The 123,123-nt window shown below is 45.3% G+C and overlaps 1 protein-coding gene across 1 annotated transcript; it reads left to right on the forward strand.

Annotated features, from left to right (window-relative positions):
• The first annotated feature begins 54,751 nt into the window (after nucleotides 1–54,751).
• Nucleotides 54,752–117,757, forward strand: LOC147748108 (serine hydrolase-like protein). Its single transcript, XM_086958784.1, has 12 exons — nucleotides 54,752–54,854; nucleotides 67,396–67,545; nucleotides 68,004–68,117; nucleotides 80,030–80,071; nucleotides 80,435–80,454; nucleotides 82,154–82,228; nucleotides 82,367–82,467; nucleotides 83,898–83,977; nucleotides 87,364–87,398; nucleotides 87,481–87,557; nucleotides 102,106–102,202; nucleotides 115,607–117,757. Exons 2-12 carry the CDS (start codon nucleotides 67,404–67,406, stop codon nucleotides 115,736–115,738), a joined length of 915 nt encoding a protein of 304 aa, XP_086814910.1. The 5' UTR covers nucleotides 54,752–54,854; nucleotides 67,396–67,403; the 3' UTR covers nucleotides 115,739–117,757.
• Nucleotides 117,758–123,123: the final 5,366 nt, after the last annotated feature.

Consider the following 123,123-nt stretch of genomic DNA (forward strand, 5'->3'; position numbering starts at 1 on the left):
AAGACATCTACAAGATTCTTCAGAACATCAATCCATCTAACCACTATTGTGACCTGTGGCCTCCGGCCAGATTCAAAAAAATTAAGAAAATATTCATCCCAACTTGGACAAGGATTGTAAATCTCTATCGCAAGGCACGATCCCAGACTGCCTAAAAGCAGCTCAGGTGTCACCCATACTAAAAAAGCCTAACGCAGATAAAACTGACCTCAATAATTTCCGCCCTATCTCCAACATCCCTACACTAGCAAAACTACTGGAAAAATGCATACAATCCTAACTTTGTGCTCACATAGAGAATTTCCAACTACTAGATCAGCATCAATCCGGCTTTCGGAAGGACCACAGAACCGAATCGGGGCTCGTGCGCGTTATGGATGACATTTTAAAAATGCTTGACCAAAATGATTCCTGCCTCCTAATCCTCCTTGACCTTTCCTCCGCATTCGACACGATTAATCACGACAACCTCCTATCCATTCTGAACAACAGGATGGGTTTCTCAGGTCTGGTATTAAAATGGTCCTCCTCCTTTCTCCCTCATAGATCACAAAGAGTCATGGCAAACCCCTCCCTCTCCCAGCCCTCTCCAATTCTCATGGGTGTCCCCCAAGGGTCCGCCCTATCTCCTATCCTCTTCAACCTTTTCTTGGACCTCTAGCAAAATCACTAAATTCCACGAACATTCACTACCTTATGTACGCAGACGACACACAACTGTGTTTGAAAATCTCATCCCCAGATAATATCATCTCTCTCAACACTACCCTTGAGCCCACTCAGAATTGGTTAAATGAGAACCATCTACTGCTCAACACTTCCAAAACGTAATTCCTTCTCATCTCTCCCCCAAACCACATCCCCAAGCTAGATCTTTGGCTGAATCACATCTCGGCCTTCAACTGCACCCACCTCATCATTGACTCAGCCAAATCTCTCGGACTCACATTGGACAAGCACCTGAATATGATAAATCATATCAGCAATGTGTGTAAGGGAGCTAACCACTTGATGAAGACCCTGAGAAACATCAAACCATTCCTGCCACAAAAGGATTTCAAGCAAGTGGTCCAAGCACTGGTCTTGCCGAGGCTAGACTATGGCTGTGCTACGCTCTGTGGCCTTCCTAAATACACCCTGGCTCTACTAAGGGCATCACTGAACGCTGCGCCAGATTAGTCACAGGTACCAGAAGAAATGAGCACATATCCCCAGTCCTAAAATCTCTCAAATGGTTACCCTACGAAGCTCGAATTCAGTTAAAGATATGCACAAAGCCTTGCATTTCAAAACTCCCAGGTATCTAGCGCAAAAGCTTGAACTATCTTGGGGAGAGAGAGACTCAAGAAGTGCTAACATTTTCCTCCTGAAACCTCTCATCCTTAGCAAAAAGAGACTTTGTCCACCAGAAGTATGCAGAACCCCCTCAACAACTGCTTTCAACCTGGAAGCCAAAAGATCCTGCCTTAATCTGGGCGCGGTCGATTGGCTCGAAATCATTGATCCTACAATCTCTGGTCCATCATGTGTCTCTGCTCTTCTTTACAGCATTGTGTGCCCCCCTCGTAGCTCGCTATATACCTGATTATTGTATTATTCTCCTTTGTGTCATCTCTATGTGAATCATGTGATTATTCATGTTTTGTATTATTACCTGATGTTGATATTGGGTTTTGATCTTCCTTCCACCCTTTTGTAAAGCACTCGGATATCCTTCGGGATCTTGTTTGCGCTATGTAAAACTTTAAAAATAAATAAATAGCAGGAAAGAGTAGAGAGTTTTTTGCCAGGAAGTTGCAATGGATGACTCAGTAGACGGAAATAGTGAAAAATGTGACATCCACTACAGAAAATGCATTGAAAGCATCGTACCAAGTGTCATAACATATTGCCAAAAACAAAAAGCCATTTACAAATGGAGAAGTGATTTTCCCAGCATTTCTTATGTGGCTAAGTGCTTGGTGAAAAAGCAACATAGAAGTTCAAAACTATACCCGTCTTGGACATAACAGTTTGCCACCGCATCTCCGACATGTCAGAAGATATGCACTGACAACTAATAGCCCCGGTAAAATTTAGTTTGCATGCTTTGCAGTTGGATGAAGCATCTGACTTTTCAAAGGAAGCCAATGTAATTGCTTATGTCCGATACTGTTATGGAGCAGCAATACTGGAAGATGTTTTATTCTGCAAGCCAAATAAGTAGCGAGCAACAGTATTCAACTTGTTTGACATTGTTAATAACGTCCTGAATCGCCATTGCTTAAAATAGGAAACCTGTAGGAATCTGCACAGAGGGTTCTCCTTCCACAGCTAAAGTGTTGACAATGGCTCGACATATTCTGTGAACCCACTCCACTGTATGACACACCAGTAAGCCTTGCTGCCCGAAACATGGATGGTGAACTTTAGGCTGTACTGAACCCTGCAGTTAAAATAGTTAATGTAATTATGATCCATCCAACAATAGCTAGCCTTTTATAATGTATTGCCAGAAATAGGAGCTGAACATGATGCTTTGCTGCTTCACACAGAAGTCTGTTAGCCTTCCCGAGGGACAGTGCTGAATTGTATCTTTGAATTAAGGAATGAAGTATAGCAGTTTCTTCGAGATTTGGACTCCTGCAAAGCAGAATAACTATGCAATCCCCACTGGCTTGTGCTTTTGGCATACCTTGCTGATAACTTTGAGAAATTAAATTCCCTTAATCTATCTTTGCAAGGAGCTGAAATCACTTATTTTAACATGTACCCAAACATCTGCTTTCAAGAAGAAGCTAGAGTTATACAGAAGAATATTTGATGCTGGTCTATTTGAGCCATTCCCATGATTAGCAGATGCTCTTGTGGAAACAGAATATGAACTTCCAAATGTTGCAGGGTTAGTACAAAATCAGCTGACATCTCTCAGGGACAGTTTTTAAAAGTATTTCCATATCAATGACTGGGTCTGTCAACCATTTCTGGCAGATGTGGATGGCCATCTCCTAGTTTGCATTCAGGAAGAAGCAACTTATCACCAAAGTGACTGCACGCTGCAGATGCAATTTACCATATTTTCATCAGGGGAAATTTGGCTGAAGATGTATGCAGAACATTCATCTTTAAGGTAAATTGCTGTCAAAACTCTCCTGCCTTTTAGCATGTCATATTTATGCGAGATTGGGTTCTCTGCACTTGCAGTATTGAAGACTAAGTACAGAATCAAGGCTGGAAAAGGAGCACAACCTCAGGATGGCAGTAGCAGAAATCCATCACAAATTGACTGTCTCTGTGGTGAAAATAAAGGCACAACAGTTACATTAGTTTTGAAAGTGTTTTTATCAATGTATGTCAAATTATGTGTTTTATGTGGAAAATAAAGCACCATTATAAATTGTTTTGTGCAAAAAAACTTTTAGAGACTTCATTTGAACTATGTAATAAGCATCTGTCACCTAACCACAGGTGCACCCAACCCTTCAGTATACTAAACACACTTAATTTGTATCATTTTATTTGCTATGATCTGGACTCTGTCAGTGAAATGGCTGTTGATGATGCAGAGTAACAGCTTCCAGAAATTGTTGTCAGGTGGTGCTGGGGCTCGATGCCTAAACAAGCTTTGAAGGGGGCCTTCGACTAAACAAGTTTGAAGACCTCTGTTTTGGCCTTCAAGAAATGTTTAAATCTGCTGAACAAATCTCCAACTTTCAAAAGGGAAAGGTTTATGGCGCAATCTTTCTCAGGTAATGTAACTAGAATTTGTCATTCGCTACATCCAAACCTTCACACAACCACCTATTTTCAAATCTTCAAGACGGACCTTAAAACTTCTGTAAATATGTATTTCTGTAACACTAATCACTTTAACTTCTCTAAATATGTCATTAATATGTAATTTATTGCCTTTTGGCTTGTATCCCAGGGAATCTGCGCCCTCCCCAGACCTTACTTGTTTACATGGGCTTTCCTTTACCCGCGGTCCTTCCTTTTCACCTTCTGGCCTTGCCACTGACAGATGGAGCGTGTTTTCTCGATGGCGGAGCTGACTGCAGCCTAGTCGCGCCTCTACGCCCGAAACAAAGACAGCAGTGCTGCCTTCGCTGCACACCGTTTGATCAGAAAAGACATGGAGTGGGTTTCGGTGACCACATGCTGTAGGGCATTTTCTGGAGCCGTTTGGCATCCGTTGTGCAGATCTGTGGTCGAGTGGAACTTCCTTGAATTGCTTGAGTCAGAGGAGCTCTCACTGAGCACAAGATGGCGGAGTGCTCTTTGGCAGAGCTTGCTGCGGACCGAGGCTCTGGTTGCTCTTCTGGAGCGCTAATCTCGACCAGAGTTCAACGCGGGACTCAACGGGGCACGCACCATACAAGGCACTCTTCTATTTTGATTTCTCTGAGCCCTGTATGTTTCAGAGGTTCGCTTCAGTTTTCAACTCAGCCTGACCCTAAAATGGCGACTGATCAAAAACGGGATGGACTTAATTGTCTGACGAACAACAACGGTGCAGGCTGCATCGCCGTGGAAACAGATAGGGGTCTAATTTCCATTCCGACTGCCCGTGACCGGATGTTCATGGAGGCCTCACTTCTCTTTCCTAAGGTACAATTTTCTGCCACTGTTATACAGTAACAGTATGATCTGTGCTCCGGTGAGCACTGCTTGTATGACCTGACCCTAAAATGGCGTCCTTTTGTGCAGTGCTACTTGTTGGAATCCTATGGTCCTGGGCAACTGTCTCAGCTGTGGTGCCTGTTTTTTGTAGGGTATGAACTATATATATGATATACAGTATCTTTCTCATTCCGGCGAATTTGCTTATACCACCCTTGAGTGCAACACCAGCTGAACACCTGGCTGAACGATGGCAAGAATTTCCTGATCTGTAAATATGTAATCTATAATTGTCCAAGCCTAATAGCTATTAAAATGTAATCCTGAGTGAATTTGCAATTTGTATATATATTTATCTCTAACCACTAGTATATGTAGTAGACCTTTGTACTTTCTACCATTCCTATGTGATTTTAGTTTATCTGTTTGTATCTCTTATTTGAATGACTTTACAACTTGTACATTTGCCAATGTTTTCCCTCCCTTCGCTCCACCTGTACATTTGCAATTCTTTTCCTGTTTATGTCTCTTATGTAACTCATGTAATCCAAAGTCCTTATGTAACGCAACTGGTTACTTTGTAAAGCGCTCTGACACCTTCGGGTAATGTTCGCGCTACATAAAATCGCAACAAATAAATAAAAATAAAAATTATTTATAAATACGAAACTCCCACCATAAGTAACCTAGAAGCTTTACTTATTGTCACTTGTTACTCTAAACTTCTCACGTAACCATCTTTAGCTCTATTGTAAGCGCTCTGACACGCTCACAGTAAAAACTCCCGCCTAGCGCATGAGCAAAACAGCCGCCACACATGCGTAGAAGCGAAAGCTGCTGTTTGATCCCTTTTATTCCGAAAGGGTGGCTCGGCGGCCATGTTGAACTAGAAGTTCATCTGTAGGTTTTAAAAGTTATTGGTCCATAAAGCATGCCAGATAAAATTTGAGAATAATTGTATGTTTAGTAGGAGATGTAAATAACATAAATGCATTTTTAAATAACGAGTGAGGAGTTCCTTCGACCGCACGACAACATTACAATGGATTTCTGATTACTGGATCATTAACAGCTTAAATAAATAGAGAGTAGTGTACGTATTCCTACCTGCCGCAGGCATTGCTTGCTTCGCTTTCGAATTTCGTTCTTCAGCTCGCTCCTCGCTTCGTTTTGTATCGAGCTCGTTGGTCACTATGTTATTACTTAGTCCCTACGTCACTTTTGCCCTCGCCGTCCGAGACTTCCTCGAGACAACTTTCACTTATGAAGCGCGTTGGTTGCCTTGGTGTTCTCAACCATAGCCTCGAGTGCTGATTGGATGATAAGTTGGACTGTCCGGTATCACGTTCATAAAACACTTCTCAGGTAAGGCCTGCACTTTCTGTGATTGGACTATGCTAAACAACCGGTTAATTTTGATAACCTTTCAGTACTGAATTTCCGAATCGGCAGTTTACATTACTTAAAGGAATTTTACTCGTTCCACCAATTCACTTATTATTTGCGCTTTTCAAAATTCGAATTTGCAAGAACCCTTCGCAAGGATTAGTAAATCGGATATGAAAAATCTCTCAAGGATACAATACTTAGTGTATCCAAGTTAGTTTTATGGCCTACTAGATACATGCAATGCATTTGGATGCCTATTTGCTGTGCACCGGTTACCAGATGATTCCTTGACATTGTGACCAGGTGGTTTCATATCACCAGGATACCACTTTTCTATTCCTGGACAAGGTTTTTGCATATCTTTTGTTAGCAGGGGTGTTGGTCCAGTGGGGCAATTAAAAAACAAGACTACAACTAACAGCCCACTAATATGCAAATGCAGGTAGGGCATAGAAAAGTGGTGTCCCGCTGACATTTTGTATTATATTGTAATTGTATTTATACAGCGCTTACTACCCCTGACGAGGCGTCAAAGCGCTTTTTCGGCAGGTAGCACGCTACTCCGAAACCCATAAAGGATTAGTGCTGAATTAGTATAGTAAAATATGAAAGGGATTTAAGTGGTGGATAGGTTAGTCAGTTATTTGGATTCAGAAGGATAGCAGAAGGAAAAAAGGTTTGTATTTATATAGTGCGTGTTAACCCTGATGGGGTGTTGAAGCACTTTTTTATGGGGCAGGTAGCCCACTACTCCGGAAACCCATAAAGGATTATTGGTGAATTAGTACAGAGAAATAGGAAAGTAATTTGAGTGGTGGCTATTAAGTCAGTTATTTGGAGTGGAAGGATCGCAGAGGGATAAAAGAGGGAAAAAAGGTTTGCATTTATATAGCGCTTGTTACCCCTGATGGGGTGTTGAAGCGCTTTTTTGGCGAGTAGCACACTCCTCCAGAACCCATAAAGGATTCGTGTTAAAAATTAGTATAGTTTGTTTGATATGAAAGTAATTTGAGTGGTGGATATGTTATTCAGTTATTTGGATAGAGAAGGGTAGCGGGGGGATAGAAAAGGGAAAAGAGGTTTACATTTATATAGCGCTTGCTACCCCTTGTAGGGTTTTGAAGCTCTTTTTTGGCGAGTAGCACGCTACTTCGGAACCCATAAGGATTAGTGTGGAATTAGTATAGTGAAATATGAAAGTAATTTGAGTAGTAGATATGTTTTTGTTTTAAACAATTTGTATTGTACTCTGGGATCACTCCTGCAGTGCTATGCCAATCCTCATATGGAACCATTAACATTGGCACATATCAGAGTTTGAAGAGACTGTTTGTTGATCAGCTGGAAGGTGAGCTTCTTGTTTCTTAACATTTGTTTTCAAACTTACTTAAAAGTAAACTGCTTTGATGTGGTGCTAGTCTTGCAACAACTTTTTGTTCTTTTTAAGTTATTTGATTTAGAATTGCACAAAAAGGCGCATTACATGTTGTCTCACAAGGTTAAGGAGCAGTGAAAAGAAAATAAGGATTGGCATACAAACCAGATACCAATGCAGCCTCCTACATTAAACCAAATAAACTGTCAGTACTCTCAACCCAGGTTGGTCGTAGTGGTCTATTCTAGCGCCCACTGTCTAATGGCCACTGCCTGGGTGTCAGTTAGCAAGAATGTACCACTTCATTTTACTGAAACCCTTTCACCGTGTTGGACACATTATTGTATGTATTACTTTAGTAGTGACTAGTCCAGAAAAGAAGTCTGTCCCTACTTTAGATGCAACAGCCTTGCTCTAGTAGTTGTCCATTCACTATAAACCAACCGGAAGATGATCTCTGTACCCACATTAACTCCTTTAGCAACTATGAAAGGACATTTTGTTCAGTTGTAAAAACCACTTCTGAAATGAAAGGATGGCTTATTGCTCAACTATCCTGGAAAACTCTTTCAGAGTATTCAGTTTATGCTGAACTCAGAATGCTTTATTCCCAGAACCTTGCTATGGTTGAACAGTGAAGCCTTCAATGTTCTCCTTTTTCAGTCTAAAAGTTCAAGAGTCAAATCACCATTGCTAATAGGATAGTAGAATAACAGATTAACTTGGAACCACCTGAGAGTCTGCAGGCATATGAAACTTCTTTCGATCCTAGGAGGTTGATATTAAATATATTAACTGACTAGTAAATTGAATTTAACATACATGCCTTAATGTTGATTCGTTTACCAACTTTGTGTCTAGCATCACTAAATTCCTAGGTCTCGGTTGAGAAACAAGAATAGTCTGCACCTCTAAAATATTCAGGTCTTACCCAACACTAAAACAAACTCTATTATCATCTCTGATTACTAATTATCAAAAACTAGTAGTTCTTCAGTGCCACAAATGATTTAAGTGAACACAACAATAGACCAGCTTCTATATAGGTGTGACACCCAAGAGGCAGAGTTTTTCCAGACACACAGAAGAGAAAAGGCTCCTTTGGCCATTATAAAAATTATATTATCAATTGCTGTCAAATGTAAACTTTTACTCTTTATCCTATTAGGTTTGTGACAGCTTTGCACACTATGATTTTTTTGTCTCCCACTATGTCACATTGTGACAGTAGCCTGGATATCAGAGTGGTTTAACTTCTTTCATACAGAAGAGGAACTGTGGATTAAGGTAGATACCTACTTGTCATCTACCCCTTCCTAGTTGGGTTTCAGCAGGGCTCCTTGCTTTCTCAGATCAGTCAATCAATCAGACAAGATTTGTAGTGTGTCTAATCACCCGTGAGGGTCTCCAGGCGCTGTGAACCCTGCGGTGGAGGGGTTTTAATTGAACAGCCAGGATTTCAGTCCTTTCCTGAATTCCAGCAGAGAGGCTGAGGTTCGAAGGTGAAGGGGAGGTTGTTCCAGGACCGCAGCAAGGTACCTCCACTGTTGCTCCGGCGGATGCGTGGTTTCTTTGAAAGGGGGAGTGAGGCAGAGTGTAAGTTTCTAGAGGGTTGGTGGAAGTTCATACAGTGGTTGTTGTATGCTGGTCTTTGGTTGTGCAGGGCTTTTTAGGTGGATCAGCATCTTGAATTGGTATCTCTTCTGAATGGGCAGCCAGTGTAGCTTTCTGAGGTGGGGGGTGACATGAGGTCATCTGGGGAGGTCAAGTATGGTGTGACCGCTGCGTTCTGAATGGTCTGCAGTCTTTACAGAAGGTGTACTGTGAATCTGACGTAGAGTGCATTGCCTTAATTGAGCCAGCTGATGACTAGGGCTTGAGTGACGTTTTTTTCTAGTTTCGACGGGGTACCGTTTAAAGATCGTATGGAGCATGTGAACAGGGAGGAAGCAGGCTGAGAAGACTGCATTGATATGTTTTTTCATTGTTAGCTTGTTGTCCAGGATGATTCCAAGGTATCAGGAACGTGTATTAAACTTTGTTTATTTAGGAGTCACTTTAGATTCTAAACTTTCCTGGGCTACACAGATAGAGAAGTCGAAGGCCATGTTAAATCAAAACTCTATTCACATTGTAAAAAAAAATAGCTGCAACATCTTCAAAAGCTATTACCCGTGCTTTGGAAGTGTATAAGGTCAACGCCCGAACTGCTGCTTTGTATGGTCCGGAGATCTGGGGAAGTGGCAAACTCAAATCTTTAAGCACCACTGAAAACAAAATCCTGAGAATGTTTGTTGCACTTCCTCAACATACTCCATTGATACCCCTGGCATATGACTTGGGCATTAAATGTTTGGAATCTCTAGCAAGTTGGAGAACCTTGTCATTTTGGATTAGAACTTGGACTACACCGGAATTAGCAGTGTATAGAGAATCACTCACTGAATTGCTGGCACTTGACACCCAAGTTTCTTTCTCTTGGTCACCCATATTAGAAGATGGCTCTTAGATCTGGGACTGAGCAGGTACTGGGTGAATCCAGGGTTGCTGAATCCCAGATCAAAATGTGAGATCAAGCTGTTATTTTGGAATTTTATTAGAGATAGGGTTACCGCAAGCAGCACTCAGGGCAGGCTCACCGTACAATTCCTACAGTATAAAACAACCCCTTGTTTCGAGCCATTCGTTGATGAGATAGAACCACAACAGGCAAAGCGTTTATACCTGAAATTCATATTTGGAATATTGCAAATAAACAGCTTTGTTCAAATGGTCAACTCCGCAATTCGAGGAGGTGGAGACCCACCGCACCTTATGGTAAACGGAGACTGAAGAAGACATTTCACATGTCCTGTTCTTCTGCCCAGTATACACATTCGCGAAAAGGAAGTGGATAATACCGATGGGTAGGTGCCTTGGTGTCAGGAGAATGGATGATATGTTGAGAATATTAAAAACTGATAACTCTCGCCTAATAGTTTTTGAAGCCTGTCGACTCCTACTGGCTATAAACTACATCAGGAAAAGAAGAGGTCAATACCTGTAGTTCTGTAATTAGGTCGCTAGTTAGAAGCGTCTATTTAGCGGGTATGGTGCAGTACTTGATAACAGTAGCCATGTTTATATTTTAAAGTGTACTAACTGAATTGTCATATAGTAAAGCATACTTTTTATCTTTAAAAAACGCTGATCTGACAGGTCCTGAAGGTGATATCCAATTAATGGAGTGGGCTAGACGTGGGGGAAGAATATTGGCTAAGACTATATGGCCTTGAATGTGAAGCTGTTACTCCTCTGTGTAAATATTGAAGTACTAATAAACTGATATTTATTTCTTATGCTTTTATCTTTTTAGCACTAGTGTGAAGACTCTATGAACTGATAATTCAGTCACATATAGGGCTTTTATTGAACTTTCCCTAGAAATATTTTATTTGTATCAGCCTTTGTACCATTCTGGACCCAAACCAATTTATGCCGATGTACAATGGTATATTGAAATAAATGCGACATTGCACACCGTTTGCACATGCACTTTCTTGGTATATTGTAATAACTGAGATTTTGCATATTGACTATACATGCATTTTTTTAGAAATCGATACTGCTATAGAACAAATAGTATTCTGTTGCCCATACATTGTACATGCCCTTTATGGATGAGCAAGATACTTGGGCACTTTCTAGACTGCTAAGACTAACTCGTGGGACTCCTCCAAATTCGAAAATAGATGTAGATGGTTGCGATGAAGTGAACGATGGATGAGTGTATTTTAAATGAACTGTTTTTGTATGTACTGAATTTGACTTTTTCTTACTTTTACGGCCTTTTAGGCTGAAATAAAGTATTTATGAAATGAGTCGTAGAGAGTCTTGGTTGGTCACCAGGAATTGTTCAGAGCCGAGGCATTGTATCCAAAGATCAGCACTTCTGTTTTTTCTGTGTTGAGTTTCAGGCAGATGTCTTTCATCCATACGGCGATGCATTTCATACAGCTGCGAAGGTTGACCCTGGTCTTCGGATAGTGAAGGAATGAACTGGGTATCATGGGCATAGGAGACGGTAGTCCATGGGCTCTGTTGATTTTGGCCGGGGGGGAGGGGTGTCATATAGGCGTTGAACAACGTGGAGCTGAGGGACAAGCCTTGAGGGATGCCATAGATGATTTTCTTGGGTTCTGGGGTAGACTACTGTCTGGGTTCTTCCTGTGAGGATGGAGGCGATCCACTTTAGGGCGTTTCCTTGGATTTTAATGTGGTGGGGGTCTCTTGATGAGGGTGTAGTGGGAAACAGTGTTGAATGCAGCTGAGGGGTCAAGGAGGATCAGGGCCGATGTTTCTGCCCAATACAGGAGTTTTCTGATGTCGTCGGTTGCAGCAATCAAGGCTATTTCAATGCTGAGGTTAGTAGGAAACCTGGTTGGGAGGGGACCAGAAGGCTGTTATTCTCCAGGTGTCTCATGACTTTGTGGTTAATGAGTTTTTCAAGGACTTTGGCTGAAAAAGGAAGCAGCAAGATGGGACTGTAGTTCTTGAGATCGTTGGGGGTCGGCGAAGGTATTCTTGAGTAGGGATTTTAGTTCTGCATGTTTCCATTCATCGGGGATGATGGTCATGGAGATGGATACGTTGAAGATGGTGATGAGCTCCTTGCTGATTATCTTGCTCCTGAGGTTGAAGATGTGGTGGGGATAGCTGTCCAAGGGTGCTCCAGAGTGGATGGAGTTCATGACGACGTTGGTATCTTGCATGGTGAGCTGGTCCCAGGCGGTGAGTAGCTAGGTGGGGATATGACTGGAGGAAGAAGCAAGATGGTTGAGAGTGTTGGTGGCGGTGGGTTGGGGTTTGAGGTTTTCGTAGATGGTGGTGATCTTGTCGTGAAAGAAGTTTGCCAAAGAGTAGCAGAGTTCTTGGGAGGGGGTGATAATATTTCCAGTGGTTGAGCGGTTGGAGAACTCTCTGACGATGTTGAAGAGTTCTTTGATGTGGTTGGATCTCGCTTCAATAAGATCGGCTAGGGCAGCCCTGTTTCGTCTTTTTCAGGAGGAGGTGGTAATGGTTGAGGGATGTTTTGAAAGTGGCATGGTCTGTGAATTCTTTGGTACTGCGCCATCTCCTTTCAAGGTGCTTATATGTAGGGTTGGGACTAGGGCTAAGATTTCTATTGGAAGTAGGGACTAGGGCTTCCTGTGTTATTGGTTGTTGGGACTAGGGTGGGACTAGGGCTAGGGTTAGACCTTTAATTGAAAGTAGCGATTAGGACTTCTGTTGTGATTGGTTGCTGGACTAGGTATGGGACTAAGAGTAGGGTTAGGCTTTCTATTGGAAGTAGGGCCTAGCGTTGCCTGTGCCATTGGGTGCTTGGAGAAGGGCTAAGATTGGCTGTAAGGTCCTAGTTCCCTATTGGTTATAGATTTTAGGGCTAGTGCTGCGATTGGATAATGTTAGGGATAGGATTCCATTGGGTGAAGGGGTCACCTGACTATAGGGCTATAAACGGCCAAGGCGTAGGGCGTCTCAGCCGAGGCGTCAAAGCTAAGCGTGGAGAGGACAAGGGTGAGTGCCTGTTTGAGCCTGTTCGGGACTGGTCAGGACCAGGGCCAGGAATGCTGCCCATTTTCCCATTCATTAATACCCACCCTATGTATTTGTCCCTCTGTATATAAGCATTAATTTTCACCATAGATATGTGTCTATCTTTGTGTAAACATGCACAATAATTATGTTGTTATAAAAACAAACCAAAAAGAAAATAATTAAATTTGGTCTACATGTACTTGATTCCATTGTGCATCAATGTACCTCCATGTACTTGGATCTGTGTGTCTGTTACTTTTCTCCTGAAAAAGCATATCCAATGCACTACCCTATTTCTTACCCTGTACCTCTATCAATATCTTTAATCTGCATATACTTACTTCCTTTATGCATCTATGTAGTTTCAATGTACTTATGGATCTATATATTTATCACTTTCTTCTAATTTAGAATTTCCAATGCACTACCCTATTTCTCAGCCTATACTTCTCTCAATATATCTTCTAGCCCAACTTTATGACTCATCTCAAACTTCTTTCAACTATTCTTTCCAATTCACTACCCTATCTCTCACTCTATACATCTATCATTATATCCTCTACACCCACTCTCTAATTTATCCCAGACCCCATACCACTACTATGCTCCCCAAAATAACCCTTTCTTGATTCTCTTCAACTCTACCCCTCCTTGCTCTGACACCTCTTTTACTATGCTGATCACCCAAAACAAACCTTTCTAAACTCTTCTTCTCCAAAAACCCGTTTTACTCATCCAAAAGCCTCCTCAGACAGCTATGACCTAAAAAAAGAAATCCTTCTCTCTTCTATCCTTCCACTATCCTTTTCAATCAAAATAACTGACTAACGTGTTCACTTCTCTAATTCCATATTCCACTAAACTAATTCACCACTAATCCTTTATGGGTTCCAGAGTAGCGTGCTACTCGCCAACAAAGTGTTTCAACACCTCATTAGGGATACAAGCGCTATATAAATGCATACCTTTTTTACCCATCCCCAACCCTTCTCAATCCAAATAACTGACTATACTAATTTTCAACACTAATCCTTTATGGGTTCCGGATTAGCCTGCTACTCGCCAGAAAAGCGCTTCAGCACCCCATCAGGGGTAACAGGCGCCATATGAATGCAAACCTTTCTTTCCCTTCTATCCCTCCGCAATCCTTATCACTCCAAATAATTGACTAATATCCACCACTCAAATTACTTTCATATTTCACCGTACTAATTCACCACTAATCCTTCATGGGTTTCCGGAGTAGCGTGCTACTCGCCCAAAAAATTGCTTCACCACTCCATCAGGGGTTAGAAGCACTATATAAATCAAACCTTCTTTCCTCTTCTATCCTTCTGCTATCCTTCTGAATCCAAATACCTGACTAACATATCCACCATTTAAAATTTTACTTGCATGTTTCACTGTACTAATGCAGCACTAATCCTCCATGGGTCCCAGAGTACGGTGCTTCTCGCCGAAAAAGCGCTTCAGCGCCTCCTCAGGGGTAGTAAGCACTATACAAATACAAATGCAATTACAATACAATACATTGAGGCAAGTATGCAAAAATGTCAGTTAATCAAAACTTTACAATAACAGGTTGTAGTTCGTTAATTCAGGTGAGATCATAAGATTACAAGTCAAAGTAATAGAAAAATGCAATTAAATCCCACTTAATCTTGCAAATTCGTGCATTGAGTGGTGGATATGTTAGTCAGTTATTTGGATTGAGAAGGGTTGGGAAGGAATAGAAAAGGGAAGGAAAAAAGGTTTATATAGTGCTTGCTACCCCTGATGGGGTGTTGAAGTGCTTTATTGGCGAGTAGCACGCTACTCCGGAACCCATAACAGGTTAGTGATGAAAATTAGTATAGTGAAATATGAAAGTAATTTGAATGGTGGATGTGTTTTTCAGTTATTTGGATAGAGAAGGGTTGGGTAGGGATAGAAAAGGGAAAAAGGTTTGCATTTATATAGCGCTTGTTACCCCTGATGGGGTTGTGAAGCGCTTTATTGGCGAGTAGGACCCTACTCCGGAACCCATAAAAGATTAGTATTGAAAATTAGTATAATGAAATATGAAAGTAATTTGAGTGGTGGATATGTTTTTCAGTTATTTGGATAGAGAAGGGTAGCAGAGGAAAAAGGTTTGCATTTTTATAGTGCTAGCTACCTCTGAAGAGGGGTTGAAGCTCTTTTTTGGCCAGTAGCACACTACTCTGGAACCTATAAAGGGTTAGTGGTGAATTAGTATAGTGAAATATGAAATTTGAGAAGTGAACATGTTAGTCTGTTATTTTGATTGAAAAGGATAGTGGAGGGATAGAAGAGTGAAGGATTTAGACTTTGTTTTTGGGGCGGTCATAGCAGTAGGAATATGCTTTGGGATGAGTAAAAAGGGATGTGGAGGGGAAGAGTCAGAAGGAAGAGTTTAGAAAGGCTTGTTTTGGAGGATCAGTATAAAAAAAAGGTGTCAGATGATGCAAGTAGAGTATGGGAGAGTCTAGAAAGGGTTATTTTGTGGATCATATTAGTTTTATATGGTTTGGGATACATGAGAGAGTGGATGTAGAGGATATATTGATAGAGGTATAGGGTGAGAAATAGGGTTGTACATTGGAAAGAGTAGTAGGAAAAAGTTTGAGATGAGTCAGAAAGTTGGGGTAGAAGATATATTGAGAGTATAGAGTGAGAAATAGGATTGTGCATTGGATATGCTGCATTGGAAGAAAGTAATAAATGTATAGATCCATAAGTACATGGAAAGTCTATAGATGCATAAAGGAGGTAGGTATATGTAGATTAAAGATATTGATAGAGGTGTAGGATGAGAAATAGGGTAGTGCATTGGATATGCTTTTTAGGAGAAAAGTAATAAATATATAGATCCAAGTACATGGAAGGTATATAGATGCATAAAGGAAGAAAAAATATGCATTAGATAAACTCTGGTTTTCAAGTGTTATTGTACTTTAAAAATGTATTTGTATTTTTTTTAACAACATAATTATTCTACATGTTTATACAAAGCAATACACAAAGATAGGTACATATCTATGGTAAAATAAATGCTTATATATAGAGGGATATGCTGTAAATTTCTGTTTGCGTATGGTGCTTATGTGGGGAAGAGCCAATTTTTGAGTAGTTTTCTGAAGATAAGGTGCTTGTCCGTGGACCTTATGTTGAGGGGTAAAGAGTTCCATAGTTTGGCTGCTTGAACAGAGAAGGATGTCCCACCCATGGTTTTTTAGGTCTCGTGTGGCGTTGCAGCGCAAAGCGCTGCACGCCTCTGCGAGATTTAGTGTTAACGAGGACTTTCAGAAGAGGGATTTAAGCCAGGCACCTCATTTCCATTGGCTGGTAATCCCCGTTTATGCTAAACACTGGCCTGCCATTAGAAATGAGGGTTTTTAGTTCACGCCCTTTGGCCTCCGATCTGGACTGGGTCACCTGCTTTGCTGCTGTCGCAAAGCACTTTCTTATCTTTATGGGGCCATGTGTTTCTATTTAGAAACACATGGCCCCGTAAAGACAAGAGAGCGATGCTTCACCACTATGAAAGGAACAACGTTACATGTCCATGGAGGGTTAAGCTGAATGTGATTAGCAGCCCCCTCTCCATTCTGTATTCTTCCAGTTCAGAAATTGGCATCTGTTGGAGCTTGTGTTGTGTTTTCGCAGTTCTTCGTTGCTTGACCGTGAAAAGGTAACACTGTGGGACACAACTGGTGGGATTTAAACATCGTTGTACACTGCTCTTAAAGTTACTTGTGTGTCTGCACACCTCACTGATGAATACAAGATGACACCACCTCTGTTGGAGATTCGCAGCGGCATCAATTTCATTTGGTGATTTCAGCTCGGGGTATAGCATCACAAGTTGTAGCTCCGTGAGTCTCGCACTATACACAGCTCTGTTTGAGGTTTTTTTTAAAGAGGGAGTTGGGGGGAGGGGGTAGTCACGCGCTAAAATGGCCTCCCCGCTTGTTGAATTCCTGCATTCTTTGTGCCGTGGTGGGGGTCATCACGAGGCTGGCGCGGTGGGCACTGTGTCGGCAGAGGGGAAATATTCCCGAGGGCAGGGATGTGCGTGTGGTGTGTTTGGATGTGCTTATGAATACAAGTCATTAGATTATGCCGGCAGACACAAGTAATGATTAACTTTTCACGTCTGCACACTGTCTCCAGTCTGGCGCTGGCTGTTGTTTATCTCCTAAGCAGGCCTGGCCTGAGTCGGCTGGGTATTAGGTTATGAAGAAAGACAGAAGGGATGGAAGGAATGCAAGCGGAGTGAGGGAGGGCGGTGGGGGCCTTCAGAGTGGGTGGGGGACTTTTTTCCATCAGACCCAGCCTTTGGAATATATTGGCAAAGAATGCTGCAAATGTTGTAAATGCCGCCCCGTCCAAACAGTTTTCATAATTGTGATGAAGGAAGCAAAGGGCTGAAAAGAACTTTTGTTTACAAGTTACACATTTTTCTGTTTTCTCCTTCACCGACCAGGTTGTTCTGGAAAATATTCAGCAATGGTGGTAACTCGGCTGGAGAGAGGGGGGGTGTGGGTGTCTTTGCTTGACCGAAAATGATAGGGGGAGATGGGAACTGGGTGCCTTTTTCCTTTCTTTTCATCCTTCAGTCTATTATTTTGTTTAATTAAAGAGTTTAAGAGTTCCAGGGAAACACACGCAAAAGTTGCCGATTCTCACGAACAGACGACCACAGTAATTAAGCACGAGCTTCCTCGCCCTGTATTTGCTTTATTGGACTAAAAAATGAGGGCCTTTATTGGGAGGGGACGGTTAAGCGAGATGGAGGGGGCACTAAATGACCTACATTCATGTTATTAACCTTTTAAATCAATGCATCATGCCACACTTATGCTGCCTCTATGTGCTGTACACTGTAAATAACAAATGTCCTCATAACCGGGACCAATGGATCTCAGTTTACCAAACGCGGAAGTGGAGGAAGTTGGTGTATGTACAGACCAAGCAGACTTATGTACTCACTTTGTCAGCCCTGGAAGGATGAAGAGCGGATGCATGTGTTACACATGAAATATTTGCTACATGGAACTGCCCTGTGGGGTTTAGGGGTGCTTTACTACTGCTAGCTTGTCCATTTTTTAAGAGGAGGGACACATATTTGCATTCAATGTTATTTAAAAAAGTATATGCAGCCCTGACACTTTTCTCCAACCCCCTTTCTCACCCCCGTTTCAACACATTTGCGTATGATGAAGATCTATACCTGACATATAAAAAGTATTTCCAAAACATTTCCCAACCAAATTTTACGCGGCTAAAAACAAGTATTCAACTAAAAAAACGCACTTAATTTCAGTTGGAGGTTGGAACGTAGCCACCCGCGTTTTAATTTAGAACTAGATTGCCAACTTTCTGATTTCATTATGGAAGGGCGACATGTTGCAATGCTATATGGAGAGGGGGCTTCATCACATTCTATGTCAGGAAGCGGAGGCGAGGATTATGCATGTCCTTTCTTCATTTTATTGACAGCAAGTTAAAAGGAAACAAGCATTTACAATGCAATGTGTGAAGGTGCTCATTTATTGATACTGTATCTTTAATGTACCAAGAACCTTGACTGTAGTGGTTCTGGAATCTTGCCTTGGTTGTATTCCCTGATGAGCAGTTACTAGGCTGTCTCCTGTGGATGAGGTTTAATAAATACCTCTTGGCTTACTCTCCTGGTTCCTGTACTTTCTTCCATGTAAAGGACACCACATTTTTATGGCGACGATCGGGTGAACCCACATCACCTTTCACCTCAACACAGAGACTGAAAAGAAGATAATTTCCTCTTCTCCTCCAGCGGCAGTTTTATACAAAGAAAAGGAAGCGGAGTCTTCCCAGCGGCGGTTACGATTAAAAACGGTGAGGAGTAAGGTGGGAGGCTTCTCGAGGAGATTATTTTAATTAAAAGAAAAGACTGTCTTTAATTGAGAAGTCAAAACGAACAATTCTCGCGCTGAACAGGCCTCGTGCTTAAATTGCCCTGCTCGCGCTAATGAACTGACATCACAAATGTTACACGCGCTGAAACTGACATCACCAATGTTACACGCGCTTTGATTCTTTGCTCGCGCTAATCATCTAGCTCGCGTTCATGGAATAGACATCACGAGCTACACGCACATGGATTGTTTTGCTCGCGCTGTTCTGCCATTGTGATACAACAGCGCCATCTGCTGCCCTGTTTAAAAAACGCGAGACATTGAAATAAAAGAATGTTTTCTTGCGCAATCACCTCACATTGTGTGTCATCAAAAGAATCTTATTGAGTACAAGAAAGGAAGACAGAACATTCCAATTTAACCATTATTGAAGGATTCCAATCTTCATGAAATTAACAATTGTTTAGCCTAGAGGGAAAAGAACACAGCAAGAGAAAGAAAGATTCTGAAAATAAACTCTCTTTGTTGTGAACATTCTTTATAAAAAAAAAAGGAATTTAATATAAATTAAAACTTTAAAAGAAGATTCTTAAAATGCAAAATGTAACTCAACCCGCATTTTTTTTAAATACTCCAGGAGAACCTAATATAAAGTGGAAAAAATGGAAAAAGATTTTTGCCAACTACGCAAGAGTTTGTGGAACTAACCTAAGTGCAGAAAGGAAGCTAGCCCTCCTTTTACATTGTTTAGGAGGAGAAGGACAAGATGTCCTAGAACACCTCCCTGATCTATCTGCTGGGGAACAACGCAATTTAAATGAATACGAAATTGCAATTGCACAACTGGATAAACACTATCTTCCAAGGATTAGTACCATCATGGAACGCTATCACTTCGGCTTAAGGGAACAGAAGAGAGATGAAACTGTAGAAGACTATGTTTCTTCATTAAGGAAACTAGCTTCCTCTTGCAACTTTGGCTTAACACTCGATGAAAGGATTAGGGATCAATTTGTCCTCAGATGTGCCCATGATGAAATAAGAAAGGAACTTTGGTTAAAAGACGAACCACCCCTTGAAGAAGTTTTAGCAATAGCTAAACAAGTAGAACACATGACAAAGTGCGTGGGAGAATTGAGAAAAGAAAAAGATAAAACATCTATTGTTGAAAAGAAAGAAGATACAAAAGTTGAAGAAATAATTTGTCAAGTCAAGAAACAAGACAAGAATGAAACTCAGTCTGCCTCAGGAAAAGATGATTTTTCTACAAATCCTGGTTTTCAAAACAATTTTCCAGGACAAAGTAATAAATTTACATGTTTTAGATGTGGCCAAGTAGGACATTTGGCTAATTCTCCAATATGTCCTGCATTAAGAATTATATGTAATGTTTGTGGCAAAAAGGGACATTATGGTAAATGTTGCAGATCAAAAATGTTTAGACCTGACATGTCTAGAAAACGTTGGAATCAGTCTCAGCCACAAGTCAGAACTGTTACATTTGAGATAAAATGTGAAGAAGGAGATCATCCTATTCATCCTGTGAAAGTAGGAAATGTAATGATAGATTTTAAATTCGATTCATGTTCTCGTATCACCCTAATTGATGAAGAATTATTTAATAAGCATTTTGCTGGAAAAGTAAGACTTATGAGATCAGATATTAGGCCCCTTGGGTACTCAGATAACCCAATCAAAATGGTTGGATGTTTCATGGCGGAGATTGAACTTGGGACTAGAATTATTGTAGGGAAAATATATGTGGCAAAGAAGGGTGATATCTTGTTAGGCTGGGTACATCAAGGTCAACTTGGTGTAACTTTAGATCCCAATGCAGATCCGCAGGTACAAATTCATCAGGTAGATATACTGGAAAGAAATGAGTCAGATAAGGAATTGGGAGAGGATTTAGCTAGTAGATTTCCAAAAGTATTTAAGGAAAACTTAGGTTGTTTACAAGGTTATAAGCATCACATCAGATTAAGAGAGAATGCTGTTCCTGTCATAGCGAAAGTTAGAAGAATACCATTAATGGAACAGGATAAGGTAAAAGAGGAAATAGACAAATTGTTAAAGAATGATGTCATTGAACAAGTTGAAGCTACTGAGTGGTTGGCTCCTGTTGTCATAGTTAAGAAACCTACAGGTGAGATTAGGCTCTGTGTTGATTTAAGAGCATTAAATAAGGAGGTAGTTGTGGACAAGTTTCCCCTTCCCAATATTGATGAAATGGTTAGCACCCTTGAAGGAGCCAGGTATTTCACCACACTTGATCTTGCCTCAGCCTATCATCAGGTTGTATTAGATGAACATTCCCAAGACCTAACTGCATTTATCACCCCCATGGGTACTTTTAGGTATAAAAGGATGCCGTTTGGTCTTGTGTCAGCGGCTTCCGTCTTTCAAAGGATCATGGCAAGAATTTTAGAAGGAATATCTGGTGTAAGATGTTACCAAGATGACTTACTTATTTATGGGAATAGTTCAAAAGAACATTTTGGTCGTGTCTGTGCTGTACTCAAACGTTTGGAAAATGCAGGTATGACACTTAAGAAAAGCAAATGTAAATTTGGTGTGAAGGAAGTAAATTACTTAGGCCATAGAATAACCGATATGGGCATCTTTCCAAAAAAAGAGTTAGTCGACACCATCAACAAAATAAAAGATCCAGAGAATAAGGAAGAATTAATTTCCTTCCTTGGTATGGTGGAGTTCTATGGGAAGTTTATTCCTAATTTTGCGGACAAAACACAGTTTATGAGAAAGTTGACATCGAGGAATGTGGAGTATGTGTGGTCAGATGTATGCAAATCTGAATTTGTAGGGATTAAATCTGAATTGAACAAGGCTCCCTCTCTACAGGCATTTATACCAGGTCTTCCCACAATTTTATTCACTGATGCAAGTGAAAAAGGACTTGGTGCTGTCCTAATACAAAAAAGAAATGGGAGGGACAATTTGATTTGCTGCTCCTCAAGATGTCTAAGGGGCTCGGAACTAAATTATTCCGTTATAGAAAAAGAATCTCTTGCCATCTATTGGGCCCTGAGAAATTTAAGAAACCTAGTTTGGGGTACCAAGATTCTAGTTTATTCAGATCATAAACCTTTAAAAGAAATTTTTGATAAGAAGGGATTAGATTCAATCTCTTCAAGAATTAGAAAATGGATTGTTTCATTACAAGAGTTTGATTTCTCCGTTGAATATATCCCAGGTGTCGCAAACAAGTCTGCTGATTGTCTCTCGAGAATGGTTGGTCAAGAGAATTTTGATGAAGATGATGCTGTAGGTTGTTGTGATGAATCTATAAATGTATGTGAAATTACAGAAGGAGCGATTGAGGAAAAGGAGTGGAGAGATGAACTTGAAAAAGATGAAGAATTAAAAAGAGTTATGCTGTCCTTGAGCAATAACTCTCGTTTAGAGAAACCCTGGACCTTGGTTTCCGATGAACTTTCTATTCACTCTGGTTTTTTAACTAGGGGAACAAAAATGGTTCCTCCACTGGGTATTAGAAAAAAACTTTTATCTCATGCTCACTCTGGACATCTTGGTATTGTAAAAACCAAAGAAATATTACGCATGCAATTTTGGTGGCCAGGGATGGATTTGGAGATAGAAAGATTAGTGAGGGATTGTCCAGAATGTTCTGCAAGTGATAAAATACTTAAAACTAGACAGATGCCAATGGTTAAGCGATCCCTCCCAAGACATCCTTGGGATGAGCTAGCCATAGATATAGTTGGTCCGTTGTCAGGTGTAAGTGATACACCTTACCTTTTAGTCCTTATGGATCTCTATTTCAGATGGATTGAGGTGAGCGCTGTAAGGGAAATCACATCTGAAGAAGTAATAAAGTTTCTAGATGCCATTTTTAAAAAAGAAAGTTTCCCCAATAGTCTCCTGTCAGATAATGGTCCACAATTCTGTTCAAGGGTTTTTGAAGAGTTTATGGGAAAATCAGGTATCGTACATAAGAAGTGTTCTTTATACCACCCAGAAACCAACGGGGCTGTTGAGAGAGTTAATAAAACCCTGAAGGAGGCTATACAGTTAGCAAGATCATCTGGCTTAAATTGGAAATCTGTCCTACAAGACAGAATAAATGCTTATCGCTATGCTCCCCACACAACCACTGGTAGATCCCCCTTTGTTTTGTTTAAAGGAAGGGCTCCCAACACCTATCTGTGTCCTGCTTGGATGGATCTTGATAAAGGCCTGGTTGATAATGGAATAGGTGAGTGGCGAAGGAGGGAGGAGAGGAAGCAAGATGAGAGAAAGATTTATTTTGATAAAAGAAAGTGTGTAAATGCTCAAAAAGTTCTTGTTGGTGACTTGGTTCGCATCAAAGCTCCTGTTGGTTGCAGAAATTGGTCCAAATTCTCGGATGTAAAAGCTGTTGTAAAAATATTTAGGAATGCCATTAAAACAGAGGATGGTAGAATTTGGAATAAAAGCAGAGTTGTCGTTGTTAAGTCAAGGATACCTATACCTGTTTCCTCTTATGATAGACAAGGTTCATCTCATATGTTCTCCAATTCTGCCAATAACTCTAACCTACCCATGCTTCCCTCTAGAGGTCAAAGAATACGTAGACCACCCTCCTATTTGAGAGATTATGCATTATGACCTTTTCAATCCCTTCTTCGCTTGAATTTTGTTTTATCTGTTTTACTCATTGTTCTTCTTTCTTTGTTGGGGGGAGATATGTGAAGGTGCTCATTTATTGATACTGTATCTTTAATGTACCAAGAACCTTGACTGTAGTGGTTCTGGAATCTTGCCTTGGTTGTATTCCCTGATGAGCAGTTACTAGGCTGTCTCCTGTGGATGAGGTTTAATAAATACCTCTTGGCTTACTCTCCTGGTTCCTGTACTTTCTTCCATGTAAAGGACACCACACAATGGTTTCGCCTTTGGAAAAGTTAGAGCTATTGGCATTGTAAATGACAAATTTTGTATTTATGTGTTGGTTTTGAAAACAGATAAATGAATGGCATTGTCATTTACATTGCCATTAGCTTAATCTCTCACAAATGTGAGACCTATTGTACCCTCCGCACTAACCTCGTGTTCTGGATTGGGTGGGGGACCTATGCTTGTAGCCCAAGGGCCCTGAGGCGGCCACCCTGCCACGTTGGCAGCAGGTAAGTCTTTTTTTATTGTATTTATTATTATTCCCCTAACCCTCCCTCACACATTTCCCCATGCCACCACTCCACTTTAAGTTGGCCGCCATGGAAAGCAGTAACAATCAATTAACCAGCCACCTCTCCTATCCTTCATTGTATTCTTGACTCAGACTGTGTACCACTTTCTGCTGTCCTTTCGGCTAGGTTCACCCTGTACGAATTTCCACATACATACATACATACATACAGCATGAATGATCCACTATGAGACATTATCACAGAAGAAACTCAAACATGGCAGAAGCAGTATGGATCAGTCTTGCTTACCAATCTGGTCTCCGGGAATGAGGGATTCGATGGGAGGGTCCAGCTCGAAACTCTGCGCCAAGTAGTTTTTGACTTGGGTCATGAATTGCCGCACAGTCTGAAGCATGTCTGTGACTGACACGTGACACTCCTTGTTTTCCTGCAAGAAGCTGATGTAGTCCTGCATCAGAGATCCAAAGTATGTTCGTTTGTCCCGTGAGAGCTCCGCAATCCTCTTCACCATCTTCTTCTCGGGGGTCATCAGAGAGCTGAACACCCCACTCATTTTGCGGAGCTGCGTCTTCACGATTTTGGGAAACCCAAAGGAGCTGGGCCGCTTCTTCCTGGGCTTCAGGGGCGGGCGCCATGCTCTCCTGGTCGCTCTCGAAGCTGTCCCCGTCGTAGTCGTAGAACGGGATGGTCCGGTCACGGTCCAGAGAGTCAGAGGAGGACGTGGAAATGCTCAAGTCGCTGAGCCGCTGTATGTTGATAGGCGCTTCCGGCTGCAGGCTGCCCACCACCGTTTGCGGACTCCCGGCCATATCTGGGGGGGCTCCTGCTGGGTCTCGCCTCGCAGTCTGCAGCCGAAGCGCGGCTTTGGGGCAAGAGAGAGGCTCCGAAGCGATCCTCGCACCCGTGTCCCACTCGATGAGCACGGACTGCTTCTTTCGACGCGCTGGCGGGATCAGAGCTTGCTTTTTCGCCGGGGGGTCGCTGCGGGGGGCGGGAAAGGCACGGACAGCGGGAGGGGGGGCGGGAAAGGCACGGACAGCAGGAGGGGGGCGGGAAAAGCACGGACAGTGGGAGGAGGGTGCGGGAACGGGCACACGGACATCGGGAGGGAGGGCGGCGGGAACGGCCTGCACTCACCTGGACCTGGACTTCCTCCGGCGGTGGTCGGTCGCAGAATGACAAAAAGAAACCTGGACGAACAAAAAAATAAACCCCGCCCACCACCGCACTGACATGATAAAAGGGGCTGGTTGAGAAAAAATCTCAGGAATGCCCACGAGTCACCTCGCAGAATGGCGGACGCCTCTCTCTTCCAATGGCTAGCCTCCATTTATGGAGCTAGCCAATGGAACAGAGAGGCGGGACTTTTGTCCATACTGGTAAACAAAGGTTTTCGCCTGCGCGAAACGCTGCTTGCGCAGCTGTTCGCCAGGCGAAACCTAAAAAACGAAAAACACTCCATGAACTACATATCCCATGAAACCACGCGGTAACCATGGGGACCAAGTGACCAATCACAGTCCATCCAACAAGTCCATATAATCAATCCACCGGCGCAGTCCTTCCTCTTTCTTCATTGCTGCCCCCGTCAGTTAAGTCCCATCGCATTTGCCTTTTGGGATTTACGCGTGGGGTAGTTGATTTATAATCAAAAGAGGGAACAAACCCACCCGGAGAATAAGGAAAATTAAAAGGAAAAAAAGGAAAAAAGCCTATGAGTGTCACAATGTCACAAGAAACCTTACATAAATCGGTGCTCAAAAAGATATTTAATGTATTTAGTAATGTATTTAGATGAAACCAAGGGCACTCAAACAATTACACTCACAATTACTACATTCAGAATTTCCCTGTTTTTAACAGAATGGGCGGCTCTCAATTCAGATGCTTGGGTGTTGGAAACGGTTCAAGGCTTTCACATAGAGTTCTACGGGACCCCTACTCAAATTTCACGCCCTCGTCCTTTGGTTTTTTCAGCCTTAGAAGAGTCTCTAATAGATCAGGAAGTTTGCAATCTTCTTTCCAAAAGCGCAATCTCTCTTTCGCGTCTTCATCCACGAGGCTTTCTAAGCAACATTTTCTTGGTAGAAAAGAAAGAAAAAGGCTTCAGACCGGTTATCAACCTCAGGTCTTTCAACGAGTGGCTGGTTTACCGTCACTTCAAGATGGAGGGGATCCTTCTTCTCCGAGACCTCCTTCTCCAAAACGACTGGTTAGTTCGGTTGGACCTCAAGGATGCCTATCTGTCGATCCCCATCTTTCCTCCACATTGCAGGTTCCTTCAGTTTCAGTGGAGGTATCAGATATACGAGTTCTGGACTCTTCCCTCTGGTCTTTCCTCAGCTCCTTGGTGCTTTACCAAGCTTCTCAGACTGCTAGTGGAACATCTCCGCACGAAGGGCATCCGGTTGATTATTTACCTGGACGATATCCTTTTGATGGATCAGTCCAGGAATCAGCTTCTCCACCACTTGCCGATTTCAGTTTCCCTTCCAAAGAGCCTGGGATTTATCATCAACGCCCAGAAATCGGATCTTGTTCCCCCAACAAAGCATGATTTTTCTGGGATTTCGCATAGACACAAAGGAGGCCACCTTGAATCTTCAGTCCCAGAAAAATTCCAAAATCAAAAAGGAGATTCAGAAGGTTCTCCAGCAAGACAGGATCTCCTTACGGCAATTGGCCAGGATTGTGGGCTTGTTATCGTCTTCGATACAAGCCATTTTTCCTGGGCCTCTGCATTACAGGGTTCTTCAGAGGTTGAAGGCCTCGCATCTTCGGAGGGGCCTCACCTACTCGGAGCTGATCTCCCTGACCTCGGAAGCCAGTTCGGAACTGCATTGGTGGATAGATCACATGGAGGCTTGGAACAGGAGAGCGATTTTCGGATCCCGTCCTGATCTGGTGATAGAGTCGGATGCCAGTCGCCTGGGCTGGGGAGCCAGGTGCGGAACTCTATCTGAGGGAGGCAGATGGACGGAGGAGGAACTTCTTCTCCATATCAATTGCCTGGAGCTTCTGGCAGGGTCCTTTGCCATTTTCTCCTTCATGACGTCGGCAGAGAGCCTCTCTGATCTTGATCACCCCGATTTGGCAGGCTCAGATTATGTTTCCGTCTCTTCTGGAGTTGTCTTGGGACACTCCTCTGCGGTTGCCGTCTTTCCACGGAATTCTGTCGGATCCCCTGGGTCACCCTCATCCCCTGGTTCTCCAAGGCCATCTACATCTTATGGCCTGTAGGATTTCAGGAGACAATGGTCTGACGTCTCGCTTTCGAAAGAAGCTGAATTCCTTATCCAACAGGCCTGGGCCCGGGTACTACCAAGCGATATAGATCCGCCTGGAGAAGATGGGTTCGTTGGTGTGTGGCGAAACACCTGGATCCCGTGGGAGCCAGCATTGCAGAAGTTGTAAACTTCCTGGCGGAACATTTTTATCAGAGATTAGCTTTTTGCACCATTAATTCTTTCAGGTCGGCCATTTCTGCTGGTCATTCTCTGGTCGATGGTGCCCCAGTTGGTGAGCATCCATGGGTTTGTAAGCTTTTGAAGGGTTTTCGGCTTTCTCGGCCCCCAGAGCCTCGTTATTCTGGTCTCTGTGATGTTAATTTAGTTATTCGATTGCTGATTTCTTGACAAGATAATGACTTTTTGTCCAGGATGGCGATTTTGGCTAAGCTAGCTATGCTACTTTGTCTTATTTCCTGTAAGAGGGCGTCAGATGTCAGGGCCCTTGACATTTCTGCTCGGGTTTTTACCCAGAGGGGGTTACTTTTACCATTTCCAGGAGAACGTAATCGAGTACAAGGCCAGTAACCTATCCTGCTTTCCCTGATCCTCCAAAATTGTGTGTAGTCAGATGCTAAAAATCTTACGAGAATATGACATTGAAGGTTAGGCCTCCTGGTGAACGGCAACTCTTGATTGCCATTAAAAAACCGTTTAAGGCGGTATCTTCTCCAACTATTGCTAGATGGGTCAAATGGATTTTGTCGGAATCCGGCATTGATGTCAGGGAATTTGGGGCTCGTTCTACTAGGGGGGCTATGGCTTCCAAGGCTGTCCAGGTAGGAGTCCACTTTTAAAAAGTTTTATTTCAAACCAATCCAAGAAGCCGCTGCGTTAGTGGTAAGTAAGCTTTGAACATGCATAATCCTCGCCTCCGCTTCCTGACATAGAATGAGAAATTTCATAGTTATCATAAAAGAAAGTTTCAATTCTATTAAGGACGCAGAGGCGAGGATTATCCCCCCTGGCAATCTTTATTTGCCTCCCTCCCGCATCATATTTCTATTCTCTTGGATGTTCTGACATTCTTTACTTCGTATCAGGGAAGTACTGTTGTCTTTGTGTTTATTTTGCTTTTAGATTTGTTTAATGAGCATTTCCATTGCTGTTCTTCTTATTTCTGCTTGGCTAGATTCTAAGCTATGTACTTCATCTTTGTTTGCATTCTTAGCTGCATGCTATTTTGCCAGATGGTCTTTTTTTAGGTCTCGGCTAAAAGACGCGCGTAAGCGCGTCTCCGCCGAGATCTTATGTCAGGGACGATGCTTCCCAGGAGACAGGGTCTGTCGCGCGCTTTGCCGCTCTGGAGGCGATTTCCGCTGGCCACGCGCTCAGCTGCTGTCTCCTGGGAAGCAGCTACACCACACGCGCATGCGCAGAAACAGCGACAGACACACACGAGCGCTCATGCACGCACGCACCCACACATACAGCGAACCCAGCGTCGCATGCATACACACACACACACACACGTGCACCGAGCATCCCCCCCCACCCCTCCGTTGTCGCACCCCTCCCCTCCGCCGTCGCACCCCGCCCCCCACCCCTCCGCCGTCGCGCACACACACACGCAGACATACAGGCATTCTCTCCCCCCCACCCCCCGCTCCGCTCACCGGTCAAAGGCCCTCCGGACACGCAGACATACAGGCATTCTCTCTCCCCCCCCCCCCCCCTCCGCTCCGCTCACCGGTCAAAGGCCCTCCGACCGCGGGGCTCTCCCTCGGTGCTCCTCCAGGCACTCCGTGGGCGCGGGCTTCACAAAACGGAAGTCCCGCCCCACGATAGGTTTCGTTTTCTCAGTCCCGCCCCACGTTAGGTTTCGCTTGCAGCTCGTTGGGTATAAAAGCTTGTCGATCCAAGTGTGTGTGTATTGCAGATGTTATCCCTTTTTACAACAAACCTTGACCTCACCAGAGATTCGTAATTGTCCAAACATTCCTCTATCTTGGTTAGTTTTTGTGTAATAGGAGATAGCAAGGTAGTTAAAATACTCTCAAATGTCTTCCACTGTTCTAAATCACAGTTCGAGTTAATACCATTTCCCGCTGCATAATTGGTATCACCATCAACCAAATCGGCATTAATTATAGGACTGCCCTCCTCGGGTGAGACACTGTCACGGGTTTTGTTCGACCTTGCCACTTTTGCTCTACAAGGCTCTACAAGGCCTTTGTGGTCCTCCTCCCCGCTTCCTTTTTACTGCCGGTTCCAGAGTTAATCATTTGGTAGAGGTTTTTTTATTTGGGGATGTGGCAGATGCACGTGTAGAGACGCTGGCTGTAATGTTACTTTGGGTCAGTGGCGATTTTGGGGAATCCTCTAGTGTTCCAAGGGGATATGGAACTTCAACGCCAACCTCAATATTAGTCGATGGTATAATAATGATTACATCTTGATGAGCTGGCGAGCGAGCTGTAGCTATAGTCCCTAGGGAAGATCTCCTATTTAATAACTGGACCAGAGACAACAGATGCTCGGTACAGAGGTCCCCTAAGAATAAACTGATCAAGCGTCCCCACCACGCTGCCACCATGAGAAGTACCTAGGTATTTCCTTTCCTGTTTGCTCATCTTTAATAACTTAAGTGAACTTAAGCCAACTGGTAATGCAGAGTAGTGAGTAGTGAGTGCAGAGTGGTAATGCAGAGTAGTGAGTGCAGAGTAGTGAGTGCAGAGCAGTGAGTGCAGAGCAGTGAGACCAGAGCAGTGAGTGCAGAGCAGTGAGTGTAGAGTAGTGAGTGCAGAGTAGTGAGTGCAGAGTAGTGAGTGCAGAGTAGTGAGTGCAGAGTAGTGAGTGCAGAGTAGTGAGTGCAGAGTAGTGAGTGCAGAGTAGTGAGTGCAGAGTAGTGAGTGCAGAGTGCAGAGTAGTGAGTGCAGAGTGCAGAGTAGTGAGTGCAGAGTAGTGAGTGCAGAGTAGTGAGTGCAGAGTAGTGAGTGCAGAGTAGTGAGTGCAGAGTGCAGAGTAGTGAGTGCAGAGTGCAGAGTAGTGAGTGCAGAGTGCAGAGTAGTGAGTGCAGAGTGCAGACTAGTGAGTGCAGAGTAGTGAGTGCAGAGTAGTGAGTGCAGAGTAGTGAGTGCAGAGTAGTGAGTGCAGAGTAGTGAGTGCAGAGTAGTGAGTGCAGAGTGCAGAGTAGTGAGTGCAGAGTGCAGAGTAGTGAGTGCAGAGTGCAGAGTAGTGAGTGCAGAGTGCAGAGTAGTGAGTGCCGAGTGCAGAGTAGTGAGTGCAGAGTAGTGAGTGCAGAGTAGTGAGTTCAGAGTAGTGAGTTCAGAGTAGTGAGTGCAGAGTAGTGAGTGCAGAGTAGTGAGTGCAGAGTAGTGAGTGCAGAGTGCAGAGTAGTGAGTGCAGAGTAGTGAGTGCAGAGTGCAGAGTAGTGAGTGCAGAGTGCAGAGTAGTGAGTGCAGAGTGCAGAGTAGTGAGTGCAGAGTGCAGAGTAGTGAGTGCAGAGTAGTGAGTGCAGAGTAGTGAGTGCAGAGTAGTGAGTGCAGAGTAGTGAGTGCAGAGTAGTGAGTGCAGAGTAGTGAGTGCAGAGTGCAGAGTAGTGAGTGCAGAGTGCAGAGTAGTGAGTGCAGAGTAGTGAGTGCAGAGTGCAGACTAGTGAGTGCAGAGTAGTGAGTGCAGAGTAGTGAGTGCAGAGTAGTGAGTGCAGAGTAGTGAGTGCAGAGTAGTGAGTGCAGAGTAGTGAGTGCAGAGTAGTGAGTGCAGAGTGCAGAGTAGTGAGTGCAGAGTGCAGAGTGCAGAGTAGTGAGTGCAGAGTGCAGAGTGCAGAGTAGTGAGTGCAGAGTGCAGAGTGCAGAGTAGTGAGTGCAGAGTGCAGAGTAGTGAGTGCAGAGTGCAGAGTAGTGAGTGCAGAGTGCAGAGTAGTGAGTGCAGAGTAGTGAGTGCAGAGTAGTGAGTGCAGAGTAGTGAGTGCAGAGTAGTGAGTGCAGAGTGCAGAGTAGTGAGTGCAGAGTAGTGAGTGCAGAGTGCAGAGTAGTGAGTGCAGAGTGCAGAGTAGTGAGTGCAGAGTAGTGAGTGCAGAGTAGTGAGTGCAGAGTAGTGAGTGCAGAGTAGTGAGTGCAGAGTGCAGAGTAGTGAGTGCAGAGTGCAGAGTAGTGAGTGCAGAGTGCAGAGTAGTGAGTGCAGAGTGCAGACTAGTGAGTGCAGAGTAGTGAGTGCAGAGTAGTGAGTGCAGAGTAGTGAGTGCAGAGTAGTGAGTGCAGAGTAGTGAGTGCAGAGTAGTGAGTGCAGAGTAGTGAGTGCAGAGTAGTGAGTGCAGAGTGCAGAGTAGTGAGTGCAGAGTGCAGAGTAGTGAGTGCAGAGTGCAGAGTAGTGAGTGCAGAGTGCAGAGTAGTGAGTGCCGAGTGCAGAGTAGTGAGTGCAGAGTAGTGAGTGCAGAGTAGTGAGTTCAGAGTAGTGAGTTCAGAGTAGTGAGTGCAGAGTAGTGAGTGCAGAGTAGTGAGTGCAGAGTAGTGAGTGCAGAGTGCAGAGTAGTGAGTGCAGAGTAGTGAGTGCAGAGTGCAGAGTAGTGAGTGCAGAGTGCAGAGTAGTGAGTGCAGAGTGCAGAGTAGTGAGTGCAGAGTGCAGAGTAGTGAGTGCAGAGTAGTGAGTGCAGAGTAGTGAGTGCAGAGTAGTGAGTGCAGAGTAGTGAGTGCAGAGTAGTGAGTGCAGAGTAGTGAGTGCAGAGTGCAGAGTAGTGAGTGCAGAGTGCAGAGTAGTGAGTGCAGAGTAGTGAGTGCAGAGTGCAGACTAGTGAGTGCAGAGTAGTGAGTGCAGAGTAGTGAGTGCAGAGTAGTGAGTGCAGAGTAGTGAGTGCAGAGTAGTGAGTGCAGAGTAGTGAGTGCAGAGTGCAGAGTAGTGAGTGCAGAGTGCAGAGTGCAGAGTAGTGAGTGCAGAGTGCAGAGTGCAGAGTAGTGAGTGCAGAGTGCAGAGTGCAGAGTAGTGAGTGCAGAGTGCAGAGTAGTGAGTGCAGAGTGCAGAGTAGTGAGTGCAGAGTGCAGAGTAGTGAGTGCAGAGTAGTGAGTGCAGAGTAGTGAGTGCAGAGTAGTGAGTGCAGAGTAGTGAGTGCAGAGTGCAGAGTAGTGAGTGCAGAGTAGTGAGTGCAGAGTGCAGAGTAGTGAGTGCAGAGTGCAGAGTAGTGAGTGCAGAGTAGTGAGTGCAGAGTGCAGAGTAGTGAGTGCCGAGTGCAGAGTAGTGAGTGCCGAGTGCAGAGTAGTGAGTGCCGAGTGCAGAGTAGTGAGTGCAGAGTAGTGAGTGCAGAGTAGTGAGTGCAGAGTAGTGAGTGCAGAGTAGTGAGTGCAGAGTAGTGAGTGCAGAGTAGTGAGTGCAGAGTAGTGAGGGCAGAGTAGTGAGGGCAGAGTAGTGAGTGCAGAGTAGTGAGTGCAGAGTAGTGAGTGCAGAGTGCAGAGTAGTGAGTGCAGAGTGCAGAGTAGTGAGTGCAGAGTGCAGAGTAGTGAGTGCAGAGTGCAAAGTAGTGAGTGCAGAGTAGTGAGTGCAGAGTAGTGAGTGCAGAGTGCAGAGTAGTGAGTGCAGAGTGCAGAGTAGTGAGTGCAGAGTAGTGAGTGCAGAGTAGTGAGTGCAGAGTAGTGAGTGCAGAGTAGTGAGTGCAGAGTGCAGAGTAGTGAGTGCAGAGTGCAGAGTAGTGAGTGCAGAGTGCAAAATAGTGAGTGCAGAGTAGTGAGTGCAGAGTAGTGAGTGCAGAGTGCAGAGTAGTGAGTGCAGAGTGCAGAGTAGTGAGTGCAGAGTAGTGAGTGCAGAGTAGTGAGTGCAGAGTGCAGAGTAGTGAGTGCAGAGTGCAGAGTAGTGAGTGCAGAGTGCAAAGTAGTGAGTGCAGAGTAGTGAGTGCAGAGTAGTGAGTGCAGAGTGCAGAGTAGTGAGTGCAGAGTGCAGAGTAGTGAGTGCAGAGTAGTGAGTGCAGAGTAGTGAGTGCAGAGTAGTGAGTGCAGAGTAGTGAGTGCAGAGTAGTGAGTGCAGAGTGCAGAGTAGTGAGTGCAGAGTGCAGAGTAGTGAGTGCAGAGTGCAAAGTAGTGAGTGCAGAGTAGTGAGTGCAGAGTGCAGAGTAGTGAGTGCAGAGTGCAGAGTAGTGAGTGCAGAGTAGTGAGTGCAGAGTAGTGAGTGCAGAGTAGTGAGTGCAGAGTAGTGAGTGCAGAGTGCAGAGTAGTGAGTGCAGAGTAGTGAGTGCAGAGTAGTGAGTGCAGAGTAGTGAGTGCAGAGTAGTGAGTGCAGAGTAGTGAGTGTGCAGAGTAGTGAGTGCAGAGTAGTGAGTGTGCAGAGTAGTGAGTGCAGAGTAGTGAGTGTGCAGAGTAGTGAGTGTGCAGAGTAGTGAGTGTGCAGAGTAGTGAGTGTGCAGAGCAGTGAGTGCAGGTGCAGAGTGGTGTGTATTGGCAATGTAAATGACAATGCCATTTATTTATGATTTAAAGAAAAAAAAGAAATGTCATGAGCAATGCCAATTGCTCTACCTTTAATGATGCCGAGACCATTGCATTGCAAATGCTTGTTCTATTCTTATTTATGAGTTTTGCCGGGACCGGAGATTATAGTGTTTTCTGTTCTCCTAGGTTCTGATCCCAAAGCGGAGTAGAAGGCGAATGGCTTAACTTCCTGCAGCAGCGAAAGAGGAAGGACTACGCCGGTGGATTGATTATATGGACTTGTTGGATGGACTGTGATTGGTCACTTAGTCCCCATGGTTACCGCATGGTTTCATGGGATATGTAGTTCATGGAGTGTTTTTCTTTTTTTTCTTTTTAACTTGCTGTCAATAAAATGAAGAAAGGACATGCATAATCCTCGCCAACGCTTCCTTAATAGAATTGAAACTTTCCTTTGTGATAACTAGGAAATTTCTCATTCTTATTGAACAAGCATCATCTGCAATGCAATTTACGCAAGTTTGAATTATTGGCATTGTAAATGGCAATGCCTTTTATATAGATATGATTTTTTTAAACATAAATAAAAGGCATTTTACAATGCCAATACCTTAAACTATCGCAAATGCAAGACCCATTGCATTCCAAATGCTTGTACTTATGGTTGTTGGCTGTATAACTTACAAGTTCACTTGTTTTGACAGCTTGTAAGTGAATGAGATGCATGGTCTCGTTGTACGTTTCTTGCAAACTACTACATTAGGGCCACGCATTGCAGTTATTGTGTGTCTTTAGCAGGTGTGGAAAGTATCAGTGCTTTTATATTTGTATGTTACGGCATTGTGATCGGTTGCATGTCACTGCTGGTAGTGTCTTTAACAGAGAGTAGTTTAAAAAAAAGCATCTCTGTGTTTACTTGATAGCAGATAGGTTTTTACCATATTGAATCGCACTTACACGTCTCTCAGTTATCCTCAATGATCCCCGTTTACTCGTTTCATTTTCTTCCACTTCTCGAAATAAATGAGCATCACCTGGGTCTCTAAATAAGAGGGAGCAGGTGTGGCTCATTTGCTTTCACATTAAACAGCGGTAGTTGTTGACCTAAGCTCTGGCTTGCATCAACCCCCACAGCTGTTCAACGTGGCGACATAGAAAATAAATACACTGCACCCAAATACCTTTCACTGTTAAGCAGTGTTTATTTAAGATGTTTAAATCTGTTATGCACTTACTCTAATATATATATTTACAAATTTAGCTTTAAGCGTTTAACCATATGTTGTATACAAAAAGTAACGGCTTGGAAACCGAGATAGACAGAGCTGAAAGCTACGACAGCAGTATAAAACAAGCATTTGCAATGCAATAGGTCTTCTAATTACTCGAGTTTAAGCTATTGGCATTGTAAATGTCAATGCCTTTTATTTGTTTTAGAAACGAAAACAAAAATAAAAGGCATTGTCATTTGCAATGTCAAAAGCTCAAACTTGCGTAAATGCAAGACCCATTGCATTGCAAATGAGGAGCGGTCCCATTCCATCTATTGCTTTGTGGGTGATACAATGCAGCGTGAACGTTGATCTTCTGGCAACCGGTAACCAATGCAAGGTTTTCAAGGCAGGTGAGATGTGGTCTTGCGGGGTTAATATGCAAGAGTAGTCTGGCAGCCGAATTCTGAAACCGTTGTAGTTCTTTCATGGTTATTAAAAGGTGATCCGTGGTAAAGGCTATTTGGCGTAATCGAGTTTGGACAGAACAAGGGTGATGGTAGATTGAATCCTGTGTGGAAATCCCAAATGGAGGAAAACTAATTGCAGCGTTTTTATATTGACAAAGCTTGATCTTGCTAGTTTGTCCACTTGGGCATTCATCGATAGCTTGGAGTCCATGGTCATTTCCAGGTTTCTTACTTCCTTCGATCTGCTACACTGCCTAGAGGACATAAAGGGTTGGATGACCAACTCCTCCCTCAAATTAAATGGAGATAAGACGGAGCTCATGCTCCTGGGCCCACCCTCCCCAGTCCCATTCACCTCCCTGTGGCCCAATGCACTGGGTCCCCCCCCTACCCCTAAGGAAAGCGTGAAGAGCCTGGGAGTGTGGTTGGATAACAAACTTTCCTTCTCCACCCAGGCCACAAAACTATCTGCCACATGCTTTGGCCTACTGAGAACCCTGAGGAAGGTTCTTCCGCTGCTGCCGCTAGAAGCTAAAAAGGTTGCGGTCCAAGGGCTAATCCAGTCCCGTCTTGACTCGAACAATGCCCTATACATGGGGGCACCTGAGTTTACACTTCGAAAACTACAGGTTGTTCAAAACTGTGCAGCACGTTCCCTGCTGGAAATCCCGCGCACTCAGTCTGCTAAACCTGCTCTGAGAAGCCTCCACTGGCTGCCAGTGAGGCAGAGAGTAGCCTTCAAAGCACTATGCCTGGCGCACCACACCTTCTGGAACACAAGCCCAGCGATCAACAGAAATCTTGTCACCCCCTATCATCCCAACAGGAACCTGCGATCAAAGGAGGCTTTCCTTGCCGTCATTCCCAGAGTAAAGCGAGCCAGAGCCGGGGGAAGACTGTTCTCGCTGAATACCGCCAGGCTCTGGAATGACCTTCCCCTTTCACTCCGGTCCAACTCAGATCTTCTCTCATTCCGCAAACACCTAAAAACATGGCTGTTTGACAAACCCTCTGCACCCTAGCACCCCCTCCGCCACTTTTCTGGTCAGCTCAGCGCTTGGACGCCCATGGGCAGCAATCGCGCTCTACAAATACTGTTACAATTACAATTACAATTACTTTAGGTGCTCCATCAGGTTATCAGGCCAGGCGGCAAGGGGGTCAATTTTTCCAATTGCCACACATGAGTATTTCCGTTTTGGAAGCATTCAATTTGAGATGGCTCCAAGTCATCCACTGATCCACGGCTCTGAGACAACTGAAAATTGGAGAGTTTCCAATTTCTTTAAGGCATTCCAGTTGAAGGAGTATTTGTTTGTCATCTTCATAGTTATAGCTCGTGAGATGAAATTGATTGATCAGCACTGGTAATGACTTTATGTAGATGTTGAAAAGCATGGGCAAGATGATAGAGCCTTGAGGGACCCCTGCGTTTGTGGAGTATGGTTTGGACGAGAAAGGTGGGGTATGGGTGACATTAGTTCTGTTTCGAAGGTAGGACACAATCCAGTCTATAGCATTCCCCTCTATGCCAGCTTCATAGAGTCTTTGTTTCAGAGTGTCGTGGTCAACCGTGTCAAAGGCAGCTGAGAGGTCTAAGAGGAGTTGCGGTCTACGGAGTTATTCAGGTCATCCCAGATGGCAAGGAGGGCAGATTCTGTGCCTCTTACCGGACGGAATCCTGTTTGGAAGTCTGAAAATATGGCATTCTCTTCAATGAATTGTAACATCTGAGCGAACGTTGCTCTTTATATCAGTTTGCCCAGAAAAGGTCCATTTGTAATGGGTCTGTAGTTATCAGGGTTCAGCGGGTCAAGTTTGTTTCCTTCAGTAAAGGGTGTATCTATTACTATTTTAGTTCCTCTGGAAATATTCTGGTAGTTAGGGAATCATGATGATTCTTCTTACTAGAGTGGCAGCAGAGGTTGTTAAAAGAATTGTCTTGAAAGTTTGCGGTGGACACGGGTCAGAAGGGTTGCCGGCAGTCCTGCTTGCTTTGGCCAGGTCCATAAATTAATTGTGTGAGATGTGTTGTAAGGAACGGAGAGGCTGGATTAGAGTATTCTTGGATTGTTGTTTCGTAAAAGGGTTAGTTGGTGCGCTGTCTCTGTTTTAGGTATGAGTCCAACGCTTCTGCTTTGTCCGTGTAATGATTTGCCAGTTTGTCTGTGAAATCTTGAGTAACAGAATAAGTTCCTTCTAGGCAATTTGGTTAAAAAAATTATTGAGTATTTTATAAAAAAATGTTTTTGCACATTTTGAATTCTATCTGAATAGTACCTTTTCTTAGCTTTTTTAATAGCTGACTTGTATACAGTTAGCTGGTCACCCTAGTTCATTGGGTAACCTGTGTTCCAGTTCTGGGCTTTCATTTTCACACATGCTTAGGCAGTTGTTTTACTTTGAAAGAACCAATGTCACAACTCCCAATATGCCTTTAGTTCTTTAAAGAAAGCGAAGGATTTGGAAAGTGTGTACCGGATGACACAGAGACATGCAGTGACTGGTCAGTGACCAAAAGAGAATAATGAAGATTGCAGGCAAGTAATCGGGTCATTATCCCAGTGCAAGTGGGTACCGTCTAGAACTAGACATTTTGGAATTAAATTTGGAGTGAAACAAATATATAGTTTGCTTCTTGTCAGGTGGACTATCTTTGGCACCTTTGAATTTTGAGCAAGAAGAAAGCAGATGGTTACATGGTTACATCTCAGACAGAAACCTCTGTTACTCCTACCGCCATCTCCACCTATTCTTGGCCTAATTATTTCAGGGCTGAAAAACAATAAATCAACATTTGCAGTCACACATTGTTGTACCTAACGTCTCCAGCTGCGTGAATAAACTATTTCTCTGATGCATAAAAAATGGGAGTGATGATTCCAGACTGCTGACATGTTCCCTCTATTCTCTCCTAGCCTCTTTCCGTCGTCATCTTTACAGGTCTGTTTTTACTAGTGGCACTCCTTTGCAGTATTATTTGAGGTTTAAAGTGCATCAGGAGATGAGGACGGCATGTCCCATGCTGCTCTGAGGGCAGAGAGGTACGAAAGGGGGTGGTGATGGACGGAGCATCTGAACCAATCAAACACTCACACCCAGTTAACAGATCTGGGTTTAATCCATCACTGTTCTTTAGCCCACTCTGCCACCCCAGTTCAGACATGGCCATATGCAAATCAGTCTGACCCTGTGCCTCATGGGAACAGTCCAGCCCAAACTGCCAAGCCATGCCTTCCCTGGACCGGAAACAAGCTTCCGAGGACCGGTTTCTGGCATTTCAGCCGTCTTCAGCCCGGCTTGCTTGAATCCAGTGGCAAAGTGAGCAAAGGACTCTCGTCTGAGCATACCCTGCCAACTTATGGTGAACAAAGCGGTACAAAAGGGGGTGGTGATTGACGGAGCATCTGAACCAATCAAACACTCACACCCAGTCAACAGATCTGGGTTTAATCCATCACCGTTCTTTAGCCCACTCTGCCACCCCAGTTCCCTGGACCGGAAACAAGCGTCCTAGGAATGGTGATGGATCAAACCCAGATCTGTTGACTGGGTGCGAGTGTTTTATTGATTCATATGCTCCTTCCATCACCACCCCCTTATGTACCACTTTGTTCGCCATAAGTTGGCAGGGTATGCTCAGACGTGAGTCCCTTGCTCACTTTGCCACTGGATTCAAGCAAGCCGGGCTGAAGACGGCTGAAATGCCAGAAACCGGTCCTCGGAAGCTTGTTTCCGGTCCAGGGAAGGCATTGCTTGGCAGTTCGGGCTGGACTGTTCCCATGAGGCACAGGGTCTGACTGATTTGCATATGGCCATGTCTGAACTGGGGTGGCAGAGTCGGCTAAAGAACGGTGATGGATTAAACCCAGATCTGTTGACTGGGTTTGAGTGTTTGATTGATTCATATGCTCTGTCCATCACCACCCCCTTATGAACCACTTTGTTCGCCATAAGTCGGCAGGGTATGCTCAGACGTGAGTCCCTTGCTCACTTTGCCACTGGATTCAAGCAAGTCGGGCTGAAGACGGCTGAAATGCCAGAAACCGGTCCTCGGAAGTTTGTTTCCGGTCCAGGGAAGGCATGGCTTGGCAGTTCGGGCTGGACTGTTCCCATGAGGCACAGGGTCAGACTGATTTGCATATGGCCATGTCTGAACTGGGGTGGCAGTGTGGGCTAAAGAACGGTGATGGATTAAACCCAGATCTGTTGACTGGGTGTGAATGTTTGATTGATTCATATGCTCCGTCCATCACCACCCCCTTATGTACCACTTTGTTCGCCATAAGTTGGCAGGGTATGCTCAGACGTGAGTCCCTTGCTCACTTTGCCACTGTATTCAAGCAAGCCAGGCTGAAGACGGCTGAACTGCCAGAAACTGGTCCTCGGAAGCTTGATTCCGGTCCAGGTAAGGCATGGCTTGGCAGTTCGGGCTGGACTGTTCCCATGAGGCACAGGGTCCGACTGATTTGCATATGGCCATGTCTGAACTGGGGTGGCAGAGTGGGCTAAAGAACAGTGAAGGATTAAACCCAGATCTGTTGACTGGGTGTGAGTGTTTGATTGATTCATATGCTCCGTCCATTACAACCCCCTTATGTACCACTGAGGGCAGAGAGGGGGTGGAGAAATCCTTTTCATCTGCAACACCTCTGGCTGCTTTTCAGAGCTATAAATCGCAGAGACACTTCCCACTGGATGGGACGTTCCCTGGCCATCCTGCGCCTGTCAGCGCCAGGAAGAGTCAGGGTGGGCAGTAGCGGCTGCTGGCAACCAGAAGTGGTGGGGCAGCAGGTGGGCGCAGGGGGTTTGAAAAGTAAAATAAAGTATCACCTGTGCATGGCCGCCGCCACTCCTCCGTCCTCTTCTGTGCCTGACACTTGCAGGAAACAGGCTCCCAGACTCCCATAAGCCAATCAAAACACTGCTGTCATGCTGGTAATGGTCAGATCGCCCTGATTTGCTGCTCAGACACTGCCTGGGACTGTTCTCCACCCAGCTGCGCAACACAGCCGGATGGAGAAATGCTAAGTGCACGTGATGGTTTGGCTGTCCTAAGACTGCCAGACAAACCGTCCTGCGCACTTATCGTGCCCACCACTCCTCCTCCCTGCTGGCTGCTGCTGTCTCTCAGGATAGCACAGGCTACCCTGCCCTGACTTAGCACTGAAAAATAAAATGATAATAACATTATGTTATTATGATTTTATTTTTCCTTTTCGCACTGCTCTGAGAGCAGTGGGACAACGCTCCTCCGCCTTAATGGAGGAGGAGCTGCTGGGGGTGGGCCCAGGCCCACCCCCTGCCTGGGCCCACCCCTGACCCGACATCTGCAGTCTCTCCCAGTAGTAAGATTCCTGCACTGATGAACCTTAGCCTATTGACTGGTGTATTTTAGTGGTCAGCTGCCCTTCTGTCAAACCGATTTGACATGCATGCGCACAATGTCCTTGGGAACTGCATTATAGGTTCTTGGAGTAAAACGTTCCATTACTACTTTATAACCTCCTCGAGTTACTCTTACGACTTTAGTAAGAGCTCAAAATATGCCAGTTGGCTTGGGACAATTGTGCTAAGGGGAGTTTAACGCTCTAACCTGCAACTAAGTCATGTGGGTGGTGGCAATAGAGGGAGATACTTGTGCAGTAGCGAGCTTTCTAAGCGTACGAAGAGGGTCTTCAGGTATCTTTACACCCCCTGACCATCTATCCTGAACTCTCTGTAACAACAATATGGGCAAGAGAAAATCTGCTGTCCTAAGCTCAACCTGTGTGGCCTACAAGAAACACTTATTATCAGGCACCATCAGCAGCTTCCTGACTAATGCCATGGGCGCCCTAAATACGAAAATTTAACAGGTTGAAGAAAGCATCGGTGCCACTAAGAAAGTATTGTCCACGGCTACCACCAGCGATCCATTTGTTATTTGCACCCTTAAAAGTGAACCTGTTGAGGGTGCTTAATGAGCCTCTAAGGGGCTGTTGAGGTTGTCAATGTCGCTGCCAGGGTGCAACCACTGTTTTTTAAGGACGACCTGAGCATTGCCCAAATATCAAATCCATCAAACGAGACAGAAACTGCTTCTTGCATATCTAAGAAGTTGAAGGGCAACACAAGCCAGACAAAGATAGTATTGAGGAATGCCGAAGCCTCCACCTAACTCCAAACCAAAGCAGGCTCAAATAGCCCATTCAAGAGCGACTCACAAATAGCTGGGGGAGATAGAGTCCCTTCCCGATACCTCAAGGGGGGGGGCGTAAAACTCACAGACTCTGCTCCCTATGATTTAAAACTTTTTGAGGGGACGCTTAAAATTTTAATTAGCCCACTCGTTTTAGCACTCAAGGTCTTTGAAGGACTAGGGTCCCCATCAATCCCAAGTATTATTTCCGCTGTTGTGATCCCAATTCTAGTTCCAAATATCTCTGATAGAAACAATGATATTTCTTGTCTAATGGTTTTCAGGGTTTCACATGTGGCCAATATATGAATCAGATCTACCTTGGGCATTGCACATCGAGGACATAATGTACCTTTACCTGAGCTCCATTTAGAAATCTTTTCGGGGGTATAGTATAGTTGGAAAAATGTTTTGTAGAATTGGGCTTGAAGTTTGGTGGACATTAGTAAAGAGAATGACATTTCCAATGTTTTATGTATTATGGTCTCAGACATACCTAGTTTAATTTCCCAGTTATGGAGATGTTTCTCTAGGTCATCCGGAAGGCCAGTAACTAGGTTTTTATAGATTTCACCTATTCTAACCCTATCCGTTTGGGCTGTTTCAATTGCCAAAATCTTCCGAAATGACTCTCCCCCCCCCCCCCTTTTTTAGAAATATAATCTCTGATTTGTAAATATTTGTAAAAATCACCAGATTTCAGTCCAAATTTAATTTTAAGGGATTCGAATGATCGAAAGCCCACTGAATCGTACAGTGACCCAACTTGTACTATTCCTGCTCTAACCCAGCGCCTCATACAGGAGTCTTTAAATATCTCCGGGAGATTATTATTCCCATATAGCGTAGTGTAGTGGGAGAATCTGCCGATCCCCAGAAGTTTTCGTACTTGATTCCAAACGATATAGATACCTTTGAGTGATTTAAAGCGTACTTTTTTGAAGTGACAATCATATGTTAACCTCCACAAATGATTGCTTGCTTCCTCGCCGAGGATCAGTTCCTGTGGCGTTGGAACTAGACTCTCTGCATTAAATTCCTGCCTGGGGGTCAAGAGCACTCTACAGTATTTAAGGATGGTGGCCCACCAGAATAGTTTGAAGTTTGGTAATGCCAGGCCACCTCTTTCCCTAGGTAAGGTAATAAACCTTTGGGCTCTACGTGTTCTTCCAAATCCCCAAATAAAACGTGCAAAAATGTTGTCTATAATTTTAAAAATCTGTGGATCAAAGTTTAAACAAATCGTGCGAAAAAAATACAAAAATTTCGGAAAAAATAGCATTTTGATAAGATTGCATCTACCAATAATAGTAAGGTACAAATTGTGTAGATGAGATAGACTTTTTTCAGTCTGTTTTAGAAGGGGGCTCAGATTTAGGCTCACTAATTTATCTAAATCTGCTGTAATGTTCACGCCAAGATATACTGCCTTGTCTACGACCCTTTCGTCTAAGTAGTTAGTCTTATTGTTAATTATTATGATCTGGGTTTTAGTTTGGTTCAATTTATACCCTGATATCTCCCCAAACCTTGTTGCTTCTTCCTCCATCGCTTTGACTGATGACATTGGATCGGCTGTTACAAGTGCAATATCGTCAGCAAAAGCCAAAGTTTTGGTTTCGCCATTAATAGTTTTAATAGGTGGTATGGATTCGTTTATCTCTAACCTAGTAATAAAAGGATCTATATACAGAGCAAACAGTAAAGGAGAGCAAGGGCACCCATGCCTTGTGCCTCTTGTTACCTTGATGGTCTCCGATAGGTCCCCAATAATCATAACCGCTGCTTCGGGTGTGACATATAACATCTGTACAGCGTTGATGAAGTGATCCCCGATCCCGCTCCTTGACATGACACTCCAGAGATATTGCCAGGAGACCCTGTCAAATGCTTTTTCCGCATCTAGTAATATCAAGGCCATAGGGTCTCTCTGGATGTGGTCTGTTGTAGATCTACCTGGGACGAATCCATGTTGCCTAGCAGATATAATTTTATGGATAATTGGTGTGAGTCTACTGGCTAGCATTTTAGAGTATATTTTGGAATCATTATTAATTAAAGTAATTGGGCGATAAGAGCCCAATTCTGTAGGATCTTTATTTTTTTTTTGGAAAACGATGATTTTTGCTCGGGCCCAAGAATCTGGAGGACATCCACCCTGAAAAACGTGTATCATTAATTTAGTTAGAATTTCTTTCAATGTCTTACTACATTTAGCATAAAATTCAACCGGAATTCCGTCTAAACCTGTCGCCTTCCCTACGGCCAGACTATTTATTGATAGGAGAATTTCTATCCAATCTGGGGTCACCGAGAGATTGTCTTGATCAAGCAGTGGTAAGTGGGGCCTTGGATCTAAATTTAGATATTCTTGTATTTTATTCTGGCTGCTACCTGTCTCTGTATAAAGATCAGAATAATACCCCTTAAACGCTTCCCTGATTTTTATCGGGTCGTCGGTTAGTCCAAAGATAGGATGTCTAATAGTTTTAATTGTATTTACCGAGTTTTGTTGTCTTGCACGTACAGCCAGTTGGTGGCCCACCTGCTCGCTCATTTCATAGATTTTTTCCCTACATATTGAAGCTTTATTAATCGCTTTCTTAGTGAACATATCAGATATAAGATTTTTTGCTATGGCAACCTCTCTTGCAGCACCTTCTGAGTTATTCCCACCTATGACCGCCCTAACTAGATCTTCTTCCTTAATTATTAAATTTTTCTGTAGTTTTTTTAGCTTATCTTTTGCTTCTTTGTTATTTTGAATTGAAAATCTTAAAGTTTCACCTCTTATTCCTGCTTTTAGTGAATCCCAGACCATAACCAGAGGGGCGCTACCCATATTAAAATTTAGGAATTCTGTGATCCAATTTTCCATATGGTTACAATACTTATCATTAATTAACAGAGCCCTTTCAAACGTCCAGGTGCTTTGGACGGACTGGGTCGCCCCAATATCTATACTTAAAGTTAAAGGATTGTGGTCTGAAAGAACTCTGGGAAGCCGTTCTATAGAACACTCGGAAACAATAGTGTGTGAAACCAATATATAATCTATTCTAGTAAATTTTTGATGAGGATGGGAAAAGAATGTGTATCCGGGAATCAATGGGTATTTACTCCCCCAACAGTCTACCAACCCATGTATATGGCAGAGCTCTTTCACAGCATTCCAAGTTTTTGGTTTTCTGCCTTTATATTTAAAGTTCTGATCAGAGCACCAGTTTGGTGTAAGGTTGAGGTTAAGGTCACCACAAACTATCATTGGTACCGGCCAATGTGCCAGTTCATTACTTAAAAAAAGGAATACCTCCGGATCGTCAACTATACTGGCATAGACTGAGCATATCGTAATATTTTTCCCGGTAGAATATTGGCATTCTGCAATCGCCCATCTGCCCTTTGAGTCTGCTGCTGATCTTATGACACGAATTCTATTGCCTTGTGTCAAGATAGCTACCCCACGAGTTTTACTTGCCAGTGTGGTAGCAACAACTAGTTTATATCCCAGAGATTTTAGAATGTGTCTCTGGGATCCCTCAACAAGAGTCTCTTGGAGACAGATGATTTCGGCCCCGATTGATTTCAAGCCAATCGCTACTTTTTGTCTTTTTTTATAGTCGTTAAGCCCACAGATATTTATAGAAAGTATTTTAAGTTTAGCCATTATAACCTTTTCCCCCACTTTTCCCCCTATTCCTGTCCTTTCCCCCTTTTCCTTTCTTTTCTCGTCTAATCGCTGATTCAGCTTATTTCGCCTGTTATTAATGATGTTATTATTTTTTTTTTCTTTTTGTCTGTATGGTCGCACCCTCCCCCCTCCCCTTAAAACCCCTCCACTCCCCCCCACCTTCCTCCTGCATCCCACCCCCCACCCTCCACCATCTAATGAGGCTACCTGGTTCCCAAGGAACCCGGTTGCGGGCATCCAGTGGTCAGTAAATAGCTGGCATCTCCGCCGCCTAACCCCTATACCTTAAATAATATAGAGTGAAAAAGTTAATCTTAACAGTGTCTTCCATTGTGTTTCCTGTGCACCAACTTTGATAGCCCCCAGTGTGCCCCCGCCACCTTCAGCTTCCTATCCATATCCTTCGTGTCATGACTATGAATATATCGACATATCATGAGTTTTTTTTCCCTTTCTTTTGTTTCATCTTTCCCCCCTTTTTTTTTTAAGTTTATCTTTATCTTTACTGATTTCCGTTATCTCTTCGAGATAGCTTTGCGCCTGGATTTCACTAACAAATATTCTAGTTACTCCATTCCAAATAATCTTTAGTCTTGCCGGGTTTTGTAAAAATACTGTGGCACCCAGTTGTTCGAATGGAGTGAAGAGTTGCCGCAACCTCCATCTTCTTTCCACCGTCGCATGTGCAAAGTCAGGTCTGCTGAAAAACGTGAACCCTTTAAATGTTCTTCTGCGAGTTGGACGTGCAAGATCGAATATTTTTTCTCTTAAAAGAAAATTCCCAAAAAAGACCAACATAGCTCTGGGGTATTTCTCTGATGAATGTGAGCCCTTTTTGAGTGTAAGTGGAAAGCGGTGGGCCCGCTGAACCTCTTTGTCCCAGTCCCAATTGGTTAATTCAGGGAATGACTCTTTGAACAGGGATAGCATGTAGCCCCTTGGGTCGTTCCCCTCCACTCCCTCGGGAATTCCCAAGAGGCGCAGATTGTTCCTCCGTGCCCTGTTTTCATAATCCTCCACTTTCATCATCAAGTCTCTCATAATTCCCTCATGTTCTTTTCCTTGTTTCTGGAGGTCGGAGACATCATTTTCCAGATTCTCGGTTCGGATCTCAACAGAAGCCATTCTGTCCGAAATTTCAAGGCATGTTTGGCCCACTTTACTGATTGCTCCTTGGAGTTTCTCATTGTCCCTTTTCGCATCTTCTTGGAATATCTTGATTGAATTGATGACGTCCCCCAAGGAAAGCTCTGTCTTCTCTTCTTTTTTGTCGGATGTCTTATATTCAGTTTTTTTCCCTTCTCTCCCTGGATTGGGATTGGGGCCAGAAATCGGATCCGACAGTTCAGTTGCTTTAGGCGGTGTATGCCCTTTTCTTTGATCCATCCAGTCAGTATTGTTTCCTTGGTCTGTGGTGTCTTCGTCAAATATGTTTTTTTGTCTTTTTTTCCTCTTTTCCTGTTTTTTGCCGCCACTGTTATCCTTAATAGAGTCTTTTGTTTTTTCTCCCTTAGTCTTGGGGTTAATTTCGGAATCAGACTGCTCGGGATAATCGTTGTTTAACTGATCATATCTCACTTTTTCTGTTTCACTCGAAGTGGACATCCCAGTCTTGTATATTTCCGACTCAGACTCTACCTCTGACTCTATTTCCGATTCAGGTTTGCCCGACGGTCTGTCTGGAAGTAAAGCTAGACCGTATAAGATTGGATCAGAGTTCAGATTCGAATATGAACCAAGTGTACAATTAGTTTTTTCGGGCTCTGTGTCTTTATGTATAACAGTTAGAGACGGGGTAGAAGCTGTAGAATCAGTACATTCCAGGTCTGGGAGGGTACTCGATCTAGTTGTTGGAACGGTCGAAGATTCTCCGATTACTGGAATCGATTGCATCATTAAGTTGCCAGGAATTTCTGATACGTTATATGGATTGTGTTGATTGTCAACCGTTTCTATCTGCCCCATCTGGCTGTGTTGTTCCTTAATTACTGGGGTAAAGATGTTTGAGATCTTGGGTTGAGCATCGTTGGGCAGACCGCTAGTTTTCGCTGCCGATTTTAAGTTTTTCTTTTCTAGAAGCTCCATTTTTGCGGTCATTTGGGAGCTATCAGGCCCCCCTACATTGTCTTTATCTTTGTCGCTAGCCTTGTTTCTGTATTTGCCCTTGTCTCTTTCCTTGTCCTCTTTAACTTTATCTTTGTCTTTGTATGTGGTCTTGTCCTGATCTTTCTGTTTCTCCAGATCTTTATCAAAGACTTTATCTTTTTCTTTATCTTTCTCTTTGGTCATGATTTTTAGCTTTTCATCCTTATTTTTTACCCCTCTCGTCTCTGGTCGTCTTGCAAGATTTGAGCTCTCGCTCTCTTCACTCAGAGGTTGTTGTTCCTGCAGTGTATTTTCCAAGCTGGCCATGTTGGCTCCCTTACTGGCAGTAGGCCTTTGTCTATGTCTCTGCCGCGCTGCCGCTAGACCACTCAGGCGCTTAGAAAATAGGTAGGGGGGTTTGGATGTCTGTCTATGTTTAATATATTTGAAAGAACCAACCCTAAGTTGTGCCGAGAGCCCCCCCACTTCAGCTTTGGTCACATTCCCTGGGCAGCTCGTAAAGCATCCCGAACCTGAACCAGCCTCAGCATTAACCCAAACATGCAGCGTGATCCCAGTCCCAGTCAGAGTCAAAGTCCCAGTCAGAGCGGTAACTTGGTGCCGGCGGCGTTGATAGCTCCCAGACTGAGCTTTCTTCGCTGCTTTCTCAGCTTCCGGCAGCGTCCCCCTGACAACAGAAGGCTGAAGGAGTCGACTGGGGGAGTGGCAGTAAATCGAGCGGTGAGTGGGAAGCACCGATAGCCGATAACCGTGATTGTGTTTTTGTTTTTGTTTTTGTATTAACCCAGAGCGCCGTACTGCCTCGAGGACCATTTTTAACTCTCCATGTTAGAGAGGTTTTGAGTTTTGGGTTAATCAATCGGACCCCGAGCGCGTAAGAGCACAAAGCGCAAAAAGCAGCAGCAGCCCTGACTGAAAAAAAATGCCTTGGCACTTTGAATGCAGGTGGATACAGGCGGATACAAGCGGGACAGCCAGAGGTGGGTTTACACGTGACACCGTTGGGAGAGTCGGAGAACAGAGAGCAGCGATGGGCTGACCCCCCCAGGAAACTCCACAAGCACCGGACAAGCGATGGATACAGGTACACTGTGACGATATAGTCAGTATGAGTCTGTAGAGTCTTACCCGGACACCCGGATACTCCGTGAAACTCCGTGAATTGATTATGTCGTTTCTGCTGGATGGATCAATTTCGATCAGTTTCGAGTCAGTCATCGCCCATTGGTACACTCGGTTGCACTCAGCTTTTTCACGATCTCCTGGTCTGACGCCTCTGATGTAGCCTCTTCCTCTTTCTGCTTTCTTGCCTTCTTGCCTCCACAGTAACTGGCGGTAACAGAGAGATTCCCCGCAAATACCAGGCGGTATCAAGCTAGATCAGCAAACACGTCAGGGGACTTGTCAGGGGCACCCCAGGGGGGGGGGAGATATAATCACAATCCATCTTTCACTCCGTGCTGAATCTCGGACAAAAGACAGGGACAGGGGTCAGTACCCTACGGAGTTCAGCCTGCTACTCCCGATCCCACTGGCGCCATCTTGGCTAGCTGAGACACTGGGAGTATGAGAAATGAACAGCCAGGCCCCGCTCAGCAACCAGCTGATGCCACAGTTAATCATGCAGCCAGCAGCTCTCGCTCCAGCAATTGACTGGCCATTACATGCACAAGTAACTGATAACATCATGATGACTCAGCCTTCACTATTGGTTACCACCCCAATGGCACCTGGAGATTCTGCGGCTAGGGTATCAAGTGGGCCACTTTGTGCTAGATGACACTGTGGACAAACTAGCCCAAGGCCCACATGTGGTCAGTCAACCTGTAGTTTGATAGCTCCCTCCTGAAGCAGCCTCTCTAGTGATTATATTAAAAAATGTCCCAGTCTTGCTGCTTGGACAGAATGAGGACTTTTTGGAGCTGAAGAACAAAGTAACTCATTGGCTGTGTTCATTGCGGGGGTTTTACCATTTTGTATCACAAAAAATAACCGTTTTTCGGCCTTAGTAGATATTGATTGAATGGGGAGACAAGATTGTCTGTGTGCAACAAAATCAAGCTTGCTCCATATCAACCAACCCATGCTGGATCTTTGGGACTCTGTTGTAAAAAGGAGGGGCACAAACTCAAGTGGCACCAAGTGTGACCCCTTTAGGTCTTTATGGGAAATTCGTGAAATCAGCCCCCTACTGATATTGGACACTAAATATAATGATCTACAGAGAGTGGTGCGATGCCCTGTTGACTTAGCGAAGGTCAAACATGGTCTTGACATTAATACTCACTCCCCCAGTCATAACATGTCATCTATAACTCTACCAAATGTTCTAATACCTGTAAACCCTATTCTGCCTAATGAAGCTGGGCAATTGTCCAATTATGTGTCTGCCACAGCCATTAATTCCTGTATTTCTATATGCTCCAACCCAACTTTACAGAATACTAAATTCCTTTTCTGGAACTTAGCTGGTATTGCAGGCAAACTGGCAGATCCTGATTGGCTCAAAATGATATAGGATTATCATATTCTTTGTTTGCAGGAGACATGGCCATTTAAGAATGTGCACATTAATGGCTACTATTCAGAAACAAGGCCTCCTCTGCCTTCCACACATTGTCATAATAGTTGTGGGCTCCTGACCTTAATCAATGTTGGATTTTCGTGCAAAATAGTCAAATCCTACACAACCCCCCCACACACTTCCAGATAATTGTCTCTATGTTTCCCAACATCTTGATATATTTTTGTCATAATAATTTTAACTCCTTTGAGTCCGCCCATGGGGGTGTCATAAGTAGGATCTGTGAGGATTACTCCTTTATGGGGTGGTGATTTTAACCACCATCTCCGGCGATTGCCAGCAATGTGGTTTGTAGGACAATGATATTACTGATTATTCGTACTTTGGCCATAATATATGCGATAAAGTGCTAAATATATCAATGGTGAGCCACTGCCTTAAACTCACTGTTGACTGGATGGGGGAGCCAGCTAGCAGGTATCTTTTATTGGAAGGGGGAAGGGAAATTTAATTGATTTTATTCCTGTGTCAGAAGATCTGCGATGGAGGCTATCTCATTTCTCCATTCGTCCTTGTAGCTTAAGTGACCGCAATCCTTGAATTCTACACTGATCACTGGGACAAAAAAAAACACAGGATGTTCCCACTTATCTCTCCCTAGTTACATGAAAAACAAGGGGTTACGTCACAAATGGGCAGACATAGATACTGTGGCAGTTGTAGGTCGCCTGGTTCATGATAATGACTGGCATTTTATAGCTTGTCTAGACAGTGTGACCAAATCAACAGACATTCTGGAGGCGTACGCGGACATCTGCCAGTGTGCTTCGGAGTTGCTAACAGCCACCAGGTGCCTAGACAAAAGAAGTGGTTTGATAAAACTTGCTCACAAGCACTTAACTGTCTGGAAATTGCCCCAAAGAAGACTTCTAGGAATTCCAGGGAGGTACAATATTAAATATATCATTATAAAGAAGAAACCAGAGCAAGGAAGGAAGATATTAGAAGGAATGCTTGGGAACAACTTGAAAGAGCCAGTGCAATGAATTAAGTTTCCTTGTTCCATAAGGTGTGAACTCCACTTACTTCACTGAAGGCCATAACACCATCACCTATGTCATCATTCAACCTTCTGTATGGGTGTCACACTTTACAAAAGTGTTCGCACCAAAACCTCCAACCACTGTATTTCATAGAGCAGCGGATCCCTTTATAATTCTTGGGATCAGTGATCATCAGCAGATCACCTTGGAAGAAGTTCCCTCGGCTGGGAGGGGCTGCCCTAGCAACTAAGCTCCAGCCCTGGACCGGGTCCTGTCCTGTCGGCCTCTTTAAAAAACAACATGGACCTATGGGCACCACTTCAAGTTAATGTCTTAAACAGTGCTGTCAGCAGTGGCCTCCCCAAATACTGGTCCAAGGCCATTAGAGTTCCTATTTTCAAAAATGGGGACACAGGAGACACCTGTTGTGGCTTCCCAATGTCACTCATTGATTCAACGGCCAAGGTGATGCGGAGGATCCTGCTGGACCACCTTGAGACCTGAGCGCAGTAGAAGGGCATTTTAACAACACCAGTACAATGTGGGTTCAGCCGATGTCTAGGGACCACTGATCAGTGTCTCAACTTACATCTTTTGATAAGTAAGTATGTTCAGACCAAAGAAGGGTGCCTATACCTGCCGTTTATGGACCTCCGTTCTGCCTTCAACTAAGGAGACATGGGTAGACTCTAGTCTAAGATGTTGAATATTGACAGTGATAAGAGGATAGTGCATATACTATCTAGACTCCATGAGGGCAAGGTGGTATGCCTTAAATATGGACCTAATGGAAAGCACACCATCCCCTTAAAAATGGGCCAAGGCATCAGGCAGGGTTGTGTGCTTGCCATCTTTTTGTTTAGTGTTTACATTAACAATTTGGAGGCCACTCTATCAGAGGGGGTGTGATCCTCCTACGGCAGGCACTAACGGACTTACCTGTCCTTATGTATGCCGATGATTGTGTACTTATGTCGCGGACTGGAGTTGGTCTGCAAAGTCTGCTGGACAGTTTTGTAGGTTATATGGACATGCTAAGATTACTCACAAAAGTCTAAATCATAGTCCATGATTTGTGGCCGCCCTAAGAGCAAAGTGAAGTCTTTTCAGCTTACTGGAATCACAATTAAGACAGTAACAACTTTCATTTACCTTGGGATTCCCTTTACCAATAACTGCTCTTGGCAGCATCTCATAGAGGCCAGACACAGACTTTTGTACAGAACAGGGCAGCTATTCTCAAGTTTGGGAAGAAACTAGGCTTGTCCACCAGTCCCCCCCTACCCTTTGAAACCATGCCCACCATCTATAAAGCCAGATGTATTTCGGCTGCCTCTTATGGGGAAGGTTGGGGCTACTGCAATTCAACCTCGTTACAAACCTGCGAAAAAAGATTCCTGTGCTAACTCTTGTTGCTATCCCAATGTGTCCCTGCCATGATGAGCTAGGTTTACAACATTTAGAGGATATAATTAAGTCAGGTCCAACATTATTATGGATTTCTATTTGGTCCCGTCCTGAAACTAACTTTAATAAGGCCATTATTTCAGACTGTTTGGCCCTGGACAATGCACACTGTACATTAAGACACAGCTGTATCTAAGTGGTTGCCACAAATACTTTGATAACCCACAGTCCCTTATGAGGAACTCAAAAGTCCTTACTAAAAAGGAGCTGGTAGCCTTTCTGGCAACCAGCAGAGAAGCTAGGAAATGGTAAGATGTAGGGCAGAACCTACTCTTTATTACGGACGACTTTTAGCATCGAGCCGTACCTGCTTAAATTTTCCAGCACACAAAGGTACTATCTTGTAAGATTTCGTCTGAATATTGCTCAGTTGCTGGATGCTTATCCATATATTTCCCACCACGATAAATATCTGATAGGCTGACCTTGTGATGCAAAATCGTTACAATCAGCTGCATTTTTTCTTTTTCTGTGACATATAGAAGTCTCCAAGGAAAATGGTCCCGGTCCCCCTGCTTAGAATCTTTAATATTAGACGATGCTGGCCAGTGATACTACATCTCCAGCTTCTTCAAACCAAACCGAAAGCACATGCAGTCTATAGCTTTATCTCAGCCTCTGTTAGGCCACGTAAAATTGTTGGGAAATAATGATCAACTGCAGGATATCCTTTTCGGGTTCCTTGACAGCAACTATCATGCACACCATTGTAGATTATGCACTGTTTGCACCATGCACTTTATTGCATTTATTTATGTACGTTTGATGCTACTTTGCCGGAAACTTATTTGAATGAACTTGGGGCATGAAATTGCCGTGTTTTTACTTATTGTGTTCAGTTTTGTGTGCTTTCATTGTTTCACAACCAAATAAAGTGTTATACTACTACTTTCGGTTCGATTTTTGATTCCCAATGTACTTGTTATCTGGTCAAAAAACAAACTGTGAAAATTAAACCATCCTTGTTAAATGTAAACAAAAATAGAATTACGGCAACAACAAAAAGTTTTCATTTGATCTCGGTTGTTCTCTCTGTGTGCCACAGACATCCCTGGCCATTAATGTCAAACTGTCTGTCCATTGGTGGGGGTAGTGCATTTTTGAGTAAAAAGAATTCGGATCGAACCCTCGATACACCACTCTGTGCTGTCAGCTTCAAGCAGGCTCCTTCTACTGCTTTGCACTCAGTATCTTGAATTTGCTGCCTGACTGCTCGTGTCTCTCTTTCCAAAACTTTTCAAATTCCAGAAAGCCCTGAAGACTCTACTGCTTTAATACTTTTTACTGTTGGGGGCAGTGTTCAGTTGCCCATGTGGTTAGTTACCCCTTACATATATCTGTTTAAATACAATGAATACTCCCCACATCTTATGTCTAAAATATTAGTGCTTTGCCCCAGAAGTGTGGCTCAATGGTTAGAGCGGCAGACCCTGATGCAGAGTTCTGGCCCGGGACCAGGGTTCAATTCCCCGCCTCGGCGGGTCTTGGGCTCAAAATTCCACAGACCTGATAATTCTCGCCTCGGTGTCTATTCTAATCATGGAGTCCTACTCTGCAACTCTGGGCAATAGCTTGCTTAATCTCCACAACGGCCCCCACAACGCTAAGGATGCCGTGCCTCCACCTTAGGGGTGCCCAGGAGTGGACGCCTCACAGGCATAGCCAGGATGGGTTCCACAGCGGTATTCGTACAAGCGCCTTGAGACCCTTGCGGGTGAGTAGTGCGCTATACAAGTATCAATTTACATTACATTACATTTACACCACTTGTTTCAATAACCTCTTGCTAACAACCAGTTACCTCATAGCTCCAGATTATAGGGCACCACTTTTCCTGACCATCCCACGATAATCTCATGATATATGCCTCACACCTTTGGGAAATCACAGACCCCCACACTTAACTCACTGAATCAGGGCTGCTTGCCCCAAATATCACCCGATAATCGAATGCCAAATCCCAAACATTATTTTCTCAATATTCAAGACACAGTTCATATTGATATGTCTGGAAAATCCCAGACCAAGCGCCCCAAAATTTCCCTGGATAATCTCAGCTCAGGTGACCCCAAACATCTCTCTTTAAACTCGCTCAGCAAAGCTCCAAATGTATTTATAATCCTAGACCCTACATCAGTAATATCCGTTTCTAAAGCCAGACATTGGGAGGCAAACATTATTTTTTAAGACGTTCTACCCACAAATCCCTTAATTCCAGACTGTGTGCCATAAATGCCCCTTTTTAAACCCACCCACAATATTTTCACACAATCTCGTCTTGCATGCTTTAAACATCAATCTATAAAGTCAGACTATACACCCCATAGTGGAAATGCCAGCCCATTTCCGAGACTGGTTAATCATTTCTTAGCCTGTGCTTGGCCGCTGTACATGTCGTGGTCAAAGGTCGGTCCAGGATACTTGCGTTTTTTTCCGCATTGACTCCAGGTTTCAAGAAGCACAGCAGCACAGCCGGGATCCTGTACCGGCTGGTCACCACCACCGTCTGGGTAAGGTCGTCCCTCAGAACCCAAAGTCAGAATCCACCAATTTTAGCAATAATAATATAATCGTCATAGGTCATGGTGATTGGAAACCATTGTTTGCAGGTTACACACATCTATGCAGTCGGCACCTGTGCTATTTAAATGTGATTGGAAACGGTGACCTTCAGATTAACTACAACTTTCGCAGCAGCTATGCTAACTATTCTAGCTATCTCAGTAGGAGTGGGACCTTTGCTTGCAGGTTACCCAGATCTTTGCAGCAAGAACTTTAGCCACCTGAGCCGCCTTCGCCGTTTTAAAATGTGATCTTCATATTTCGGCTGCTATCCGAATAACCCATGTTCTATTTTACTAAGATTGGGCCTCGTGTCTTGAATGAATCCTACATAGGCCCCCACATTTCTGCAAGAAACACACTAACCCTCACAGCTGTTTCTAACCGAATTACAACCCGTGACCTGCGTGTTGCTTGCATATCCTGGCAAAATTTAGCACCCTGAGCTATTTTACAGGGATTTCATCATGTGATCTGCAGGTATGCCCCAGAGAGGAGATGTACATGCACATTGCCACAACCTTCTCCCTCGACAGGCACATTTGTCCTCTAAACTATCAATAGAATTCGAACCCGTGACCCACAGGTAATCTACAAATCGGTGCAACAAGCGTAATAATCTATTGAGCAGTTTTTTTTCTTGGATTGGAACACAAGTTGCAGGCTACACATTCAGCTCTGCAGTATTGTATTGTAATTGCATTTATATAGCGCTTACTACCCCTGACGAGGCGTCAAAGTGCTTTTTCGTCGAGTAGCCTGCTACTCCGGAACCCCTAAAGGATTAGGGGTGAATTAGTATAATGAAATATGAAAGTAATTTGAGTGGTGGATATGTTTGTCAGTTATTTGGATTGAGAAGGATAGCAGAGGGATAGAAGAGGGAAAAAGGTTAGCATTTATATAGCGCTTGCTACCTCTGATGGGGTAGGCACATTAACTCTACTGACTAGCTGAATAACATAAAAACCAGCGACTTTTTGAAAGTGCATGAGTTAGAACTGATATTTCCCCTAGAAGCAGCAGAGTGCTTTATGGAGAACGTTTTTGTTGTGGCGGAATGATGTGGTGCATGGGGTTCAATAGGATTACATTGGAGTGTGGAGACCATATAACAGAAACCAGGATGTGACTGTTGGTAGAAAAAACACGCACCTGAGGCTGGACTTTACAGCACACTGTGCAGATTTGTCTCACTTTTTCAAATTTGTCATATTTATAGCTGGAGGCCAAGGGAGATAAAGTGATTTGCCCTCAACATTTCAGGATTTTGCTTTAGATGCCTAAACCAAGATTAGAACCTTTGGTCTTCGCCTCCCAATGTCAGATCTCAAGTCAGTAGACCGCGTTTCCTCTCGTAACCCTGAAAAGTGCTTTCCGATTTCTGCAGTGAGCACATTGATCCCTCAATTTGTTTTGGGACTGAAATCTATGCCGGGCTGTTGCTCATTCTTTATGTTATGAAAATGTATATAGCGTAACTGCTACCCAGAAAGATGTCCTGGCACTGACGAAAAAGCAAACGGAGAAACATGTTGATTATTAATGACAGGAGCTTACTAAAAAGAGAGTTTTCAGAGCTTTCTTAAACTGGGAGGGAATATAACCTTAGAAGAAAGAGTGAAAGTATTTAAACACTTAGCTGCGAGTAGACGAAAAGCATGTTTTTGAGACAGAAATGTCCCTTACAGCTGTGCTTTCCTACCCTGTGTGCCTGACTGCAGCTATCTGGTATCTTGGTTTTTGACTTTGGCCAATGCCTCACACTATTCTAGAGTGTGCACAGAGACCTAGACCTGTCCCTTGGCATGAGTGAAGTCTTGGACCTATCCTATAGCCATAACAGTGCACCAAGCATGCCTTCATTGAACCCACAGTGGACTACTGTCCCGGTCATGGGTTTAGAACAGAGCTGTGGTGGCAGCATACCGTGCTCGGTGAACCCACAGTTGTTGAGTGAAGGCCAACTAACCCACCCATGTAAGTTCCACTTCTATTCACTGTGTGTGTGAATACTTTATTGTTTGATTAATAAAAATCATTACAATGATGGACATGCAGCAATAAAAACGAAAGTCAGGCAGTTGCTAAAATATTTACACGTGTGGTGCAATAGAAAAAGGGTTAACCAGTTTCTGTATCCTCATGCCCTTTTAAATGCAAAGCTAGATGTAAATGTAAATGTATTTGAGCTTATATAGCGCACAGCTACCCGCAGTGGGTTTCTCGGCGCTTGCTTAGGGAACCCGTCCTGGTATTCCCCTGTTAGATATCCCAGCAGGGTATCCACAAGGTGAAAGCCAGGCATCCCGCCGCGAGGGGCCGTTGTGGAGATTAAGCAAGCTATTGCCCAGAGTCGCAGAGTGTGAACCCGTGAGTCGAGAAGGCACCGGAGCGAGAATGATCAAGTCCATGGAATTTTTAGCCCAAGACCCGCCGAGGCAGGGAATTGAACCCTGGTCCAGGGCCGATCTCAGCTTCCGGGTCTGCCGCCTCTAACCCCTGAGCCACACTTCTCCACGATGCGACGATTTAATCCATTAAGAGCGCCACGTATAAATAGCAGATAATAGAAAGGTATGATTTTGAATGATAGTTACTTTAAAACCTTTTCGACACCTGTTAGTGAATACGTAATCTCTATATTCATGCTGTTTAAATGAGGACTGCATTTAAACAAGGAGTCCTTTTGATTAAGACACAGTTGAAACCGTGATATTCATTTTAGTTTTAAAGTCAGGCTAAAACAAATGGGCAAGACACTAATCGTTACTAAAATGCTGCTAACTAGTACACTGATGGTGCAATTCTATTTGTGAATAATGAAGAACCTTACATAAGATACTAAAAACGTCAAAATCATGCAAGACCGGGGATAATAAAAGAACGATGTGCAAAATACCAGGTTCGGCCGCTATCAAGTAATACAATAAGGTAAACAGATCATGGACACAACATGCTTAGTGCTGCCCAGTCTATAATAACAATTATTGACTTGCTGGCTCTCACAGTTTGTAAGTCTTTTTACTGCTCTTGTAACATACTTAGTGAACCGGATATTAAGCACTGGATTATCCGGATTCATGGATGCAAGGATAGCTTGTCAACAGGAGTGAACACCAAGTTTGTTCCATTCGGCCTGTAGCAGGATCTTTCGGTCGTTAAGGAATGTGGGGCAGAGGCATACCACATGCTCAAATGTTTCCTTAACATTAAATTAGTGTTTGTATGGCGCCAGCCTGGCAAGTGATACAGGAAAGACCATTCTCCCATTCTGACGGTCAAGAATCTTTTTTTCCAAAACTGTGTAAGTGTATGACAAGTGTGGCGCCACAACTCCTGGCTTAAACACTGATATGAGTGACCAGGCATGGTTATGTTGTACCAGTGGGCTCTGTCCGAATGGAAGGACCAGGAGCGGACATTCCTTTTGATATACATTTTAAGTGCCTGCTGCGATGTATTGGTGCTCCAATTCCACTTCCATTCACTGCCTCAAATCCAAATGCTTACATCCCAAATGTATGTTGTGTGTGTTTGTGTATGTGCTACAAAAATGGTGAGTGTAAGTGAGCCAGAGTAATGGAGTCCTGTGGAATCCTTCTTAAATGCACCAAGTAGGACTTGCTGCACAGAATGGAGGTGAGGTTGTTTTCCCAGTCAGTTAAAGTATATTGCTCACATTTTAAAAGCAGAAGGCAAGTCTTTTTGAAATTGAATTCACCTTTTTCTAAAGAAGGAGCTACTTATTTGGGCACCAATTAAACTATAATTAATAGTCAAGCCTTAAAAGGATCATTGCTTGAAATACTTTGTTGTGATACCCTAAATGTAACAAAGGAGACGTCTTCTTCAATATTTATGTCAAAAATATTTTTATTAGAATTTTTGTGCATACATTCCATAGGCATAAACAATCAAGAATGTCATCATGGGTTCCCACGCAGGGAAGAGGAAAGCACCATACAAGTTGGAGAATCAGCCAAGAGCCGCAATCAGGGGAAGTCAGCTCTTGTGCACACTCAGAAGGCTAATGACAGTACAGTTTCCCAACTGACAGAGCATTCCCACCTGGCTGAACGGGGTAAAACCGGTCCACCCCGTAACAACGTAAAATCCGAACTGCGGATTGGCTGCAAGCGCTCCCAAACCACATGACATCAATTGTTCCGGAGAACGTCTCCAGAGTGCATAGGAGGAACGTAACCAGCTAAGGAGGGCACATCCCAACGTGGGGGACCCATTCATATGTCACAACAATACAACAACGAGGAAATAAAACAACAAGAAAAAATTAAACCCCCCTACACCCTCCCCCCCACCCTCCCTGTGGCGGCGGCGTTAAGTATGATGTCAGTAGACAAGAAGATGCTTATAACGGGTTCAGAGTTGAAAGAGATAAAGATGGAAAAGCTGTGGAGGGGAGGCCCCGTGAGAGGAAGGAGACCAAGGGACCCCATTTGAATTCAAAATTCTTGTAATCGTCCCTGAATATGTAAGCCATGCAATCCAGACTAAGCAGTCTCCAAAGCCTGGAATGCCAGAGGGAAATCGCCGGGGCCTCCCTCCTCTTCCACGCGGCCGCAAGGGTAATCTTAGCCGCCCCAACACAGAGCCACATTATCATTTTGTCAGCACAAGTTTGGTGTTCCAGAGCGGGGTCACGTAGCCCCCAAAGGGTCCCTGCCATAGTAGTGGGAATACGGTAGCCCAGCATATCTTTTATATGAGCTAGGATTTCTTCCCAGAAAGGTCAAATGGTCGGGCAATCCCACCAAATATGTCGGAAGTCACCCAATAGCCCACAGCCTCTCCAGCGCCTGTCCGAGGAGTTGGGGAAAATCTGGCGAAGTTTGGAAGGGTGCAAGTACCAGTCTATCATAGTCTTGAGATGGGCTTCCCTAAGTTCAGTGGAGTGATTGAAGCGGGAAATGTTGGTCCAAAGATGGGACCATTCCTCTTCAGAGATTGGCCGCTGAGCCAAATCCTCCCACATGGTCATGTATCTGGGGCACAGGGCAGTCGTGGACGTAAGCAGGAAGTTATAAATAAAGGAAATCACCCCTTTCATAGAGGACGTTTTGGAGAGGAAGACTTCAAATTTCGTAGGGGGTCAAGTGGCCGCCTCCAGATAGCAAGGTGTAAGGGCCCAGTGCAGTAATTGTGTGTAGTGATATCTTTCCGAGTCACCTAGATTGAATTCTTTTTTACACTCTTCGAAGGTAAGGGTCTCAAATCCGTGAAACAGGTGGATCAAGGCGAGACAACCGCCCTGCTTCCACGCGTTAAAGGGTCCCTCACAATGAGCCGGGGGGAACGCAGGGTTATGATGGATAGGAGTAAAGGGTGATGGAAAAGAGGTCCACCTATCGTCGCTCGAGATAGTATCCCAGACCTTAAGAGTAGAGCTTGTAGGGGTTCTGACATATGTGTTCGGGGGCCGATCTTTCTGCTGGAGCCAAACTAGTTCCCAAATAGTCCTACCCGTGACACTCCGGTCCATATGGAGCCAGTGCTTCACGGAGTCTCGCTGGGACCACTCAACCAAGACCCGCAGTTGAGCCGCCTTGTAATATAAATGGGAGTCAGGTAGGCCTACTCCCCCTTCAGTTCAGGAGCGACGGAGCAAAGAGTAAGAAAAACGGGCTCGGCCACCCTGCCAAATAAAACGCAAGATCATAGATTTTATTCTCTGAAAGAAATCGCGCTCCATCTCGATAGACAGGGCTTGAAAAAGATAAAGGAGCTTAGGCAGGAGGGTCATCTTCACTGCGTGAATGCGCCCCAGCCATGACAGGAAGAGCAGCTTCCATTTGGCAAGCTCTCCCTGAATGCGTGTGAGAAGTGGGGGGAAATTAACCGCGTATAGCCCGTGTACGTTCGAAGTCAACTGGACCCCCAGATATTGGATAGACGAAGAAGCCCAAGACAACGGGGTGAGGGACTGTAGAGGGAGGACCCTCTCTGGCGGGAGGGTAAGGTTCAAGACAAATGACTTGCCAGCGTTGATTTTGAAGCCGGAGACCCGCTCATACAGCCCAAGCTCAAAATGGAGACCTGGGAGGGACTCCTCCGGCTCTGTCAGGGACAAAAGCATGTCGTCTGCAAATAAAGAGATTTTATGAGGTTCCCCTGTAAATGGAATGCCTTGAATGGCAGGATAGTTTCTGATAGCCAACGCCAAGGGTTCAATGCTTAAAGCGAAAAGTAAGGGGGAGAGGGGGAAACCCTGTCTGGTCCCCCTCGAATGTGGAAAACAAGGCAAAGGTACTCCATTAACAACCACCCGGGACCGCGAGAGGCGGTAGTTAGCCCTGATCATTTTCAAAAATTTGAGGGCAAGCCAAATGCAGTGAGAGTGCGAAAGAGGAAGGCCCAATCAACCCTGTTGAAGGCCTTCTCGGCGTCTAGGCCCACCAGAACCGCTGGGATATGGCGTTTATTGACCTTCTCTATAAGATGAATAATCCTGCGGGTGTTGTCATGAGTCTGGCGGCCTTTAATAAAACCGGACTGGTCCGGGTGGATAAGAATGGGCATTAGGTCGTTAAGACGCGGGCAATAATGTAGGAATAGAGTTTCACATCTAAATTTAGGAGGGCGATAGGTCTATAGGAAGTACAGGATTGCGGGTCTTTCCCTGGCTTAGGAATGACGGAGATCACTGCTTCAGTCATGGTATCAGAGGATATACCTTCTTCCGTCATCTTGTTGAAGAGCGTGACAAGATAGGGAGAAAGGTCAGGGGCAAAGGTCTCATAAAAAAGAGCTGTGAAGCCTTCAGGCCCGGGGGCTTTATTGTGCTTCAAGGATTTGATAGCAGAGGTAACCTCATCTAAGGTAATAGGGGCAGGGAGAATATTATTCCATGCGTCTGAAACCTGAGGTAACGACAGCGGCCAGAGATAATCCAGCTGAGCCTCCTCATCTAGAGTGTCCCCCGAGTAGAGGTCCAGGTAAAAAGACCCAAAAACAGCAGCCGTATCCTCATCCTTATGTACCACTCTCTCAGATGAATCTAAAATAACCCCAATATATTCTTTCTCACGCTTATCGCTCAGTTAGCGAGCTAAATGCCTACCCACTTTGTTGCCTTGAATGTAAGAGAGGTAACGCAGTTTAAGCAAGGTGAATTCTGCTCTATTGGTGTAAATGGCCCTCAGTTTACCCCGTAAGGCCGTGAGTTGGCGTTGCGTCCGCCTCGTGGCACTGACCCTGTGCAGCTGCTCGAGGGTAGACAGCTCCGTCTCCAGAGCTTCCCGTTCTCGAGCGCGTTGTTTGTTCAGCGTGGCCTTGAGGCCAATACATTCACCCCTGAGGACAGCCTTCAAGGCATCCCAGGTAGTAAACTCTGAGGTGTCTTCCGGTGGGTTAGCCTTAAAAAATTCAGCAATACCAGACCGCAACTTGGTGCAGGATTCCTTATCGCGTGTGAGGGAAGGAGGGAAGTACCATTTGGGTGTAGCCGGTGCGTTACCCCGCCATTGAAGGGAAATAGAGTACAAGCTATGATCAGAGACTGAGAGGGGAAAGATTTTAGCGGCTTGCAGTTCGCCCTGTAGGGATTGGCTAATGAAGATGTAATCTAATCGGGAATAGGTGCGGTGGACATGGGAGAAGAATGTGTAGTCTTGTGTTTGCAGATATAGCATGCGCCACGTGTCTAGGAGGCCCAGGTCCTGCATCCGCTGCTGCGTGTCCCCCGAGAAGAAGGCTGCGTCTGCGTGCAGGAGGTGTGAGCTATCCAAACTAGATTAAAGTCACCCATTAAAAACAGCTGTCCCTCCACAAAGTCCGTGAGCTTCCCCAAGAATGTTTGCAAGAAAGTCATCTGACCCACATGGGGGGCGTACAGAACCGCAAAGGTGCAGAGTTTCCCCCGCAGATGACACTTGATCATAATCCAGCGGCCGTCTTTATCAGATTGCACCCCCAGGGGTTGGAATTGGATGGCTGCTCGAAACATGATGGCCACCTCTCTATGTTTAGTGCGAGCCGAAGATCTATATATCAGCGGGAAAAGTTTGTGTTTAAGACGGTGGTCCTCTGAACTAGCTAGGCGAGTCTCTTGCAGAGCCACAACATCCAAATGATGGTCTGTAATGTATTTCCAGACCTAGAGACGCTTCTGCGGAGAATTAAGGCCCTTGACGTTCCAAGTTGCTATGGTAACCGGCATCTAACCACCAGAAATAGGACAACCATTTTCCTAGACCTGTCAAAGCCCCCTGTCGCACTACCTGAGAAGACCCCTATATAGGTGTGTGAAGTTAAAGGCAATTGAGAACATTGTCGTGCAACATCAATGCATTCATGAAAACGGGAGTTAAAAAGCCGCCGCCACAATCCCACCCAAATTCCCCTAGAAAACCAAGAACTAAAAAAGACAGGAAATAGGGAGAAACTAAAGTTGTGATCCCAACGCAGGGTCGCAAGGGCCCCAGTGGGATCATAGGAGACTTCGGGTCCGAGGACCCAGTCCACGCCCGCTCCCGTGGGCTAGGAAACAAAGGCTAAACTTGGTGTTTTTGAAAACAGAGCAGTTGTGCAGGCAATCAGAAAATGATCACATTGCAACCACCCACCAGACCATTGTGAAGCAAACACGGTAAAGCAACAAACAAGGCACTCAAGGCATAGTTGGAGTTAACATTGTCAATATACAGGCCTGCCGCTGATAGGTCCAGAAGAGTAAGCTCAGTATTGGCAGCCACTGTCCGGTAAGGCCAGGCCCGTGGCAGACAGGGGGCCAACTGTAGAGGTAGGGTCGCCGGATATGTAGAGACAGGGGCCGCAGCGGGGCTTAAGAGAGCGATCTCCTCGGCTCACCCGGTAGATGCAGGCTCCCATCACAGGTGAAGAACCAGTAGGACGCTCCACCAAGCAATGGCGGGGGGGCAGAGATGCCTCCCTCCTCTGATAGGCAGAGTGAGTCAGTGCCTCGAGCGACGAGACCAAGCAGAAATGGAGGGGCTTCCGATGTTCAGGCTATCACTGGTACCCGACGACGGTGGCTCAGTAGGTGCGGAGATGCCCAGTAGATCCATCCCCTTCTGAAGGTAGGTGATGTGACGCCGTTTGTTCTGAAAGTCAAAGCTGAGACCGAAAGGGTAAGTCAATCGGTAACTGATGTTGTCGGCACGCAATTTAGAGGTCACCGGTCTAAGCTGTTGTCTTCGCGCTAGCGTTGCGGGAGCGACATCTTAGTAAATGTTGCAAGAGAAGTTCTGGAAGGTAATGGTATCCTTGGCTCGTGCTGCCTGTAAAATCGTCTCTTTGGACTTGTAGGAATGGAACTTCGCTAAGATGTCTCGAGGCCCCTTCTTCTCGCCTTGCTGCTGCTGCCCTACCTGGTGGACTCTGCCCAGCTTTATTTTGAGAGACTGAGGGGCAACTATTTCGGAGAAGAGGCCCACCACAAATGCCTCAAGGTCCGGCCCTTCAGCACCTTCCTCCAGGTCCCTGATACGTAGATTCTCTCTTCGGGCCCTGTACTCAAGGTCCTCCGCTTTAAGATGCGCCTGGAAAAGTTGGTCTTTGAGTGACTTAACATCACCCTGCAGGTCAAGTGAGCGGTAGTCCATGTCTTGGTGGTGGGATACAAGGTCAAGGACTCTCGTACCCACGGAATCAATATCCTGCTGTATGGTAGAAAGACGCTCGGAAAGGTCAGACCACAGCTGGTCAATAGAGGATTTAGGGCCCAATGTAGGTAATCCCAGATTACCAATCCTTAAATACCGAATCATACCGATTCGGTATTTAAGAACAGACAAATGGGATGTAGGTATTTTTACCGAAAAAATTACTGAATCGGTAAGTTTCGGTAAATACCGAATCGGTAAATACCGATTCGGTAATTGCCATTCATTCCTATGGGCCTGGAGGCCCATAGGAATGAATGCCAATCACCGAATCGGTATTTACTGATTCGGTAAAAGGGGGAAACATTGAAGGGTGGCAGGGTGTCACTTTGACACCCTGTTGCACCTCTCAATTGTGTATGGGTGCACATGTCGCAGACATACATGCCCTAAGGGCATGTATGTCTGCAACATGGCACTGTTGGAAAAGCAAAAAAAATGCTTTTTCCAAGGTTTTCATTATTTACCACCAATTTGTAGTTGGTGGTAAATAACGAATCCTAAAAGGGGAAAAACACTCATTTGAGTGCTCCCTACATAGCAAGATCGGTAATTTACCGATTCGGTATTTTAAGGAATCAGTAATTTACAGATTCCTGAAAATACCGATTCAGTAAATTACCGAATCAGTAAAATGCCCACCTACATCTCATTTTCCAAATACCGGTCGGTAACGGCCTAAATTTCCGAATTTTCGGCCGTTACCGACCGGTATTTGCCTACCTACATCTGGCCCTTAATGTCCTGAGCGATATCTTTACGGAGGTCCGTTTTAAAGTCCTTGTGCATGTTCAGCAAGTCTGTCTTCGTCAGAGCCATTGTCGCTGCCCCGGTGTCGCCTCTCAGTGAGACTCGCTGCTCAGGAGATGTGAAAAAATCTGAGACCTTGATGGGCGTCTTTGTCGTTAATTTCTTAGGCGGCATATGGCAGTGTCCCCCGGGGAGCGTTGGTGGCCGCAGGGATGCGATGGATCACAAGCGAGCCCAAGGTATAGGTGCGGTAGGTAGAGTGCGGCGAGCCCCCTTGGCAACGTGGGTCACCCCGACGTGCCCCAACACCGCAGCGCTGTTGAGCAACTGGATCAGTAAGCAAGAAAGCACCCCTAAAAACTGCAGATGAGGTAGGAGGGCTCACCATAGAGGGACCACTACCATAAGCCAGACATGGCACTGCTGAAGGAGTCGTAAGGCAGCGCTGGAGTCACAGCGGGAGGATCTTGCTTCCCATGCGGGGTGAAGGGCCTGGAGTCTTCAGATGTATGGCCCAGAACTCACCGGAGATACTGGAGTAGCACGGTCTCTGAGGAGGGATCAGTCGGCCGGAGGGCCCAACCGATGAGAGGACTCCGAGATGGTGCCCGTGGGGGGGGGGGGCACAGACGTCGCTCGTAGCGGGAGGAGAGCTAGTCTCCCCAAGAAGAAAGCTTCATGCTGCTGTTGCCGCCCGTAGGAAAAATCGCAGGGCAAGTGCCTCCCAAGAGTTGCTAGATGCAGTGGCGGGAGAACCGCAGCGTAGAGGCAGACAATGGAGGAAGCCGCACAGCCGCACCTCGGAGAGCTTCAAAGCCGCCGCAATCATCATCGGAAGGAAGCGACCGCCATGTTAGGGTCAGGCACTCGCTGCCGTTAACAACAGCGCTGGATCACTGCTCCTCCGGTCGACCCCCACCTCTAAGAGCTCAGTGGCAGCGCTCGCTGCGGTCGGCCGGCCCCTCGATGCCGATGTAGCTGGTGGACCCCGAGGCGGGAGTCAGCTCAGCCGCCGTCCGTCCGCCATCTTGAGGTCCGCTGCCCTGCGTGCTCTACAGAGTCATTGGGGTGCTCCGTACGAAGTTCGCCGTGGGTGTGCAGGCATGAGGCACCCTCCAGGCCAGAAGCCCTTCCACACTGTTGGGACCCCACTTTGAAGTGGAGAAGTGTGGCTCAATGATTAGAGCGGCAGACCCTGATGCAGAGGTCTAGCCCGGGACCAGGGTTCAATTCCCCGCCTTGGCGGGTCTTGGGCTCAAAATTCCACGGACCTGATAATTCTCGCCTCGGTGCCTATTCCAATCATGGAGACCCACTCTGCAACTCTGGGCAATAGCTTGCTTAATCTCCACAACGGCCCCCACAACGCTAAGGATGCCTGGCCTCCACCTTGGGGGTGCCCAGGAGTGGACGCCTCACAGGGAAAGCCAGGATGGGTTCCACAGCGGTATTCGTATTAGCGCCTTGAGACCCTTACGGGTGAGTAGTGCGCTATACAAGTATCAATTTACATTTACAAGTGCCTTGGGCTGCTGGCACCACCAGAAAATGCCGCAAGAACTAAGCGTGGACCGGGAGCCGACACAGATCACGTCTGTTCGGCCATCTTATCCTGCCACGCCTTCTTCAATATTTTTAGAAAGAAAGCAGGTAGAGTTTACCTTGTAAGCCAATTATATACCAATAGTTCTAGGGATCGGTGGACCTCTCAGGTCCGACAGCTACCAGTTGTCTGTTGTGGCTGACCATGCTTCATTATGTATATGTGGCTCAGTGTGAATGGCAGTGGTATGGGTTTGGCTGGTCACTACTGTAGTGGAGGTACCTAAGAACTTCGATGTGGAAGGCTGCAGCTTTGGATGTGGCTGGCCTTGGTTGGTTGTACCTCAGATATTAGTTTGCTGTGGCTTCTGGTGTGTCTGGTTGTGTCTCAATTTGGGGTTGGGCTTGGCCTAGGAGATGGCTAGTTGTTTCTGAGAACTTGGCTGGCTGTGGCTCAGGATGTGATTGGCTGTGGCTCAAGTCCTGATTGGCTATCATTCAGATCATGGCTTATTTTAACACCTGCTTTTCTTGGGCTTTTTGTCTGTTTTAGGGACACCTATGGAGTTAAAGATTCCGGTCCCTTGGGGTCACCTTGCCTGCCTGGCCTGGGGCCCAGTTGAGGGCTGCCCTGTGTTGTGCCTCCATGGGTGGATGGACAATGCTAATACGTTCCAGAAGCTGGTGCCTCTGCTGCCCCCAGGTGATCATTGGAGCGCATGGGATCAATTATACCTCATAGTTAGCCTAGTGCCATTCCTGACCTTATCCAGTCCTGGAGATGACACTAAGTTTCCCTTTGCCAACCTCCTGTGCTACGCAACCCTGGTAGTGACAAGGTTGTGAATCCCACAAGTCACAGAGATAATGGATTCTGTTCTATTATACCAGTCTCCTGAGGTGACAGCCTTTTGATCACCGTACTAAACCCCAAACAATACAGCCTACATTCATCTAGTTCTTTACCTTGTATTCCTGTGCCAATCACTAGATATCAATTTCTTGACGTCACAATCCATTAATGGTTTGCTTGTCACCCGCCCTTAACAGATACCATGCCCATAAGTCGATATAGGGGAGTCAATCTCTTCTTCCCACTAAAGGTTCTAGTATACATCCTGTGATAGTCCGCACCCTCTAATCTGTTACTTTCTTTTCCAGATCACCGCTATATTGCTTTAGATTTCTCCGGTCATGGACAATCATCTCATCTCTCTCCGGGATCCTGCTATAATTACAAAAACTGCTTGCTTGATTTGCAAAAAACTTTGGAAGGTGAGTTTAGCAAAGTGGAAGGAGTTACCTAGTTAAAAGAGAAACCTCCCAAATTGGAAATGTGGAGTCGGGTAAGGGATGCACCCAATAGGAAAAGGATTAACAAGCACAAAAAGGAACAGTATTTACGATTGCAAATGCAGGTAATGGACCTTTCATCTGAAGTTTATTACGCCACATGGTATAAATGACTACTGACAAAGAAGCTATTTAAACTGGTCCCTTGTCCAAAAACTGCAGTTTGCAATGTTAAAAAAATTTAAACACCAGTATTTTCTAGGGCAATCACAGGATTTTAATTGTTGTTTATTCACTTTTTGGGGTATTTTCTAGAGTGCAGTTGTGTCTCAATGAGGCCAACTGAGAAAACCAGATGGCCAAGAGAGCTATAGACAGTTGGACATTTTCGATCAGTAACACAGTGTCTGATTTAGATTTTGGCAGTACTCATGCCGTCCCTCTGGCTGCGGTTTCAAGTACTCCGTCAAGTTGACGGTGTCCCGACCACCGTATTTAGATGTGCGCAGGCTCTGCTGGCTCCATTACCGTCAGGCTGGTGGTATTTTGCCAAGCAAATTTAGATGTCCCAGTTGTGCTGGCTTTGTCCTAGCAGCCGATTCCTGACAGTGAGTCCCCGGTGGAGTGGAGACTGTTAAGTACAACTTATTTATGTGTCACTACATATATAAGTTGTGTTTGCCTCAAAAACATATGTAGGTAATGTATTATGGCCCATTTTGTTACATATTGTAAACCACACAAACAACATACACACACTATTCAATGCACACCTACAGGCACCACAAGCACACCGAAAAAATATTGTGAGGAGGGTCAGAAGGGCATATTTAACGACCAGGGCAACTCAGGCCCCTATTACAACTAGCAATACAGAAAAGAGTAGCCTGGTCCACAATACTGTTTGCGTGCCGTATCAAATCCGGAACCGTGAGTCCATCAATAACACTAATGTGATAGCACTGGGCTAGAAAAAATTCCCATCAGCCCACCCATCTGGTGGAGTATCGTCACGCGGGAGATGTATCATAAATCCAGATCTCAATCAATGCACCTAGTAATGATGCGGAGATGGATTTTGAAGATATATTCTTAGACCACAGTGTTTCACAGGTAGTGCTAATGGAGTGCAGTGCTGGTGAAAAAATGTGTAAAAGAAAAGTGAAAGTAAAATTGACTCATAGGACCAAAAATGAGTTTAATAGAGATGGTCCTAGGGTCAAGCTTAAAAACAACGCCAGATAGTTTTAAATAATAACTATATAGTGGCATGGTATATCAGGGTCGACATGTTTCAGCTAGATGGACAATGGGTCCAAGCTTTCTTCAGGACCAAGTGAAGACAGCGACTGCAATTGAAGTGAGAAAATTAAGATAGTGACAGTGTACTTTTATAACGGATTGATCCTACCAGATGCTCTGAGCCCAGATGTTATCTGGTGGCAATCCAATCATGCGATCTCTCCTAAGAAAAAGAAGAGTGTACAACAGTGATCAAAACACGTGTATGATGGTATCAAGGAAACAAGAAACAAACACTAAGCACACAAACAGTGCGGAAGAGGAAGTCTCTCCGCCACACAGAAGACCTAAGGTTCTCCTGGTATTTACATGTCCAAATGACAAACAGTAAAAACATAAACATATAACTCACCCAGCATTCTGTGGGAGTATGCCTCACCTCACCCGGCACCCACTCGGGGAGAAGGAGGCCCCGCTCTGTTAGAGTAGAAATGGAGGGAGAACCTCAGAACAATATCAGAGGTGCAAAGATACATATAATCACCCATTTCTAAAAATCTACTAACAAAAACTAGTTGTCTATGGAAGAGATTCAACCTCATTGAACAGCTGACTATGACAGTGCAGAAAAGTACATGGAGAGGGCCAAGACTGAGTGAGCTGGATACAGGATTGGCTTACATGCATGGCAGTTTGATGGCGGGTAAAGAGTACCAATGAAAATGGTACAGTCAAAGAGTAGTTAAAAATGCTGGGGTCATAATGTATAGCAGCGCAATGTGATCTCCTACCTGTCCGTCGGTACCTCTACACCAGCGTCCGAGAGGGAGTGGAGGTAACTTGCTGGTGGGCGCGCATGTCCTTTTATACCTAAGCTGATTGGAAAATCGACTGCAGCTGGAAAAGATAAACGTTTGATCGTTTGCGCTGAATCGTAACGAAAGACGCTGTCGCTGTGGCGCGCATGCGCTGTTGGAATGTGGCTCCGTCATGCGTTTAGCAGAAATGCTATATCGGCCGCGCATGCGTGTTTCGAGAGGCATACGCGAGTTGCGCATGCGTCATGGGGCTGTCAGCAGGACACTATGGGCACTAGCGTCAAGGAGCGTATGACGAAAATATATCAACATATACTCTGCGTTCCTGTTGTTTATTGTCATTGTACCAAGACTTAATTGGGTGTGTAAGAAAACACATTTGCAAAAAAACGACTTACTAAACTTAAGTAAGACGCTGCCATACTGTGGACGTGGGTGAAGGGACGACCGTGACGCTAGTTGTAGGGTTTAAGGATGGTTTTATTTTTAAAGCTCTTGAGGGTTTGGTGACAAACGTCTTTCGAGTTCTGAACGTTAGTCTCTCCCGGGCGAATGTACTGGGGTCCGTGGCGCTGCTCGTCTAAGGTTCCTGCTTAGGTAGTTGATTCTTCTCCTTGGGCACCAGGCGTCTCACCACATGAAACAAAGAAGACCAACAGGGCGAAAGGCCGTTAGGACACAGTCCTCAAATGGGTTTACACCAGGGGGCCCAGGGAGTGATAGGAATACACCGAGTGAAACTAGTTTATAAATGGTCGTGCTCAGAGTGGTTGGAGTTCGGAAGGTAGGGAAGGAGGGTAGGGGAGAAGGAAAGGAAGGACTAAGGGTTGGATGCAGCGGGAGCGGTACACGCAGTGACTCTCTAAGCGCTAGTGTTACGCTTGCCTATCCAAGTCGCCAAACGCCGCCGTACCTGTGTCAGCCACACTCCTCCCTCGGGAGTGTGGCACGGCGGTCCGCAGGGTCGTTGGCCTCCTGGCTCGCCTCGTGGTTCTGCTTCGCCTTTGACTTCTCCGTAGTTTCCTGCTTCGATTCTCCAGGTTCCGTCTGCTGTCGCGCTCCGATACTCCGTCTCCGCTGGTTCCGCCTCCTTCCTTGCGGTGTCTTCACACACGGTATACCGGACTTCCTCTCTTTTGACCAATGCGGTCTCAGGGACGTCACGAAGGGCCGGGGCTTCCCCCGCGTATGGTGACGCCCACTTAAAGGGCCCGTCGTCCTCGCACTCGCCGTCAGAGACGTTTCCGTGTTCCCACTCGGGGCTCTGTGGAGAAGCCGGAAACGACACGTCAGTAGGGGTCGGGCTCCACCATTCCCGACGGGTAAGGACGCCGACTTTACACATACTCAAAGGGCCAATGTATAGATCGAGACAATTGTGATAGGCAGGAGAATTTAAGCAATGTTGTAAAAACATTGAAGGCAGGTTTCAAAGAATTTATTTAAATATTAGATTATCCCGTGTTCAGATGATGGGATATATGCTAGCAGACATCCAGAAGAAAGGCCAGTTAGATATGACAAGCCACTGGTGATGTTTATGGGGCATACGATCGCCACACAGGTGACGGCATTAGGATAACAGCGACCTAGGTCAGATGTTGAATTGAAGGGTTATGAAAATCTTTTATGAAAGTAATTAGGGAACACTACCATCAATGGTAGTGTTCCCTAATTACTTTCATAAAAGATTTATGTTTAAATTCTCCTGCCTATCACAATTGTCTCGATCTATACATTGGCCCTTTGAGTATGGCAGCGTCTTACTTAAGTTTAGTAAGTCGTTTTTTTGCAAATGTGTTTTCTTACACACCCAATTAAGTCTTGGTACAATGACAATAAACAACAGGAACGCAGAGTCTATGTTGATATATTTTCGTCATACGCTCCTTAACACTAGTGCCCATAGTGTCCTGCTGCCAGCCCCATCACGCATGTGCGACTCGCGTATGCCTCTCGAAACACGCATGCGCGGCCGATATAGCATTTCTGCTAAATGCATGACGGAGCCACATTCCAACAGCGCATGCGCGCCACAGCGACAGCGTCTTTCGTTACGATTCAGCGCAAACAATCAAAAGTTTATCTTTTCCAGCTGCAATCGATTTTCCAATCAGCTTAGGTATAAAAGGACATGCGCGCCCACCAGTAAGTTACCTCCACTCCCTCTCGGATGCTGGTGTAGAGGTACCGACGGACAGGTAGGGGATCACATTGCGCTGCTATACATTATGACCCCAGCATTTTTAACTACTCTTTGACTGTACCATTTTCATTGGTACTCTTTACCCGCCATCAAACTGCCATGCATGTAAGCCAATCCTGTATCCAGCTCACTCAGTCTTGGCCATCTCCATGTACTTTTCTGCACTGTCATAGTCAGCTGTTCAATGAGGTTGAATCTCTTTTATAGACAACTAGTTTTTGTTAGTAGATTTTTAGAAATGGGTGATTATATGTATCTTTGCACCTCTGATATTGTTCTGAGGTTCTCCCTCCATTTCTACTCTAACAGAGCGGGGCCGCCTTCTCCCCGAGTGGGTGCCGGGTGAGGTGAGGCATACTCCCACAGAATGCTGGGTGAGTTATATGTTTATGTTTTTACTGTTTGTCATTTGGACATGTAAATACCAGGAGAACCTTAGGTCTTCTGTGTGGTGGAGAGACTTCCTCTTCCGCACTGTTTGTGTGCTTAGTGTTTGTTTCTTGTTTCCTTGATACCATCATACACGTGTTTTGATCACTGTTGTACACTCTTCTTTTTCTTAGGAGAGATCGCATGATTGGATTGCCACCAGATAACATCTGGTAGGATCAATCCGTTATAAAAGTACACTGTCACTATCTTAATTTTCTCACTTCAATTGCAGTCGCTGTTTTCACTTGGTCCTGAAGAAAGCTTGGACCCATTGTCCATCTAGCTGAAACATGTCGACCCTGATATACCATGCCACTATATAGTTATTATTTAAAACTATCTGGCGTTGTTTTTAAGCTTGATCCTAGGACCATCTCTATTAAACTCATTTTTGGTCCTATGAGTCAATTTTACTTTCACTTTTCTTTTACACATTTTTTCACCAGCACTGCACTCCATTAGCACTACCTGTGAAACACTGTGGTCTAAGAATATATCTTCAAAATCCATCTCCACATCATTACTAGGTGCATTGATTGAGATCTGGATTTATGATACATCTCCCGCGTGACGATACTCCACCAGATGGGTGGGCTGATGGGAATTTTTTCTAGCCCAGTGCTGTCACATTAGTGTTATTGATGGACTCACAGTTCCGGATTTGATACGGCACACAAACAGTATTGTGGACCAGGCTACTCTTTTCTGTTTTACCACAAGCACACCACCAAGCACTACAACAACAATATTACTTTTTAAGTGTCAATACAGGTGTGTTCAATTGACCTTGATAAGTAGGAAAATGAACACTACTGCATTACACATTTGAAATAATTGTATGTAAGAGCAATGCAAAAATACACCAGGGTACAGCAATTATAAATATGATTCATAGGATGACAATTGTAAAAGTTGCTTACCTTAGATCCCGGCAACAACGGAGTAATTTGGCTTCGCGGTGGAGTCAGAGCACCAAAGAAGGGACCTTGATGATAGGGTTCAAGACGAAAACGGAAGTGAAAAACACTTAAAAAGGTAAGTTTTACCTCATATCCTTCCATCCTGCCAACTCAAAGTAAGAGGTACTCCCGCCACAGTTGCTTCGACGGAAAGCCACATTGTGATTAGCGCGGCGGTGAACTTGGCTGGACTCTCGCCGGCAGTCGTCCACACGGGTGAGAATTCCTGGCTATGTCGGCAGGACTCGGACGGCCTTTTGTTCATGAACCCGCCAATATCTAAATAAAGCGGGCGGTGCGCCAAGTAGGCGGGTGGTGAATCAGTCTAAAAAGTGATGGCAGGACCATTACCGCCAAGATCTAAATCTGCCCAAAGTTTTATCCAGTTTGTGGAAACCAGTACCTTCTGTTAGGGTTATCGTTTTCCATCTAGTCAGATGGAGGTGAAAGGATTATGTTTCTTACCCTGTAAGCATCTGTTCTTGGCATGTAGTGCTGTAGATTCACATGCTTTGCGAACTTCTGCAATCAAGTGTTTGGTCCAGATGTGTGCAAGTTGTTTTTCTTCTATGAAGTCTTTCGAGTAACAGGGTAAAATCACTCCTCCTCTTGGTGATAATGCACATGGGCACCAGCTCCACTGGTATATTGTTTTCATGTAGGTGGGCGAGAATGGAGTATAAGTATCAGTGAAGAGATGTCCAGGCATATGAAAAAATTAAAGGGATTGCAACAGCTACAGGTGTCCGGGAAAGAGTGTGAGTGCATGTCAATCTACAGCACTACATGCCTAGAACAGATGCTTACAGGTTAAGTAATATAATCCATTCAAGGCATGTGGGCTGGAGATACACATGCTTTGCAGAGACTGTAAAGCAGTACCCTCCAAAAGCGGTGGCTAATCTGTTTGTGTTGCAGTTGTGTGGAAAAGTGTAGGTAGCACACATCATCTTGTTGGTGTGCCAGAACATCCACGCAATAATGCTTAGTGAAAGTGTGTTGTGTAGACCATGTACCGACCGTACATATGTCAGCTATTGAGAAATTGCCCAAGAAAGCCATGGAAGCCCCTATTTTACGAGTAGCGTGTGCTCTAGGGGGTGTCGGTTAAGTTATTTTAGCCTTGATGAACCATGTCTGAATGCTTTTAATTATCCATCTAGAAATGCCTGATTTGGATATGGGCTTTCCTTTGTGAGGGGGCGAAAAAGCAACAAAGAATTGTTTGATTGTACGGAAATATTTGGTTTTGTCAATCAAATACATTACAGCTCCTTTAACATCTAGTGTATGAAGAGCCCTTTCTACAACTGACTCTGAGGAAAGAAAACAGATAACTCAACTGATTGGTTAAGGTAGAATGGAATACCACCGTTGGAAGGAATTTTGGGTTGCCGTGAAGGAAGTGTGTGTGTGTGTGTGTGTGTGTGTGTGTGTGTCTGTCTGTCTGTCTGTCTGTCTGTCTGTCTGTCTGTCTGTCTGTCTGTCTGTCTGTCTGTCTGTAAGGTTCTTCTAAGGTTAGTGCCTGGAGCTGAAGTGAAGAAATGGCAATCAAAAAGTCAAACTTCCAAGATAGAAATTGGAGGGAAAAATTATGTAATGGTTTAAATGGTAGACCCATAAGTCTGGTGAGAACAATATTGAAATTCCATGCAGGTGCAGGTGATTCTCTGGGTGGACTAAATCTTTCAAAGCCTTCCATAAAGGCCTTATAAATTGGCAGTTTGAACAAACACTAACAGCTGGATGTTGTGATGTATTGCCAAATGCTATGAGATAGGCATGATAACTGTAGAGAGTATGTCCCACCCATGTTTTTGTACACAGTACATGGCTGTCATATTGTCTGTCCGGACTAAGACAACCTTGCCTATCACTTGATGCAGGAATGCTTTCAATGATAGGCGAACAGCTTGAAGCTCGAGGTAGTTCATGTGGAGACCCTGGTGTCTGGTGTCCCCCAGATCCTGTAGGCGAGTACTCCATCCTGCAAGGGTTGCATCCGCTGTCAGAATTATTTCTGAAACAGGGTCGAGGAATGGCTGACCTTTTAACAACTTGTGTGTGTTCCACCACTGCAGAGAGCGATGAGTGCAGCTGTCTATCCATACTAAATCCGCTATTGGACCCTGTGACTGAGACCAATGGCGTGCCAGACATTACTGCAGCAGACACATGTATGTGCAATCAAGCATATGGCTCTATTGCAATGCCTGAGGCCATCATACCCATCAGACGCATTACTGTTCTGTCAGTTGTTGATTGACTTGAAAGTGTGGTAGCAGCGTTTTGAAATTTTTTAATCTTTGCTGCATTGGGATAGGTTAATTGTGCATGTGTGTAAATACTGGACCCCAAATACGTCTGAATACTACCTGTAACGGTTGAAGATGGGATTTTTGAATATTGATGTTAAACCCTAGTTGATGGAGCAGGTTTATGGTGACCTGAGTGTGTTGGTGGCACAGAGGAAGGATACTGGCTTTGATAAGTCAGTCATCTAGATACGGAAGACGTGGGTATTTTGTCTGCGCAGATGTGCTGCTACCACTGCTAAGCATTTGTTGAACACCTGGGGTGCAGCAGTCACCCCGAATGGGAGGACTTTGAACTCATAATGTTTGCCAGCTATGACAAACCTGATGTATTTGTGGTGTGCTAGATGGATTGGGATGTGAAAGTAGGCTTTCTGTAACTCTAGATTTGACAAAGTCGCCTTGCTGGAGGAGTGGGATCATGTCTTGGAGGGTGACCATATGGAAATGCTCTGACAGGATGTAATGATTTAAGGGCCTCAGATCTAAGATCTGCCGTAATAAGCAGTCCCTTTTAGGGATTATAAAGTACAGGGAGTATACCCCATACCCCTGATGTTGAAGAGAACAGGCTCTATAGCTTCTTTGCGCATGAGAGCTTGAACTTCCTGTTTGAGCAGTGTTTGATGTTCCAGAAAGTTTGTGAGTGCGAGGTGGAATGTTTGGAGGTGTGTTGATGAACTCCAGACAACAATCATGTTGGATAATATCTAACACCTACTAATCCAATTATATATATCACCAGGCAGGGAGAAACTGTTAAAATTGACCCCAACAAGTGTTAAATGATCGGGGGAAGGAGAAGGGAGTCACAGCTTTGTAGTGTGGCACCACATGAGGAAGCTCCTCTGCCACGACCTTTGGAGTTGTTACCCCTGTTCGTACCCCTGAAATAGCCTCAAGAAGGGGAGTGGAGACTTTGCACGCGATATGATGAAGAAGAGGCATTGTAAGATGTTGCTTTTGAGCCTAAACCTATATGAGAAGTGGTTAAAGGAGCCATGGGGATTGGGTGTTTGTAGTGAACCCATAGACTGAGCAACCTCAGTGTCCTTCTTCATCTTCTCTAAGGCTTGCTCAACTTGTGGACCAAACAGGTGTTCCTTGTCAAAGGGGGCATTCAGAAGTGTTAGCTGGACTTCTGGCTTGAAGTCAGATATACGCAGCAAAGCATGTCTGCATAACAACACACTAGAATTGATAGCTCTGGCAGCTGTGTCCTCTGAGTCTAGGACGCACATAATGGAGTTATTGGAAATAAGTTTGCCCTCCGCTACCAGTTCCTGTCCTCTTTTCCTATGTTCGTCTGGGAGGAACTGGAGTCGTTCCTCCATTTCGTTCCAGTAGGCGCGATTATACCTGGCTAACAGGGCTTGTGTATTTGCAATCTGCCAGTGATTTGTGAACTGTGCTACTACTCATTTCCCTGACGCTTCAATTAGCTTAAACTCCTTATGAGGAGGTGGAGCATCAGCTGTGGTTTGTGAATTAGCCTTCTTACGGGCATTGGACACAAATAAGGAATCATGGGGAAATTGCCCTCGGATGTAGATAGGGTCTGAGAGTGCGGCTTTGACTTTTTCTCGACCCTGGGAGTGAGAATACGTGCTCACGCAGGGTCTTTAAAGAAGTCATCAATGTGACGCATCATGCCTTTCAACATGGGGAGGCATTGGGTAGCCCTATGTATAATGGATAAGGTTTCAAAGAGGAAATCCTTCTCTATAGGCGGTTTATGGAGTGGGGCCTGGGGGTACATGGCAGTCCTGCTGATGAGTTCCTGATATGAGGTGATGTCATCATGAAGCAATAGTTTGGCAGGCTACAGGTCTGGATCTGTGTGGGGATCAACATCATAATCTGGCCAGGTATCTGGGGGATGTGGTGCATTATAAGAATCTTCCGCCCCACCCCACGCTTCCCACCCATGAAGGAATGTGGGGACCCCTGCGAAGTGATATCTAGGGGATCACCCTGAGAATGAGGTGGAGAGGTTGGAGGTGGAGGTGGGGGAATGAAGGGTGAAGGCGGAGGTGAAGCCTTGTCTGTCTTCCTCCTTTTAACAGGCACCAGCAAGTCTATTGCTTCTCCAAAGGAGAGTTGACATTTTGATGGAGGTGGTGCCAACACCACAGTCTTGGTTGAGATGCGGCCCAGTTTGAAGCTATATATGTATCTGTTTCTGGCGTGCATCGAGCCATTCCTCCATTTTATGGAGGATTAGTTCCACCAGAGTACCGGAGTCGGATTTTGATGCCAATCCTGACATTTTTGGTACTGAGATGGTCTTTAGTTTCGGGTCCGAAGTTGTTGTAGTCGAAGATGGCTAGGGTTGGCTTGGCATGGAAGCCGATGGCTTAGGCTGTACTTTTGGTGCCGAGGGCGGGGCATGCATAGCAGATGTTTGGTGCCTTATCATGGCCTGCTAGCAGTGCTGGCCGGGGAGCCCTATGTTCGGTCGGAACCAAATGTTTTTTCAGTGGCAGGGCGGGGACGTCAGTACTCAGAGTACGCTGACCCGGTGGAAGGACCTGCATCTGGATGTTAAACTCCAAATCAAAGCCAGAGTCTTCAATGGAAAAGGTCTCTCCCCCAGCCGCAGAGGCCACATGGAGTTCTTCCTCCTCCTCGACATCCTCGTGTCCGAAGATGTCGGGTGCATCATTGACCTCTCTCTGCTGCATCTCCCTTCAGTCCTGTAAGGTTTTCATCGACCAAAACAATTGTCAGGCCTCGCAGTCGTCTTCCCTTTGATCGGGAGACAAGCACAGGTTGCAGACCTGGTGAAGGTCAGTCCGCGGGTACTTAGTGTGGCACCTCGGGCAGAAACGTAATGGAGTCCATTCCATCAGCACAGCATTTTAAGGTGAAGAGATAGAAACATACCCCAGAAGGGCGAGGTCTGAAGGGCCACGGTTGGAGCGCATCGATCAATGGGCAATAGTTTTTAGATTTCGAAACGCAAAGATGGGAACTTGTTTGATAACAATAACGACGAGGGTAAGGTTGAATTACAAACTGAAAGGAGTTCGAAACGGTCTCAAACTGGGGCGCAGTAATACATGTCCGAACCCGACAACAGAAAGAAATCAATCTAACAATGGAGTTGATGCCCGTGGACATTATCACCAAGAGGAGGAGTCACTTTACCTTGCAACTCAAGAAATCGTAGGAGGAAAACAACTTGCACACATCTGGATCCAATACTAGATGACAGGAGTATGCAAAGCATGTGTATCTACGCCACACATGCCTCGAACCTCTGTGTTGCAATTCCAATATCTGCACAAACTAGGAGTGTCTTAAAACAAGCATTATAGAAAGAAGCAGGATAACAAACCCTGTACAACTGTTTCATCATTATTCACCTGGTTGATTGGGCTTAAAGCCCATGGAACTACTTTCACCTTGCGCAAGCTTATAAGGAGTCTTGGGATTCCTCTGACAGATTAAAAGGGTGTTAGGATGGGGCATGTAGTGTGCCCAGGTGGAACTCTACATGCTGACTTCTTAAACACCCTCTCCCCCGCCATGAATGCCTAACTTCTGTGGAGGGGTAAGTTAGGTAGACCCAGGGGGTACTCAGATTAAAGCAGCATCTGTCTGTGGATTCTCTTGAGTACAACGACTAGCTAGACTAGACAGCTTTAAATGGCTGAGGATCTCCCTTTGCACACACCAACCATGTCCATTACCTGTCCTATAGGTGTCAATAGTCTTGAACTAAACGAGGAAGAAGCCCAAACCCAAGGCACAAGGGGTGTTAAGTCAATTTTCTGAGACACATGTTGTTTGTACTGGTCTGTGCTGAGCTCAGAGGACTTAGGGTTGGTAGAAGGGATTGCAATGTCTGTAGTTTGGCCTTTGGGAGCTGGCTCCCCTGTGTTGCTTCTTTGACACCTGCTTGTCATTCTTTCCACAGCCCTGAACTACAGAAGAATCTCCATCATCGGACACAGTATGGGTGAGTGCACTGTGGGGGGAGGGGTGGGGAGAGATCAGAGGGTTGCAGGAATTCGGAGCTCCCTGTACCAGCGTCTAAAGTGGCCCTAGACGAGGTGTCCGGTCGAAACAGCCAACGCTTTTGCAGTTGCTCCTACACCACCTCTGCATTTAAGACCCATTTCACTATCTCATACAACATGCCTGTTTGAGTGATCTCCCTGCATCTACAAAATATATCTATAATAACTATAGTCCAGCATAGTAGTTCCTGCAGCGTCCCCCCACAAGTTTGAGTTCTCAGCAGCCAGCACTCTCCTCTAGCCCTTGACTGCTTCTTTGCGCTGCAGTTGAGTAACGAGCCTCTCATCTTCATATTTCACAGGTGGAGTCATGGGAACAATTGTGAGTATTGGCTCTCCTTTTCTCAGTACAGGGTTTTGAGTTACAGGAATGTAGTACAGTGGTCAAAGGAAAGGAGGCACATGGGGTCACGTAAAGTAGAAAAACTCTCCCAAGCCCCCCCCCCCATGAGAAATCTGCATCAAAAGAACACTCTCTGCAAATGCCTACACCTCTGACTCCTTTTTGGATTCATGGACAGACTATTGTTAATGTTCATGGATGGCTAACCATGGATGAACACAGTGTACTTGGGTTTTTTAATTGTGCACTGACTGTGGTACAGTCTCTGAATAGCATTCCCGTGTCATCTACCCATCTGCCTTTTCACCTTTCTCCCTCATTCAGCTTTCTTTTTATCCGTCACTTCCAAATACCAACCTTCTCCCCAGTTCTTTCACCCTTTATTTGAAGGAGGATGGGGTTTGACTTATGCTTCCTAGCAGGCCCTACATTGTACACATGGATAAGGCACTCGCCCCTTCCGAGGAGCAGTAACTTGCACGAACACCTGCCACACTCACACATTCACGGCACTGAAACAAAAAAAAGCCCACACTTAATACACAACAACATGTTAATGTTGTGATGTAGTATTTGGATGGTGCCTCGTACCCTGATGAGAACTTGAAGCGCTTCACTTCTGGGCGGTCGAGTAAGTGGCTATTTAGTTTGAGGTTTATGGCTATTAGCAAGGATTTATAGCATGGCCTACATGGAAAGTATTGGGTATTGTGCTGGAGGGGTGTACTCCAATCGTGCCACCATAAGCATGTGGCTACGCTTAAGCAAGGTGTGAAGCAGAGAGTTGTTACAAAGAGTCACATTAGGAAGTGCATGCCATCTGAGTGGTTGGGTAAGAAACCACCCTGCTTATTGTGCTTTGTTAGTATGGTGTGAGTTTGTGGCTGCCTCTATGTGGGAAGTATTGGTGTTGTACATTTGGGTTCAGGGGATAGAATTTTGACTTGGTGATCTTGGGGCTGCCTTATGCATGGAGTGTGGCAGAAAGGTATAAGAAAGGAAGAGTCAGGCTGATGGATGCGGATCATCATCCTCTAATCGAGCATGGGCATGTAACATGTTTGCCAACATTCATATCTTTAGTACCCTACGAAAATCAAGGTCTTTAGATATTCTCAGTTCTTCAGTATCCAAGTGTGAGATTTCACAAATCTTAGTTCGGACAGATTGGTGGGCATTCAAGTGCAGATTGTCATTTTAATAAAGCTTGGTTCTTTTAACTATTTCAAACAGATTGCAATTAGGGAAGTTGAAATGGATAGAAGAGGGTTGTCCAAAGTAGGGTGAGATCTATAGCATATTTCAGGATACCAACATAAGATACATTTACATACAGTACATTTAAGAGGGACTGTGCTGTCTAGAGGGTATATACTGAAGGTCTGGGATAGATCCATTGTTTGCGAGCCTACCATGGGCATTGCTGGAGAAGGTGGGAGAGGTTAAGATTTAGAGGGTCTACGAGAATGGGGTAATTCTATGAGTAGAGAGTCTGTATGGCATGTTCAATGTGGTGGATTTTCTTCATGTGGATAGAAGGTGGAGGAAGACTGAGATATGGGGGCTAGAGCGGATAGAAAGTGCAGATGTTCAGAATGGAGAGGCTCGGTTAACTGATAAAGGTGGGGACGTTCAAATTGAGGGGGACTATCACTCATCGTTTTCTCTTTTCCCACAGTTTACCTACCTTTTTCCTGATATGGTGGATAAGCTAGTGCTCTTGGATAGTTACGGGTTCTTCCCTATCCCGCTGGTAAGAACGCACAGAACTCCTAGCTGTGGGCTCACAAGCTCCTCGAAATATAGCTTACAATTTTTGTTTAAGCTCAAGGGTTCTCATGTTTCCCCAGTTCCCACACACTGCTCACTTGCACATGTTGCCTGCCCTTAGGAAATGGTGTTACATCAGGAACGGAAAGTCATCGCTGGTCCCCTTCGTCTGGAGCAAAATCTAAACCCCAAAGTTTACAGTCCAAAGGGAGCACTGAAGAGGTGGGTGTTTCTGACTAACCTCTAGCATATCTCTCTGTGAGCACTGCACTCTCCACATACCATTCATACCAAATGTTCCAGAGGGTGGTACTGTCTTACTATTCAACTGAAATAAGAAACCCTTTTAATTGGCACCTTATACTCCTAGGCGAGGACTCTGGCTCTGTTTTACGACCCCAACCATGCCTTCTGCCAACCCCCACCCACAGGTCTGACAATCCATAGCATAGATCCCTCAACATCACACCTCCCTGCCCTATTCTACTGCAACAACCATTCCATCATCCCCTTCTCTTGTAACACCCAATCTGTATAGAGCCAACTGAGTTACACCCTGAACCAACCTACCTAAAAATCTCAGCTCTTTGGTAGCTGTGCCGCTCAGCCATACAATTTTTGGACTTGACTCCACTCAACAATCTTAGAGTAACCGATCATTCAGCACAAGCAACTGAAAGCCTTATCTCACTGATTCACCTCCGAAACTTTCCTTCCCCCTTTGATGCAGATAGTTCACCTAAAACTCACCATGGAGCTTTTGAAACAAGCACCTGAAAAGCAGAACGTAAAACACCTCGCAAACGTTGCCATCTGCTTACATTAGCATTGTATTTTAGGATTTTGGCACCCATTTATTGGGCAGACTGCAGTTATGCCATGACCAATTATGTACCTCCCAGGATATTTCCATCCCTATGGCCCCTCTCCACAACCACAAAGATATTTTTTAAAGTAATTTGTCTTATCTAACAGACATCAAACCCCTTGCCATTTGTAATCCTAGACCATGCCACAACTAAGCAGACAGACCCTGCAACAACCTTGCCCCATTACCTCAAAGTCATTCCTGATGGTTATAAAATGTAGTAAGTCCATCTACCCCATGTGTAATCAAATAAAGTCTCCAACAACTTCACCAAGCCTTGGTACGTTTTCCATGGTGAAACTATCCCACAACTATATATTCCTTCCAGTTCCATAAAGCAAGCACTGGTTACACGTTTGACAAAAAAGGCTACACTCAACCAATCTAACAAACTACCATCTGGTATCATAAGTGATTTAAAGGTTAGTGAAAGGCCTCAGATAGTTAGTACTAAATGTAATCAAAACCATGAAAGTGGACAGTGGATATAGCACATGTATCACTGCGACTCGGCCATATCCGCCACTGTCCGACGGACAGTGGCGGATATGGCCGAGTCGCAGTGATAACATTCCTCATCGCATTTTTGACAGGGATCACGAATTTGGAACAAACCGGGTCGGATACATATTGAGAACTTTCAAAGATAAACAACATTACCCTCTAATAGGCTCTTGCTGAGATTATCAGATCTCATTATTGAATTATAGTACTAAATGTAATGATTAAACAATCTTTCAGCTGTCCCTTTATCATCTACCCCCTCTTCATGGCTTATTTCTAGGCTCTTGGACGCGAACAACAACCTGACAGAACAGAGTGGTAGAATCCTACTGGAGCGAGGCACCAAGGAAGTGCCAGGAGGTAAGATAAATGGCCCTTCTACCTCCAGATACCCCTCTCGGATTTTCAGTGGACTCTCCAGGAGGGTGCCGTTAGTCTGACTCCAGAGCTTTCAAAGTGTGCAGTTGTGTCAGCGAGTACTATAGAACATTTGGCTGTGCTTGCTTGTCTACAAGAACCTTGTAGGTGCTAAGTAGTGCTAGCTCTCGCAGAGTTGATCATACTTGGGAGTGCTTGCTTGTTCCCAGCACTACAGTTTAAGGGAGAATGTTGTGTAACATGCTGTGACCTCCAAACTGCACACTACAATTGGTCTTTTGTTTGCTAGCATGTATGAGTGAGCAACAGAACCTGGAAGTGCTTTCGTACTCAGCAGCACTTTGTGCGCATCCCTGCATCACATGAGTGGTCATGTGTTAGGATGCCTTGCAGGCTCTCTAAACTGCCTGGTAGGGCATGCTTGTTCCATGTGTTAGCTAAGCTTTTCCCTGCAAGCAACTGTTGGCTTGTCTTTAGCCTGCTATTAACTTTGCGCTACAGCCCTTGATGGCTCGCTTTTTCTGTTGACTCCTGCTAGCTCTTGTAGTGAACTGTGAGCTCAGCACTACAACCTCATTCTTGCCATTTAGTGTTAACTCTGAGCTGTAAAGCCCAAGTACTTTACCTGTCCATATCATCCAGTAGGCTCAGTACTGCAGCCTAGGATAACACGCCTCCTGTGGGGCTGAAACCCATGCAGTGGTCCATGCACAGGGCACTCGTCAGCTTGCTTGATCACTCCTACAAGAGAGGTCCATGTACAGGGAATATAATACACCAGAAGGGGTAGTGAGTAATAAAATTTTTATATCTCGTGATGGCACTTGCTGTGTGTGCTAATACTGCCCTCAGTCACACAAATGTGTGACATGCCTCATCATAGGGCTGCGTACAATACACCCTGGCGCAGCCTCGCACAGGGTGGAGCAATAGGGTGGGGGAAGATAATACAACACAGAGGGAAATACATTTATTTCATAGTGGCTGGGAACTACGGTAGTGAAAGTGCAGTGTTATGTGAGTTCAAACTAGCTCGGAAGTATCGCTGTGCCTTAGACTTTATTCCTGGACCCTCCGTCCAGGGTTAAAAACGTGAAGGATGGTGGTGATTGGGAGATGTTATGTGCTCCTAATACTCCTCTTTTACTGCCAGGCGGTTGACATGTTTCGGCTGTGAGTGCCCCATGTGTAGGGTCACGCCGGCCTTCCTCAGGACTCTACCTGTCCCAGTGTATTGATACTCTCACCTCCAGTTGAGATAAGAGGGTGTCTTCCAACCAGTTCATCTGTTTCAAGAAATTTCCTCTAGCAAGTAATGGAGTTACGAGTTTACCCCTATGTCGAGTTAAAACTGGTGGCGGGCAAGGAAAGACCCCCTCTAGTCACACTTATTTCAAGGGTGGTGCTCCTCCAAAGCTGCTCGTCTTCATCCACTGTGTCACCCCTTTCTTTTGTTTGGACCCATGTACAGGGAACTCATCAGCTTGCTTGATCACTCCTACAAGAGACGACCATGTACAGGGCGCTCATCAGCTTGCATGATCACTCCTACGAGAGAGGTCCATGTACAGGACACTCATCAGCTTGCTTGATTGCTCCTACAAGAGAGGTCCATGTACAGGACACTCATCAGCTTGCTTGATCGTTCCTACAAGAGTGGTCCATGTACAGGGCACTCATCCGCTTGCTTGATCACTCCTACAAGAGTGGTCCATTTACAGGGCACTCATCAGCTTGCTTGATCGCTCCTACAAGAGATGACCATGTACAGGGCACTCATCAGCTTGCTTGATCCCTCTTACAAGAGTGGTCCATGTACAGGGCACTCATCAGCTTGCTTGATCACTCCTACCAGAGAGGTCCATGTACAGGACACTCACCAGCTTGCCTGATCACTCCTATAAGAGTGGTCCATGTACAGGACACTCATCAGCTTGCTTGATCGCTCCTACAAGAGAGGACCATGTACAAGGCAATCATAAGCTTGCTTGATCTCTCCTATAAGTAGTGGTCCATGTACAGGGCACTCATCAGCTTGCTTGATCACTCCTACAAGAGTGGTCCATGTACAGGGCACTCATCAGCTTGCTTGACCACTCCTATAAGAGAGGACCATGTACAGGGCACTCATCAGCTTGCTTGATCACTTCTACAAGAGAGGTCTATGTACAGGGCACTCATCAGCTTGCTTGATCACTCCTACAAGAGAGGTCCATGTACAGGGCACTCATCAGCTTGCTTGACCTCTCCTACAAGAGAGGTCCATGTACAGGGCACTCATCAGCTTGCTTGACCTCTCCTACAAGAGTGGTACATGTACAGGGCACCCAGCAGCTTGCTTGATCTCTCCTAGAAGTAGTGGTTCATGTACAGGGCACTCATCAGCTTGCTTGATCACGACTACAAGAGTGGTCCATGTACAGGGCACTCATCAGCTTGCCTGATCACTCCCTACAAGAGAGGACCATGTACAGGGCACTCATCAGCTTGCTTGATCACGCCTGCAAGAGTGGCCCATGTACAGGGCACTCATCAGCTTGCTTGATCACTCCTACAAGAGAGGTCCATGTACAGGGCACTCATCAGCTTGCTTGATCACTCCTACAAGAGAGGTCCATGTACAGGGCACTCATCAGCTTGCTTGACCTCTCCTACAAGAGTGGTACATGTACAGGGCACTCATCAGCTTGCTTGACCTCTCCTACAAGAGTGGTACATGTACAGGGCACTCAGCAGCTTGCTTGATCTCTCCTAGAAGTAGTGGTTCATGTACAGGGCACTCATCAGCTTGCTTGATCACGACTACAAGAGAGGTCCATGTACAGGGCACTCATCAGCTTGCTTGACCTCTCCTACAAGAGTGGTACATGTACAGGGCACTCAGCAGCTTGCTTGATCTCTCCTAGAAGTAGTGGTGCATGTACAGGGCACTCATCAGCTTGCTTGATCACGACTACATGAGAGGTCCATGTACAGGGCACTCATCAGCTTGCTTGACCTCTCCTACAAGAGTGGTACATGTACAGGGCACTCAGCAGCTTGCTTGATCTCTCCTAGAAGTAGTGGTTCATGTACAGGGCACTCATCAGCTTGCTTGATCACGACTACAAGAGTGGTCCATGTACAGGGCACTCATCAGCTTGCTTGATCACTCCCTACAAGAGAGGACCATGTACAGGGCACTCATCAGCTTGCTTGATCACTCCTACAAGAGAAAACACATGAGCAGCAGAATCAGAGCCTCTCTGGGATCAGCGCTTTTGGGGGGTCTTGTAGCATCAGTGGGTGCCCGGTGGAAGATAATTGCAGTAAATGGTGTGAGCAGAATGCACCTTTGTGAATAACCAATGTTTTCTGTCTTATCTCAGGGGTGATTTTCAGTCGGGATATTAACGCCTCTGTGGTAAGAACCCTTTGTGCTTTTGCCAGTTTTAAGCAATGTGTCACTGCAGGCCAGTTACCTCACCACATCCTTCTTTTTACAGCAACTCATCCCGAACTTCACTTTGGATCAATGTCTGGTGTTAATGAAGGGAATCCGAGCAAGCATCCTAACTGTTCTGTATGTAAAGGGAAGGGAAGGGTGAGCTTGGCTCACACCAAATACCTCTGGCGTCATTGACTGCATGCTTAACTCCCATCACTGTCTGATCCTCTATACTCCAGCATTCTTTTTTTTTTTTTTTTTTTTAAACCTTTATTTGGAGATAAGCAAGGAAAAAGGAAGTGCATACACAACACATACAGTCATAAATGGCCATCACAGTGGTACGACATATTCAATAAAAGTCCCGTGTACAGAGTGACAAAGCAAACAGTACACATAGCAACATTTACATTCACATAGTATGCAGGGGAATGATGATCCAGGTCGCACAGTCAGAGTGATGAGACGATACAGTGTGGGCATGTTCTGTTGACGAAAAAAGAAAGGAAGAACAGAAATAAGGGCCAAGGCCTGACTGGGGCCCGATCTCTATTGCCACAATCCGAATGACACACAAAGAGGCATATCCCCCCTAGGTTCGCAGAAAGAGGATGCAATGCAGCCCTCCCCCCCAGTAACCAAGGACCAGCAGATGTAGAATGAAGAACCAGCACACCGTGTTGCCATCAGCCAACCCCTACTCGGTCCTCGTGTTCAGAATCAGAGTCCTGTACAGCTCTAGTTAGGAGGTACACCTGAAGCGGGCTCCAAAAGTCCCTGGGTTTGCAGCTCACAGGCATCAATTCAGAATATACATTTTGTTGGTCCTGACAGTATATGAGGTCATTCAACCAATCCTGGAAGTGCGGCACCCTGCCACGACCCCAGCAGCAAGCAACCCTACGCTTAGCCAGAAGTAGGGCCACGTCGACAAATCTGCGATGAGAGGCAGGTACGTCCTTAGAATAACCCAGCACCATCACTACGGGATCAAACGGTACCCCATCTTCCGCCATAACCTGCAGGGCCACATGGACCTGAGACCAGTATTCGAGTACCCCCGCACAATTCCAAGCCAGATGCAGAAAGTCAGCACCTTCCGCTCTACACCTAGCGCACCTGTCATCCTCCGCTAAATGAAACCGAAGTTTCCTCGCCGGGGTGTAATAGTACCTCTGGACAAATTTATAATGAATGATTTTCAAGCGACAGCTGGAAGAAACTTTGGCCGTGAGTTCGCAGCAATACTTCCATTGCTCGTCAGTAAGAGGGGCTCCCAACTCAGCAACCCACTGCTCACGCACCCGATTGGACGGGACAGAGCGCTGCCGGCGAATAGCACTGTATAATTTCGACACCAGGTGACGCCCATCTGAAACCAAAAGCACATGGAGGGGGAGGGTGACCTCCGGCTCCGAAGGGAAATCCGGCAACAATGCGCGCATGCCCTGCCGCAGACGAACATAATAAAACAGCTCCAAAGGGGAGCAAGCAGTAACTCCAAAGAAATGAGCCTGGGTACGGAAGGCACCTTCGTGAAACACGTCACCCCACGTGAGAATACCGAGCCGCCTACACATTCGGTGAAACCCCGTTTCCAGCAACAGGGACAACTCAGGATGATAGGACAGGGGCAGGGCCGGCGAGTAAAGAAAGGAGACGCCCAGCAGTCGTGCTACCCGTTTCCAAGCATCCACCGTGCATGTCACCGTCGTTCGAGGCGTATCCACATCTGACACATTGCCTAATACTAACCCCTCCAACGGGAGCGGATGGGCAACCCAATGTTCAGCCGCTATTTGGGGCATAAACGGCGTGGGGCGCATCCAGTGATAGGCGTAATGCGTTTGAGCGCTAAGATAATAAAGCTCAAATTCAGGGACGTCGAATCCCCCATCAGAATAGGGCAGTGTAAGGGTAGACCAAGCCACCCGCGGCTGTTTGCCCCCCCAGAACAATCGTATGAGCTCAGAGCGAAGCCTGCGAAAAAAATAAGCACCAGGATAGTATGGGAGGTTTTGAAAGAGGTACAAAAAACGGGGCAAAACTACCATCTTGATAAGTGACGCCCGACCGGCCATGGAGAGAGGCAGGGACATCCATCTAGTGACGTCGTCCACCAATTTAGTGATAGCCACACCATAATTAAGCCTGATCGTTTCTTCTCTATCCAACGACACAACAATGCCGAGATACCGCAGCTCCGAATCGCACCATTCCAAAGGGTAATCAAGAGGAAACCTAGTCACAGCCGCAGTAAGGGGGAAGAGTTGGGATTTCCGCCAGTTGATATGGACCCCGGAAACACCTCCAAAAGCAACCCGCTCTCGCAAGAGCGCATTAAGGATGTTCACAGGATCTTTCACATAAAGCGTGACATCGTCTGCGTACAGAGAGATCCCGACCTGACGCTGAAGACACTTAAAGGCGCTCTGCTGGTGTAGCTGACGAATCCTGCAGGCCAGAGGTTCAATGGCAATGGCAAACAGAAGGGGCGAGAGGGGGCACCCCTGACGAGTCCCCCTTGTGAGAGGGAACGGGGGGGCCAGCACCCCATTCACCACCACCCTCGCCATCGGATCAGTATATAACAGCTTAACCCACGAAATAAAAATCCGGGGAAAGCCCATCCGACAAAGTACATCAATAAGATAGCCCCACTCAACGGAATCGAACGCCTTAGTGGCATCAAGGAAGATGGCGGCAACCGGGATATCCGGAGCGATGGTTGAAATAAGGGAAAATAAGGTGCGGAGATTGTGGGAGGTAGCGCGACCAGGCACAAACCCCGACTGATCGGGCAAAACAATAACAGGCATGAGCTCAGCGAGTCTCACCGCCAGGACCTTGGCAAGTATTTTGACATCGCAATTGAGCAATGAGAGGGGCCTATAGGAACCCACCTCCAATGGATCTTTTCCCGGCTTGAGCAGCGACGTAATAGCGACCTCCCGCATGGAGCACGGCAGTCGCCCCTCCTCCAGTGACTCCTCAAAAACCTCGCGTAATACGGGGGCCATAATGTCTACATAACACTTGTAGAATTCAGCAGGAAGGCCATCCAGCCCGGTGGCCTTCCCATTATTCAAAGACATGATGGCATTCCTGACCTCCTCCACCTCCAGGGGCCTACCCAAGAACGCCCGATGATCATCCGACAACCAACAAAGTGCCAACTCATCAAGAAAACCGCCATATCGTGTCTCGTCAGTATGTTGCGTCGTGTAAAGGTGTGCGTAATGATCAATAAAGGTACGCTGAATCTCCGCAGTGTCCCGACAGCGAGTACCATCCGGAAGAACCAATTCCAGCACGTCTGACCCATGCCTTGGGCGCCTAGTAAGGGCAGCAAGGACCTTACCGGGCCGCTCCCCCTCACAGTACCTCCTCGCTGTCCAATACTTTCCTCTATGTTTAGCCTCCCTGGCGGCTTCTTCTTCGTACTCGGAGAGCTTGGTACGGAACTGGCTCGAAAGATCGGGATCCGAGTCAGCCTGCATTCTGCGTTCTAAGTCACGCAAGTCACCCTCCAAGCCCTCTAGGGTCCGAACAATCAGTTTAAGCATTCCACAACTTTTAGAAATAGTGACTCCCCGGATCGTAACCTTGAACGCCTCCCATATAACCTCGACACTGTCAACAGAACCCTTGTTTCTGGGGAAAAATGCCTCCACCTCCTCGCCAAGCTCCTCCCTGAACACAGGGTCAAGCAAGGCAGTCGGAAAAAGGCGCCAAGGCGGGCGCGGCCGGTGCAGGCCGGGGACAGATAAAACAACCTTCACCGGGCAGTGATCAGAATACGTACGAGCAAGATGCACGGCCTCCCGCAGGCCAGCCACCAATCCCCTAGATAGAAACACATAGTCCAGCCTCGCCCATGAGCGCGCGTGTGTAGTGTAATGAGTGCCCTCCTTAGTGGTAGGGTGAGAGTACCTCCAGCTGTCAATCAAACCAGCCTCCTCTACAATCCCTCGCAGTACTTCCCTAGCGTGCACATTATACTGAGGACTCCCGTCCGACTTGTCCAATTGAGCATGAAATGCAAAATTGAAATCCCCCCCCCACACAATGTAAGTGGCATCAACAGCAAGCACATGACCCCACAATGTAACAAAAAAGGTTGGCGTATCAACATTGGGAGCATAGCAATTAACAAACAGCACAGTGATCTGCCCCAGCCGCCCCCACAGTAGCACATAGCGCCCCTCAGGGTCCCCCAACGAGCCCAGTTCCTGAAATGCGAGCGTTCTTTTAACTAGGATAACAACCCCGCGAGAATAGGAGGAGTATGAAGCAAACATCCTGGCCGCAGCCCACCTCCCACCAAAACTGGGGGAAGGTCCGGGCCGCAGGTGCGTCTCCTGGAGGAGGGCAACATGAATAGCATGCCTGTCCAAATATTGGATCACATTGCGACATTTCCTGGCATCATTAAGACCCCGTACATTCCAGGACAAAATTGATATCTGATTTATAATGACAGTCGACATTAGCCATTTTCAGGGCCCCACAGGACCCAATGAACAAGGGCGGAACGTCCACCTCCCAGCAGCGGCCAGCAGCAGGACACCAACCCAGGACGCAGCGGTCCCACCACACACACTCCACACAACTCCCCGCCATCTCCAAACCAAGCAACCAGAACCACAACAACTCTCCCCCAACTGCTCCATACGTACAACAGGCACCCAGGAAACACATCGCGCAGCACGCAGCAAACCCAGTTCATTCGGCCCACAACACGCACACGCAACCCTCGTGCAGCGCGCTCACCACCACGCGGTCGCCAAAAATGGCGGCCGGTCCTCGCAGGCCCACAGCGGCCGAAGGCAAGGGCCCCAGGGCCACTGCCGCCCAGAATAAACACGGACCAGCCGAAGCAGCAGGACCGGAGCCGCGCCTGCACACACAGACAGCAACAACATTCTACACAAATACCCATGAGCCCCGGGCAAGCACGTGTCGTCAGAAGCATCCCCACCCCACCCACCCACCTGATGACACCCCAACTATCAGGCCATACACCCCACCCCCCCCTGTTCCCCAACACACATCCAGTCAACCAACAAAGGACTAGAATCCAAACCAAAGGTACAAGTGGGGTACACCCTCTGGGGGACCCTCTAGAGGTGCACGACACCACTCCCACACACCACGCCAGTGACCGAGCCAACGAGTACCAAATGGCCCAGGCGCAGCGCGGAGGGGGTGGGCGCCCAGAGCGCAAACCCATGTAGCACCATCCTGCGATTCCATACCGACTCCAAGACACGACACTCATACACGCAATTAAGGGCGAGATAAGGCCCCCGCCTCAAGAAAGGATGGCAGTTAGGCCTCAAGTGCTAGTAAGGAAGTCAATGCAACAAACATACGTCATAATGTCTCAATACAACAAAAAAAAGGTAACAAAGTCACCCCCATCAGGCGACCTCCTCCTCAGCCGCCGAATGGTCACCCTCAGGGTCTCGATCGCCCCCTCGATCTGCAGCCGCTCGATCGCGCTTGAGGCGCTTTGCAAAATCCTCAGCATGCTGTGGGTTAGTGAAAAAGTGTTGCTTAGCCTGGTGCGTCACTCTAAGCTTGGCAGGGTAAAGCAACGCGTAGTCAACTTACAGTTCCCGCAGTTTCTTTTTCACCCCCAGGAACTTGCGACGTTGGTCCTGCACCATAGGCGTGAAGTCGGGGTACATGGTGAAAGACACCCCATCAAAGGAAAGGGCCCGATTGGTGCGGGCAGCCTGGAGGGCAGCGTCCCGGTCACGATAGTTTAAAAGACGCGCAATGATGGGGCGCGGTGCTGCCCCAGAGGCCGGCCTAGGCCCCAGTGTCCGATGCGCTCTCTCGACAATGAACTGGGACGAGAAAACATTCGCTCCAATGGCGCCCACCAGCAGTCTCTCCACATAAGTCTCCATCTTGCCAACATTCGTTGATTCCGGCACACCTACAATACGTACGTTGTTGCGCCTACTCCTCGCCTCCAACTCCTCATTCTTAGCGGCAATTACCCGCAATATATTATCCATGCGCGCCAACTGGGTGGTGTGAGTGGCCGCCGTGTCGTCGTGGTCCGAGATGCGCTGTTCCGCCGTTGTCAGGCGTTCCTCGTGCACGTCTAGCTTCTGGACCACCGCATCCATGCGCGACGATATCTTGTCCACCTTGTCCACTATCGTGGCAAACCCCTGCCTCATCTCCTGCATCATCTGGTGAAAGTCCGGAGTTGGCGGTTGCGGCACAGGATCAGCGACAGGCGGGGGGGGAGACCGCGATGTCCCAGCATCCTGGAGCAGACGCGTTCCCCTTCTAGCCGCCCCAGAGTCAAAGGACAGTTTAGATTGTTTAGTGTCCGGCTTCCCCATAATAAAGCGCTAGCAGCGCAGCGGGGCACACAGGTCAAAAAAAGAGTTAGGCTGCAGGCCGGCCTAAGACCTCGGCCAACCGTCGAAACGCGGGGGCACGAGCAGGCATGTACGCCCCGCCACTCCCGGCGAAGAAAAATGGCCGTCTCCGCTCCCAGGCCAAGAGGGTCGTCCTCCAGGCGACCAGCCGATGTTACACTGTGTCTCCGTAAGCAATAGGTCCTGGGCAGGCAGATGTGAGAGCCGAGAAATCAGGTCAAGGACAGGGGAGCAATCCGCAACATGCCCGGCCAGCAAGCAGGCCCGGTGGGTGGAGGCAGAGTAGGGCCTACACCCCACGTGCAGAGCCGCGGGCCAGCGTGAGTGGTGACGCCGGACTGCGGAACACCAGACCTCCAAGGCGCAAGCCGGTGTAACTTGGAGCCCTCGTAACTTCAGTCAGCAACCTCCGAATGGACCAGGAGTTGGACCGTGGGTGGCCAGTCGGTATCCCAGTAGATCTATAGGGTCAGATCAGGACGCAGCGATGGTAATAAGGATTCCTAGGCGGATAATAGCTCCGGGCAGCAGGAGCCTCACGTCAGTGCGGCCATTCTGCAGTACGCCCTCTAGCGCCCCCCCCTATACTCCAGCATTCTTACCTTGAACACTAGCTAACCCTCAGCGTATCTGCACTTTTGAACACTTTCGCTCGCACCTCACACAGCACTCACCCAGAACTGTGCACAATCTTTCTTTCCTTGTTGCCTTCTCCCCGCACAACCCTCTTTTGCCCAGCCTATTGTGCCGTCTGGTCATTAACTGTCTTGCTCCTCCAGGGTTCACATTACACATGCGGCACATTTTTCTTCATTCCACCCACTCACCTTTAAAAAGGTGCGCCCAGTGCAATAAAGGAAAATGCACCGCATTATGGTTAATACGCTGTCCTGGGGGCAGCGCATTCAAGTGAAATACAGAGCAGCTGCTTTAAAGCCGCTCCATGCTTCACTGTGCAGGCGGCAAGCCACCTGGACTTTTAAAGAGGAATTGAGATCCGCTTGCAGGCGGGTGCAGTCAGTGACTGCACCCGCATTATAAGGGATGTCTGGGGTTATATAGGACCCCCTGTAGAGGGCAGCTCTCAAGAGGCGCACTGACAGTGCACCACATTTCAGGGCACCACCTTTTAAGTGAGGCACTGTCAGTGCGCCACCTATTAGGCAGTGCACTGTTAGTGTGCTACCTTAAGGGTTCTTTGCCTCTGCACCTGTGTCGAGGCAAAGGGATTGCCTCATTTGCATGAGGCACGCCCCCATGAAAACGAGGAAACGCCCCCTGCTGACAGCGCTCGCGATTTATGTGCGCCAGCGCTATTGGTATTAAGGAAAGGGCCACACAAGCGTCTTCGGCCCCTTCTGTAATACCAAAGTGCCCAGAGGGTGCACAAGGCGGGCACAAACGCCGGTTGCACCCCCTTGGGCACTTTATATAATACAGCCCCAGGTCGGCAGACCGTAGTTGCTGCAGTGAAATGACACACATTATAAGGGGTTGCACTTGCTGTACATAAGGATGCAGTAACTGTTCTTTAGAATCAATTATCTCAAACGAATATGCCAAGCAAAGGAAGCGATCTAAATACAGAAAAGTTACAAAAACTGTAGATAAAAAAAAGCTTGCCACAAATTATGGAAACACATTTTACCTCCAACATCTTTAAATCAGAGTCAATACTGATGAGAAGTTTGTTGCACTTTATAAAAGCGTGACCAAACTGGAAATACTGATTTTGAAACGCATCCTGAAAGAAATGAATCTGTATAATATAAGCGATAAACTGACAACAACAACCGTGTGTTTAGTGTGCAAGCTGCTGAGACTAGAGTGCATTAGTAAAGACATATGTATACCTATATAGAAAAGTCAGTTTTGAGGTCTCCAAAACATGCCACACACAACTGTCTGTGGTAACAGCTGCAAAATCTACTGACCAACCAGAAACCTCCACCGTACTCACATTCCAAAAATATTTGTCACATACTCTACCATTGCATCACCCCTATTACTTTTTCTGACATATTTATAAAATTAGTCAAAACTCCTCTTCATTGATCAACAGGTGTAATGAGGGTGCAGGCCTGCTACACATCCTCAGCAGTTCTACCTTTGTAGCCAACATCCCCTATAAAAGGCAACTGCAAATACCAGAATGCAATTGATATAACATACAAAAGCCAGTAATGGCTGAAAGTATCACACTTCACAATGGTGTACTGGCATTATTTGTCCTGAAACAGCAGCTTGTTTCAGTCCAACACATGCTTTGCCATGACATGATGCAGTTATAAACACACGTTACCCCCTTACAACACCGTGTAAGATGTAAATAAGCTGCATGTCGTGCAACAGAGCCTAAACACTTTATATGCATTGCAGCCATTTCTACAGCCTCATACCACACAAAATTGAATACACTGAAATGTGTTACTTAACCTGGACATAACTGCTCGTGTGTACTTACTAGAACGTGTCCTACACACAAGCATTGAAATGTCACACATACACAATCTAGAAATATGGGGGAGTCACACATAAGCTACCTGAAAACTTGGCAGCTAGGCACCACCTGGTCTCTCTTCAGCACTGTTATGCATACCTCCATTACCTCCTGCCCTTCATCACTTCAGCACATTCACTTTCTTTACTACCTTCTCTTTAGATCTCCTACATACATATTTCTAATACCACCTTCTCTTTGACACTCTTACACGTTCACCTCTATCACCTTCTGACGCTCAGCTCTCTTCCATGCTTAACTCTTCCTCACTTGTTCTTCAGCGCTCGTGCAAAATTGACTCCTTCCAACCTGTTTTGCAGCGATCCTGTTAAATGAACTCTTTCACAACCTGCTTGTCCGTGTTACTGCAAGATTACCTCACTCACAACCTGCTCTTCAGTGATACAATATGATTCCCTCACTCACAACCTGCTCTTCAGTGTTACTGCAAGATCACCTCACTCACAACCTGCTCTTCAGTGATACAGTATGATTCCCTCACTCACAACATGCTCTTCAGTGTACTGCAAGATCACCTCACTCACAACCTGCTCTTCAGTGATACATTATGTTTACCTCACCTACTACCTGCTTTTCAATGCTACTGCATGATTACCCCACTCACAACCCGCTCTTCAATGCTACCGCATGATTACCTCACTCACAACGCGCTCTTCAATGCTTTCATGATTACCTCACTCACAGCCTGCTCTTCAGTGTTACTGCATGATTACCTCACTCACAACCCGCTCTTCAATGCTACTGCATGATAACCTCACACACAACCCGCTCTTCAATGCTACTGCATGATTACCTCACTCACAACCCGCTCTTCAATGCTACTGCATGATTACCTCACTCACAACCTCTCACTCACAACCCGCTCTTCAATGCTACTGCATAATTACCTCATTCACAACCTCTCACTCACAACCCGCTCTTCAATGCTACTGCATGATTACCTCATTCACAACCTCTCACTCACAACCCGCTCTTCAATGCTACTGCATGATTACCTCACTCACAACCCGTTCTTCAATGCGACTGCATGATTAGCTCACTCGCTCCCTGCCCTTCAGTGTTACTGCATGATTACCTCACTCACAAACTGCTCTTCAGTGTTACTGCATGATTACCTCACTCACAACCTGCTCTTCAGTGTTACTGCATGATTACCTCACTCACAAACTGCTCTTCAGTGTTACTGTATGATTACCTCACTCACAACCTGCTCTTCAGTGTTACTGCATGATTACCTCACTCACAAACTGCTCTTCAGTGTTACTGCATGATTACCTCACTCACAACCTGCTCTTCAGTGTTACTGCATGATTACCTCACTCACAGCCTGCTCTTCAGTGTTACTGCATGATTACCTCACTCACAGCCTGCTCTTCAGTGTTACTGCATGATTACCTCACTCACAACCTGCTCTTCAGTGTTACTGCATGATTACATAACTCATAACCTGCTCTTCAGTGTTACTGCATGATTACCTCACTCACAAACTGCTCTTCAGTGTTACTGCATGATTACCTCACTCACAACCTGCTCTTCAGTGTTACTGCATGATTACCTCACTCACAACCTGCTCTTCAGTGTTACTGCATGATTACCTCTCTCACAACCTGCTCTTCCGTGTTACTGCATGATTACCTCACTCACAGCCTGCTCCTCAGTGTTACTGCATGATTACCTCACTCACAACCTGCTCTTCAGTGTTACTGCATGATTACCTCTCTCACAACCTGCTCTTCAGTGTTACTGCATGATTCCCTCACTCACAACCTGCTCTTCAGTGTTACTGCAACATCACCTCACTCACAACCTGCTCTTCAGTGATACATTATGCTTACCTCACCTACTACCTGCTTTTCAATGCTACTGCATGATTACCCCACTCACAACCCGCTCTTCAATGCTACCGCATGATTACCTCACTCACAACCCGCTCTTCAATGCTTTCATGATTACCTCACTCACAACCCGCTCTTCAATGCTACTGCATGATAACCTCACTCACAACCCGCTCTTCAATGCTACTGCATGATAACCTCACACACAACCCGCTCTTCAATGCTACTGCATGATTACCTCACTCACAACCCGCTCTTCAATGCTACTGCATGATTACCTCACTCACAACCTCTCACTCACAACCCGCTCTTCAATGCTACTGCATGATTACCTCATTCACAACCTCTCACTCACAACCCGCTCTTCAATGCTACTGCATGATTACCTCACTCACAACCCGTTCTTCAATGCGACTGCATGATTAGCTCACTCGCTCCCTGCCCTTCAGTGTTACTGCATGATTACCTCACTCACAAACTGCTCTTCAGTGTTACTGCATGATTACCTCACTCACAACCTGCTCTTCAGTGTTACTGCATGATTACCTCACTCACAACCTGCTCTTCAGTGTTACTGCATGATTACCTCACTCACAGCCTGCTCTTCAGTGTTACTGCATGATTACCTCACTCACAACCTGCTCTTCAGTGTTACTGCATGATTACCTCACTCACAACCTGCTCTTCAGTGTTACTGCATGATTACATAACTCACAACCTGCTCTTCAGTGTTACTGCATGATTACCTCACTCACAAACTGCTCTTCAGTGTTACTGCATGATTACCTCACTCACAACCTGCTCTTCAGTGTTACTGCATGATTACCTCACTCACAACCTGCTCTTGAGTGTTACTGCATGATTACCTCTCTCACAACCTGCTCTTCAGTGTTACTGCATGATTACCTCACTCACAACCTGCTCTTCAGTGTTACTGCATGATTACCTCTCTCACAACCTGCTCTTCAGTGTTACTGCATGATTACCTCACTCACAACCTGCTCTTCAGTGTTACTGCATGATTACCTCTCTCACAACCTGCTCTTCAGTGTTACTGCATGATTCCCTCACTCACAACCTGCTCTTCAGTGTTACTGCAACATCACCTCACTCACAACCTGCTCTTCAGTGATACATTATGTTTACCTCACCTACTACCTGCTTTTCAATGCTCCTGCATGATTACCTCACTCACAGCCTGCTCTTCAGTGTTACTGCATGATTACCTCACTCACAACCTGCTCTTCAGTGTTACTGCATGATTACCTCACTCACAACCTGCTCTTCAGTGTTACTGCATGATTACATAACTCATAACCTGCTCTTCAGTGTTACTGCATGATTACCTCACTCACAAACTGCTCTTCAGTGTTACTGCATGATTACCTCACTCACAACCTGCTCTTTAGTGTTACTGCATGATTACCTCACTCACAGCCTGCTCTTCAGTGTTACTGCATGATTACCTCACTCACAACCTGCTCTTCAGTGTTACTGCATGATTACCTCTCTCACAACCTGCTCTTCAGTGTTACTGCATGATTACCTCACTCACAACCTGCTCTTCAGTGTTACTGCATGATTACCTCTCTCACAACCTGCTCTTCAGTGTTACTGCATGATTCCCTCACTCACAACCTGCTCTTCAGTGTTACTGCAACATCACCTGACTCACAACCTGCTCTTCAGTGATACATTATGTTTACCTCACATACTACCTTCTTTTCAATGCTACTGCATGATTACCCCACTCACAACCCGCTCTTTAATGCTACCGCATGATTACCTCACTCACAACCCGCTCTTCAATGCTTTCATGATTACCTCACTCACAACCCGCTTTTCAATGCTACTGCATGATAACCTCACTCACAACCCGCTCTTCAATGCTACTGCATGATAACCTCACACACAACCCGCTCTTCAATGCTACTGCATGATTACCTCACTCACAACCCGCTCTTCAATGCTACTGCATGATTACCTCACTCACAACCTCTCACTCACAACCCGCTCTTCAATGCTACTGCATGATTACCTCATTCACAACCTCTCACTCACAACCCGCTCTTCAATGCTACTGCATGATTACCTCACTCACAACCCGTTCTTCAATGCGACTGCATGATTAGCTCACTCGCTCCCTGCCCTTCAGTATTACTGCATGATTACCTCACTCACAAACTGCTCTTCAGTGTTACTGCATGATTACCTCACTCACAACCTGCTCTTCAGTGTTACTGCATGATTACCTCACTCACAACCTGCTCTTCAGTGTTACTGCATGATTACCTCACTCACAACCTGCTCTTCAGTGTTACTGCATGATTACCTCACTCACAACCTGCTCTTCAGTGTTACTGCATGATTACCTCACTCACAACCTGCTCTTCAGTGTTACTGCATGATTACCTCACTCACAGCCTGCTCTTCAGTGTTACTGCATGATTACCTCACTCACAACCTGCTCTTCAGTGTTACTGCATGATTACCTCACTCACAACCTGCTCTTCAGTGTTAATGCATGATTACATAACTCACAACCTGCTCTTCAAGGTTACTGCATGATTACCTCACTCACAAACTGCTCTTCAGTGTTACTGCATGATTACCTCACTCACAACCTGCTCTTCAGTGTTACTGCATGATTACCTCACTCACAACCTGCTGTTGAGTGTTACTGCATGAATACCTCTCTCACAACCTGCTCTTCAGTGTTACTGCATGATTACCTCACTCACAGCCTGCTCTTCAGTGTTACTGCATGATTACCTCACTCACAACCTGCTCTTCAGTGTTACTGCATGATTACCTCTCTCACAACCTGCTCTTCAGTGTTACTGCATGATTACCTCACTCACAACCTGCTCTTCAGTGTTACTGCATGAGTACCTCTCTCACAACCTGCTCTTCAGTGTTACTGCATGATTCCCTCACTCACAACCTGCTCTTCAGTGTTACTGCAACATCACCTCACTCACAACCTGCTCTTCAGTGATACATTATGTTTACCTCACCTACTACCTGCTTTTCAATGCTACTGCATGATTACCTCACTCACAGCCTGCTCTTCAGTGTTACTGCATGATTACCTCACTCACAACCTGCTCTTCAGTGTTACTGCATGATTACCTCACTCACAACCTGCTCTTCAGTGTTACTGCATGATTACCTCACTCACAACCTGCTCTTGAGTGTTACTGCATGATTACCTCTCTCACAACCTGCTCTTCAGTGTTACTGCATGATTACATAACTCACAACCTGCTCTTCAGTGTTACTGCATGATTACCTCACTCACAACCTGCTCTTCAGTGTTACTGCATGATTACCTCACTCACAACCTGCTCTTCAGTGTTACTGCATGATTACCTCACTCACAACCTGCTCTTCAGTGTTACTGCATGATTACCTCACTCACAGCCTGCTCTTCAGTGTTACTGCATGATTACCTCACTCACAACCTGCTCTTCAGTGTTACTGCATGATTACCTCAATCACAGCCTGCTCTTCAGTGTTACTGCATGATTACCTCACTCACAGCCTGCTCTTCAGTGTTACTGCATGATTACCTCACTCACAACCTGCTCTTCAGTGTTACTGCATGATTACCTCACTCACAACCTGCTCTTCAGTGTTACTGCATGATTACCTCTCTCACAACCTGCTCTTCAGTGTTACTGCATGATTACCTCACTCACAACCTGCTCTTCGGTGTTACTGCATGATTACCTCACTCACAACCTGCTCTTCAGTGTTACTGCATGATTACCTCTCTCACAACCTGCTCTTCCTCTTTAGTGCTGCAGTTTTATTACCTCAATCTAATGATGTTCTTCAGTGCTCGTGCACAATTAGTGCCACGTCACTCTGTTCTTCAGTTTGAGACGGCTGATAAACTCTGTGCATTTCTCTCTTTTTAGAGCTAAAGATGGGGTGAGTGGGTACTTAGAAAACCCAAAGCCTGTGGGTGCTCAGTACAGCAGCCTTGTCAAGGAGTTCAAGTCAAATCTGAAAGAGGTGAGTCTGACCCGATTGAAGGTTGGCGATCCACTGTATTTGGCGTGGTATAACTCCTGAGCCGGTTACTGCAATACAAATTGATAGAAAGCGCTGGTGTCCCAACCATCTCGTCATCCCAAAGGCTAGTTCTGCTGTCTCATCTTGTAAGATCTGTGTACCCTGAGTGATAGCTCAACTTTCTGATCCATTGAGATCGGTGTACATTGAGAGTTGTGTTGTCTAAGCCTGTACAATGTATTTTGCTGGAGGCACCCATGCTTTTAGAGTCTGTAGGATCCGAGGGATAGTTCTCTGATTGATTTTTTACGATCGCCTTAACAGAACAGAAAGCCCTGGTCCCCGAGCCTGCCAGACAGGTTCACCCTGAGTTCTGCTGTCTGAGCCTTCAATATCAGAGGTCTGGAGCTAGAAAACTGCACAACATTGTGTGATATTGATGGCCCTGCTGTTTTAACTCAGTAATCTGTGTTTCTCAGAGGGCAACTTTAATCGCTTAGGTTCGAAGTTATGTATAACCTGAGTGGTTGCTCTGATTTCTCAGCCTATAGCAACTATGGATATTTGTTTTGTCCAGCAAGTCAACAGCACTAAATCAAACATTCACAGGCTGTGCATAATTTCAGTGACTGGACTCAGAAAAGTATCTTGTTGATTTGTAAAACGAACATTGTGGTTGTCGATCCTTGTCACGTTTTGAATAGCTCTTTAGGACACAGACTCAAATCTACACTCTTCCTTACAGTAGATGCCATCTTCTCTTCTGCCATTGGGCGCAGAAGCACACGTGGCACTGGGAAGGAACAGATCACAAGAACAGTAGTCTTTCTTGGACCAACTCCGAAACGTAACATTCAGATGTGAAAGAGTCCTACACAAGTAATCTTAAATACTAACAGGGAGGATTTCCAAGACACGACAGGTCTCGGGGTTCCCACAAGAAAGTTTTCATGGTTACTTTAGTCATTGGAAAATAGTGAAACCAAGTTACAATAACTATGAAATTCTATGGATTTTTTTATAAATCGGAAAAGTACTTTGACAGCAGCCTTTAGAATGTTCTGACTACATCGAGCATTGACCTCAAGGCTGATTTATTTCAAGGGAAGCTTCTGAAGGAAGGTCTACACTTAGAGTTGAAAAGGTCACTTTGTTATGCCAAAAATATGTTCAACACACTGTGTTCGGTTTTGAGGCTGACAACCAAGACTTCCTTATTGGAAAAAAATGTTTACATCTATTTTTCAGAGAAAAACAAACTGATCTTTTCAGATGCTTTAAAGAGGACACCCACACCGAGGAAACAAAGAGGAGGCTACAACTAGTCAAGTTCTATGGAGGCCCGTCCTGCGATTCCTTGAACACAATTTACTCTACCCATTGAGGATTCATCACTGTATGATTAGATCTTGTACCAGTGGTAGAGTGTTTGCCAGTTGATGAACTCTGCAGGTTACATAAGAAGAGGAGGTAAACCCACAAAAATCAATACCAAAAAGTTTTCCATGATTTCCAGAGTCAAAGCCTACATTTAAACTCCTGCCCCCAATGACGTTTAAACACACAGGATAGTGATTCAGAAGTGCAGCGCAAGTACGTAGAGCACCGCTGGACAGGACTCATGATTCCTGATTAAAAAACATACGTTTTCAATTTGGTAAAATCAGCATTTACCAGTGCTTCAGGGGACACAAATTTCTCAATATCTGTTGCAATAGGATTTGTTACACCTGGGGTGGAATGGCGATATGGGCCATCGTAACAAGTCCCACTGTGCGTAATGGAACACAGTAAGCCAGAATCAGCCATAGTTGCTGTTAAACAATAAAGATCTGAGTATCCAAGTAGTGCTTCAGGTCACTTACCCCCTAAAGAGAAAGTAATTAGTTGCGATGGTAGGGAATTTGAACGCGTCAATTATTCCTTGACAAAAAGCCATTTCAGGGGCTGTATTGTATTGTATTGTATCAACCATACATAGCTCAAAGTATACCCATGTCTCAGGAAAGACAGCCCAAAAGAGTGCACAAACTTCGTTTACAGCACAAGAAAGAGCAACTGTGCGAGAGGCCACTGAAAGGTGCTGTAATCCATGTGCCAACAGTCGGTCAGTCACTGGCTTAACATTCAAATGCGGTTATTTGTAATGAGTTTCTGGTTTGAAGACGGGTACAAGCCTAGGTTATCAATATGCTTTTTAGGTCAAAGGTACCTTATTGGAATAGAAGTGGGTGATTTTCCCATGCCCATCAAAAAACATATCAAAACTCCACAGGCATGTTTGCACAAAACTCCTTTTTTGAAGAAACACTGTTGGGACGAAAGTCTTCTGCTTGGTTGGTGAAAGCTGTCCTTTGCTGCTCTTCTGTGTTTTTCTGGGCAGCCCTACAGGCCTTCAGCCGCAATCATGTGAGCCCACAGGAGCTGCTACTGGTTTTTAGGTTTCGCCTGGCGATCCGCTGCGCAGCAGCGTTCGCGCAGGTCGAAATCTTATGATCCTACAGTGTGGGGCTTTGTCCCGCCTTCTCTTCCATTGGCTAGCTCCATAAATGGAGGCTAGCCATTGGAAGAGATGGGTGTCTGTTACTCTTTTCTCGTCCCGACGCGATTCGTGGGGCGTTTCTGGGTCTTTTTTTAAGTCCCGCCCCTTGTTGCCATGTGTCCCGGGCCGCGCTGTGATTGGCTGCCGGCCCGGGACACCCCCGTGACGTCATTCCCCGGGCCGTGCTGTGATTGGCTGCCGGCCAGGGACACCCCCGTGATGTCGTTCCCCGGGCCGCGCTGTGATTGGCTGCCAGCCCGGAACCTGACTTGTTTTTAAACTTTCCACCTTTGGTGAAGTCCATATAGGAGAAAAGAGCTCTCTACAACGATCTGTAATTGGTTATCTCCAAGAATCCTCGCAACTCATTATCATTTCTGTGAGATCTAGGCTGGTGTTACTGCTGTAAAATATTGGGAAGAATAAGCTAAAAAAAACTACTAAGGGGTTTTGGAACGGTCTTCATTTTGAAGGGAAAGCAGGAAGGTCCATTGGCTGAAAGTAAATGCGCTCTGAATGTACAGGGATCCCAGGTTAAGGAGAGGCCTGGTTAATGTATAGCTCTAAACTCTGTCCCTTGTTCTACGCAGTCTCATTCACCCTTTCAGCCCCCATAGCAGCAGAGCTGGAGTTCTTTCAGCAGGACGGATGTGCGTGGAGCCAAGCGCACCTCAGCGAGGGGAAGGCTCGCATTGACTGGGTCGCCATACAGTACATCAGCCGCTCAGACACAGCTGCGTGGTGTGGTTTTCTGGCCGACGAAACCTCTCCCCTCCAGCCCCTCCCCCCCGCTCAGTTGGTGTGGTCGAAAATCCAGCGAGCATGTGTTTTACTTTACAGCCGCCTCACTCCGACAGCTTTGTTTTCCAACCGCGCCCATATTTTGACCTCTGAACATTTTTTTTTTATAAATTGATTCAGTATGTGCTTTTTTGGAGGGGGTGGGGGAATGAGAATGCTTAGTGGATTTTGTTGTTGTTGTATTAACGGTAGAGATAGGAGAAGAGGGGGGGTGCCTGTAGCCGCTGTGCGTGTATTTTCTTTGCGTTGCAATAAGAACAGGGTCATAAAAGTAGATGGCCTTACTCCTCTTTTGCAAGCTCCGCTTGTCGCTGGCCTGCACGTTTTGAAGATGGGTTGGCTATCCTTGTAGTGGCCGGGTTCTTGCAGCAGGGAGTGTCGGCCGGCATCCGGTGTGTGTGATGTATGCTCCGAGCCCCCACGGTGCTGGCTGGTGCCAGCGCATCTCGAGGCGGGGGGCGGGGCTCTAACTCGAGTAATGCACACATGCCCGGTCAGAGAAGCTTGCTTGAATGCATTAGCCAGCTACACGTGTGCAAAGAGCAGACGCAGACGCCGCAGCGGCCGCTGTACGGAGCAGACATGAGGCTTATCAAGACGTGCCAGCGATGAATGTAGGCGCCGTAGAGTTCGACACCCTACTACCGCCCATAGTAGTTTTAACCTGTGCTGCTGGAGGAGTCAGAGTACCTGCTTAAAACGGACGCCCATGCGCACCCCCCTCCCAGGGTTCTAATCTGGGGCCCGCGGGTGTTTGGAGAGGGTGTTGAGAGCGAGGCATTGCTCACACCAGCTGCCCTCGCAGCCGCAGCACCGCCGGCCCCTTCGTGTCTAAAATCGGTTTCATATATACGGAATGTTTAGAAGGAATTCTTCAGGATTACAAATTCGCATCTGAAAGCTACTTGCCCGGTGCTTTTTGGCCGTGACTGGCATAAGTTTACTACTTTTCCTTCCGAATCCGGGTTTCACCCTGCAGTACTAAGCATTTGTACTTTAAAACACTGTTCACGTTTTTACCAAATGTGCTTTTTCATGACAGTCCGTTTGGAGTCTACATGGATAGCAATGAAAGGCACGCGTTTGTTTTTTTAAGGCTTTATTTTATCTTAATCTGACCCCTACTCTATAATGCCCGGGTGGGGCATCTGGGCGCTACTTCTGAGAAGCATAGACATTTAAAACAACCGAGGCTTGAACCTGCTCTTGAGGACAGTGAGATCCGGGCAGGAACAGCGAAGAAGAGGGCGTTTATTTCCGTGATATGGGGCTGCATAATCTATGCTCATATAGATATGTATATAATAACATTTATATGTGGTTGTAGTGAGGCATTTTAATATAGCTATACATTGGATATTATTTACACACACACACACATGTTCAGTGTGTAATCATATACGTGCAGACGTGTTTGTGCACATTTCTGCTCGTGCCTGCAGTCTGCACCCCCGCTCCTCATTTCACCTTTCCGTGAATGTGTGAATAACCCTGAATTAAGGCCTCTCTGGTGACGCGCAGCTGGTGCCGATAGGCTCGCTCCACCCGTGACGGCTCCTGAGAGACAGTCTGCTTGTCTCATCCTGGTTGTGTCTCCACGGACGCCTGTCTCCTGAGGCAGGCTTCTCAGGGGTGCATCTGATTGTCACCTCCGTACTGCGTGTGTGTATGAGAGAGATATTCTTTGCCAAGAATCTGTCCAAGATTTCTCTTAGGGTCTAATCAGCTCCGTAACTTGATTTGGAATGAAGAAGGTCAGGCTCAGGACTCGATTACCCAACAACCCGCAAGGGTAGCTTGGAAACACTGGAGCTGGATTTCTCGACAGGAGAAAAGACAGCGTATCTCTCAGTGCGTCTGCTGGAGGGTCGGCTTCCTTCGGCACTTGCAGTAGCAGGGCGTGTCGGGCAAGTAGATAGTCGAACTGCTCCAAACCACTGTGTGTTTGCTATGGCAAGTGTGGGCATATTTATACCTTGAAGGTACCGAGTTTGACGTAAAGGTGGACATAATAACGTCATCAAAGAGTCTCAGTTCCTTGAAAACTCCATGAGTTCTTGGACAAGTCAGTTTGCTTCAGCAGCTAGGGACTTCCCCTTGCTCGAAGAGCTTTCCAAGAAATCATTGTCGATTTTCGGAACTAGTGGAAGTAGCCCTGCCGTATTTGGACTGCATGAGCTATGTCTAAATATGGTTATGATTTATATGCCTTTATAAGGATATGGTGTTTTATACCTATATAAGGGCATTAATCGGGAAAATTACAATAGGGTCCTAAAATGTTATACAGCACCCACTCCATGTTATCATGTTCAACTAAGATCAAGCACTAAAACACATAATCTAGAGCATGTGTTTACAATCCCACCCAAAAATACATAAAATGCATTTGAAAATGGTTCTACACATAAAATGAGCATTTGTACAGTACGCCTTTAAAAGCAATGATTTCATTGTAAGCATATGATATTAGCAATGCTAACCGAATAAATGTACATGTATTTATATAGCGCAAGTCACCGACCCGGTATCTAAGCGCTTGCTTAGGGAACCCGTCCTGGTATTCCCCTGTGAGATAACCCCGGCAGGGTATCCACAAGGTGAAAGCCAGGCATCCCACCGCGAGAGGCCGTTGTGGAGATTAAGCAAGCTATTGCCCAGAGTCGCAGAGTGTGAACCCATTAATCGAGTAGGCACCGGAGCGAGAATTGTCGAGTCCGTGGACATTTTAGGACTCAAGACCCCACCGAGCCGGGAATTGAACCCTGGTCCCAGGCTGACCTCTGCTTCCAGGTCTGCCTCCTCTAACCAGTGAGCCACACTTCTCCTCCAAATCACGAAAATTACATTTATGAAATGGCTCTTAGTTACAGAAGAAAAAGTCGAGACCATCCCATAGCAGAATATACAAACTGTTTTGGTTTTGGTATGCGTATTAGGTCAATATTGTTCCTAGGAAGTATTCAAAGAATTCTTGTTCTCTAAGAATAGTTCTACTTTAAGCAGATTGCTTTTGTGTCAAAGTTCATTGTGTTTTGGAAAAAAGGTCAAATCAAATCGTAGAAAAAAAAATAATACAGTTCCAAAGTTAGAGGTTTTTTTGTTTTGAAAAAAGTGAAGGTCGAACTTCAGATTTCAAAGAACGCTGTGTGCTAACTTCAAAAGTTATTCTTGGTGTCAGGAGAAAACATTAAGTCATCTAGGCTGGCAAATAAATTGTTTACCACAGTAGATGAGAGTTGAACCACTTCATTAAGAAGGTCAAATGTAGACAGATGTGAAACATCGCCGTCAGCGTCCGTCACATTAGCAATGTTCGCAGCAGATGGTACCTGTGTGCCTGTTGGTCTGTGTATCTCACCGTCAGCTGGAATTGTCGGTGAGATCTCAATGAATGCCGTCATCAGGATTGGTAGCCGTTGGGGGCAATACAATACATGAGCCGTTACCGGACCCAGTAAAGTGTCAACATCCGTTGGCATTGCCGATGGAAGTGTTAGACAGATATCCAACACGCATTCCTCGCCACAAAGCAAGCATCGTAGAACAAGTAAGATGCAATCTTGCCAGATTGGTCTGCATTACAGGAACCATGTGGTATTCAGATCTCTCAAACGAGCCAAGCCAAGGATCTGTGTTATGCGTTCACGATACTGCATGGCCAGAAGAGCTTTCTCCATGGCAATTTGTGTATCGCTGATGGCCGGACTTGCCATAACGGAGCAGGAGGAATAAAAATAGGATCCCTGCTACGAGTCCCAAGTTGAGAGGCAGGCCGCCGAATACAGAGTGCACGAAGTTAGGAAAAATACTCAGGACTGCTTCAAAGGGTGCTAACAGTCCCAAAAAAATTGCCTTAAATACATGTACAATACCGCTGGTATCAGACATGTTTAAGATACATACAACAAGGAGCTAACGGGATAAAGAACAGGTCGTCCCCCTCTCACCATATCTTATACAACTTGGGACCTGTTCCTGCTGTGAATGTACTCCTCCTAATCCTGGCCAACTAATAACATTGTGTATATGGAGCAGCGGCTATCAATTTGCCGTCACGCTTTACTGGATCTGGGTCACCATTTTACAAAAGAGATTCATTAAAAAACGGTTGCGCTGTTTTCCAATATGATTCCTCCTCTTCTCAACCCTCCCATCCCTCAAAGGGTTACCTTAAGTGAGTGGAGAGGAAAAGTGGAAAGAAAAAGTGTGAAAGGGGAATGGTGGAGCCTCACAGGAGTAACACCATGGAGGCTGGCAGGATGATACTAGCCTGCTGCCTAGGTTCTCATCAACAGCATCCACCACTCCAAACAAAAGAAGTGTGATAGTGCACAAAAGAATGAGAAAAGAAAAATTGTGTGGTGCTAGGATGTCAATTCCCGCCTGTACAACAAACCTGGTGTACTGCAGGTCTGGACCCAAAAAAAAGAAATAATGTGCCGATCCGTATTGCGCATTAGTCCCGTGTTATAAAACCGAGCTAGACCACACTGGCCAAATAATATTTATTATGTGCTATGTGTCTGTTCGCTTTTAAAAAGCCGACATGTTTCGTTGCCCCTAGAAAACTTACGGCAACTTTGACTCTGGAATCTGGGGATCACGGTTCGATCCCCGGCACCGGCGGCAGATTAGCCCAGCACCATGTGACTCTGGGGAATAGCTTGCTTAATCTTCCCAACGGCCCATAGCGCCTAGAGACCCTTACGGGTGATTGTGCGCTTTACAAATGTGTATTATTATTATTATTATGATTTCTTTCTTTTGGAGAAAGCAACGTTATTTTTCCGCACATTGATTTTCAAATAATGTTATTTAGAATATTCATGGAGTGCATTTAGATTCCTTTGTCATGAGGGGCCAGCTCTCATAAAATTAAAACATCGGCGTAAAGGAGAGGGGCCACGAATGTTTCCCAGCTTACAACTCTGCAAAACTCAATGCCCCTCTCCTCTACACAGCTAACTTTTAGCAATGCTGGACAGCAGCCACGCTGGTGTATTGTATTGTATTGTAATTGCATTTATATAGCGCTTACTACTCCTGACGAGGCCTCGAAGCACTTTTTCGGCGGGTAACACGCTACTCCGGGACCCATAGAGGATTAGTGTTGAATTAATATAGTGAAACATGCAAGTACTTTTTAAGTGGTGGATAGGTTAGTCAGTTATTTGGATTTGGAATGATAGCAGAAGGATAGAGGAGGACAAAGGTTTGTATTTATTTATCACTTGTTGACGCATTCAGGAAGCCTATAAAGGATTAGTGGTGAATTAATATGGTGAAATATGAGGTAATTTCAGTGGTGGATGTTAGTCTGTTACTTGGAGTGAGAAGGATAGCAGAGGGATAAAAGGGGAAGAAAGATTTGCATTCATATAGCACGTTACCCCTGATGGGTGTTGAAGCGCTTTTCTGGCGAGTAGCACGCCACTCCGGAACCCATAAAGGATTAGTGTTGAAAATTAGTATAGTATAAATATGAAGTAATTTGAGTAGTAGATATGTTATTCAGTTATTTGGGCAGTATATTAGTATAGTTGAATATGGAATTTGAGAAGTGAACATGTCAGACTGTTAATTTTGATTGAAAAGGATAGTGGAGGGATAAAAGAGTGAAGGATTTATTTCTTTTTATTTTGGTCTTAGCAGTAGGAAGAGGCTTTTGGATGAGTAAAAAGGAGTTTTGGAGGGGAGGAGTCAGAAGGGAGAGTTTAGAAAGGTTTGTTTTATGGGATCGGTGTAGTAAAAGGGTGTCAGATGATGCAAGGAGGGGTAGAACAGGAGAGAGTCTAGAAAGGGTTATTTTGGCGATAGTAATGGTATGGGGTTTGGGATAAATGAGAGAGTGGATGTAGAGGATATATGGATAGATGTATAGGATGAGAGATAGGGTAGTGCATTGGAAGGAGTAGTAGATAGAAGTTTGAGATGAGTCAGAAGGTTGGGCTAGAAGATATATTGAGCGAAGTATAGGCTGAGAAATAGGCTAGTGCATTGGAAATGCTAAATTAGAAGAAAGTGATAAATATATAGATCTATAAGTACATTGAAAGTATATAGGTACATAAGGGAAGGAAGTACATTTAGATTAAATATATTGATCGAGGCACAGGATGAGAAATAGGGTTTGTGAACACAAAAATGGTGGCTGGGGGTGCACTGTTTTAACACACAGGTCTTAGCAGAGAGCAAAGGAGAAATTTGGAGGGAAAACAGCAAGGAATGAGAGGGACAAACTACAGAGGTTGGACTGCAAATCCCACAATTCAACATGTTAAATGCAGGCAAGCATGGGCAGGGAAAACCACAAGTTTAAAACACAAAACATGTGATAAAATATGCAATCACAGGCAGGTCAAAACTGCAATTTTAAACTGTAACAACCACATGCAAAGACAGAAAGGGAAAATCGTGTTTTAAACAACTTTTGTTTTGGGAAGAGACAGCACTTGTGCTAGCAGGTAACTTTGATCAATTTAAACAGATTTATAATCATGCATGAGACTGGTATTCCACTACGAATTTTTTGGGGAAAATGTTGAATGGTGCATTTTAGTACATAACGGGCCTGTAACATAGCATAAAAAATAGAGGACGACCCATTTTACATATGACTTGTAGTTTGGGATTAGGTAAAAAAAAGAGACTAAGAATAATTTTAAAATACACTTCCAATAGGGCTATTTGTGTAACAGTTTGGTATCCAAGAAAGGGGGTGAGGGGTTGGTGGATTCAATCACATGCCAAGCAACAAAAAAAAAAACAAGGTATTCCATGTGCTTAACTCTTACAAGCCCCGTCACCTGTCTGACACCACCGGCTTCATGATTAATGATCAGTCAGCAGGGTTACCACATTGATTGTATTGGTAAACCCTTGAGAAATACAAAAAAGATTTTCATTTATCCACTTAGGAATAGAAAAAGCAGTAAATACATGAGGAAAATGCTTCAAAGTGCTTTAAAGTGGACTAAACAATTCCTTAAAAGACTTAAATTAACAAGCATTGGAAATGGAATAGGTCTCGCATTAGGAAAGTTTGAGCTATTGGTCTTATAAATGATTTTTTTTTTATTTATGTGTTGTTTTTGAAAATAGCTAAATTAATAGCTTTGTCATTTACAATGCCAATAGTTTTAACTTTTGCAAATGTGACACATATAGCATTTGTAATGCAATATATGTTGTATTTACGTGACTTAGATATATTGATATTACACATAACAATTGTTATACTTAAATAAAATGTATTGTAATTTATAATGGCAATAGCTTAAACTTTTGTAAATAACTTTTGTGAAGATTATGTTCAGTGTATTTTATTGTGATGAAAATCCAAGAACCGAAGTGAAATATTAAATGTTTTTGTGACATTTGTAATAAAGCTTGAAACATTGAGAGAACATATTGAACCAGTTGTTGTTGAATGGTTGCACAGAGTGATGCTGTGGCGTTCAGTGGTGCTGTGGTGTTCAGTGGTGTGGCGTGACGATATATAAAACAAAGGTCCTTTGCAACAGAGTACCCTATTTAACCGCCTCAGCAAAAATTAGACCAAGGAAGATCGCATTAATATGGTCCGGTACTGTGACACTGAGCGCATGTGTTTATACACATTTTTTTTTATATTACAAATGACGATTCATAGAAAAATATAAAAAATAAATGCCTTATACTATCAATGTTTTTATATATTTTAATGATAAGCAGCTCTAATCGACATTAAGATATAGGTAAACAACATCACTTGTGCTCGCAAAAGCTACATATAATATACAACTGTTTGTAATACACGCCCGATGTGTATACTAGCAAATGAAGGTAACCTAAAATTCAAGTGTGATTTTAATGTAGACAGCAGAATAAACAGAGGCCATACAAAGTGTTTGAAGCACGCGCTCGCTTTGCATGTAAGTAGAAGGAGATGGCAGAAAAACATAGTGTGAATTGAATGGCGCCAGCAAACTAGAGAGACTAGTAATCCTGTTTGTGACGGGCGCTTGCTTTGCATGTAAGTAGAGGGAGATAACAGCGGAAGGAATAATATAAAGTAACAGAACACACTAAAGAGAGGACATACAAAGTGTTTATAATGCGCACGCGGTTTGCACCTAAGAAAACGAAGATATCAGCAAAATAAATAGTGTGAACTGAATATTGACAACAGTGTAAACAGAGGCCACACAAGATACGTATCGATATTGCCTCCACATGACTTACTAATTCACAGTGTGTCAGTTACTAGCCATATAACCCAGCGCTAAAAAAGACTTAGAAAAACAACCAAACCCTGTCTGTGAATCTAAAAGAATGTTTATCGCTTGAGCAAGGCAACATCTGTTTTTTTCGATGTTAGTTTGCTCCCCTCCAAAAAAAGGCAAAGTAAGTTTTATTTTTTCACACAAACCCATATGCTATCCTTGATTAACTGCTCTGCAACAATTATGCTAGTAACCAGGTGGACCACAATTTAAACCTATGCGTACTTGGTTTTCATGGGTCTATAATCCAAACCTGAGAGTGAGGCACATGTAACATGCAATTTTCTGTGTGTTGCCCAAGTGTCAAAGAAATTACGTGCCTTAAATTAAACGCCCCTTAAAACACTTTTACCTCCAAACATCCTGATGTGGAATATAAAAAATGCAGAGGCAGTTTCAACACTTCCCTTTATTCTAATGCATGCTACCAGAGTCGATATCTGTCTGCCTGGATCAGCCCTGCCTATCAAACCCTAAGTCATTACAAAAAACAAAATATGTGAAAGCCAACGCACTGTGCAATACTGGAGCATTACAACATTGAGCGGAATTCTAAAATATTGCAACTCAGCCCTTTAAATGACGAAATTAAGCCTCATGTGCATACAGCACATGAGAAGGTTTGCTGTTCTCTGGTCACGGTAGAATAGGCAATAACACGAGCCAAGGTATAAATAAAGAAATGCGCTGGATAAAAGGAGACACGGGATGGCGGTCGTGAAACTGAAAGTACGGCCGGCCGGCCGTGAATAATTAGGGGAGGAGCAGCCAGGAGAGAGCAGGAGCGGAGGCGCCAAGCGGGGAACAGATGGCTGGCGATTTGATGATGTGCACGCGCATTTTAGCTCAATGCGCTTGCGCATTGACCTAAAAGCGCACGGGCACAGCATCAAATTGCCAGTCTAGTTAAACTCTGTTTAAGCCCCTATAGTCTTGCAAGCTCAATGCGCATTGACAGGCGAGACCTAATAAAAAGGGCGAGAAGTTATAGTTGTAAAAACAATATAGAGAATTTTAGACAAATTTATATTTAGGCACCAGCTCATAATCTTATAATGGGAAGAAATGGCCAGTATTTTGCTCTGCAACCAATTGATAGTGTATAGAGTAAACTGGACATTAAAAGTTCTGGTCCTGACTAACATTCAGACTGGTCCATCCTTGTGAGCAACTAAACGAACGATGTTTGAATATTTCAATGCAATAAAGTACCTTAGTCTCTGCCTTAATGCAAGGGGGGGTCACAGGCAGAGAGCATTGACTGCAAACTCACAAGGCACATTTAAAAATTAAAACACAAACGTATGCTCTTCCGCTTGCGAACGTGCCAAAGGTGGTCAGGGAGTGCCTTGGAGGACACGGCCCTCCTGCTCACGACCCTCAACCCAAAAGGACTCGGTCCTCCTGCCCACCACCCTTATACCCAAAATAACCAGCCCTAGGTTGGGCCCACAAGAAAAGTTTAGTTACTTTGCCACCTGGTTTATGGTTTGAAGGAGGATTTCCTGTCTCGGAACCCACACAAACGACATGGCTGTTGCAAGCCTGTTCCCCTAAAAGTGAAAATGGTGGGAACATGACAGGTTGTACTGTCCCTGGCACAGCTTCCAAGTCCTTGAGGCAGCTGTGCCTACCTATCCATTATTACGCACCCATATTAGCCGTTTAGAGACCACGTGCAGCCATCTGACGGAATCATGTTTTACACACAAGGTGCTTCCTTATGTTCAGGGGGCACAACTTTTTCAACCAATACACACATCCACAATTTAACTTTTTTCTCTCCCACTGTAGAGATATCAGCTGGAGGTGGTACAGGGCAACCACTTTGTGCACTTGAACCAGCCGGAGAATGTGTCCGGCCTGATTGGGAGATTCCTGCAGGATGAAGACCGTGGCAGTGCCAGCCTCATGTCCAGGCTGTAAGAGCTATAGTAATCATCAAGGGGGGTTCCAGGATATAACCTTTTCTGCATCACACCAGTGTTTGCTCTGGACTACAGATTCCGTACTATCAGTATGTGCTCTGCAACCACCATGGCACGGTTAGTGGTTGCGTTTGAAGGAAATACTGCTTTTACAGGAGTTACAGTCGAGATTTGATACTGTTGCACCATCAGTGACTCTATAGACTGCCAGATTGTGATAAAACCAGTGTAACCTATTGTTGAATTATGACTGTCACACCCTTAAAGGCGCCCAGTTGAGGCTGTAACAGACAAACTACCACGGCATCGCCATTTTCTGATTGAAACTGTGAAAACACCACTGTACCATTGTCCGATTCCGTCTGTGACCATAGCAGCGCCTACATGCAGTCTTTACAGTAGCTCCGGTAAGTGCCACAGAAACAGTGTTGCAACTAGAATGTCCCTTCTGCATCTTCTCCGGCTTCTCTACCTGCACACGCATCCTATGCTGTAGATAGCCCAGTGGAAGAGAGAGGCAGTGGTTACAAAGAAGAAAGGACCAGTGGGGAGAGCAGTGACCTTGGTTGTCAAAAGAAATGCAGTAGAGAGCGCTGAAGTGGAGGTCTTAGTACCATCTGTCTCCATTCTCACCATACATATCCTAGATGCCATGCCCACTTAGTCCCTTAGGTCTAAAACTTGGCAGAATTGGAAACATGTATGCATGCTTATTGGGCAGGGCCCCCACCACTGGAGGATATGATCTAGTTTCTGACATAGCCAGAAAGATCTTTGGGTCCCAGAACCCTATAAAAACCTTTTCTTCATCATGTGGCACAGAACGTTCTGGAGATGGAAAAAGTCGCTTGTCATTATGTGATTCGGTGGTGGTCTCACATTTCTTCATTTATATGTTGGGGATGATTGCTCATGCTCAGGTCTACTCAGACCTCAGTTTCTTCTATAGATGAGCAAGGCAGAGAATTTTTTGGAATATCAAAGCCTGGGGTAGGCTTGAGTGTAAGATTCAAAGCACAAACCGAGCTGGAAAATAGTTGTAACATGTTAGAGTGGTAGGAATCGGGAGCAGCATGTTTGACACATTACTGCTTAGGTGCATCAGGTTACAAGCTGGTGCCCTCAATAGGCTGGTAGTGGAGGCAATCACGTCACCCTACTGATTTTGCCCCAGCCTACAGCTTTTCATCTCACCTTTTTGCAGTCTCACTCCTTTTCCTTAGTGTCTTTCCTGCTGCACTTGATCTTCTCCTTTTCTCAGGTCAAACATATTCTTCTTTTCAGGTACAAGTCCCCTTCCAGGCTGTCAGCAGTATCCTTACTTGCCCTGACTCTTTTTACCCTCTAGCCAACGTCCCCTGCCAGGTCTCTTCCTCCGCAGTCTCCCTCCTGTCACGCTATGGGCCGCAGAAGTCAGTCACTGACTCACAGCTTGGCCCATTTTGGCCTGAGTGTCCTGGATGACCTCGAGCAAGAGTGTCATCTGGCTCAAGCTTCCAGTGGCTCACTCACCCCTAGTTTCTTTAATGAACAGAATCTTCTGTGCCATTTTTGAGTTCTAAAGAGGGATTTCTTATTAATCAAATACTTGTATGAGTTGCTTGTTTATTAGATTTTGTATTGCTGTGTTTAACTGAACTGTGTTCCTGTTCAGTGACATAGTTCCAGTCACTGCCTTGCCAAGTGGATCGTGCAGAGCCACGTTGGTCTACTTCCTTCTCCCTGGCTTACGACGGCCCAGTGACATCTTGACACCAAGTAGAGGCAGGGTAGCAGATTTGGTGAAGGGTCTCTTCACTGGAAGGACAGGTGGTGTAGAGGCGCTTTTAAGAGACATGTATATCTCATCTATAAAAATACCCTGTCCCACAACGGTCCCACCCAATATTAAAATACCTCACATTTCTTTTAACTATGTTATTTGTATCGACTCTGGTTTCCATATGAGCTCATCTCGCTATGTGCCTAAATGCTTATGAGAGGTTCGTAATAAATTGTGTTTCAATTTAAAAAAAAATCCAGTGTATTCCTTTTTCCATGTTATCTTACATTAATTTGTATAGCACTCTATTTACCCAAGAGGGTATCCAGGCACTTGGGCAGGTGTGTAGGTTTGGGGTCCCCCAAGGTGCTTACATGAAAAGCCAGGTCTTCAGCTTCTTGCAGAACTCAGGAAGTGAGGAGGAGGCTCTGATGTGTTGAGGGAGGTTGTTCCATGTCTTGGGGGCAACGTTAGGGAATGAGCAACTTCCAGTTTTGCTTTTGCAGGTGCGGGAATTGTGTGAGACTGCGGCAGAGCATAGTTGTCTGGTGAAAGTGCATGCGGCTGTTCAGGTATTCTGCCCTGGGTTGTGTAGGGCTTCGTAAGTGTGCGTGAGAAGTTTGAATTTGCTGCGCTTGTGAATGGGGAGCCAGTGAAGCTTCGTGTGATGCAGCATGGGAGGTCGAGTAGGAGTTGTTGCGGCTGCATTCTGGATGGCCTGGAGTCTTTGTAGGAGTTGGTTGGAGATTCCAACTTGGAGTGATGCCGTAGTCCAGCCTGCTGGTGAAAAGTGCATGTGTGACAGCCCATCTGGTGTTCGGAGGCAACCATTTGAAGATTTTATGCAGCACGCGTAGTATGTGGAAGCAAGGGTGCACACTGCGTCGACTTGAGCAGTCATGGTGAGCTGGTCATCTAGGGGTGATCCCTAGATTTCTTGCGTATTCTGTGGGTGTTGGTCCTAGCTCTGAGAGCTCCATAGCCATTACTCCAGTACTGTCCTTCCTTTTCTTGGGTCACATCAAGCTGGAAAACCGTGCAGATTTTTCCAGGGTTGTCCCGCACCGAGCTAGGACACCAAATGTCCTGCCTTTAACTGGTTCTCAAGGTACCAAGGTGAAGAACTTTCAAAGCTCATCAATCACGGAACTCATGACAAACCAACAGGCCTGCCCAGCTCTGTCCAGAAACCTAAAAATGGGCAGCATGCGTTTACCAGGTCAGAGATTGGAAAGGGGTTGAAATATACATTCAGAGTGCCATGTGTGTAATTGCAATGAAGAGGTCCTAAAGACTAGTACTAAGACAATGTATGTTATGTGAGAACAAAGAATACAGAAGCTTTGTTATTTTTATTAGATTGATGATGGCCCAGCAGTTTACCCAACATAAAGGTTTTACAACAAACACAAATCAACCAGCGAAAGCCAGACAGATTGGTTTTCCTAGTGTTTGTTTCTATATTGTACTACAGAGGAAAGATAAACTTGTTGCCTATAGACAAGCAAGATGCAGCTGAATGGATGGTCTACCCCCTGGGATGTTTCAGGATTAACACTCCGGCATATCTTTATAGCAACCACAATATAAGAGTGAATACAACACTTGAGACAAAATATTTTGTTGTGGTGTTTTATTAATGGGGTCAGTGAAGATGCTAGTGTTCTTTACGGGTCAAATCTAGCCATGAAAATATGATAAGACCGGGGTTTGTCCTGGGAAAATCTCATCGTCCGCAAAGATCTATTTCTTTTAAAGATAGGAGCTTGATTCCATAAGAGGTCAAAGTGTCTCAGCAAGCAAAAGTGTCCTTCAAAATTGAAAAGTTGGCCACTGTAGGTCACAGTCCCCGTTTTCTGTGGCACTTGGCAAGTTTGTGTTCCAATTAGCTGCGTGCTAAATTTTTCACTACATGGGAATAATTGAGTATAATTTTGATGTTACAAAAAAGTGGAAGTGGCGGAGCAGAAACTGAACGTGTCTGAGATAGTCCTCTGAAGAGATGTACGCCCATCAGCACAATAAGTAGAAAACATTCATAGGATATAAGGGGAGAGGCTAGCTCGAATGAGGAGACAGGAGGCGGAAGTACTGATTACAGGTTTTATGGCTAGTGGAAGGTTTGAGCAGTAGAAAAACTGGCATGATCAAATAGTGACTAATGGGAGTATTGTGAGATGACCAAAGGTCTACGAGAAAGCAGCTACAATGGAGGATTTGGAATTTGAGGAGGGGAGGGGAGGGGATGGTGGTTCCCAAAGATCTGTTGAGGTTATGGCATGTTACAATGCAGGGGTCTAATGAGGTCGCTTAGGACAGAAGAGAGCATGGGCAAATAGAGAAGCTAAAACCAGGGATACTATAAATTGGATTAGGTTAGAAACCAGCTAGAAACCAGCATTAGCAATGCCAATAGATCTGCCTTTTAGAATGGATTTCCCTCTTCCGTCATTTAGGCATTCAATAAGTCATCTTAGATGCACTCGGTCACAAACACTCATACTTCCATTCTTTCTCCTACTTCCACAACTACAATAAAATAAACTCAACAAGAGAGAGCAAGTCCCCAGTAAATGGTACCCTGGGACCTAGGACCAGAGGTACTAAAGAGGGCTGCATCACAAATTGGGCCACCCTAAGGGACTCCTCACCAAACACATGCAAGACTGCTATTGCAGGCTGTGTCTCTTGGTGCAGACAAAATTGAAAAGACATGTTGAACACCCCTGTATGCCATGTCCCCTACCACTGCATGTCGTATTTGTAAGTCACCCCTACAGCAGGCCTAACAGCCCTAAGGCAGGGTGCTGAATATTGCATGTGATGGCATACCTGCATGAACAGATATGCCCCTGTGCTGGTCAGTCGGTATTACTGCCAGTGCAAGTGGACAGGGAAGCCATTTTAAAACATGTGCTGGACACTGGTGAAAACAAGTTTCCCAGCTACATGACGGCTTCACTGAAATTAGGGATGTTGGGTTAACCAATACGAGATGTTTGTTACCACACTGATGCCAGTGTTGGATTTACCAATACATGCCTAGAGGTGCCCCCTGAAAAACTACCCGCCTCTGGTGTCCTTGCTGGCTGGTTTCTTCCAGCCTGCCACGTGAGACGCTGTTCTGACCTTTTAGGGCGAGAGCCTTTGATCTCAGGAGACCGAGAACAAAAAAGAGGATGTAAACACCCCCTCCCAAAGGAGTGCCTGCTGATTAGCCTCCTAGCGCTGGTGAGCTTCAGAGAAGCTTCCGCATTTGGAAGGCGAATCCGGCTCCCCTCACAGGAGAAAACCACCACCCCCTGTCCAGAGCACCCTTGGCACCTGGACAGTTGGCTAAATTAGCTTGTCACGTAGGCATGCCACCTCCAGGCTAGTACTACCCCTAAGGTGGGTTACTGTGAGGTGGAGACGATTTTTCATAAGTAGCCATCTTTGTGATGGCATACTTTGGAATTCTGGGACAGGGTATACCCACTTACCACAGGAAGTTGTCATCTAGGGGTCGTAGTGACCCCAAGGGTCAGTAGCACATTGGCGACTACTCTACACTCCACTAAGGTCCCTAAATTCAGTATCTAGGGGAGTCCCTAGCACAAGAGAAGAAGATCCCGATGGCCTAAGAAGAAAGAGGACACTGAAGAGACGCAAACCCCAAGAAGCAGCAGCTGGCCCGGTACCAACCCTGCCGGTCTATCTGTATCCCTCATCTAAAACAGCACCAAAGTAGACTCGTCCTGGAGCTGTGACTCCAGAAATCTGGGAGGAATGCCTGCCTTTGAAAAAGACTCCACCTTCCATGAACAGTGGACCTGCTCCAAAGAATCTCCAAAAGAGAAGCCGGAGGCCTCCGGAGCCACCGAAACCTGTTGCCTCCGGTCCGAGTTGAAGTTGGCCACCGATGCCAACAAGGTTATCGAACTCTCCAGAGCTAGAGTCGTGGTTTTGCCCCTCCTGGACACCCCAATGTTGCCTGCAGCCTCTGCATGCAGGCCCCCTCAACCGCGAATGCTCCTGTAAGGAAAACCTGATGCCTAAGGACACCCCTGTATTCATCCCCCCCATGGCCTTGGAGAAGATGACCAAAAGTGTCCCTCGCCCCGGTTCCCGAGCATCACAAGGCATGAGCCTACTAGCTGGTTCAGCCCAACTGGCTTTCTAGCCAGAGCCTGCAGCCCAATCCCCATTGAAACGCATGGGGCTCCCAACACTGATTTGCACCCAGTCGCCCTCGTGGCACTGGTAGTGTACTGTTGGTGCTCCTGAAGATTGGTCCTGTAAGTCAATGTACTGTACTTGTTTACAGAACTTGTTCTTCCTTCCATAGCATAACATCGCAGAACTACGAAATTTCACTGTGTCCACTTTTTAAAGTGAAAAGCATTTATTATTATTTTTAAGTACTTACCTGAACGATTGTTCTCTGATGCCAAATGATATATAAAGGTACTTGGTATTTTTATAAATTGGTGTGGATCTCCTTCTTGAGTCGTGTTGTCATTTATTAATCATCGTGTGTATTTTGCAAATGTCTTGCACTCTGTGTTAAGCCGAAGGCTGCTCGTCCACAGTATCCCCTAATAAAGCACTTTGGATTGCATTGCAAGTCCATGTCCACTCATAAGGCAACCCCTGGGATCTTTACAAGGAATATCAACTTTTTTATATATCACAGAAAGAACCAGCTTCCTACAGTGACCATGTGGCACACTGCCGAGGAAATGAGCAGTAGCCAAGTAGCTGATTAGTACTATCTGGGGAGCAGTAGTATGCTCTAAGAAATCAAAAATAAAGAGAGAATGAAAGAAATTAAAGGGTTACCCATACAAATAGAAAACAAAAAACGAAGGGACTGTCATATTAGCCCTTGAACTAAAACCACTCTCATTTCCAGGCACATGTGATCAGATAAATGCCATCACTCCGAGTCAATGGCTGAAGTGGCCTGACAAATTGTGCTTTGCTGTAATGGATGGAAGAAGTGCTAAAGAACGCACCTATACGATTTTATTTTTTAATAATCAAGATCTTAGGAGACCACCTAGATTGTGAGGCCTTACGAAAAAAGTCTAGCAATAACTATTACAGTGGAAAACGTCTATCCGTAGGAATGGTCAAAGGGGAATATCAACTCCAAAATCCTTGTCCACAAAGATAATCTGTGACATTTCATGTAACAAAACACAGGTCAGCAGGCTTTGAAACAGTTTAATAATAATCCACCCATGAAGGCCTGTTGGCTTTAACATGTGTTTCCTAATAAATAAAGCATGCTTTTGTCAGAACTTTATGATAAACGGATCAGACCTATTGTCTCAAATAACTCTTCTCAATGAACAATCAGCACTGTAGACTTGTCACCAAAACCAACTTAGACCTGTGCTGACTATAAGCGGTCTCACAAGGCACCCATCGGATATACCATTAAAACAAGCACTGGCGTTGCCAATAGGTTTCGCATTTGGAAAGTTGGAGCTATTGGTTTTGTAAATGACATTTTATATTTATATATTGTTATTGACAATGCCAATAACGATATATAAATATAAATGTCATTTACAAAACCAATAGCTCCAACTTTCCAAATGCAAAACCTATTGGAAAATCCAGTGCTTTTTTTT

The sequence above is a fragment of the Lissotriton vulgaris genome, chromosome 1_1 (genome assembly GCF_964263255.1).
Source record: "Lissotriton vulgaris chromosome 1_1, aLisVul1.2, whole genome shotgun sequence".
Classification (NCBI taxonomy): Eukaryota; Metazoa; Chordata; class Amphibia; order Caudata; family Salamandridae; genus Lissotriton; species Lissotriton vulgaris.

Bases quoted from the DNA above. Each gene is read 5' to 3' on its own strand.
- LOC147748108 (XM_086958784.1), top strand. From the start codon at position 67,404: ATGGAGTTAAAGATTCCGGTCCCTTGGGGTCACCTTGCCTGCCTGGCC. The intron at 68,118-80,029 runs GTGAGTTTAGCA...TTCTTTCCACAG, and splicing joins TTTGCAAAAAACTTTGGAAG to CCCTGAACTACAGAAGAATC. The intron at 83,978-87,363 runs GTAAGATAAATG...GTCTTATCTCAG, and splicing joins CACCAAGGAAGTGCCAGGAG to GGGTGATTTTCAGTCGGGAT.